Consider the following 144179-nt stretch of genomic DNA (forward strand, 5'->3'; position numbering starts at 1 on the left):
GAAACACAGACCATCGATGATGGATTGTTCGGTTCAGCCCGACATTACAGAACATAGCAACTTTAGCTTAAGACAGGAAGTGGTTTCATAATCGCCGTTAAGATACTAAGCCAGGAAAATGAGCAAAGCCGAATACGATGAATGTTCGAAAACCGTTCAAAGGAGAACAGTAACAACAATACCGTATGAGGAATTATACCTGCTGTACGCGAATACTGAACTGTGGTTTTCAGACTTTCGACCCCGTAAAATACCTTCATCGTCAGAGTATAGAGATAATACGTCATTGATTGAAGATTCCGGCGATCAATCTAATATCGACCTGGAAAGCAACTGAAAAACGTTATTTATCCACAAATGTTTCAATTCAGTTTACAAGGCGAAAGAAGATACCTTCATTGAATAGCCTTATCGTTCCCGTTATATTCAAGATATTTTAACTTCGGTATCTAACAAGATTTAATGCAATAGCAGCAGCGAGTTGATTAACGTCATTATCGCAATATTCATATTAACGCGATCTAAGTCAATGCATGAAAGTTTTCCTTAATGGTCTCAAAGAAGTCTTCACAGTTACTACCATCAGCCTGTACGAGATCCTCAAGCAAAATCAAAACCGACCACAACAAAGACAATAGAAATTCCAAGTATAAAACATCAACAAACAGCATGCCATCCAACAACAAAACCGCTTCAACAAGCATTCCCGCGACGGAAAAGATCACACAAGCCCACCCGACCTTTGCATGTTATCTCTACCGCGCTAGCTCAACCGATGAAGTTCCAAACAATCATCCATGCCTGATATATATATATATATATATATATATATATATATATATATATATATATATATATATATATATATATATATATATATATATATATATATATATATATATATATATATATATATATATAAGAGAGAGAGAGAATAGTAGAGAGAGAGAGAGAGATTCTTTCATTGGATTGCGTTATAGATAGGTTGTATCATTCAGACAACGTTTCAAAATCCATACTTTTCATAAGAGCCAGAGGGTTCACCGACTATTCATTATGAAAATTCATCCAAGGACACCATTAGGCATCTGACGTAAACTTTTCATGTCGTTATAAAGCTAAAATGGATACCAATTAATAAGCTCTTGCCACTCAACATCAGAACGGAGAACCATAGCTACGTACCTTTCATTTACCAATAAATTCATGACAAATAAATCAAAACAAAGATATGGCTTTAAAAATAATTGAGTCAGGACGTCAAGTCTGGTTGTTTACAGTTCTTCAACGATACGATGACGTCGAACTGGACATTCTTGGAACCCGTTATTTCCTCAAATGGCGAATTCATCACTATCGTGATGGAGACCGCCTTAACAATAGCACTTCACGGTCAAGAAGTCATAAACCGTCGGCAGTTCGCGAACCGAGTCGTGAGTACCGCAAAGGGCAGATCAGATCCCGTGTCATCAATTAACAGCTTGATCGACCCGAAGCTTCCCATTCTATCATTGTCGAGAAAACAACAGAACGTATTATCGTTGATGAATTGTCTTCCAAAATCGCCTGATGCCGATGAAGACGAGACACGTAGATCCATGTTATAGGTAGATATGCTGGCATATTAACACAATTTACGGATAACCATTTGTTGTTGATGACAGCCATTGATGAAGCCATCGTTGTCGTTAGGAAATCTTATCTAAATGCCTGATCATCTAAACAAAACGAAGCCGTTATCCTACGGAGTTTGTTCATTACCTTCCAACTTACCGCGAATACTATTGGAAAGCATACAACATGAACAGAACCACAAATTCATATATGCAGTTCGTCTCGATTTCAATATCAGCCTGGCAACAAAATAGATAAGATAAACAAAGTCTCGATTTTATGGCTCGAAGACAGCCGTAATATTCGAACAGCGTTTCGACCCAAACCGATTTCACGAAGACAAAACACAATATCGACAGATCACTTCCTCATCATACCGCACAAATCCGATCTCCGCGTTTGTAGTCAAGCTCTTCAAAGTCAATTACATTTCACTTCATGTCAGATGCCCGAAACCCGTTAAATTTAAGATTCGCACGCCATTCGCCAACACGATGTCGACCATTTCAAAATTCTTCCACACTTCTGAGACCAGTCACTATTCACACAAGAGGTATTACGTCGCCATGGAACGGTTAATACAATTATTTCAACCCTTCCCTGTGACGTCACATTTGCGAAATTCCGATTCCTTAACAATCAACCGGTCCTCAAACAGCCTGAATCTTCAGCAGCTCAAATATCGTTCTGTCTGTTCGGTTAATACGTTATCAGCTCTTGACAGCTCTTCATAGCACACATAACGTCAATATAAGCAATAGATATTTGCAACAAAATAACCGATGAAGAACACAAAACATCCTTTAATAAAAGCGTCATTCGGCATCATTGATACACGCTTTGGATTCCGTTCCCGATCCCCTGATGGTACGATTGAAAATGAAGTTTCAAAAAATACTATAGCATCATGCACCTGATTATTTCACCGCTGTCGGGTCAGATAACATCGGCATGATTCACCGATGAATACGACATGTTTTGTTGCCACGTTTTCATGCGTGGCTTCGTCGCAGCGCGATACAAAGACAGGCATTCAACACATTAACGCTGCTCAGCAGTCAATGCAGAATAACATCAGTAGAATTTCGATTTTCGTCAATATTTCGCAAAGTCTCATCTTTGGATTCAATAATTCAAACACGCCATTAATAATACTCCCCAAACACACCGGTATTTAGCGGTCGACAGATATCAGTCGCGGTTGCGTCAGTCGCCGTGCCAATCCTGAGCCCGATGTCATCGTGATCTCCGGCTGAGAGGCCATTTCTGTGACAGGGTCAACTTCCGAAGCTTCGTCGCAGCAGTGGGTTCGTCCTCGCGAATCGAAGCTTCACGCTTCGTTATTTCAGTACTTTGCATTTTTGAAAACGCAAAATATTGCCAGCCATTCGAGGGAGAAATGAAGATCGATTAGAATTGACCAGTACCACGTCATCTAAGAGGCAAAAGAACAAAGTTATCTAAATAGACGGATTGTCAATCAAGATCCATAACACGATGTCAATTCGATTAAACTGGTTGATGTTCAATATATTAGAACGCCGTCATATAGCCGAGTGACCGCGAAGAACCGGGTAATACCAGCAACCACGCTTCAACAAAAGGTTTACCGATCTTCATCGCATTATTCAACGGGTGAATTTACTTCCGTCGATCGTCACGTCGTTCACCGTTAGATCGCCCATGCCGATCCGGACAGCCCGATCTGCGACCGACATAGACGCCATAGCTTCGAATAATACGAGCGCAAAACTACCGTTCCGACCACCACATAAAGCCGAGTAACGCAGCATTAACGCGTTAACTTCAGAGAATAAATAACCGTTATTAGACCGACAGTTAAACAAAGCCAGTTAACCGGTGGTGTATGGCGATATCATGACATGGCGTTTTACAACATCAAAGCACAGATATACCAGTATGAAGAATGCTTTAATCATCAGGGTTAACGCTTCCCGTTAACAAGATCGAGTTTGAGCAGTCGCTTAAGCAATATGTTCAGCAATATTCACCGCCAGTATCGTCAGTAGGTCAATAAAATTAATGGGTATTCAACCGCCCCATGACCAACGCCACATCATTCCAACAAAAGACGAAGCCAGCGAACAACCATATATAAACATCGACGTCTCAGTCGTCAGCCATGGGTTTCTTCGACGAAGCCGTCAGTTACGCAGTCTCAGAATATAGTTTCGATAAAACATCAGTCAATTCCAAATCGAAAAAGGAAGCCCCCAATGACGGAGACCAGCCCGAACGCAGTTGTCGGCCCAGACTGGTACCATTTGCCTGCATTGTAAGTAGCACCAGCGAAAATAATGTGTTCAGTGACCGATCTAATAATAAAATAGAAAGAAGATAAACCGGTTCGTTAATAGTGACGATGGAATACGTGAAGTCATACGAGCAGTGTTTTCGGCAATAAATGTCAACATCCATACGTTCATCATTATCAGGGTTCAATTCCGACTACAACAAGCATCACCAAGTATCATAACAAATTCATCAAATCAAACCATAAAGTAACGGTTAACGTCAACAAAACGATGACCAGTCAACCCTCCGATATTCAGTTTGCGTACCAAATCGTTACGATCGACTTTGACTCCGACGCAAAGCGTATGAAATACGTAGTACCAAAGAACAGTTTATTGAAAAACATTTAACAGAAGTTCGAAGTCCGAAGAACGAATCGCCTGAAATGTTCGTCGAATTGCGGTTCATTACGCCGAAATTCAGTACGCCATTTAATCTCGAAATTACGCGAGCTGTCAAATCAAAACGGAAACCGGCGCCTTCCCGATAAAGTTTTCAGTATTGAATATGAAAACTGAAGAATGGTTCCGAGTTTATCGACGGTAAAATGAAACTTCAGACCCGCAACGAAGGTCATGTCACCAAACCCGACTTCGGGACCTTCTGCGACGAACCTAGCGGCCGCATGAAAATATATGATCAATCCAAGTAATATTGTCACCACGACCTGCTTCCGGTCATTACATCTCCGCCGGCGTAAACATAATCAATAATTGGTCATCAACTTTCCAGCAGTATCGAATATCATGTTACATTCACCATTGAAACCGGTGTCGATCAACAGTGTCCATCAATATATGGCATGACGTATTAAAATGGTAAGAATCTAGTAACAACATAGTTCGTATCCAGATCATGGAAACTCGATGGATATATCATCGACAGTTGTTCATCATGGTGCCCACCTTCAATGAAAGTCTGGTCATAGTCACACGATGGGTTCGGTGATATATACCACAATGCGCAATATTGTTTAATTAACATCACGTCACGAAATAAATGTCCTTTGTACCAAAGCAGCTCTGTAACAGTAACAACATTTCCTGGCCTTCGTTGGGTATAAAGTTTGAATGACCATCGTGCGAACGATGGTTAGCAGTTACGGTCGTTTATTTAACCATTTTCGCCGAACCGGCTCTGCTCACCATATCTTCGTTCCGGCGGTTCGCATGGTACCAGACCATTTAAGCTTCGTTTCAGCTTTCGTCCACGCTGATGTGGGCGTTAATTCATCGCCGCATTGCAACATGGTTGTAAACGATCGACAAACGAGGGAGAAACACATCATGAAGGGCAGCAAAACGATGGACGTTGCGCCTGGGTTGGCGCCGCACGCATGCAAATATGGGGTGATCAATACGTGTATGTTGCGCCAGTATAACCGGCGACCGCTCATAATATGGTGTTAGGGTGACGATTTTAAGTCACCACTTCGAGTAGTGAATCATCACTTTGTCACGCTCAACAGCCTTTGCACATTGCAATATCGATTTGCACATTACGTATGGGGGTCACTTCAAAATACGCCCATCATCATCATCCGGCCATAATTATGACGTCTCGACGTTACAGAAACAGTCGGTGACGTCAGTAACACGTCAACCGTCCTTCGTTTTGTTAACACAAAAACTGGCAATCAACAATACCCATCGGCCTTTAAGTACGACGATGTCGACGTTTGGGACAGTACCACGATTTGCATTTTTCCGAAGTCGCTGAAGATTTTACGGATGATGCACCAACAACAGCCATAATCCATCGACGACCACCTTGGGAGCAGTTTTACCAACAGTAGCAGCAAAGCTCGTATTTATGCGTTAATTTTTCCACGTGATTTTGATGATAATGCACCATATATTGCGTCAGTGTGGTTTCCACTCGAAAAACATTTACAAAATTCCGATACCGAGAACAGTATTTCCAGTTGATAGGAAGTTCGAATAAAGTTGGAACTGTCATTACGAACAGCTCCTCCATCAGCACGACACGTTTGGAAAAGTTAAAGTCTCGGCGAATAACAACATGTGCCGTATCGAAACCTGCCCCGAAAGCATACCTCTGCTTTTCGATTTTCCACGCATCAATAAATTGAACCGGCAAATAGTCGTTCGAGATCACGCAGAATTCACCAAAATATTTCACGATCGCCCCTGCATTGGCGACCAGTCGTGAAAGCCAGGCGGACAGATTCTTCGACAGAAGGCCTCAACTTCAGATCCGGAAAATGTCAGTTAATGATAGTGCGTTTCCGATAACAGCTTACGTAGAAGAGCGTATACCAGTATATTCGAAAAGCCGTAATACGCAGAGTGTACGTCGCCATATTCCTCAGAGAGCGAGCGAATTGCATGAAGCCGCTCGAAATGTTTTGAATCATTGAACGAAATCGGCGGTCACAAAGCTATAGTCTTCGTCAAGTTTTTCAACAGTCGACCAGACTGATTCACCCCGAATTTAATAAACGGAAGACTGCTCACTAGACCACACCAAATAAAAGGTGTAGCGGTACTTTTCTCGTAATTGCAATCGCGAAAGTCACCATGTTGGCGACCAGTGTCAATTTTGGGAATCGATCTAAAGGTATCCTTCCAGACTCGCTTATGAAAGCAAAGTTCGAATCGTAGAAGGCTTACTGGAGCACCGGGCTTCGTGATGCAGAGCGTTCTTCAGGCTGTCTCATAACTCAATATCAAAGCCTCTCTGGTGCCACCATCGGCACAAAGATACCCGTTTTCCTGAATTCGGCATTCGACATGCCGTTGTATCGCCTGAAACTTCCAACCTGTCGGTCTGCCACCGTGCCGCATCGTCCCATAGGTCTCGTGACGATGATCTGCGATCCACGCCTACAACATTGACAACAACGTCTTTATAACATTTATCGTGCATTTAGCAACAAGAATCAGAGCTCACCGAAGACGGTCATCAAGAGCCGTTCTGCGCAGAAACTCGTTCGAATTTCATTTCATTAAGATCATGCTCGCTCGTCAACATATGACCATTCATACTTCAGCTTAAAACATATTCAACATGGTTTATTTAACATGAACATTAAGGTGAAATCAGATTACCACTGGACCATGAGGTGTCTTTGGTTCAAGCAGCAGAGAGGTATTATACCGGACTTCCGGGATCGATATCGGTAGCGATAATATCACCATCGGTATGTTTCTTTGTTCCCTGCTCATATCATCACACTTAGCACAACATTATTGCCAGCCAGCACCGCTATTTCAACCAACATACAGCCACATTGATAAACATACGGTGTTAACCTTCGTGATGGTGCCTTCGTGAAGCGGGCGACCGGAGAACATGCGCCGAAGGAATGCCGGTGAATAGTACCGATTCGTCAGCACGGTCACTTCCTCGGAAAGCGAAGCACTTTCGAAAAGCCAAAGCCCAGCTCGTGGTTGTCGCGTCCTCCACCACGCTCGCACGACAGTCGTCGCCGGGTAGGTAAAGAAAAGAATATCAATGTCGACATAACAGTACCGTTACCGACATGGCACAACGCCGCCAAAAGAATGGAACATTCATATTTACCACTTTACTAAGTTCACAAGATGCTCGAAACGACCGCGCTCCGCATAATCACCATCGTGGCCGTCAACATACTGGCGACATGAGATATCGCCTTTGCCGTCAGTATCGGGAAGATAAGCGTCAAGGTCACCAAATAAACTAGCGTCTTCGGTATCGACTTCAATAAAATCAACATTGGCGTCATCGAAACCACGATCAAGTTAACAAGAAAGTTGAAAGGAAGTCAGCCGCTGGCACTCGGTAACGCATCGCGTTCACCACTGAAGACATTGGGTACAACAGTTCATGACATCGCCGCCAACAGTTAACGACGGACGTACGACGCCGAATAGCTACGTAATAATAATAACCATTAGTCTTTAAACATACCCGTTATCGTATGCCCGACAGAAAACAATCGCTGGATCACGAAAATAGAATTACGTGGAATGTCACCGTCGTTTCCAAACAAGCATAATTGGAGCCAGCCGCAGGCGAACAAACTCACTTCGGGCAGGACACATGGGTCACGCCGTTAGCATGACCGAAGTTCCAGCCTTCGAAGTCAAGCCGCCAACACGTCGCCATGGACTTCTCTGTTCAATGTTGTTGGTCCTCACTATTGCAGAGATCATTGTTTATCGAGCCATTAACGTTATTACAGCAGCCGTAAAGAATACTTTTCAGAAGATACATCAGTGAGAATAGAAAGCGAGACTTCAGTAAAGCTTCATATTTAAAATGAATAAAGTTATCATCGTCGGCCACGCGAACAGATGTTTCGACTCATGCCATACGCCCTGGTATAACCACTATTGGCGATGCTGGTGATCAATAGTTTAATGTCTTCATCATTTTCGAATACGGGGAATTACATCATTAAAATAAGAAATGAAGAGTATCCATCAACTATTCCCGGAATTGATGCACGTGAGGAGGAAATTGAAGTTTACGCTGCCTTCGAAAGAAGAGCTCGCCAAATGACGATGCATGCGTATGTGGTAGCCAGCTCAGACTGAAGCTGAGCCGTAAAGGCCTGTCGAGAGGTTACGTCACCTACCAGAATATTATCATACTGACCGAAGTCACCAGTTCCGCTGTACCATTGTCGGTACAGGATCAAGGCTCATATTTTGCCTTTTGTATGACGCCCACTACGACGCTTCACCATCAAGAATATACGGGCTACCGAACATGCACGTATCGAGCCAGAAGTTACAAATGTGGAAAGCTGTTGAATGATACAATTCTCACTTTGGCAAAGAAGAAGTTGACTTCAAACATAACCTTCAACAGTCATCATATCTCCAAATATTATCTAATCATATTTAGCAGTAATAAAGACATCAATTCTGGCTCTGACTTGCAAAGTTTGTTAAAATCATATTATCATGAGCAACAAAATTTTCGATCAGACATTTCATTGAAAATACGTATATATTTCGTCAACCGTAAATCCTCTTCCTGAAATGTCATTATTGGCATCAGTCTCATTTGAAATAAAGTTAAATGGTTGCCAGCCGTTTATTCAAGATTGTCTATTAAAACACTCACCTAACTCAAGATCATTACGTTAGACAGCCATTCCTCTCTCACGACGATTTGTGAGTTGTTCAGTAACACTACGAGTCTTCACTAGCAATGCTTCATTGGTCTGGTATTCGTAACACACGATTGAATACAATCGAATTAAGTAACTTCGATCGATAAGGGATATTAAGGGAAGACAGCCTGGTCAGAAGAAGTCTCGGACGACATTTCATCAGATACAGACAGCTTTTGAAAGCTCTTGAAAATAAAGAAAGAAAGCCGATAGAGCATCTTACTTGAAGTCAGTGTTTATCAGAAGATATTGGCTTTCGATGCTAATGTTCACCATTTTTCTGTGTAGCTTCGAGTATTAATCGAAAGATTTCAGCAGTCAGCCTGCAATAAGTTGCTTCAGTCATTCTTTCGTAGTGGAAAGTGCCATAGCTTGTTCTTCTCCGAAAATATAAGGACACATTATCCATTCATGCAGGGAGTCGCGCAGTTAGCACATTGCTTTCATCAAGAGCCTTTATCACAGTGTTGAGTCCATCGCCATGGCAGGTTCCAGCACCACTGTGCGATGATGATGATGATGACGATGATGATGCCCCACGGCACTCCTACACCTACGGAGACCTGGTAATGGATCCAGCATCCGCCGTTCCACAGATTCTGTGACAGAAATGATCCACAATACCTGCTTGTCTCCACATAGAGATTCTGCAGACAGAAATGGACCACAATACCTGCTTGTTTCACATGGAGATTCTGACAGAAATGGATCCACAATACCCATGTTGTCTCCACATGGAGATTCTGCATGAATGGATCCACACTACCCCATGCTTGTCTCCACATAGAGATTCTGTGACAGAATGGATCCACACACCCCATGCTTGTTTCACATGGAGATTCTGTGACAGAATGGATCCACACCACCATGCTTGTTCCATTATTAGAGATTCTGTGACAGAATGGATCCAATAATACCAATGCTTGTCTCCAGACAGAATGGACCACAAAGTACCCCATGCTTGCTCACACGGAGATTCTGTGACAGAATGATCCACAATATCCCATGCCTGTTCCACACGGAGACTTGCACAGAATGGATCCACAGGCACCATGCTTGTCTCCACAAGGAGACTTCCAGACAGAATGGACTACCACCCCATGCTTGTCTCCACAGAGATTCTGAGACAGAAATGGGATCCAATAATACCCGCATGCCTGTCTCCACATAGAGATTTTTCCAGGACAGAATGGGATTACCATGCTTGTCTTCACATGGAGATTCTTAAATATGAATGGATCCATTAGTCCATGTTGAATTAATATGAGATTTCTGTGCACAGAATGGACACACCCCATGCTTGTCTTCCGAGCCCTAGACAGAATGGATCCGACACCCCTACGTTGTTTCACATAGAGATTCTTTCAGACAGAATGGACTATTAATACCATAAAGGTTGTCTTCATTACGACGCAGACAGAATGATTCATTATTCACCCCTTACGCTTGTCTTCAATATTAGAGATTCCCAGACAGAATGGACCATTGTCACCAAGCCAGTCTTGACAGAAATGGACCATAAATTTCGCTCGTCTCCAATATTTGAGATTCTTGCGACAGAATGGACTCGATAATACCCCATGGTTGTCAACAAGATGGAGATTCTGGTGACAGAATGGGATCCATAGTAGCCCATGCTCGTCTTCATTGTGAGATTTCAGACAGAATGGACCATAATAACATGTTAGTCTTCACTACGGAGATTCTGACAGAATGGATCCATCAATAATTACGCTTCAGTTCATCTTCTGGTGACAGAACGATCCGACACTCATTGTTCACCAGCCAGAATGAGACTGTTCATCCACGTAGACGGTGACAGAATGGACTAACACATGCTTGCGCTCAATATTGACATTCTGTGACAGAACGGACCATACATGCCTGTTCAATACGGGAGATTCTTGGTGACAGAATGGATCCACACCCCATGCTTTCACCCTTCCATTTCGATTCAGAATGGATCCACAGTATCTCATGCTGTTCTCACATAGATTCGTGACAGAATGGACCATAATACCTTCAGTTGTTTCATGGATTCTGTGACAGAACGGACCATTAAAATTCATGCTGTTTCAATATAGAGCCCAGACAGAATGGACCATTGTTACCACAGCTATTCAATATTGAGCATCTCAGACAGAATGACCAATGACCATGTTATTCTCTGTGACAGGACCATCAGTACCATAACCATAATACCACGTTGTCTTCATTTGAGACTCCCCAGACAGAATGGACCATCGACTGTTCATCGCTATTTCCACATAGAGACTTTCAGACAGAATGGATCCACTCGAATATTACGTTAATGACTTGAGATTCAGACATCGGATCCATTCACTATTGCTTGTGTCTCACATAGACTTGTGACAGAATGGGATTCAACACTAATTAATGCTTCACATGGAGATTCTGTTGGATCCAATAATACCATTGTTCACATATCCATCTTCCCCAGAATAGATCCTCAGTAACAAGCTTCCTTTTGATAACGTGTTCTTGAACAGAAGATTCTTTCTCCCAGTTAAAATCTTCCACGATTTGATAGTAGAAAATAGATCCGTATCATCGGTTATCATCATCATCAAGAATAGACAGCAGCAAGAATAGCTTTTCCATAAACACAGTGAACTATCCATTACTAGATTAGTGAATCGCTGTTGAGAACAGCAATTATTGAGGGAAATCAATAATACATAAAATGGGTTTCGAGTGTTCATCCTTAAAATCTGATAACAAAATATTTCCAAGACAATTAGTTCTATTCGTAGGTTGTCAAGCAGGAAATAGGCCCCTTGTCCATTTCCTATACAACACTCAGAAGGTATTTTTTTATGTAATTGTTGATTTCCTCAATGAAATTTGCTGCTGTTTCTCCAGCAACGTTCACTAGTACTAGTTTGTTTTAATGGATCGCTCACTAATCGCCTTGTGTTTTATGGAGAAAGTATTCTTGCTGCTGAGTGCAAGCGTGTGCTGTGCAAGTAGATGCAATATTCTTGATGTGTGGTGAAACGGTGAGTGATTTTTTTGTGGATCTGTGCTGATGTCAGCATTTTCATTGCTACCTAGAGTGCCTATCAAATCATTTCTCTTTGTTGGAAGGGACACAACTCACTGTATAATGGAGGGAGGAAGGAATCACTATGTTCAAATTTTGTTGTTTATAAGGAAGCTTGGTGTACTGGGGATCTATTCTGGGGTAGTGTGGATCCATATGTGGAGACAAGCATGGGTATTGTGGATCCATTCTGTCACAGAATCTCCATGTGGAGACAAGCATTGGGTAGTGTGGATCCATTCTGTCACAGAATCTCTATGTGGAGACAAGCATGGGATAGTGTGGATCCATTCTGTCACAGAATCTCCAAGTGGAGACAAGCATGTGGTAGTGTGGATCCATTCTGTCACAGAATCTCTATGTGGAGACAAGCATTGGGTAGTGTGGATCCATTCTGTCACAGAATCTCCATGTGGAGACAAGCATGGGGCATTGTGGATCCATTCTGTCACAGAATCTCCATGTAGAGACAAGCATGATGGGTATTGTGGATCCATTCTGTCACAGAATCTCTATGTGGAGACAAGCATGGGTACTGTGGATCCATTCTGTCACAGAATCTCCATATGGGAGACAAGCAAGGGGTATTGTGGATCCATTCTGTCACAGAATCTCTATGTGGAAACAAGCATGGGGTACTGTGGATCCATTCTGTCACAGAATCTCCATATGGAAACAAGCAAGGGGTATTGTGGATCCATTCTGTCACAGAATCTCTATGTGGAGACAAGCATGGGATACTGTGGATCCATTCTGGGTCTCCAAGTGGAGACAAGCATGGGGTAGTGTGGATCCATTCTGTCACAGAATCTCCATGTGGAGACAAGCATGGGATATTGTGGATCCATTCTGTCACAGAATCTCCATGTGGAGACAAGCATGGGGTAGTGTGGATCCATTCTGTCACAGAATCTCCATGTGGAGACAAGCATGGGGTAGTGTGGATCCATTCTGTCACAGAATCTCCATGTGGAGACAAGCAAGGGTAGTGTGGATCCATTCTGTCACAGAATCTCCATGTGGAGACAAGCATTGGGGTAGTGTGGATCCATTCTGTCACAGAATCTCCATGTGGAGACAAGCATGGGGTATTGTGGATCCATTCTGTCACAGAATCTCCATGTGGAGACAAGCATGGAGGTACTGTGGATCCATTCTGTCACAGAATCTCCATGTGGAGACAAGCATGGGGTATTGTGGATCCATTCTGTCACAGAATCTCCATGTGGAGACAAGCATGGGGTACTGTGGATCCATTCTGTCACAGAATCTCCATGTGGAGACAAGCATGGGGTATTGTGGATCCATTCTGTCACAGAATCTCTATGTGAGACAAGCATGGGGTATTGTGGATCCATTCTGTCACAGAATCTCTATGTGGGAGACAAGCATGGGTACTGTGGATCCATTCTGGAATCTCCATGTGGAGACAAGCATGGGTAGTGTGGATCCATTCTGTCACAGAATCTCCATGTGGAGACAAGCATGGGGTATTGTGGATCCATTCTGTCACAGAATCTCTATGTGGAGACAAGCATGGGATACTGTGGATCCATTCTGTCACAGAATCTCCATGTGGAGACAAGCATGTGGTATTGGATGGATCTGTCACATTCCATGTGGGGGAGACAGAATCTCTACAGTGGGAGACAAGCATTGGGTATTGTGGATCCATTCTGTCACAGAATCTCTATGTGGAGACAAGCATGGGTATTGTGGATCCATTCTGTCACAGAATCTCCATGTGGAGACAAGCATGAGGTACTGGGATCCATTCTGTCACAGAATCTCCATGTGGAGACAAGCATGGGGTATTGTGGATCCATTCTGTCACAGAATCTCCATGTGGAGACAAGCATGGAGTACTGTGGATCCATTCTGTCACAGAATCTCCATGTGGAGACAAGCATGGGGTATTGTGGATCCATTCTGTCACAGAATCTCCATGTGGAGACAAGCATGGGTAGTGTGGATCCATTCTGTCACAGAATCTCCATGTGGAGACAAGCATGGGGTATTGTGGATCCATTCTGTCACAGAATCTCCATGTGGAGACAAGCATGGGTAATTGTGGATCCATTCTGTCACAGAATCTCCATGTGGAGACAAGCATGGGTATTGTGGATCCATTCTGTCACAGAATCTCCATGTGGAGACAAGCATGGGGTATTGTGGATCCATTCTGTCACAGAATCTCCATGTGGAGACAAGCATGGGGTATTGTGGATCCATTCTGTCACAGAATCTCTATGTGGAGACAAGCATGGGATACTGTGGATCCATTCTGGGTCTCCATGTGGAGAGTGTAGGAATTGCCATGGGGCATCATCATCATCATCATCATCATCATCATCATCACCTGATGGTGCTGGGTCAGCCTGCACCATAACCTGCCCCGATGGACTCAACCACTGTGGTAAAGGGCTCTTTAACATTAAGCAGTAATACTTCTTTCACACCGGCTCACTTCGCCTGAATAAGTTCAGCTATTACCAATATTTATTCCTTGTATTTTCAGGAGAAGAATAAGAAGCTATGGCACACTCCGTACTACGAGAATGAACTAAAACTGAAGCAGCTGTACATAAAGATTTGTAAGAAGCTGCCAAGTTATGGATGCAAAATCTTTCAGGTGAAGGAAATACTCAGAGGAAACACACAGAAAAAGGTAAATTTAGACATTAAACGCATCAGGGTAGATAACTCTTCTGATAAACACTGACTCCCAGAATAAGATCTCTATCAGCTTTCTTTATGCATTTTATTTTTCAAAGAAACTTTTCAAAAATATAATCTGTATCCCTGAATGGGTAAATACCGTAATCGTTGCAAAGAAGGACTTACAAATTAATCCACTTTCATTTTTATTGAAATGTGTATAATTATCCCTTATGTCAAGGAACCTTGGTGTTGGTAACATTCAATCATTGTGTTGCAGATACCCAGGTTATTAGGCATTGCCAGTGAGAAGATAGTGTTACTGGACAATAAAACCAAACTCCTCGCCAAATCACAAAACATTCGTAACTTGGAGGATTGGCTGTCTGGCACAGGGAAAGCCCATGATGGCCTGGTCTTGGAGTTTCGTGGGTCAAAACCATGGGCGTTTGTGATGCCCACACTAGACAATCTTAAGTCAGTAACAGCAGCCATTTGGCAGGCGCTAGATATGGATGGACGATTCCTTAATAATGGCACGCTCAGGAGGGATAGTTTCGAGTTCGGTAAGAATATATACATGTATTTTCAAATGAGAATGTCTGTCCAAGAAATTTTGTTTAAGCATGATGTATGATTTTAACAAACACCAAGTCAAATTCAAATTGATCTCTTTTATTCTGCTAAAATATATGATTAGATAAATATTTACTGGAATTATGATGATAATTTGAAGGTTATGTTTGAAATTCAACTTGAAGCAGTGACTGTCTTTGCTTTAAGTAGGAATTGGCATATCAGTGTAAGCTTCAGATCCACATTTTGTAACTACAGTATTACATTGCATAATTCGAATCACCTCCCGTGGTGTAGTGGTTAGAGCGTCCGCCCGGAGAGAGGAAGGTCGTGGGTTCGATCCCCGACCGCGTCATACCAAAAGACGTTAAAATATGGTACTTGTTGGTCCCTGCCTGGCACTCGGCATTAATGGGTACAACAAGGACTGGTCGGCTCGGAGTCAGTATGATGTGTCTGAGTAGGGTATTCATGCTTCACTGCGCATGCATGGTATCTCAGTGGGCTAGCACTATAAAACCAGCTTCAGTCTGGGCTAGTACAAGCAGCCCGCACATACACATACACACACATGCACATCGTCATTTGAGCGAAATATTCTCAAGTACAACGTAAAACTCCAATTTCACCTCACCTCACCTCACATTGCATAATTCAGAATGGATTGGTGGATATATTTCATTTCTTACATTTTTGTGTAGTATCAAGTTCCCATGGTTCAAGGGGAAAATGATGAAGGTTGTAGAAGCTATTGATTACCCAGCATCATAATGAATGGTGTTATAGGAAGGGGCAAAGTATATTAATTTTGGTGTAACATGAGGTGTCAAACTATTTTACATCTGTTATATTTCACAACCGACATTGATTAACTGTCATTTTGTGTTCATTATGAAACTACTGAAGTACTCACTCTCAAATATTCTCACTGATGTATCTCTGAAAATATTCTTTGCAACATATGTGGCATTGTGTGGTCATGTGGGTAGATCTCAGGTCACAATAAGGTGAAGTTAACTAACATTGGGCACAGAGAGTCCATGGCGACCGTGTTTGGCAGCTTGACTCCTGAGAGTTTCTAGGACTTCAGTCATGCCCCACAACGAAGCACATGTGATACATGTGGTCTCACCTTACAGAAGTGAGTTTGTTCAAAATTGCCTCTGTCCTCCCTGCAGTAGTCTGAATTTGAACCTTAAGAGCCTGACAGGTGACCGGTTGTATTCTCCACATGGAGTGTTCTGTACTCATTGACCAGGGGTAATATGTCAGTGCTTTGAACATGCAATGTGCGTGGATAAATGTGCAAGATAAATGGACTATTATTGTCCCCCGCCACAACGGGGGGGGACTATGTATTCAGCGGCGTCCGTACGTACGTATTCCCGATTCTTGTTAACGCGATATCTCATGAACTGTTGTACCCAATGTCTTCAAATTTGGTGACAGCCTACATTGGGAGATTATGCAGACACCAGTTGATTTGGGTGACCTTGATCTTATTTTCAAGGTCACCACGGCACTTTGACCACTTTTCAAACTCTTGTTAACGCGATATCTCATGGACTGTTGTACCCAATGTCTTCAAATTTGGTGACAGTTTACATTGGGGTATTACACAGACACTAGTTTATTTGGGTGACCTTGACCTTATCTTCAAGGTCACCACGATACTTTGACCGCTTTTTAAAGGCGATATCTCATAAAACATTGCACCCAATGTTTTCAAGTATGTTGACAGCCTACATTGGGTGATTATGCAGACACCAGTCATTTCAGGCATCTTGTATGTGACCCAAAAATAAAAAGTAGTAAATATAGATATTCCATTCTTTAGCGGCGGGGGACATTGCCATATCAGTGGCAAACACTTGTTATTATATTATATTATATGTCAGTATTGATATTCTTTTCTTTACAGACTTCCACCGACGACAGCTGTCGATGCAGACGGAGATGAGGAGTGGGACACAGTACGCCACAGAGCTGGAGCAGCTTCAGAAGATGCTTCACTTCCCCGAGGAAGTGGCCATGATGCTGACAGACTCCGAACACAGCCTCTTCACCAGCATTCCTTCCGCGCAGTATGTGCGACAGGTCACAATTGACCTCTCAAGGTCACCCACTCACAGGAAGCACCCATGCGTGGAAGATCTTATACAGAGGTTTAATGAGGTACACAGAATATGTTTATCAATGTAATGCTTATGTTGAAAGTTAAATGCCAGTGCACAAACAGCTAATGTGTTGTACTAAATTAATGATCTCAGAGCAGAACAAAAACACTCTGATAGTGACATATTATCACTCTCATTAAGATCCGATCAAGTCCAGTATAATACCTCTCTGCTTGCTTGAAGACCAAAAGACACCTCCTTCAATTCAAAGTGGTCAAAATATGATTCCTGCCCAATATCGTTATTTAAATAAATCATATTGGAAATATGTTTTTTAAGCTGAAGTATAGATAGTCATATATGATGTGACAATGACAAGGCAGGCATGAGTCTTAAGAAATAAAGTAAGAATTCAGACAAGAGTTCTATGAGGAAAATGTTTCTGCACCAAGGGGAACAACTCTTGATGACCAGTCTCTACAGACAGTCAAATTCAGGCTCTGGTTCTTGTTTATAAATGTGTTTGTCATGTTATAAAGACGTTGTTGTCAATGTTGTAGGTGACGACGTGGATCACCCAGATCATCATCACACAGGCCACCCATGAGGACAGGAAGGCTGTGTTGTCTTGTATCCTGAGACTGGCTGTCTACTGCTTCGTCCTCGGCAACTTCAACTCCGCAGTTGAGATACTGGCAGGACTCAGGTGACTATCTCTAGCAGCATGGCAATCAAAGATGCAGATTCTAGGAAGAGCAGGGTATCTTTTGTGCCAGTAGATTAACACAGAAGGGCTACATGAATGTGGGGTTATGGGATAGCCTAGAAAATTTTGCTCATCACACAGAAGACCCAGTGCACCAGGCTAAACCTTCCCTGGGGCAGTTCTACTCTCGGAATTCCAGACTTGCTTCATAAGCAGGTCACAAATTATGAGGATACCTTGCGTCAATTTATAACCCCCCCAAAAATTATTTTAGTATAACATGAGTGGCTTTCTGTTCTGAAGAATTACAACAGAAAAGTACCACTGCACCTTTTTATTCCTTTCTTACATTTTGACAGTGTGGGGAAGGAGTAGTCTAAATGGAAGCAGAAGATCTTCCGTTTACTGAACCTTTTGAGCCTAAATTCAGAGTGAATAGTCTGGTCGGGCTGTTACCTCCTTGGGAAAAACTGGCCAGGGGAATATAAGGCTTGGTACACCAGATTTCAGTTCCAATGATGATGAAATTCCTAAAACATTTCTAAAGGCAGCTCATACAATATTCACTCACTCTCTGAAGGGAATAGTTCCTGTAGCATTTTGCATTTTGTACCTGTCCCACTTCTGCATGTACAACTTTCAAATATACTAGTATACACTCTTCCTACTGACTACTGTCGCTGGTAAAATGGAAGCACACCACTCATTGACTTATTTATTTTCCAGATCTGAGAAGTTGAAACCTTTCTGGTTGTCAATATCAGAAGAGAATCTGTCCACCTTAAGCTCCTTGACTGAGGTCCTGCTCACAAGAGATCCTTCTCCAGAATACAGGGAGGCCGTCAGTAGAGCCTTAGATATCCAAGAATGCAAAGTGGTTCCGTTTTTCGGTGGATTCTTACGTGATCTCAAGGCAATATTTGCCGGCGTTCCAAGTCTAATTGTGCTTCCATCGGAAGAAAATCAAAACTTAGAGGTATGCTTTCAAAGACAAGGTTTCATTACACTGAAGCACATGTTACATTGTGTCTCCTTATGCCAGAGACTTTGCTTACTTTTAAACATGTCAGTATTAATAGGTACCTGATAGGAGGAGCTGTTCATGTGACAGTTCCAACAATTCAAGACTTCCCTATAATAAATCCTGTCCTCAATTTATGTTAAAATTTATAAATATGATTTTTGTAAAATTAAAACCCTGTCATTGGACCTTGTTGCAATATATCGTTACATTGTCATCAAAATCACATGGAAAAATTAACACATAAATACAGGCTATGGTTTCTCTGGTAACAAAACTGCAAAAATACAAAGGTGAAAACAAAATCAGTCGTTATGAAAGCTGGTTGTTGGGTGGACGCCATCATGTGAAGCATCCATAAAATCTGTAACTACCACGAGGAAAACTCTGATTATGTCTGCATCATTAAGTCCATCCCACTGTCCAAACGTCAAACATGTCATGCTTAAGAAGTTGATAGGTGGTATTGTTGGTACCAAGTTTTTTGTGTGCTCTGCGTAAAAGAGATAAGCAGAGGACTGGTTGGCATGGAGACAGAATACTGGCATCACTTTCGGCTGACAATATATAACCTGCATCAGGGACCGATCATAATTTATGGCCAGGGATGGTGATGATGATTTTATGGAGAAGCATGTACAAAGTAAGTGACCCCCACATGCATGTCATGTACAAAATCAATGACCCCCTCCCTTCCAATATTTTTAAGAATAATTTTAAAATATTTTCATGTACAAAATGGCTGGACCTGAAACATGTGTACAAAATTGATGATCCCTCCTACCTCTCCAGAACAAAATGGGTGACCCCTTAAAATCATCATCACCCCCCTAGCCATATATTATGAACGGTCCCTTAGTTTATACTAGCACAAGCAGCTACACACACATGTGTCCTTGTATTTGCATGCATTTCATTTTATATGCAATAACTTTAGACGCAACATTACATCCCGTTTTAAGTCACTTCACCTCATGACCATGTTTCTCCCTCAGTTTGTGTCCGACTACAATGGGGAGGACCGCTTCATGACACGAATCGGCGTGGGTGGCCTTATCAACATGGACAAGCTGAAACAAGCTCACATCGTCCTGAACGACATCCTCCTGTTCCACCACCATGCAGACCACCAGAGGGCGCTCATACAGAAACTGGAAGATATGGAACAAGATGAGAACAGGTAGGGCACAAACTGACCAATTTCAGTTTTGTTTCAGCTGAGAAATAGTTCATCTCATTGACTACGCACAACACTAACCACACCCTCACTCATTCACTGACCAGCGATTTATCGTCCATTTCAAACATAAAACCCTTAACAGGGAAATTAGGGAAAATGTTATTTTGTTACAAAATTAGGATTAGGAAATTTCTTATTTCTTTAGTACAAAAGGATTTAACTTTTATTTATTTCAGTGAGATGATGTTGAATTAAACAATATTGCTACATTGTGTATACTTATCCTCGTGTTAGTGAAACAACCCATCATTACACATGACTATATTAAGACTCATTGGGAAAGTTGTTTTCCTTGGTAGATTTTAACTGTGTGTATATCCATCAGGTTTCCACATGAATGTACTCTGGATACAAGGCAATATGTTGTTACTAGATTTTTTTCGCAGCACCTTGTACCATTTTAGTATTGTCTCATGCCATAAATATTAGAATGGACCTGTTGATCAAGGCACATAGTGCTAGATTGAGTTTCTATTAGTGAGATGTAGCACTGTTATTCAACTGTCTACTAGGAAAGTTAAAAACAGGAAAGGAGTGAGTGAGTGAGTATGTTTTACACCACCGCGAAGCGGGGGATATAGTATTAGGCGCCGTCCGTACGTACGTACGAATTGGAATATCTTAAGAACCGTTGTCTAGATTCTTTTCATACTTGGTACCTAGGTTCATCACAGTATAAGAAAGGTCCAAGTCAGGTTTGGTGACCTTGACCTTCATTTCAAGGTCACAAGGGGACTTTCACATTTTACCTGCATGTTAAGCTATCTCAAGAACCATTCACTGGATTTTTTCATATTCAATACAAAGCTTTATCTAGGGAAGGCGCAGGGCCCAGTCGATTTTGGTGACCTTCACATAATTTTCAAGGTCATGGCGACACTTTGAAGATTTCAGCATGTGAACCTGAATTGTCAGCAAGATATTTCAAGAACGGTTCACTGGATTTTCTTCAGACTTTCAAGACTTCTCTTAAATGTTTTTCAATAAGCAATTTCTTTAGTACTACTTTTGCATATTTCATACACTATGACATTCATGTCAAGGTCAAAGTCAGTGTTGAAAATATGTGTGTGTTTGAACACCTAAAGAGCAAGATATCAAGAGAGGTTGACTGGTCATGTTTTTGTTGACATTTAACTTAAACTTTCATTACTTTATAAGTTTGATTTGATAATTTGATTATGTCACCTTAGTGATAATGCTTGTTGTAAGTCAAGGTGAAACCCTGATAAATGATGAACATATGGATGACATTATTTTGTACCAGAGAAGCAACTGCCATACTTATTCCATATTCCATCATCCTTCATGTAAGGTGACATACCGAACTATGCTCTTAACTCTATTTGTAGTCGTCCAGTCACTGAACCACATTATTTTCACTGAGACCTTTCTGCAATGCAAAGGCAAATGAAGCAAGTCTAGATATTGCTTACGTTCAGGCTGAATCTCCCATCTGACAGGGGCTCCTTTTCAATTTAAATTGACTGATGTTTTTTTATCAAAACTACATATTCAGAGACTACATTATTTGGCCTTCATCAGAAAGCCCATAAGCAATGTAACAGGGGCATTCAGTCTTTATATATATAGTTGTTCCTTGGCTTCATCTTTGTTCGGGGTGGTGGGGTAGCCTAATGGTTAAAGCGTTGGCTCGTCACGCCGAAGACCCGGGTTCGAATCCCCACATGGGTACAATGTGTGAAGCCCATTTCTGGTGTCCCCCGCCGTGATGTTGCTGGAATATTGCTAAAAGCGGCGTAAAACCAAACTCAGTCAGTCAGTCATCTTTGTTCTTCTAACAGTAGGGGCAGTGGGGTAGCCTAGTGGTTAAAGCATTCACTCACCACACTGAAGACTAGGGTTCGATTCCCCACATGGGTACAATATCTGAAGCAAATTTCGGTATTGCTAAATGTTCCACTGTGGTATTGCTTAAAAAACCATAAAACCATAATCACTCACTCACTCTTCCTACAGTTAACTAGCAGAAGAACCTCTGCAGCTGATTTAACTGTGGTCTAATGCTGGTTAAAGTTAAAGTTTAAAGCCTCTTTATTCTCACAAGTTATAATTGCCTGTTGTGTAATACTGCATTACTCAGCTATATGAGTAAGTGAGTGGGTGAGTTTAGTTTTACGCCGCACTCAGCAATATTCAAGCTATATGGCGGCGGTCTGTAAATAATCGAGTCTGGACCAGACAATCCAGGGATCAACAGCATGAGCATCGATCTGCGCAATTGGGAACCGATGACATGTGTCAACCAAGTCTGCGAAACTGACCACCCGATCCCGTTAGTCGCCTCTTACGACAAGATAGTCGCCTTTTATGGCAAGCACATGGGTTGCTGAAGACCTATTCTACCCCGGATCTTCACGGGTCACTCAGCTATATGACAGCGGTCTGTATACAATTAGACATCAACCAGACAATCAAGCGATTGACATCGTGAGCATAGGTCTACAGATTGACAATCCAGTCTGAACACTAGATGCTGTTCTTTGCCTCTTAAGACAAGCATGGGTTACTGAAGTCCAATTCTAATCCAAATCTTCATTTCTACTCAGATAATGTATGTTACACATTTTCTAAAAAATACAAAATATAAAAATGCAAACGTATGACCTGTAACTTCAATTCTGTGATGAGTTGACCCACAACTGGTCAGCTCCAGTGCCCTCTCTTCCTGACAGAAGCTGTATCAAGGAGGTTAACCCTAAGCCTGCCAATATTTTAAAATAGCCTCTCCCATGCATTGTCATGGAGGAGTCCACATTGGTATCCAGGGCTCAAGAGTTAACAGCACAGCAACTGACAACCACAGGCTGTTAATCTGTGCGGAAGCCCTTCATGCTCGGATTTATTGTTTAGAATATTATTAATAGCTGACATTGACAGATTGGTGAATCAAAGATATGGGGTTTTTTTGCAAATATTGGCAAAATCAAAATTCTACTGTGTTGTTCTGCATTGACTGCTGGTGAGATTAATGTGTTGGATGCTACTCAATGCTGTATCACGCCTTACTTATACTGACAAACCACACATAAAACATGGCACCAACCCATAAAAACATGTCATGTGCATCAATTTGAAAACAGATCATGCCAGTGTTTATCCTGTTGACAACGGGCCCGAAATAATCAGTGCATGATGCTATAAATATTTTTAAAGCCTCATTTTCAATCAATACCATCAAAAGTCAGGAATCAGGAAAACTGGAATCAAACGATATTATGTGTCACAAAGTACAGATGTTGCTTTATTAAAAAAGGAGATGTACTTTTTGTGATTCTTGAACTTTTTCATCAGTTGTGTAATTTTTGTTGCAAAAATATCAGCAAATGGTACTTATAGTATTGTTATATGTGTACTATAGAGAATATCAAAACAAATGTATGTGCCAGGCAAGATAAGGGCAGTATTTGGGCTGCTGGAGATTTCAAATGTTTAAGGGACCAGTTATTTGTTAAGGGAATCAAGAGAGGTTCACCAAAAATATATGACAGTCTCCTGGGAAGGGTTAAAATAATTATATGTATATTTGATACATATATAAAAAAAACTGACATAATACCTCTGTGATAAGTGACTGGTCCTCAAAGTGTGGAAATTTTGAAATAGTCGAATTAAACTTATCAGACATGTTGAAATGGTTGATAGTAAGCATTTTTGAAATCTTAAATTTGTAGGTTTCAGACATCTGACATAAGTAAATACTTAATTACAACTGAAAATAATTTACATACTTATTTCTAAACCTTGGAGATCAAGTTTGAGCAGGTGCATGATGGGAAATGAATCTGGTGTCTTAGTATGTTTGTCAAGGTTTTATCTTCATGAGAAAATCAGTTTGGGTCAAACACTGTTCAGATATTACAACAATGCTGAACCCTCTAAAATCAGACTTTTTTGATACATTTTATCCTTATCTAAACACTTTGTATTTTGTGCCAAATGTACAATAGGTGACCTTCCCAAATCAAGGGCCAAGTAGGACTCATATATAATTTGTCGTTTCTGAATTCATAAATGTTTAGTATGCTTCCAATAGGGGAAACAGTTCCTTGAGTAGAAGTTGGGAAGTACAATATTGAACAAACTCCATGGATAACAACTTCATTTATTTCGTGAGTGCGACATTTCGATAAAGATTCTAGCCTCTCGATGTGATTCCTGCTTGACAACGGTACAAGCATCTGTATCGAAACATCGCACTAACGAAACCAAGAAGTAGTTATCCATAAATTGTGTTTAATATGCCACCAAAAAGGGACACTGTCCACACACATACACCAACACTGGATCTGCATTGGTCTCATTATTCTTCATCCCTATTGAGCATCAAGTACGATTTTGGAACAGATGCATCAACATTAATGCATTCTGATTTGTTTTCTCAGATATTAGAATGGGGAGACAAACAGGTCAATCAAGCAATTGGCTAGAATTATCTCATTGGCTGGGATCAGATTGATCTGCCCTTTGCAATTTACTCCTACTTTCGGCTCGCGGACTTCACTTGACCTTGACAATTTTGTATGACCTCTTGACCAGTGAGAGGAGGATCATTGCTGTGTATTTAAAGACGGGTCATGGAGGTCCATCTGTGATGGAGTGATGGAGTCGCCATTTTGGACAAGGGAGATAACTGGGTTCCAGGAGGAGATGTCCAGTTCATCTGTTTGACATCATCATCTGACATTACCTGTTTGTGGTTGGAAGACTGTATAAACAACCAAACTTGAGGCGTTACTTTGAGCTCCAAGTTGTGTTACAAAGCCATATCTTTTTGTTTTGGTTGTATATTTTTTATTTATTTGTGTTATAGTTTGTGAGTAAATAAGAAAATTGCATCTTTATGGTTCTCCATTCTGGTCATTGAATTTAGCAAAAACAATTAGTGAGATTGTAAGATCATTATCCATTTTAGCTTTACTGCGGTATAAAAGTTTACATCATAAGGTCACAAAATGCCCTAATTAAGTTGTTGTCCTTAAAGTTGTATGTTTTCTGTAAATATTTGGAGATCCCAGTACATCTGAACAAGGCATCTAAATAATGCTATGAAAGTTATAGTTGTATCCTTTAACACAGGGGATTTTTTTCTCCCATGTCAGTAGAAGCATTCTATATTTGTCCTGAATGACACAACCTATATCTATATAGCAATCCAAATTGAAGAACTCTCAAACATGAATAATTATCTCTGAGGCTTCTTCTCAAGTTAAACTAGCTCACATGACACATGATAAGAAACTCTTGCTTCTAAAAAGTCAGGTAAGGCTTGTAAGCCAATCTTTTTTCCATCCCACATGAGAATACTTATTAAAAAGCAATTTGTGTGGATAACATCTTCTTTATTGATATTTTCTCTGCAAATTGCTCTATTATCTTATTATGATCCAGTTTCTGGCATATATGTGTGATTTGCTGAGATCTCTCAGCCTACAAACTGATATTAGTAATGTCTTTGTAGAGAAGACTTCTGTTGATAACAGGACCATTAAGAGGAAGAAACTTTCATACTTAGTTTCACATTATTGCTTCGTCACGATATGCCTGAGATATTGCCGATGTGACGTTAAATATTAACTCACTCACTCACTCACATTATTGCAGTAAATGTAATGTTAGAATACAAAGTTAAAATATCTTTGAATTAAAATAACAGAATTTGATAAAATCCCTATTTTCAATGAAACATCTGCTTTCATATTTGCCAAACCCCTGAATTTGAAATATGAGAACATTTGAAAAACATGAATTGTGAACAAAATAACGTTTTTTACCAGTTTGCTTTCCAAGGTCAGTTATATTGGAATCATTGATTGATCACCAGGTCATACCGCCAATCAATGACATGTGTCAAAGTGACCCGCTGTCTCTCTATACTCTGGCAATGGGGAGTAGTTTTGGGGTCAAAACACCCCCGGTCACACAGAAAACCCTGAGTTCAATTAATTCCGCACATGGGTACAGGGTGTAAAGGGTATAATTCCCTCACATACAGAGATATTGTTTGTTGCTGTTCTCCTTTAGTTGGTTTGTTAGTTTACACCGCATTCATCAATATTCAGCTTTATGCCATTTTGTTTTCCTGGCAAGTGTTATGTAGCAGCGATGGAAGCAGACGGTTGTAAACCACTTCCTGTCTTAAATAAAGAGTTCTCTTATGGTCTGTAAATAATCGAGACTGGACCAGACAATCCAGTGATCAACATCATGAGCATCAATCTATGCAATTGGGATACAATGACAAGTGTCAACCAAGACCACGAGCCTGACCACCACGTCCCGTTAGTCACCTCTTACGACAAGCATGGGTTACTGAAGATCAATTCTAACCCAGATGTTCATGGGTATGTTCTCCTTTAAAAACGTGCACATGTATTTTTGAGTTAGAGACATGCAATCTACCCAGTGGCAAGTACCAGACATGTTACCTGTAGCTCCTCTTTGAAAATAACAGACATTTTATGGAAGAAGGTTCCCCTTTAAATGTAGTAGATATGCTATCAAACACCATTCCCCCTTAAAAGTAACATTTGTGTTATGTAAAACGATTCCCCTTTAAAGGTGACAGACATGTTAAATGTTAGTTCCCCTTTAATAGTGAGAGACATGTTGTATGTTACAGTTCATGTTTAGAAGTAACAGTTCTGTTATCCAATACAATTCCCCTTTAAAAGTAACAAACATGTTGTATGTTACAGGTCAAGTTTAGAAATTATATACAATTCCCCTTTTAAATATAACAAACATATTTATCCCTCATGGGAACTGTTAGAGGACAACTGAACTGCAGCGTATACTGATTTTAGTCGTGTAATACAATTATCCCAGATCCCTACCCAGCATTTGATATATCCCTAGATGGCTGACATTTAAGCTCAATCAGACCAGTAAGTAGAATAACCAGACCAGGCTTTGGTGCAATTGAGCAGATTTTCCGTCTCCAACTGACCAATGAGCTGTGATTATCAGCCTCTAACTGACCAATGAGCTGTAGGTCAGCTGACATGCAACTCATCCAGGTAATGGGCACACCCTCGTTATAGAAACTGTTAAATCTCTGTTTGTCTGATGCTATGGTCAATATTTTGTTGCTAGGCATTGCTAGAAACTGAGGCTGATCACCTGTCCAGCTGTCTGGTGATGAGACAAGCGTCACACCATCTCCGTAATTGTGACATATGGCTGCTAGATTTTTAATACATGATGCATCTTGCAGCTGAAAAGAAGTTAAGGATAACCCAGATCTACTATCAGTCATCTCATCCAAAATGCATGTGGATTATCAGCTGGACAATAAAAGCACCAATCAAAGATGGTGTAATGCATTATTACTGATCTACAAAATACTTGTAACACATGTTATATTTGGGATTACACTTTTTTCAGTAAAGTACAGATTCTAGTACTTTTGTTGTGTTGAGTCCCGTCCTTGATTTGAACCCACACCCTCAGAGTCAGGCACCTAATAGTCAGTACACAAAGTCACCAACTCAGAAAAACACGACTTCCACAAAAGTGGAAGTCGGACAACTGGTAGTCTTGACCACAGACCTTGTGTACCCCTCTGATTAGCACGGCTCCGACGGTCTGTGGTGTAGACTACCAGTTGTCTGAATTCCACTTTTGTGGAAGCCGCGGTGGCTAAGTTGGTTAGGCGGCTGATTTTGTATGCTGGCTGATTAGGTGCTTGACTCTGAGGGAGGGGCGCTGGGGTAGCCTAATGGTTAAAGTGTCGGCTCGTCACGCTGACGACCCGGGTTCGAATCCCCACTTGGGCACATTGTGTGAAGCCCATTTATGGTGTCCCCCGCCGTGATATTGCTGGAATATTGCTAAAAGCAGCATAAAACCCAACTCACTCACTCACTCTGAGGGTTCGGATCTCAGATGGGGCTAACTACTAGAAGCATTTGTTACATTTGACCACTTTCTACCTGGCATTGTGTATTCATACAAACTACTTATTATGGCATAAATTGGTTTCCATGTTTTGTATCCTGCTACAGCAGTGTATAACTTGGAACACACACATGCACATGAACATGTGCATGCATGCACACACAATCACACACACATGGGCTACATGGCCACTGGATCTCATTTGGAAAGAGGACAATATCCAAATGCTTTCCATCTCCATCTCAGGTTTGAAATTGTTTTGTTTGTTGTTTAATGCCATACTCAGCAATATTCCAGCTATATGGCGGCGGTCTGTAAATAATCAAGTCTGCATCAGACAATCCAGTGATCAACATCATGAGCATCAATCTACACAATCGGGATACGATGACATGTGTCAACTAAGTCAGTACGCCTGACCACCCGATCCCGTTAGTCGCCTCTTATGACAAGCATGGGTTCCTGAAGACCAATTCTAACCTGGATCATCATGGATATTAGAATTGTGATGTAATTTTGTAAATGATATTCTTGAGTGTAAGATGAGTCTTATTGCTGGCTTATCCCTCAGAGAATATCCCTCTGATATTGGCAGTATTTAAAATCAGCTGCGAAAAAAACCAGTCACAAGTTATAAAGTCCTATCACAGAGTTGTCTCAGAGTCACATTTTGTAACTCTTCATGTTGCATACTTCGTGTATTGTGTTTGTCTTTTGTTGGTGCTTCTGTTCAGATTTCTTAATCTTGTTCCTGTAATCTTGATGAATCAGTAATTCCCTGTTCCCATTTCTATTTGTTGGTTGGACATGTAAGAGCCTTGGCTGTATAACTTGAAAATTATCTTGAATGTGTCTCATGAGATCCTCCATTTTTTCTTTTACAGGAACCATGTGCGATCTGAAGATGATGACAGTGATAGTGACTATGACCTTGACCTTGACAGCTACCAACCTATTCGACCTCTGTACAGTGACCATGAGGTCATGATCATCACCCCCAAGGTGGCATGTCTGAACCATCATTGGCTACAGTGCATGAACCATGGGACAACAATGGTGAGATGGGAGGAGGACGGTGGTCGCGTGCATGTGCTACCCCGACTCGAGATTGACAATGCCACATTAACCTGGCGGAAACCATCATGGAGGCGCTTACGCCACGCTGGCAACACCACGCCAGATTATGTGTTGAAGGGTGAAGTGGAGAGCAATGGGTCGCAAATCCTATGTGCTCGCCACACAACGGGCGAGGAAGTCTGTGATAACCTAGAGGAAGGCTATATTGATGTGACTGTCATCAAGGAAGTGTATTTCGACAATGAAACTGTTGATCTTGCTGCTGTGTCCAAGCGCCATGGGTTGGAGGATATTAGTCATGAGCACAACTGTATTACCATTCTGTATGGAACCTACCTGTCAGAGAACCGCAAGTTGTGGTTCATTGCGTCTGCACATACTGCCAAGATCTGGTACCATGGTCTCAAGTGTCTGGTACGGGCATCCCACAAACTACAGTACCAGACAGACAAGAAGCTGCAGTGGTTGAAACAGCAGTACCTGCAGTTGTACTATGACTCTGAGAAGTGTCAGGGACCAACACCTGCTGAAGCCATCAAGGTAGGTACCCACTGCTGATCTTTACATTGTAACATTCACACATCTAACATGGGGAAGTGTATTGTAGTGATTGCAAATTGGAGTGTCAAGAGCTGTAAAGGGCTGTGTCTTGTTGACAGTAAGAGATGACTTAATGGCCAAATTGTTCAGTGTTGGTATCATGTCTGGGTTGAAACCAACTAAAGTGGCCAGTATATGTACCTTGAGTCAATGGCCAGAACCTGCTGAAGAAGTCAGTGTTTGGGGCCTGAGTCAAGCGCTGAAACCTTCTGAAGAAGTCAGTGTTTGGGTCCTGAGTCAAGCACTGAAACCTTCTGAAGTAGTCAGTGTTTGGGTCCTGAGTCAAGCACTGAAACCTTCTGATGTAGTCAGTGTTTGGGTCCTGAGTCACGTGCTGAAACTTTCTGTAGTAGTCAGTGTATGTGCTTTGAGTCAAGGGCCAAACCTTCTGAAATAGTCAGTGTTTGGGTCCTGAGTCACGTGCTGAAACTTTCTGTAGTAGTCAGTGTATGTGCTTTGAGTCAAGGGCCAAAATCTGCTGAAGTAGTCAGTGTTTGGGTCCTGAGTCTGCTGAAACCTGCTGAAGTAGTCGATGTATCCTTTGAACATCATGCCCCCTACATGTGGAACTCTCTTCCCCAAGATCTGATAGGGGTGAAATGGTATACCGTGGTATCAGTAGAACCATGGTATTTTGCAATCCAAAAATTCGGTTTTTTCGGTTTTCGTAACGTCAATTTCTTAACCTTTTTATACCTTTCCTAAAATGTCTAGAACTCAAATCGTTTTGTCAAAATCTATGCATTTCTTTGCCATATGTCAATTTTCTGCATTGTGCTCTTATCTCATATACCAAACAGAAACGAAGGTCTTGTATCGCAATACATACGGTATTATGGTAAGAGCGTACCGTTTCACCCCGAAGATCTGAAACTTTATCCAACGCTTGTGTCATTCAAATCAAGTCTCCTCTTTTCCGCATGAAGTTCTATGAACCATAATAACTTTTGTCATTATCCCTTCCTATGTACTATTAACTTTTGTGCCTTGAGCATGATGCAAGCGTGGAAATGAGCGTATTATAAATGTGCACTATTATTATTGCTATTATTATTAATGTACAGGTCTCTTATGACATCTGAAGACACACAATGTGTGTCAAAGGCCTAAACCAATCAAAGCCCACTTTGGAACATGTGTCTCTGAAAAATGCTGTGTCTGCCAGCCTAATGTGGCATCAGATTCAGACTATGGATGACTATAAGAAATATTGATTGCTGCAGGAAGTCAAGGTTGTACATCAATTCCAATAAGTTATTCATTCAGTTAAGAGACTGTGCTTTCTGACAACTGCATACAGTTAACATACAGCCTAATGGTACATTATCAGATTGCACCAACGCCACGTGTGTGACCATGAGAAATGTAATTTACGATTATTAGAAAACATAAGCTGATGGATGGGATAAGGAGAAAACAAATTTAAACAGATGATCTTGAAGTTATGGATGGACATATGCTGATTCTTGAACAAATAGATAGAAAGGATAAGAAACAATTTTCATTTTCCAATACAGTATTCCACCCACAGAGTTGGCCAAAGTCCAGTGTATAAGAGTCACAACATCATATCCCCCTTGACAGAGATATATAATTATAGATGGCCATAGAACACATGGAACATGGAACTACCCAAGGGCTTCAGGAACAGTCATCAGCAATCAGATGAGTGCAGTTTGGCTGTGAAGAGGGTTCTTGTCTAATGTTATGATAAGTCTGCATTATAACTGATTCACACTCCCTGGGGTCAGGTTGGCCGATGGTAGTGGAGTTTTACATTGGAATTGTTGTTGTTCACAATGGAGCTAAATGTACGAATCTCCTAGTGTCACGGGAATGAGGAAATTGTTGTTTTTGTGGTGAAAGTTGCATCTGTAATTGTCTGTCGAGTGATATGTTATTGATCCAGACTGGGTTGATCTGGGTGCAGTGTAAGTTGTTATTGTGAATGTATGGTATGAAATTGGTTGACTTGAGTACTGCAGAAATCAGGGAAACGGCTAAATATTATTACTTTTCAGTAGGTATTGGATTAATGAGGCTCCATCTTGGTGGTGTAGTGCTTGATTACTAAATCCAAGACAACACAGAGTCTCTCTGTGCACAGGTCTCTAAGTACAAAGGGTTGGCATACAGGGCAGTGAAAACATGGACTCAAGAAGGAATGTGATATACAATCAGCAATAGTTACAGCTTTGCTACTCTTTGATCACAATTTATTCATGAGCAGGGTTCACAAAGTATGTGATCTATACTATTGTGGAAGCCAAGGTGGCTGTGTGGATTAGGAGTTTTGGTGCCTCATTCTGAGAGTGTGAGTTCGAATCCCAGAACCCCAAATATAAGAGTTGTTCAATTTATTATGATTTTCTAAATGGCGTATGTATTCATCGGTTATTTCCATTCCGTGGTTCGTTTGGATATTACAGTCTGAGCTAACCGTGACAAGGATAATGGTCATATTACCATCCTACCTGGTATCCATTCACTGCTGTATGAAAATCTATCAAAGAAAACTATGTGCTTAAGGAAGCATCACTGAATGTCATTGTATACCAGTTGCCTAGATGAATGCTCATGTTGTTGCTCCGTGGTGTAATGGTTAGAGCGTCCGCCCGGAGAGCGGAAGGTTGCGGGTTCGATCCCCGGCCGCGTCATACCAAAAGACGTTAAAAAATGGTACTTGTTGGTCCCAGCCTGGCGCGCGGCATTAATGGGTACAACAAGAGTGGTCAGCTCGGAGTCAGTATAATGTGTCTGAGTGGGGTATTCATGCTTCACTGCGCATGGTATCTCAGTGGGCTAGCACTATAAAACCAGCTTCAGTCTGGGCTAGTACAAGCAGCTGCACATACACATACACACGCATGCACGTGGTCATATGAGCGAAATATTCTCAAGCACAACGTTAAACCCAATTTCACCTCACCTCACCTCATGTTGTTGGTCTTGGTTGACACATGTCATTGTATCTCAGTTGCATAGATTGATGCTCATGTTGTTGATCACTGGATTGTCTGGTCCAGACTTGATTATTTACAGACCACCGCCATATAGCTGGAATATAGCTGAGAAGAACGGTATAAAACAAGAACCAAACCAAACCACTGCATGTGCTACATGTGCATCAGGGGGCTGTTGGGTAGCCTAGTGGTTAAAGCAGTTGCTTGTCACGCCAAAGACCCGGGTTCGATTCCATACATGGGCACAAAGTGTGAAGCCCATTTCTGATGTTCCCTTCTGCAATGTTGCTGGAATATTGCTAAAAGTGGTGTGAAACTTAACTCACTCACTCACTCATGTGCTTCAGTTTCGTGCAAGACCAATCCCTAGAAACTCAATAACCCATTAAGTCTCTGTGACCAATGTTGCTTAACTTTGGTTTATGACCTGTATCTTTCTACACTGAGGGCCAAATGCCAGCACAATCATATTGCCTCAACACTTTCACAACTAGATTACAAGTTACGGCTGTTTAAAGCTACATCAGCGAAGGTAATCCCGGTGAAGTTGGTCAAATATGAGAGTAAATAGCACAGCAGGCCATGTTATTTCAACCGATCCCAGAAAAAAAATAATCTGACAGTTGTGTATTTAGTTTGCCCAATTTATCAGAAGTATTACAAGGCAACTGTGTACCCAGCTGAACGCTGTACAAGAACGGCAGTATCCCCTTATCATTAAGGCTAAGAACACCAGTTGCCACGTGTCACTGATAGTGTAGTATTTCAACACCACCATTTGGAAATCTGAAGCATGAAAGAATTAGTGTCTTGAAATTCACTGAATGAGGTTTTTTGTTGCATTATGCAGTATTATGTCGGATTGAGCAATACATAAGCAGTATCATAAAATGGATTCACAGTCTTGTGTGGTAGGAGTGAGGGAGTTTGGTTTAATGCCGCTCTCAGCAGTATTCCAGTTATATCACAGTAAGTCTCCTTGATGTGACAGAAAAGTCCAATATGCTTACCACATTTATTAAACCAACAAACACAGGCATGGTGCTGACTAACCTAAAAACATATCTGGGTCCAATTTGATTTTCAATACTCAATCATAGGTTTCTGGTGTGGGGACCGCCTCCGTGGTGTAGTGGTTAGAGCGTCCGCCCGGAGAGCGGAAGATCGCGGGTTCGATCCCTGACCGCGTCATACCAAAAGACATTAAAATATGGTACTTGTTGGTCCCTGCCTGGCACTCTGCATTAATGGGTACAACAAGGACTGGTCGGCTCGGAGTCAGTATAACGTGTCTGAGTGGGGTATTCAAGCTTCACTGCGGCATGGTATCTCAGTGGGCTAGCACTATAAAACCAGCTTCAGTCTGGGCTAGTACAAGCAGCTGCACATACACATGCACACGCGTGCACGTCGTCATATGAGCGATATATTCTCAAGCGCGACGTTAAACCAAATTTCACCTCACCTCACCTTCTGATATGGGAAATGGAAACAACTCTGCACAGCAAATGATTGCACCATTAATGACTTGACCATCCCTGCCTCATCTTAGCTGAGCCAAAGAAAGCAAGAATACAGTATGATGAGCAAATTCAAATGGTATACAGAATCTCACCCCAGTATTTTGATATCAACTACATTAAGTTAATTGAAGTTTAATTTCAAATCCTTAGCCTTGCTGAGGAGTTTAAATTTATATAAATGAGTGTCTGAAACTATAATTATTTTTATGTATTAGTTTATATAAAGTAGAAATCAGTGTTTTCAGTATAAGAAGGCCAGCTAACCCTAATGACCTTTTGTGACAGAGATTAATGATGTCATTTGATTGTGATGGCATAGTAAGTAACAATGATGTCACAATGTCCTACAGAACACTGTGATGCAGTTTCATATTACCCAAGTATCTTTGGAAGAAAGTTCAGGGATAAATTTGGAATTAATCTACAGATTCCATACAGCTTAAGGACCAATCAAAAGCAGGATTCTAAAATGGCCTGGTAGAATATAAATTATTGATGCTTGTATATTTTATTGCAAAATCCTAGAAGGTTGTGAAAAAGCTGTTTAGAAAACTGTCATTGCCTCAGGGCCCAATTAAAGTAGAATGTGAAAAATATGGCACTTCGTGAACAGATCCATTTCACCGATTTACTTCTCTAAAGCATTCCATTGACTTAGAAATAACGTAGTGTTAAATCTGTGAAAACAAAAAAATGCAGCAATTACAAACTTAATGACTTCTTCCTATTGAAATGCTCGCGATCGAAGACAACCTCCGGAGTTTTAAGTTACAGCATATTGAAATAGACCCATATCAGAGTGCACACGGGTGTAAAAGAAGCAAAACACCTACAACATTATTTCTGTTTGTCAGGCTTGTACATGCTGCTGAAGTCTATCTATTTCCGGAGGCCCCAGCTTGCTTCAGTTAGTGGTGAAGACTCAAGAGATTTAGGACTTTGTATTAGGGGAAATTACTGTGACTCTCCCATTCATCTCTCAAGGACATGAGAAGCAAAACTAATTAAGTGTATACTTGCAGCTGGTTATATGTTGTATGACAGCACCTAGAAATGCAGACAAATATGAATGTACATGTATCATCCCATGAGGCGGGTTGAAGGTTCAGCCAGCAAGCTGTTGGTGAACATACTAAACACTAATTTCCTAACAACTGTTTCTCACATTTGAAGGGAAATAGAATAAAAATGTTTTATCATTGTAAATTAGGCTTTGTTTTATTTCAAATAATTCAAATCATGTAAACCTGCATATCATAGGTCAAAACCATTTTGGAATGAGAGCTTTAACTTAATTAGAATTTTGAGATCTGTTTCAGGAATAGAAAAGTTCAATTAGTTCTGTTTTAGTTATGACAGTTCGCCTCTATTTAATGCAGAAAACTATCTCTCCATATTTGAAATTGATCCATGGAATAAACTGAGATGATGATGTTAAACAGTTTTGCCTGAATGTGTTTCATTTTGCCTGTTTTTTTTATTGATAATTTTTCATGAATATGACTTTATGCAATGATTTGCATTACCAAACAATGACTCATTGTACTGCAAGTAGTTCATTTTAAGTCAAGTTATTGTCAACATGAAGGGAACATGGGTGGCACAGTTGCCGAGTTGTTGTTTCATCCCTAATCATTACAAAAACATGTCACAGGTTCCAATCCAAATTTTGTCTGATTATGGTTTTAGGTTTTCCGGGTTCCACAAATTGTTAAATATACATTCAGGATTCCTTCCATATTGTCATGTTGAAACAGTAATAAACTCACTCACTCACTCACTCACTCACTCACTCACTCACTCACTCACTCACTCACTCACTCACTCACTCACTCACTCACTCTCACTCACTCACTCACTCACACACACACACACACACACACACACACACACACACACACACACAAATCAAATGTTGACCAATGCAATCAAATCTAATAGATCACCAAAATGTCAACAATGATTATGAAGTAATTATGAAAATAGTTCCAGAAAAGCAAAACAGCTAAGTTGGATGCATATAAGTCGATTAATATTTTACTTCATGAGGAATTCAAGCAGCCATTTTGAGTGCCAACTCAAAGTGTTGTCTGGTGTCATAGAACCTGCTCAGTCCACAATAATGGCAGATAAAAAACACTCACAAGAATCTTTCCATCTTATTTGTCACAAAACCCACTCCGAGACCTTTCCTCGAGCTCTTGGTTTGAGTCTGTGCTAAATATCTTGATCCCCAATACAGAACAGATCGATACTGAGAGTCTTTTCAGAACTTCTTTTTGGGGAGATTTAATTGACTTAGTTTCTGAAGGACAGATATCTGTCCCTGGGGGCTGATGCTAAGCTGTAAACAGTGTCGTCTTATTATTCATTTCATTACATTCATGAAATTAGCGGAAAACATCATCACACCATTTGCATCTTGTATTAACAATATCTCAGCATGATGTCACTGGGCACACCAGGGAGCAGGAAGTGCATTGCTCCAGGAATTTTACAAAACCTATTAGTGTGCAAAACAGTTCCAATTTCAAAATAATATTCTCTTGTAAAGAAAAAATTGGGTCTAGAGTTTTGAAAGTACTTTGTTTTGTTTTAGACTATTTTTGACGACTTTCTTAACATTGTGCTTCAAAATCTTTTTCAGCACAAACTATTTGCTTATGTTTTGTTTAAGGAATTATGTGTGTGATTTAGTTTGTGTAAATTGTATCATTCTCCGCCACTGATAGCTTCAGGCTTATCTTTGAATATGGGGCCCGATGTCTCAGGTGCTTCAGTTTGCCAGAGTTGCTTCCCTTGTGTATGCAAGGATCCAGTGACTGTGTTTGAGTTACATTTCATCTTGATTATATATAGGTTTGTGAACACCATACACATGTTCATTGGTTTCATCAAACTGCTGAACTTTTAAACATTTAATACTTGCATGTTTCAGAGCTTCCTCCCACGTTAAGATGATATACCACAATATAACTACAATACTGCAATATACCCAACTCAATCACCGGAGACATAAAGTGTAACCTCATTAATCCTCAATATTAAAGAATTTTGGATTAACAAATTATTGGTACTTTATACTTTCTAACATGGATACATGTAACTGGATACCCCAGCATGGAGTTGTGTGAGTGAGTGAGCTTAGTTTTACTCCGCTTTTAGCAATATTCCAGCATTATCACAGCGGGGGGCACCAGAAATGAGCTTCACCCATTATACCTGTGTTGGGAATCGTACATGGGTCTTTGGCGTGACGAGTGAATGCTTTAACCACTAGACTACCCCACTGCCCCTTGTGTGAGTGAGTATGGTTTTATGCTGCTTTTAGCAATATTCCAGCATTATCACAGCTGTGGGCACCAGAAATGAGCTTCACCCATTATACCCGTGTTGGGAATTGTACATGGGTCTTTGGCGTGATAAGCGAATGCTTTAACCACTAGACTACCCCACTGCCCCTTGTGTGAGTGAAGTGAGTGAGTATTGTTTTACGCCACTTTTAGCAATATTGCAGCAATATCATGGCAGGGAACACCAGAAATGGGCTTCACACATTGTACCCATTCGGGGGGGTGAGTGAAGGCTTGAGTAAGTATTAGTGTGTGCTGTGTTTAGTAATATTCCAGTAATATCATTTAAAGTGATGTGTTTCAAATGTGAGAAGTTAAACTTAAGCTTTTTTGTGCGAAAAGAGAACAGTTTAACTACTAGAATAATGCCACCCAAAAGAAAGCATTAAATGAATGAAGTAGGTTGTAGAAGTTCTGGGTTCAATTCCCAAATAGATACAGCAGGTTAAGTTTGTGAGACCAATGTGATGTTGATGGAATATTCATAAAAGCAGTTCAGAATAATAACCGTTCAAAATTGGATACAAAAGGTCTTCCTATAAGTTACATGGGAAAAGAATGTGAAACCTATTTATGATGACCATTGCCAGAATATTGCTGAGATGTTGTTAAAAGTGTTACTCTGAAGGGAGGTCTGCTCTAATTACAAGTCATCATTAGTCATTAGCCAAGTAGCACCTGGGTAACTGTCTACAGGACAATCCTGAAAACCTCCAGAAAACCTGACCACCACCAAGACGTGCCAGAGGCCAACAGTATCAGGTTAATTGGGCTTAATTACTGTCATCCTCATACCTATACTGTCCTAGCTAAGTAGACCTTGGTTGGCACCAACTTTTGGAATTAGGCGAATAATGTGAACCTGGTTTTGTAACAAGGTTTTGATTGGCACCAACATTTGCAAGGTCAATGTGTTGACCTGCACTGGAACCATTGTTAAGAAGGCAGCTGTTTGAACCTAGATTGGCATCAAGTTGTTTAAGGTGTCCATGTTGATCTGGTTTGGTACCAGTGTTTAGAAGGCAACTGACATCAAGGTGTTTAAGGTGTCTATTTTCATCTGGTACTGTACCAGCATTTGGAAGGCAACTGTTTGGACCTGGATTGACATCAAGGTGTTAAAGGTGTCTATTTTCAACTGGTTTGGTACCAGTGTTTGAAAGGCAACTGTTTGGACCTAGATTGGCATCAAGGTGTTAAAGGTGTCCATTTTCAACTGGTTTGGCACAGTGTTTAGAAAGCAGCTGTTGGGGCCTAGAGAAGGCAGGTGTTTGTACCTAGATTGGCATCAAGGTGTTTAAGGTGTCCATTTGGAAGAAGGCTGGGTGCACCAGAACTGGTGCCATCATTTGTAAGGTTGCCATGTTGAACTTGGTTGGCTCCAACATTTGGAAGTCGGCTACGTTGTACACAGCGGCCTGGTGACAGACAGATACATGAGCTAGCTTATCACAGGGAAGCTTGCCATGTGAAGACCTTCATATTGCACAATCAGTCTTTAGTATCTCATTTAATCAATGGCATCTTTGTTCCCTGGAAACCAAGACAGGTCAGTTGGAAACTATGACAAGCTCCTATGGTCAGGATTTCCCCGGCAGTTGATAGGTAGAAAATACAAAGCTCATCAGTCTGTTGTCACATGACCAGGGACTGGCCCACAGATAGCTCCTGTCAGCCAGTTCATATCCAGCCATTTGGCCGTGACTCTCTCTCTCTGCTGTGTCTGTGGCAACAGTCAGGACTTGAATTATCAGATTAAGTAACTTTGATCATGAGTATGTCACAAGATGCGATGCTTCCTGTTGATGGACGGTCATGTGTATAATGAGTGGTTCTGTGAAACTGATTGATTCTGTGCATTCAAAGGTAGGTCTCCACTTGATGGTGCTGATGTCAATTTGTTTAGGATGTAGGTGAGTAATAATCAGATTCTTTCACTGATTCTAATGGTGTAAACGTGGTATCATGCTAATATTTGATATCACATTGGTATAGGTAAGGATATAAATGGGTATAATGGTGATGATTATCAAGGAATATACATACTAATGATATATATAACTAATATTAGGGAATATAGATGGTGTTGATATCAGGGAGTATAGATGTACTGATATGAGGGAGCATGGAAATGCTGATATCAGAGAGCATAGATGTACTGATATCAAGGAGCATAGATGCTGTCGATATCATGGAGCATAGATGTGCTGATATCATGGAGCATAGATGTGCTGATATCATCCAGGAGCATAGATGTATTGATATCAAGGAGCATAGATGTGCTGATATCAAGGAGCATAGATGTGCTGATATCATGGAGCATAGATGTGCTGATACCATGGAGCATAGATGTATTGATATCAGGGAGCATAGATGTACTGATATCATAGAGCATAGATGCTGATGTCAGTGAGCATAGATGTACTGATATCAGGAAGTATAGATGTACTGATATCGTGGAGCATAGATGTACTATATCAAGGAGCATAGATGTACTGATATCAAGGAGTGTAGATGTACTGATATCAGGGAGTGTAGATGCTGATGTCAGTGAGCATAGATGTACTGATATCAAGGAGTGTAGTTGTACTGATATCATAGAGCATAGATGGTGCTGATGTCAGTGAGCATAGATGGTGCTGATACTTTACTGTGAGGAAGCACTATACCCTGTTATGTGGAAGCACCATGCTATCCCCAATACTTTACTTTGAGGAAGCAGATGTCCTCCCCTATAGTTTACTGTGTGGAAGCATGATGTCCTCCCCTATAGTTTACTGTGAGGAAGCAGATGTCCTCCCTATAGTTTACTGTGTGGAAGCATGATGTCCTCCCCTATAGTTTACTGTGAGGAAGCATGATGTCCTCCCTATAGTTTAGTTTACATGATGTCCCTCCCCTTATAGTTTATGTGAGGAAGCATGATGTCCTCCCTATAGTTTACTGTGTGGAAGCATGATGTCCTCCCCTATAGTTTACTGTGAGGAAGCATGATGTCCCTATAGTTTACTGTGAGGAAGCCCTCCCTATAGTTTACTGTGAGGAAGCATGATGTCCTCCCTATAGTTTACTGTGTGGAAGCATGATGTCCTCCCCTATAGTTTACTGTGTGGAAGCATGATGTCCTCCCTATAGTTTACTGTGAGGAAGCATGATGTCCTCCCCTATAGTTTACTGTGTGGAAGCATGATGTCCTCCCCTATAGTTTACTGTGTGGAAGCATGATGTCCTCCCCTATAGTTTACTGTGAGGAAGCATGATGTCCTCCCTATAGTTTACTGTGTGGAAGCATGATGTCCTCCCCTATAGTTTACTGTGAGGAAGCATGATGTCCTCCCTATAGTTTACTGTGAGCATGGAAGTTTACTGTGGAATGATGTCCTCCCTATAGTTTACTGTGAGGAAGCATGATGTCCTCCCCTATAGTTTACTGTGAGGAAGCATGATGTCCTCCCTATAGTTTACTGTGAGGAAGCATGATGTCCTCCCCTATAGTTTACTGTGAGGAAGCAGATAGTTTACTGTGTGTGGAAGCAGATGTCTCCCTATAGTTTACTGTGTGGTTAGCATGATGTCCCTCCCATAGTTTACTGTGTGGAAGCATGATGTCCTCCTATAGTTTACTGTGTGTGGAAGCATGATGTCCTCCCCTATAGTTTACTGTGTGGAAGCATGATGTCCTCCCTATAGTTTACTGTGTGGAAGCATGATGTCCTCCCCTATAGTTTACTGTGTGGAAGCATGATGTCCTCCCTATAGTTTACTGTGTGGAAGCATGATGTCCTCCCTATAGTTTACTGTGTGGAAGCATGATGTCTTCCCTATAGTTTACTGTGTGGAAGCATGATGTCCTCCCTATAGTTTACTGTGAGGAAGCATGATGTCCCTCCCTATAGTTTACTGTGTGGAAGCATGATGTCCTCCCCTATAGTTTACTGTGTGGAAGCACCAAGTGAGTGAGGATCACCCCAACAGCATACTGTAGTTGAGAACCACGTCCTTCCCGATACTTTATTGTGATGAAGGACCATGTCCTCCTCAATACTTTACTGTGAGTGAGAACCATGCGTATCCCTACAGCATACTGTAGTTGAGAACCACGTCCTCTACAGTAGTGGACCGTTAATCTGTGAGGAAGCACCACGTCCATCCCACATTGTGCCTACGATCAGTATCCTATTGATTATACTTCTGACCAACCCCTGCCTGCTTGTGTCACCGGCCTGCCGGCTTCAACTGGTCCCAAGTAGTTTATATCTTCATTCACTCACAGATAGTCACAAGGAAAACAGCTTCATAACAAATAGTTTTTAAGAAGTATAATTGTGAATACTTTGGAATACTCACCTCAGTGTTTGAATATTGTGCTTCCGGGAATTGTGCCATTCTGAGACTGAAGGCATGGAAACTTTTTTGTACAAGAATACTTATATTCAAGGTGTGAGACACATAGTTATGGTGCTAATATATATTTGATCTCCGGAGCAACTGTGGTACCAAATGTGGCGGCATGTGTGGGCACAACAGAGGGACCAGCTGTGACCAAGTGTGGGAGACAACGGATAGTCTGTTATTCCCATCAAGATAATGCACTTTTAAACATTACATATACAACAGGTGACAGATTTTGCGATCATATTCCAACTCATAAAATATGCAATCATTGCATAAAAATTCCTTGGTTTTACAACTGAGAGTAATATATTTCTGTTCATGGGACACAAACAAGTTGTTTGGCTTGGCAGTTGTGACACATGCTGCCACGGTACTGTGAGCACCATATTTACGTACCTGGATGTCTGTTTGCCTGTGATTGTCCTGCTGACTTGTACCTCCACATCTGTAAGTGTTCACTAACTTTCACAGTTCTTATTTACAGGATCCATTTCTGTTCTTTGCCCGAGCACTGTCTGTCCACTCTGTTTCTCAGTCTGTTGCTTAAATTAATCTGTGCTTAAAAACACACTATATGGAAAGTGAGCTATAATGTTCAGTTGTGTTGTTGCTGTTGTTGTTGCTGCTGTTGTGGTGGTGGTGGTGGTTGTTGTTGTTGTTGTTGTTACTATCTGTCTATTGGCTTTTGTCTGCTGTCTGTCACTGATCTTTTTGTCCGTCTTCTGTTTGTCTTTTGCTCTGTTATCTTGTCAAATATTCCTTGACTGCTTCTCTTATGAACAGTGTTTAGCCAAACTACTGTCGAATTGTCTGTCTGTCTGTCTGTCTGTCTGTCTGTCTGTCTGCCCGTCCGTCCGTCTGTCTGGTCGACTATATAGCTGCCTTTCCAGCTTATTATAGAAAACATCACCTCATTCACAAGCCATCATCTGGGTATTTTCAATGTCTGTGTAACTCAACCCTCCTCATAGTGAGAGAGTAAACACGATCGGCCAAAAGTTTGACATCTAAAATTATATAATCTGATGATATTTTGAAGTTTATGTCCAACCTGAAAAAACAGTTGACTGAACGATAAATTATAAATTTGAAACATTTTTAATTGAAGGAATATCTTATGCGATTTAGTCCAGTTTAATTTCTCTTACAAAACCCTGAGCATATATTAAACAAAACATTCACCCCCCATCTACACTCATCCCATTTCAGCTCAAGGCTTATAGTTCAAAGACTAAAGCGTTTTTTAATAATAAAGTGTTCCTTTATAAAATTATAATTAAAGTATATATATATATATAGTTCTATTTCTCGGAATATTTGGTAGTTAGGGTTCAGTGCACAATGAACTGGTTGGTTTCCCTTCAAGGAAAGCAATACACAGATTTTAGTATTGAGATGTGTGCTGTTGTACAAAGCGATCTTAGCGCTGAGGTGATCGTAACTCCAATACCATAACATAGATTTACGACTGGCGTAGCGCTAAGGTTGCCTTGTACAACGGCACCCAGATATTCCAAAGCAGGCCATAGACAGTCCGGTGACTGTTTGGTAGTCATCACAGCATATGTGCAGCACACTGCTGTTTACCTGACATGAATATGAATGAGATTGGTAAGTCTATATTGTTTTGTACGTCTGGTAGAGCTAAACAGACAGTCTGCCAGCTTAGGAGTAAAATTAGCTGGAGATTATGGTCAGTGATTCTTGCCAAGAAAGGTAAACTGTCCTGAATCTTGATTGGTTAATGCACCCTCTTTGTGTTGATGTTAAACAGCACTTAAAAGCTTATGTGAGAACAGCGTATCAAATGCTGGGGATCATCATTATTGTAAATACTGTAGTCCATCAAACAATTAGCAAGTAACCACTATATTTAGACACGCAGAATACAAATATTTATCAAAGCACTACTCCTAAATGCAATCTTAATGCTAAGACGATTGTACACTTTAACACTTATTATGGGATATATCGGACTACAGAATATAAAGTGAATGACATTTTAGAGTTAACAAAGTTCACTGTAATATATATGTTATTGTTAGGTGAGGTGAGGTGAAATGGGGTTTAACGTCGTGCTTAACATTATTTCGCTCATATGACGACGTGCATGCGTGTGTATGTGTGGCTGCGTGTACTAGCCAAGACTTCAGCTGGTTTTATAGTGCTAGCTCACTGAGATACCATACAGTTACCGGTAAGCATAAATACCCCACTCAGACACATCATACTGACTCCAAGCTGACCTGTCCATTAATGCTGAGCGCCAGGCATGGACAACAAGTACCATATTTTAATGTCTTTTGGCATGACGCGGCCGGGGAAAACATCGCCGGTCCAACTTATCCTTGTCTGCCAGAAGTCTCTGAATGTATATAATGTTGATGGAAACAAACAATTCCTTTTCATTTGAATTTGGAGATTCAGAACCTGAGGAAATCTGGACTTGCTTCATTTAGATCTTTATTATTTAAAGGGCTGAGCAGAATGGAAAAGAGTGGTTCAGGGACTGTGCCTAATGTTAAAGCTGAACTATATGTAAAGGGTAATATATATACCAGTGCAGCTCATGCTAGCCAGCCTGTTCCTGTTTTATCCCCAAATGTAAGAAAATAGTATCACCTTTTAAAATCTCTTGGTAAGACGAAGCCAGAGATCGAAACATTGATCTTCTGCTGTCGGGTCAGACACTCGGTTTGGCAGGGTCAGTACACGTGTCCTAAGTTCTAACCACCTGAATGTTTGTCTCGTTTATGTATCTACTCCTGGTTGATGGCTGGCTAGATATTGAATAATTAATGTGCATTTGATGGCGATGTAGTTGATACAGGTGTCGCAGGCGATGTTACACGTTTCACGTCGATGAGTACCTTGCATCAGGTCTGCCTAGTGGTAATTTCATAACATTTGTAGCATTTGTTTCCAATCAAATTTTCAAATAATGTTATATTTTGAATATCAAGTAAGAAAACAAGCAACTAAATGTAATTTACTAGACTTCTAGGTTTGATCAAACAGATTTAGTCTTCTTTGATGGATGGGGTAGGATAGTGATTGAAGTGTTTGCTAATTATGTTCAAAACTCTTGAAAAGGCCTCATTGCTAAAAAGGGGGAGATAACTCACAAGCTCCAACAGCTGCAATACATCCCACGCTGTCGGGTTATAAAGACTGTCCCAGTTAATCTTACATCAAGCAGTGTGTGGGTGATTCTGACTCAATCTGACCCAGTGGGACGATCACATTCTGACATCCGCCACTAAATCGTGCAGCCTCTCTTTGACGTAATGAATCACAAATATGACAATAAATGTTCATGTAGACACAGGCTTCTCTTGGCATAATGTCCAATATATATGCAATATGATTTTATAGATGTGGAATGTGTAATGTAGACCAGGTGACGTAATATCATGAATGAAATATGATGATCTGAGGCTTGTCACCGTGTGTGAAAACAGAGTGGACAATGTGTTATTGATTGTGTTGATCTCCTCACGGAAACAGTGGGTAATAGTGTGGGCAGGGCTGGATGACTGAATGGGTTTGATTTTTATGTTGTTTTTAAGACCAATATTTCAGCTGTGTAATGGGAAGAGACATTTTAAAATTGGTTTCAACCATTCTGCATATCAAAACATAAACAGATAAAAACATACACTATTGCTGAATCAGAGCCACTCACTCATTGGTTAATAAAACAAGCTATCTCTCAGGATGTATATCGTTATATAATGCTGACTTGTCTTCAGCTAAAAAGGCGATTTTCAGCTTGGTTATTATCCCCCGCAACGCGTTTTTCGGGGGGGTATTAAAATGGACTCCTCCGTCCGTCCGTCCGTGCACATTTGTCTTTTCCGGAGCAGAACTCTAAAACCATTCAATATTTTCTTCACCAAACTTGGCACATACATGGATCTGGTGGTCTACTGGTGCCTTTTGGTAGTTTTGGAATTCTGAATAAAATATTTTTGGCGTTTCCATGGCAACAAGTTCGACTTAGACTGAAATTGGTGGTAGTGCTCTTTTCCGGAGCTGAACTCTAAAACCGTTCAATATGTCTTCACCAAACTTGGCACATAGATAGATCTGGTGGTGTACTGGTGCCTTTTGGTAGTTTTGGAATTCTGAATAAAATATTTTTGGCGTTTCCATGGCAACAAGTTCGACTTAGACTGAAATTGGTGGTAGTGCTCTTTTCCGGAGCTGAACTCTAAAACCGTTCAATATGTCTTCACCAAACTTGGCACATAGATAGATCTGGTGGTGTACTGGTGCCTTTTGGTAGTTTTGGAATTCTGAATTAAATTTGTTTGGCATTTCCATGGCAACAAGTTCGACTTAGACTGAAATTGGTGGTAGTGCTCTTTTCCGGAGCAGAACTCTAAAACCGTTCAATATGTCTTCACCAAACTTGGCACATAGATAGATCTGGTGGTGTACTGGTGCCTTTTGGTAGTTTTGGAATTCTGAATAAAATATTTTTGGCGTTTCCATGGCAACAAGTTCGACTTAGACTGAAATTGGTGGTAGTGCTCTTTTCTGGAGCTGAACTCTAAAACCGTTCAATATGTCTTCACCAAACTTGGCACATAGATAGATCTGGTGGTGTACTGGTGCCTTTTGGTAGTTTTGGAATTCTGAATTAAATTTGTTTGGCATTTCCATGGCAACAAGTTTGACTTAGACTGAAATTGGTGGTAGTGCTCTTTTCCGGAGCTGAACTCTAAAACCGTTCAATATGTCTTCACCAAACTTGGCACATAGATAGATTTGGTGGTGTACTGGTGCCTTTTGGTAGTTTTGGAATTCTGAATAAAATATTTTTGGCGTTTCCATGGCAACAAGTTTGACTTAGACTGAAATTGGTGGTTGTGCTCTTTTCCGGAGCAGAACTCAAACACCATTCAATATTTCTTCTCCAAACTTGGCACATAGATAGATCTGGTGGTGTACTGGTGCCTTTTGGTAGTTTTGGAATTCTGAATAAAATATTTTTGGCATTTCCATGGCAACAAGTTTGACTTAGACTGAAATTGATGATAGTGCTCCTTTCTGGAGCAGAACTTTTAAACCCTTTCAATACTCTCCTTCCACTTTTCTATGTACACACCTAAATATTTGACATAATCATAACTCGTAGACATAATCATGAAGAGTATTTTGCCATTGCGGGGGATATTGATGACTTTGTCTTCTTGTTTCCATTAGTATGTCATCATGTTAAACATCATCACCGATATTTAATTTGTTAGTCGTATTGTCAAACTGAGCAACTATTTGTCAGTGTACCAAAAGTAAGCCAAGTTTAAGACTGATATACAAGAAATATTACGCAGTGTAATATTCATTGTTCAATCACTCACATCTTGTAATCATCTGTTTGTACTGAGATGCTGGAAGAGAAAATGATTCTAGTCACAGACAGAAATCAATGTGAGTTGTATCTAAAGAGGCTGGTGCTTGGCCACATCAACTGGTTGGACATTGTCATATAATTGTGTTGGACTGTTTCATCATATATTTAAGGCGTTACAGTATTTTCGTAACTCTAAACCTGATTGCTTTTTACACAAGAAATGACTTCATGTCTCACTTCTTCCTGTATTAATTTAGTCACTGAGTCATTCATCAGCGTGGCCTTGAAAGGGTCAACATGACCATCATGAAGACAAGTGTCTCCATACTAGAAGTTCTGAGTTCAGGCCAACATCCATCACGGTTTCTTCATACCAGTGCAGTCCCTATTGTACAAGTGTACAAATATTTTGCTAAATTAGTTTTTCAGCTTGGTGATGACATCAAAATGTTAAGTTTATGGATGTTGTTGGTTGGTTTGTTGTCAGCATGGATATATATAACAGGTACTAATCAGATTGGACTAGTTGGTTGGTTGGTTGGTTGTTGTTTAACGCCGCACTCAGCAATATTCCAGATATATGGCAGCGGTCTATAAACAATCAAGTCTGGACCAGACAATCCAGTGATCAACAGCATGCGCATTGATCTGCGCAGTTGATAAACGATGACGTGTGTCAACCAAGTCAGAGAGTCTGACCACCCGATCTCGTTAGTCACCTCTTACAACAAGCATGGGTTACTGAAGATCAATTGTAACCTAGATCTTCATGGATCTCTATTGATGTAAGGATGGAGTTTAATGATCAATTTAAATTACAAAGTTTACATGTTCTTAAATTTCTTAGCATAGTGCTGTGACACAGGTCTACACTCAATTTCCAGATCATGACAACTGAAATATCATTCAGAAAGAACAGTTTTGAATTTTGTTTGTGTTGCAAGTTCATGAAGTGCACAATTTATGGAAATTTGAAACTGGACTTCTGGCTAGTAATTCATATATTTGATTCACACAAACACCTAGACGGGAAGACATATTTCGCATTTCTGATATTTGAACCCAGTGGATTTGTAAACCACATGATCAAACATGCATGCGTTATTCACATTCACTGCAGGGTGGTGGGGTAGGGTAGTGGTTAAGGCATTCAATTGTCACACCGAAGACCCGGGTTCGATTCCCCACATGGGCACAATGTGTGAAGCCCATTTCTGGTGTCCCCCCGCTGTGATATTGCTGGAATATTGCTAAAAGCGGCGTAAAACTAAACTCACTCACACTCACATGCTCCACATGTAGCTCGAATAATTCATGTAAAAAACAAAATCAAAATGCATACATGACTGGCATTGCCTTCAGGATATTAGACTGAAACAACAGGTACACAATTAAGCATTGTTCGAATTCATTCCATCCTCATAAACCGTTTGTCAGACATGGATCCAGCATTGATTAACGACACAAGTGCCAAGCCATGCTTGGAATCAAAGAAACCAGATAACCCCATGTGGCTGTGACCAAAATATGTTTTGTGTATATCTGTATATTTAGTGCAGTAAATGTTTTGTTTACATATTGCATTGACAAGGGATGAACTGATGATTTTGATATATAAGTGCGGTGGGGTAGCCTAGTGGTTAAAGCGTTCGCTCGTCACGCTGAAGACCCGGCAGGGGTGGAAATAACCCATTGCCCGACGTCCGAGTCCAGTGTTTTTTAGTCGGGCAAGCAAATTTGTATATCACGCTGTACCAGTGTCCAGTTGACTTTCCAATGTTAATAATGTTGTTTACTTTAAAAATCAACAAGAAAACGGCCGTTATAGTGGAAAAATTATCAGGGCAAGTGATTTTACATGTGCCACTGTACCAGAGTACACTAGCAATTTTAAAGTTATTTCCACCCCTGCCCGGGTTCGATTCCCCACATGGGTATAATGTGTGAAGCCCATTTCTGGTGCCCTCTGCCGTGATATTGCTGGAATATTCCTAAAAGCGGCGTAAAACCCAACTCACTCACTCACTCTTGATACATAAAATATGTTTTTAGGGAAGTAGAGATGGGCATGTGGTGGAGTGGTTATCTCCCCTTTATATCACCCACCTGTGTGGTTCACTTACATCTTCCAATGAGACCTGAATATTTGATCCTGTAACCAATGTGTAAATTGCCTATATAAATGTCAGTGCTTAACAAATGAGTTTTATGTCATGATAACTGATATTAATTCATTAAGGATTGTTTATGCAGTACATGTCTGTTCTTCTTCAGGTGTTTGGTGGTCGTTCTTGGAGTGGGCCCCAGCACCAAGTTGCAGCACAGGAACCTCCATCAGCCTTTAAACGCACTCCGAGTTTCAGTATTGGATCCACATACTTCAAGAAGAGGATGAGTGGAAACTATTCCATGAAGGTCAGTCAAGGATAATGTTAGATTCATCCATTTCGCTAAATCCTCTGTGTTTGTGTGAGTCTTGCTCTCTGGCCCTCTCTCTATCAATATCTCTCTTTCTATCCTTCTCTCCATCTTTCTATCTCTTTTTCTCTTTCCCTACTCTGTCACTCATACTCTGTCTGACTCCTGTTTAAAATGAGTTCTGCCATGAACAGTTTTAGATCCAACACTCTGTGTGTGTGTGTGTCTGTCTGTCTGCCTGTGTCTGTGTCAAATAAAGTCACTAAAGACAGTATTACATCCACCCATTAAGTCCATTGTTTAACCCCAAGGGAGGAATAATCACCATTCCTCGAATGTGAATTACAGTCACTCAAGAACTGTACTACATTAACCCATTTAGTCTCAACCCCACGGGAAGAATAATCACCATATCTACACATACACCTGTCCAATATCCATGGCTACTTCTGTTTTTGTTCTGTACAATAAACAATATATAAATACAATAGACGTACCAAGCCGTCTTGTGAGTTGTGGTATAAAAACCTTCCTCCTCAAAACAAAAAATCCTGACTTAAGAAAGGAGACCATTTTCTTAAAACAAAACAAAAATAATCCCTTCCGAGAGACCTTGCCTTGTACTGGTTCCATGCCAATCAGTCAGACTGCATGTTATTACCGGCATACCGGTAATAGGGTTCTCAAGTGATATGTGTTGAAATGAGGGCCAGTATATTAGGTCAAAGAATATGTGAAGTTTTGTGATTATCTCTATAGTTTAATATAAAATCTACACAGACTTTCTTTGACCTCTGATGTTTCCCTTCATATGTAACTGAGAAAACAACATATGTTATATGCTATCAAATTTATAAAAAAAAAGAAAAAAACAATATTGTAATCCAGGAAACATTTTAAAGAGTGGAGATCTTCACTGTAGCATACATGAATAACCAGACGGATAGCTGTTGAATAAAAGCACATTTATTTGTGATGACTGGTTTAAATGATGATGTTTGTGTTTTGCTTATTGGAAAAGTGTCAGAATAATTTGAGTTAAACCTGATTTGGAAAAAGATGAACAAAGAGACTTCTGGCTGCAAAAAACATTAACTGTTGAATAATTCACTGCTTACAGTCAGTAAACTGATTAGCAGCTTGAGATTCAAACAGGAAGCAGTGGGATGTGTCGGGTTTAACAATGTTATACATCAACCTCATAACCGAGATTTGATCATACTCAGAGGATGTAACACACTCACCATGAAAATCCACTTAAACTGTGCAAGAAACAAGGAAGCTTGTTTATGTCTCAACATCACTTCAAAATTGGTTGGATATTTTTTGGTACCTGATTTTTTCGGTATATCATATTTCAATGGTTTGATGATTTATTGATGACAGGCACCACTGGCCCTATACATGTGTACAAGGTGGTATTAAGTGTTTTAGGACAGGCTGCAGAGTATCATCTAATGTAGAATACTCACACATTATACTGTTAAAGTTGAAAATCATGATACTTGTATGATCAATTTAATTGCATTACTAGCACTTCTTTCTACAAAGTGCCACTTTCTTTAGTTCTAGCAAAAATATTTAGCTTGTCTTTTAAATTCATCAAAATTTTACAAAATAATATTTGAAGCTTTTCATGGCTTGGTGATGAACTTTATAATTTGGGAAGAATAGAATTCTTCATTCCAGAATGATTTTATATACAATGATTAAGACATACAGTATTTCAGAACCTTACAAGAAGTCCATAGCAGTTTATTTTCTTGTTTAAAGAACAATCACATTCGTAGTATTACAAGAACAAAAACAGAATTTACAAAGAAAAAGATTCATTGAAAATATATTTTTTAACATCTTTAAAATTGGATTTTTGTTGGGAATGTTCAAAGGGTTTTACAGTTAACATAAACCAAACTGTCACAGTATGCTGGCTAAGACAGTGAATCAAATCAGAGTGCTCTGGTCTGGTGGGAGAAATAATTTCAGAGTATTAAAGATATCGGGATGTTAATTGTTGTTTAACACCTCACGTAGCAATATTCCAGCTATATGGTGGCAGTCTGTAAATAATCGAGTCTGGTCCAGACAATCCAGTGATCGTCTGGCATCAATCTATGCAATTTGGATGCGATAACATGTGTCAACCAAGTCAGCGACCACCAGATCGCGATAGTCACCTCTTACGACACAACATGGGTTGCTGAAGACCAATTCTTACTCAATTCTATTGTGATATACGGCATGTGTGTTTCTGCTTGATAGGGAATATCTCTGGGTAAGTCAGTGTCAAGTTCCACTCTGATCCTGTACTTGTGACCTAACATCTATTATATAAATCAACTCAAATGAGTGTCAATTGAGTGTCAGTCTTTCATTGCTATATCAAAATACACAATATTTCCTGAAACAATGCATAGTGATCCATCAATATGATGTATTGTTCCTGAAGTGTGTAAGTTGATTTGTCTTTTCCTCATGCTATGCCAACAGGAATTACCTTTGAAAATAGGATTACCATCATACCGAGTTCCACCAAAGTCGTCAGCACCTATAACCTTCATCACATTGCCGCCATGTTGAACACTCAAAGGAACCTCATCCTAGTTAAAAGTACTAAAGAAAATCCTTCATTATCTCCTATTTGAAGACCCAAAGGACCTTCGAGTTGTCAGTCTATCCCCTAGATGAAGGCGAATAAATACTGTTATCTCCTAGTTGAAGACCCAAAGACAATAAGCAATCAATTCACTGCCAGTTGAAGACCCAAAGGAACATCCTCTGTTATTTCCGAACTGGACAATCAGAGGAATTCATCCATTATGTTCCAATTGAAGACTCACAGGGGAGAACCAATAAATAAATTGCAGGTGACTGCATGGCATTTGATGGCTAACCAAGCAGTTACTTTCTAAATTTATGTTTCTATAAACTTAAAAAGAATTTGGCCATGCCCACTAATGGACTCCATTGTCCATATTGGCTGATTATACAGTGAACAATGCTTGTGTTTTCTGAGTGTGTGAGTGAGTGAGTTTAGTTCCGCACTCAGCAATATTCCAGCTATATGGCGGCGGTCTGTAAATAATCGAGTCTGGACCAGACATCCAGTGATCAACAGCATGAGCATTGATCTGCGCAATTGGGAACCGATGACATGTGTCAACCAAGCCAGCGAGCCTGACCACCCGATCCTGTTAGTCGCCTCTTACGACAAGCATGGGTTACTGAAGGTTCGAAGATCCGGGTAGGAATATTGATCAATATATACCTGGAATATTGCTGAATGCGGCGTAAAACAAAACTCACTCACTCACTCATTCTAACCCAGACCTTCACGGGTCCAACACTTTAAGTAAATGATATATGATAGTAATATACTTTTGAGTGTATTCAGGTACAAAAATCATGACTGGTGTAATTGCTCTATGTGAATCGGTTAACATATCCTCTCTCCATAAATGCGAAAATTAAATATTTCAAAACATAAACTTGAACAACCAAATAGACAACAGGCATTATTGATAGAAGAAGGCCCAAAGGAACAACTCAATCACTGCAAAGCTGAGTGTTAAAAGAATCTTACGACAAAACCTTTGACTTGAATAAGGGGTAAAATAGAGCTACTTCCCTTTAATATCATTACACTATCATCCAGTGCAGATTTGTCGAGAAATGGGAAATTTGTTGATTGTTTTTCATATTTGGAAACATGTAGGGTGAATATGAGGAACCAAATCCTGTTTTAAAGAAGACATTGTGTTAGGATCATCAAGGATGACATGCCCACATATTGCCTGACAAAGTGACCTTGAAGGTCAAGGCCAGGAAGCACTCTACAGTGTGTGTTGTAAAATCTTCCACTGATGGAAATGTAGTTGAAAGTTGATTCTGCATCAACAAGCCGAGTTAATTGCTGTGCCCCAAGTTGAGACATGTTTCTTGTCTGATTCAGTCATCATGTCCTGCTCGGGGAGGTCAATCCAATCATTCAGGATTACAAACATGAAACACGGCAACAGAAAAACCTTAATGCTGGATTGTGAGTGAAGTATTGACAAAACATTCAAATTCAGTCTTTTGTGTAAAAGGAGAATATTTGTGAGATGCTGAGCTTGTATCAATCATTGTTGGGTTTAAATCAGTTTCTCGAACATTCTGGCTTGTATTGTCTTGTAACATGATGCCAGGCTGAGATGAGGCAATTATTCAGATTGGCTTTCCATCATCTCGCAAATGTCGTAATCAAAAGTATTAATGTCTGTGTTGTATGTGTATCAGACACGATTACAGTAGGACATGGATGGCCCATTCATCTTGTGCACTAGAACTCGTTTGCAGAGTTATGTCCCTTAAGTGTGCCTGAATCCTATGATCCTGAGTTCAAAGTAAAATTCTCCCTATAGAAGATTCTTTGTTAGTCATAAGTGGTAAATCGCGAAGATCTGTACCTATTTTGGTTGACACATGTGAACGGTTCCCAATTGCGGAGATCGATGCTCATGATGTTGATCACTGGATTGTCTGGTCCAGACTCGATTATTTACAGACCGCCACCATATAGCTGGAATATTGCTGAGTGTGGCGTAAAACTAAACTCACTCTCTCACTCACTCCATGAAATAGAAGCAAAACCCTTAGTAATAGACAGATATTCAGAAAGAGTCAGGTTGCAGGCAGCAAGTTTTGAAAAATGAAAACAAAACCATCGATTTAGGGTCTTTTTCCAAAAATAATTCCTTGAAGATCAGCATCTGAAGCAGAAGGATGAAGAAGACTGCCCTCAATCAGGGTTAATAATATTCATCCAAATCTCAAAGTTCTTCCCTGTGGATGTAGAATATTATTGCCTTCAGCTAAAGCTGCAAGTGCCATGAAATCATCTATATAATTGCTCTGCATCCAAGTACTATTCTCTCAAATTGCTTTAGGGAGAATCAGTATGGTTAGACTGTATCCCAATGCCCTGTGGGGGAGAGTTATGGACAGGCCTGCTGTTGATGTTTATAAGAAATGGTATTGATTTGACCGATGTGCACCTACAATTCACAGAGTGATTAGTGAGTGGTCACATTACAAGATTACAAAGTGACCTTAGCACTATGTGGCTTTCACTCCTATAATTTATAATACACTTTGAAAGTTATGTCACCACGTTCACATACAATTTAGTTTAAACAATGAGGACCAACGAACAGCACTGAGCCAAAAGACAGCTGCTGTTGTATCCAATAACATGCTTAATAAACCACAACTGTCACATGCGATATTTTTTCAGTTACAAGAATATTTAATAATCAATTCATACATACTTAGAGGCTGTGCATGCTGTTACCTCCATTGCACTGTAATATAAACAAGCTCAATCTTATTGATGTTGCAAATAATATTATTTATAAAAAACAACAACTCTACACTTTGTAAATCAATAGATTTAATTCAGGTCATTATGGATTCTGTCAGTAGTTATTATCATATTACACATGTAAAGATACCATGTTGAGCATGATCTGAACCATATGCTTCTTGTCTGTGGTCGATAGATAGAGGAGGAATGGAAGTATAAGAATAGAGAACTAAATAGCATGCTGCCTCAGATGGTTAAGAATTAATGGAAATAATGATTGCTTTGGTCGGGTAGTGCCAGAGACTCTAGCTCTGGCATTTTCATCCTCCTTTCCCGAAGAGTTTCAGTCCTTTCTGTCACAAAAGGGATTGTGGGAAGGTAGCAGGGGGTCTGCCAATACCGTCTGCCTTCAGGTCCAGCCCAGGCAACCAGTCCAGTCTCCATGACAAGCTAGCTTTCTCTCATCCATTTATGGTGTTATATTTTGATTCCGATTGTTGGAGATGGGTGGGCGGTAGGGTAGCCTAGTGGTTAAAGCATTCGCTCGTTACACTGAAGCCCCGGGTTCGAGTCCCTGCATAGGTGCAATGTGTGAAGCCCATTTCTGGTGACCCCCACTGTAATATTGCTGGAATATTGCTAAAAGGGGCGTAAAACCCAATTCTCTTTAAAAAATATATTGAGATCTCTTTTCCTGTGTATTGACAATGACTAGGTCAAGAATGAACATTTTGAAGAATCATGTCTCCCATAGAGCCGTGCGGAGAAGATGTTTGACCAGGGATCAGGAGGTGCATGGTGCCAATCCAAGCTTGGACCCTGAAATGTCATGGCTGCTTGTACGCAACACTTGCCCAGAAATATAAACCATATCACATTTTGAAAACAGAATTTTTTTTAGGAAGTACATGCTAAAAAAAGGTGCAACTGAAATAATACTCATAGTTCATTCATCGGTTTCATCAGTGAAATTTTCTAAAGTTGGTGATATTAATTGTTGAGATAAATGGTACTGGAACATTGACAGCCCTCAAAGAATACCTCTACATGGTTATCTTGTAAAGTATAATTTGATTTAAAACATTTAATGATTAAAACAGAACTCACATTTACATACACAACTGCTGTTAGGTTTTCTTAGACATCTATGGAAATAAACAAATTTCCTTTTTCAGAACAGCTTAAGAACATTTCAAACATGGTGGGGATCATACAAATTAATTCTTTGCCCTCGTCATCAATGAACCAAAATAATTTTCCGAAAAGAATCCTGTCACAGTTTACGTTGTACAAAGTATTGCAAGAATGTGAAGGTTAAAAAATCAACAAAACAATTTAACAACAGTTCTTTAAATAAAGACCAACAAACTTTGAATATTTTCTTTTGCTCTTCAGTTTATTATGAATCTTACTGATCAGTAATTTCATCCGTGAGGATCATGTGAACCCAACTCACAAAACCATTCTGGCCTGTGTGGGTTGGTGCACCATTGGTTCACCATTGGTCTTACTATTGGAAAATATGGCACTAAATATCGGAAAACATGGTCAGCTTTAACTCCCAGATTGAATTACATTTATATGTACAAATGTTGCACAGAATCATGCTTTCATATTTCCCAGATAGATATCTCAGTCTACATTCAATCTTCTCTTCAAATACTGCTGGACAAACAACTCACTCTGACTCGGGGTAGTAGAACGTGGATAACATCAAGTCTCTGGAGGTCACAGTCTGTCTGACCTCCATCTCACAAGATGCATGATGGGAAATGCTGAAAGGGAACTTGTCACATCCCCGTGGCCACCAAGCCTGGTGTAAAACACGGATTAATTTGTTCCCCATAAATTTCTTCAGGAATTGAGTGACTCATATTCAATAAGTGAAGAATAGTGTTAAGCTGAACAAGTGTCTGTAAGTTAAGTGCTTCTGTGAGTTTAGTACTTTGCCGCTTTTCAATCCTAGATTTGTGTTATTGGTTCTGTATGTTGTGCCCAGGTTAAAGAGCACAGTTCAGAATGTTACACAGTTTAGGAGAATGTGGTACTGTTAATCAGCTTAGTACATAATTTTAAACGAACATAGTACAGAGAGTTCAACAGCATAGTACAGAATGTTACACAGCACAGCACAGAAACCATAGTTTTAAACAACATAGAGTTAAACAGCTTAGTACACAGTTTTCAACAGTGGAGTACAAAATATTAAACAGCATAATACATAGTGTTGACCAGCATCAAACAACAGAGTACATAGTATTAAATAACATAGTACAGATTTTTTTTTTGTTCGAGTGGCATTCTAGAAGTTGGTGATATAGAGATGACAAAATTTCTTTGATGCTTTGTTATCCCACCTTTGTTATTGTTATCTCATTATCAAATGTACATGTCTCTTGTATATAAACTGGTGTATCCCATCGTTCCCCCATATGCTTGAAAACGGTATAAGAATCTGTACCGAAACATCGCTATTGTAAAATGGAGAAGTTGATCATCCATAAAGTTGTGTCATCTCTATAGCACAGAGAATTTAATGACATATTACAGAGAATTAAAAAACAGTACAGAGAATTAAATAACATAGTACAGAGAATTAAATAACATAATACAAATCAATAAATGATATTCAGGATATGTAGTACGCAGGACCTGCTTTCACACTTGTTGATGTCATGTCACAAACAACTAAAATAATCAATAAAATCTGGATAAACTTCCATCGCCATTTCAACGACTGTAAACACGCTGTTCAAATATCAGGAAAACAAGTGTTTACATCTTACCATGTAATCAATACTCCCAACATGGCTTTGATTTATACGTTTATTTATCTCACACTTTTACTGTCAACAGGATAAACACAATAAGCCATGTTCACAACAACAGCACATCTCATTATCAGAACCGAGGCCCTCCAATCATGATCATCCAGCTACATATTATGGTGCTATCTCCATAGGTTTATTACCCAGTCTGTCCAGCATGGCGCTGAAGGTTCGAGAAATGGTTACTGAGCTGTTGGGAGCATCCCTTCCATGCGATAACGCCTGTATCACATACCTGAGGCTGAATTAATGGATGGTTATTTACAACTCTTTCTTTACCAGTAGTGCATTAGGCTACAACATTGCAACAATGTTTGTTATTTTGATATTTACAGCTTAGTATTATAAGATATTAGATGGTTTTAGTTTCGATCACTCTTTCCTTGTTTCACGCCATAGACCCGGGTTCGAATCCCCACATGGGTACAATGTGTGAAGCCCATTTCTGGTGTCCCCCGCCGTGATGTTGCTGGAATATTGCTAAAAGCGGCGTAAAACCAAACTCAGTCAGTCAGTCAGTCTTTCCTTGTTTTGAGTGTAGGAAATTAAACTGAAATCATTCAAAAGTGTCTATGATTGATCATGAAGGAAGATGTCATTCATTAATTTATTCAGTCATTATTTTCTTCAAAATCTAAAGTAAAACTAAATACATGTCTAAAACAATGAATGCAGTTCTGTTATTTTCAGCTTTATTAAAATATGTCATTTTTTAAATCTTGCAATGTGTAGATCAGGTTCATGCAAAACATTGGGAGAACAACTGTCCTCGGTTGACCTTTTTTATTAGTTTACAGATTTTTTAATTGAAACAAAATTATTTTGTAAAAAATTCTTACATGACATATACACTATAATACCTCTATTGGGACATAACCATTTAAAAATGTGATATGGAATTTGTTCCTTTAAGATGTGCCCATTTCTGGTGTCCCCCTGCCGTGATGTTGCTGGAATATTGCTAAAAGCTGTGTAAAGCCAAACTCGGTCAGTCAGTCCTTTAAGATGTGACAAAATAAAAGGATACATTATTTTATTCTCCCTGCTCTGCATAATATATTTAATTCCAGTTTAATATACAAAGAAAATACGAACAAATATGGGGCATGGATTACTTTGAAGCGAGAATCAGGTTTGGCTGACAAAAGAATTAACCAGAAATAGATATATGGCAAATTTTGTGCCAGGGTTTTATATACTCATGTCTGTCTACAGATATGTGTCCCCCAGTGTTCATTCATACAGCTTATTATTACTCTACCGGTGTAGCAGCCCAGAATAACCCCCCACCAGATTATACCCCGGGGTAAACTAAAGGCTAGCCCAGTTTATACCCCGGGGGTATATTCTGGACCAGGTCAAAGTATACCCCTCCAACCCAGACCATACCCCTAAAAATTATGTTGACAATTCACTCAATATGAGTGTGTGACTCAGGGCAATGGTCTTGGTGTCATTTAAAGGAATTTGTAGGTGCATTTCATTTTACATTACTGCATAATACAAAAAAATTATGAAGTATTTGTTGAGTGCCTCTCTGCGATGTGATATTTTCGACTTCGCGTAGTTCGCGTAACCCAGCCATGCTGATATATCATCAAGGTTAGTAGTTAGTTATTTGCTTTTTTAGCGTCGCATGAACAACTAAGGTATTTTGGAGACGGGGTAGTACACTTATTAAGAAATGAAGAGGAACAAAAAATAGAAATTTTGAAAGAGTGGTGTTACTACCCAAAAAAACAACAACTGAGTATTAAGGGAAATTTAAATGGGAGGGCGAATTAAAAAAGTAAAAAATATAAAATAAGTAAAGAGTAATAGAGATTTGGAATTGAATATAGATGTAGCAAAGCTTGCCATCCATACCTGAAGCATGATACGTCGTCGCGCAGACATTTACTACACTTGAACAATCAACACATTCAGTTTCCAATGTTCATTCCATGTGTATCAGCAAGTACACCGAAATTTTAAATATGGCCGTCATATTGATTTGTGTGAAATGTATACAAATTTTCCAGCATATTTTTCTGTTCTCATACTTTGAAACAGATTAAGACAATTTCCATAATATTCATTTATCTCCTCTATATAGCATTTCAGTAACAAATTGAAAATATTGATCTATGTTTCAATATAATATATATTTTCATCATTATTCCTTTGTCTATCAAGCTGTTAATGTAAAAATATTTCACCAAATAAATTTATAAATATAAAAATTCTGAATCATAAAGGAAATGACTTGGAAAAATCAAAAAGCATTGCCAGTGGATCGAATATCAGACCAGCACTGAGGATTACACTGACACGCTGTGTTCCAAACATCAGACAAAAATATGATATCTCCCTCACAACTAATTATTGTCACCTGATGTTTAGCAAACAACCTTCTCTGACATATAGACACCTTTCATGTTATCCATAAGCAAAATGTTGACATTTTCGCACAAAAACAAGCGTTTGCCCGAGTTTGCTAAAGTTTACAAAATTAAAGTTTACATGCAGTCACTGATTGAAAATATGCTTAAACTTCCATTTGAAATTATTTTAAAAGTTTCTATTTAGGAAATAAACCTTTAATATATTTGTTATTAGTGCTTTGCAAAACAAAACAATATATTCCAACATGTTATCATTTATTGTCATGTGGATAACAGTCTGTAACCATGCATGTTTCATGGAGGAGGGAAGGGGATGAGTTACCATTCAGCTTAAGACATGTAAATTAGTATGGATTGGGATCTTTGTGTAGCTTCTACAGTGGCTTGATGTGATGTGTTTCTGCTATCAGACAGGATCATTTTGTTTTATTCATTTTAATCTTTTTCTTTCTTTCTTTTTTTGTGGAATTGGCTGTGAGGCACCACCATTCCATGTATGTGATGTTAGGAGATTATGTAGAGACAGCATTGTTGTTGGGGGAATTCATTACTATTTCATTGATTGAAAACATGGACGGCAATTTCACCTGAGATCTTAAAATAGCAGAACATAGTTGAGTCAGGTACGCCATGAGGACCAACACATGCTGTGTAGGGCTAAACATGACAACAGGTATTTTTTAAAATAAATTATACATATGAAACAGCTGTTTGATTTGTTTTGAGAACAAGTTTCAGTGTTTACTGAATATAAAGTTTGTTTTGTTTTGCTTCATGTAGATATATAACATATGTTGTCAGGGGCATGTCATAAATGAATACTCAATGGGTTTTTACAAAATCCTCAAAAATAACAAACCTCCTGCGTCACTAAAATATACTAGAATATGCACTTTGTGAAAATGTTTTTTTACATTTTTTACTGAAATTATGTCGATACAACATGTGATGTTAGGAGATTATGTAGAGACAGCATTGTTGTTGGGGGAATATTATGTAGATACAACATGTGTTTTGAGGGGAATATTATACAGATTCAAAATGTGATGTTGGGAGAATATGTAGATACAACATGGTTTTTGGAGAATATTATGTAGATATATACAGATGTTCTGGGGGATTATCATGGCCACTTTACATTTGTTGTTTGGAGGTATATGTCGTGTATATACAGCGCATGTTGTTTGGGTAATACAATGTAAACATAATACAGAATGTTGGAGGGAATATCGTGTAAATATCATAAAGGTTGTTAGGAGAAAATGTGTAGAATTTTGTGTCGATACAACATGTATTGTTTGGTGAATATCATGTAGATGTAACGTGTTGTTTGGGGAATATCATGTAAATATAATACATCTTTGGGGGAATATCACTATAGATACAACATGAGCTGTTGGTAAAAATAATGATGTCAAAATGCATGTCATACAGATATAAGAGCACATTTCAATGGGGGAGAATGTTGTGTCGATATACAGCACATGTTGTTGGAGATAATATTGTGTCGATATGCAACACATGTTTTGGAGGGATTGTTGTGTCAATATAACAACACATTGTGTAGATATGGCTTGTGTCGTTTGGAGAACATGATATTGAGCCATTTGGTATGATGGCAATGTGCATCTAGTGATGCTGAAGTAGAATACATAAAGCATTATCAGTTGAAACTGTATTCCAGTATACTGCATATCAACACAATAACTACTGGAATTGTAACACATTTACCCTTTTTATTTTTCAAATTAACAAAAGATGTCTATCACTTGTTTTATAACCCATTGGTACTCTAGGAGTTTTCATTCTGTAAGAAAACTGAGGCAACTTTATGGATAATGGCGTCTGGTTTATTGCATTTAATGATGTATGATGTAGATTTTGTGATCTCATTCTAGTCAGTGGCCATATATATGTACATATATAGAGATATATTCGGACAGAGCATTTTCCGGGAGTCCCAAGATGGCCAGATCTCATCTCTTAGAAGACAAACCTGACTCTGTAATGGGTTTCTTACTTAACTGAATAACATCAAGACGAAAATATCTCTCATATTGGAAGAGGCATCAAGGTTGACTTAACATTAAGGGAAGGTTGCAAAAGAAATATTTTAGTGTCGTTACCAGACAGAAAGAGGACGAAATCACATGACCATCTTAGAGCCATTTTGTATTAATAAAGTCGGGAAAACAGATTTATTATTGAATTTCATCCCTTCAGTTCATTCTCCAAACTCAATTATAAGACATTTGGAAATTCCAATATTCTCTGGATAAGATGAAAGATGATTGAAGCTGTGAAAGTATGAGGGGGGTCGCAGATGAACATGAAAAATCACTCCTGTCTGATTGTGCCCCATGCCCTCCTTGACAAAAACCTTAAAAAGGGAGCATCTCCTGTAATTGTGCCCCAGGTCCTAGCTAAACACCACCTCGGGAAGGGAGCATCTCCTTGCTGATTGTGCCCCAGGTCCTAGCTAAACACCACCTTGGGAAGGGAGCATCTCCTTGCTGATTGTGCCCCAGGTCGTAGCTAAACACCACCTCGGGAAGGGAGCATCTCCTTGCTGATTGTGCCCAAGGTCGAAGCTAAACACCACCGGAAGGGAGCATCTCCTTGCTGATTGTGCCCCAGGTCGTAGCTAAACACCACCTCGCAAAGGAGCATCTCCTTGCTGATTGTGCCCCAGGTCGTAGCTAAACACCACCTCGGGAAGGGAGCATCTCCTTGCTGATTGTGCCCCAGGTCGTAGCTAAACACCACCTCGGGAAGGGAGCCTCTCCTTGCTGATTGTGCCCAAGGTCTAAGTTAACACAACTTTGGGAAGGGAACCTCTTCTTGATGATAGTTCCCCAAGTCCTTGCTAACACAACCTAACGAAGGAGACATCTCCTTGATGATTGTATACCCAGGTCCCATTTAACACAACCTTGAGAAGGGAGCAATCTTCTGATGTAAAACATCTCATGGTTGATTGTGTCCCAGGTCCCATTTAACACAACCTTGAGAAGGGAGCAATCTTCTGATATAAAACATCTCATGGTTGATTGTGTCCCAGGTCCTACTTAACACAAGCTTGGGAAAGAAATTCTCCTTACTGATTGTATAACCTAAGTCCTTACATGTATACTGTTATCTGAATACTGTTCCATGTGATATGTGTAATGTCTCCTTGACCAGCCTGTCAGACGTCTGACGTGTGCATGTACAATTACATATTAGATAGATATTGTTCTTCTGCATTATTAACCTATAATCCACATACATCATCACCATAATTCACTTACTCATTCATGTGTATTTGTGTTTCAGCCTCATGACGGATCATCCCGAGGTTCCAGCCCGGTCACCATGATCTCCGTCAACGAAGGGGGCAAACAGTCATCAAAGCAGCGGCGGACACCAAGTCCGATACGGAAGGTCAGATCTGAGATGCAGAAAACAGCTTCAAGTGATCCGACTCTCAACCAGATTCCAAGAGGAAGTCCAACTCCAGGATTTCGACCACGCAGCCTCACTTTCAGTTTCACAAACAGATACCGGTCACGTCGCAGACGAATGTCGCTTGGGTGTAAAACTGGCGACAATAAAACTAATTCCATCACCCATTCTACTCAGCTGTCCTTTCTGGACTTTGTGGACTTGTTTAAAGCATTCGGACTTCGGTGCCGCAAGGACTTGAAAGAACTATTTGAGCAGTTTGCCGTTACCAAGTCAACAGGAATGGAACTGCCATCTGTGAAGCACCCTCCATACATTCCTAGTCCAAGAGATATGTGTAAGCTCAGATTTAACCTTCTTTTTTCAAGTTTGCTTGATACAATTTTTTTCCACAAATTGCCCAGTTATCTCAGGTACTGAAATTTATTGTGCACAGCTGCATCTCTTGGCATGCTAATATTCTATGAATATATGTTTGAATTATGAATTAAGCCTGATTATTATTCTGGATTTGTTAGCACCAGACTTATGCTTGTTGATTACATCAAGGTGTTACTTATTTAGAACCCAGCTCCGTTCCACAAAGTGATCATAACTGTAGTACTGGCATATGTTATGTATGTTAAAGTATGAGAGTTCCATCATCATAGCACCAAGATTGTGTTTTGAAGCATTTTCACCATTTATGACTCACTGTTTATGACCTGATCTAACTAGCCTAACATAACATATCAGTGGCTTGTCCACAATGGTGAACTTGAAGTACATCTACATATCAGTGGCTTGTCCACAGTGGTGAACTTGAAGTACATCTACATATCAGTGGCTTGTCCATAATGGTGAACTTGAAGTACATCTACATATCAGTGGCTTGTCCATAATGGTGAACTTGAAGTACATCAACATATCAGTGGCTTGTCCACAGTGGTGAACTTGAAGTACATCTACATATCAGTGGCTTGTCCACAGTGGTGAACTTGAAGTACATCTACATATCAGTGGCTTGTCCACAATGGTGAACTTGAAGTACATCTACATATCAGTGGCTTGTCCATAATGGTGAACTTGAAGTACATCAACATATCAGTGGCTTGTCCACAGTGGTGAACTTGAAGTACATCTACATATCAGTGGCTTGTCCATAATGGTGAACTTGAAGTACATCTACATATCAGTGGCTTGTCCACAGTGGTGAACTTGGAAGTACATCTACATATCAGTGGCTTGTCCACAGTGGTGAACTTAAAGTGCATCTACATAGCAGTAGCTTGTCCATAATGGTGAACTTGAAGTACCAGCTTAACACTTCACCTATACAAACACAGTTTAGTTTCTTGGAATTACTCTGCTTCCTGGCATTTTCTTAAGTTAATACGTCTCCCATTTCTTCATTAGGAACACAATTATTCTATTTCCTATACATGCCTCCACAAACACCAGCTAATAGCTGCACAAACAAATGCAATTGACTGGGCTGCCACAATTTGGACTACGTGGTAGAAATTAACAAGCATTTGAGCAGATATTGTATGATAAACTGACTGATTGACCCACCTCACAATCAAACAACAGGTTTGTCTTCCTCTGTTGTTCCAGTGTATGGTAAGTGGATTGATATTCCCTGTCAATGGATTGATATTCCCGGTCAGTGGATTGATATTCCCCATCAGTGGATTGATATTCCCCATCAGTGGTTGATATTCCCGGTCAGATTGATATTCCCCATCAGTGGATTGATATTCCCTGTCAGATTGATATTCCCCATCAGTGGATTGATATTCCCCATCAGTGGATTGATATTCCCCATCAGTGGATTGATATTCCCTGTCAGTGGATTGATATTCCCATCAGTGGATTGATATTCCCCATCAGTGGATTGATATTCCCCATCAGTGGATTGATATTCCCCATCAGTGGATTGATATTCCATCAGTGGATTGATATTCCCTGTGATTGATATTCCCCATCAGTGGATTGATATTCCCTGTCAGTGGATTGATATTCCCCATCAGTGGATTGATATTCCCCATCAGTGGATTGATATTCCCTGTCAGTGGATTGATATCCCCATCAGTGGATTGATATTCCCTGTCATGATTGGATTGATTGATAGTCCCCATCAGTGGATTGATATTCCCCATCAGTGGATTGATATTCCCCATCAGTGGATTGATATCCCCATCAGTGGATTGATATTCCCCATCAGTGGATTGATATCCCCATCAGTGGATTGATATTCCCTGTCAGTGGATTGATATTCCCTGTCAGTGGATTGATATCCCCATCAGTGGATTGATATTCCCTGTCAGTGGATTGATATTCCTTGTCAGTGGATTGATATTCCCATCAGTGGATTGATATTCCCCATCAGTGGATTGATATTCCCTGTCAGTGGATTGATATTCCCCATCTGTGGATTGACATTCCCCATTGCTTTGAAGGATATACTTGTTATCCTGCCTTACACTCACAGTGTGTCTGTCATTACAAGAATGTATATCAGTTGGCTGGTGTAAGATGGTATTCCACTGATGTGATAACATTCACAAATCTACAAGATCTCACACTGAAACCAGCTCTTAGCTGCAGTTCTTGATGACCTTCATGTGCTGAAAAAATAATGTTCCACAAATGTGACAAAATGCTGCCATTACAATAATGCATTAATCATCAGTTCTGCTGAAACATGATTATTGCATGGAGTATGGTACATTCTCAATTGCTGCTGAATTTCCTACAGATTTTCTTCATTGAGTTAAGGTCTGGACACTTTAGTCAGCACCATCCATAAATTGAAGCTGGTCCAGCGGCAAAAACTGATGTCATTACATTGTTACTTCTCTTTTACTTTTGGAAGGTTATTTTTTATAGTTTAATTCATGATATTGTACTTTATAGTCACACACACACACATGCATGTTCAAATCCTTTTAATATTTAGAAAACCTGCCACAAAATTGAATTAAGTTGTTGAGTGTATTAAGGCATGAGATAATCAATTAAACAATGTCTTACGGGTTTGAATATCAGCATGTTTCGAGAATGACTTGAGCACAAAAACACGTCTTTCTGTTAAAATCTATCATGCGGTTTCATTGTGTGTTAGTATACTTAACACAATCATGTATTTTCTAATTCAATTTCCCCTGGCTGAGCACAATGTCAAGAATGCCAAGCCATGACGCCACAGCTCTTGCTTGAGAATAATAGATCACTCGGGATGTGGGCGGAAATGTCCAATAACAAGATGGAGAATGATGCTTATCACTCTCCATCACTGAACTAATCCATGCTCGCTTGTATCACATGACCACATGAGACGGAGCAACGTGACTCCGCGATGGCCATGACCAAGTCTGTGTCAGGACTTAATAAGATATCTTCCAGGCAACTAGTGATGTATCACTGGAGAGAAGGGAGTTCGCAGTCAGTTGTTTAGTAGGGGGTGAATAAATCTAATTTCAAGTACACACATAACTATCTTACTAGAACTATCTTGCTTGTCAGTAAGTTCATGTATTTATGTAAGAATGCTGAACCACTTGTTTGTTGGAAGGTTTATCTGATGATTTGTGAAAAAATCAATACTTTTTGGAATGGTGTTCAGGAATTTATTGCCATGTTGGAGAGTCAATGGCCGAAAGTTGTGGGTCATGATGCTGAAAATGGGATGAGATCTAGCATGGATTATTCAACAGTGAAGACCATCAATACTGATAACTGGAGTTTGTGAATATTTGATAGATGATATTTGAAGCAATAAGCCTACCGAACTGGTTAGGAAGTTATTTAGGGAAATTAGGATGTTTAAGTACACTTGTCCGATGGAAGCCCAAATATTACATAAAAGTCTGTTTGGGGTCCATCCACTAAGGGTCCGCAAATTGCAGTCCATGGGGTTTCTGGCGCCCACATTTTACATCGGGAATCAAGGAGGCTGCACTGGGATCAGCGTTTACTTCTGAGAGGTAAATATAACAATGTCACTATGTTATAAATTATCTATAGAATATAAACTCGTGATGTGCTTTATAGCAAATATATGGTTGACAGATCAATGTCTATTTCTTTCTTTCATAGTCTCAATTGCCCTGTTGGACTGGAACACATCGTGTTCCACACAGGGAAAAAGCGGAAGGATGTGTATCGAGCATTGTATGGTGCGCTCGTGGTAAGTATGTTAAACCATAAATAATTTCAGTTTCATCATTGTCGTTTTCTATGTAGTACTTTCCATACACTGATTTGCAAGACAAGAAACTGCAAAAGATATTCAGACACTGTAAACAGTTGGTTTTTATGTGTGCAGTATGGAGAAGCTGGCCCCCGGGAATCACCTTGGTCTATCCGACTGCTGTAAGGGAGGTAGTGAGGGGTCGTTTCCCAGAGGAAACTCCAGGAAAATACGATGACCAATACCTTACCAAGGTAAGTATGTATACATTTGCGTCTGCGCATGTAATGCATTCCATAATGCTTTTCTAATATAAAGTTACGTCATGTATGATATTGACATTGTTCAATAACTTATTGATGTTTGATCTCTTTATTCGTACACGATATGTATAACATTGATTAACACAAAAATAACTTTATTTCTCACCTTATAAATAAAGGTCACACATCGGTACAATGTACTGTGTGAAGGAATAGGTACCAACAAATCCACTAACAAATGAATGCTTATATGGGAATAATTCTATTTCAGCAGGGTCGCCATGTCACATTGGCAGAGATAGCATCATTGAAATTGAGGGTCCCCAAACCTGTGCCAAAAGTGTCGGGCAACAAGACCAGCCATCCCAGAAAGAACCAGATCTTCCACTGCCCCATACTGAGGGATACTTGTGCTGAAGAACGCTTTTTTCTTACTACATACATTGTATTAAACTCAATTTCACAAAGAATGTGTTTCTCAGTTATTAACTTTGCATTATGCAAAGTAAATTAGAACAGAAAAACATGAATGATTACCATGTATGACGTGTATCAGGACAGTTACAATTGAAGCGAAATACAACATTGTTCAGTAGTGTCAACATTCACTATTGACTCGAGCCCATGTCTGAAACGAAAAATTGTTACTTCCAGCACTGATTTATTCTTGAGGTAGTCATGACACGTACAACCCGTCCATGTTGTGGACATGTTTCTTTCATGCACTTGGTGCAGCATGTTTTCACCTTTCTATCACTACTTATGGGACAAGAATGACAGCCGTCTTTTCTTTGCCTGTGGATTTGCTTCACTGCTTGTTGTACGTACTTCAGCTGTGTACCCAGCATTTGCAAAGTCAGAAGTAAGTTGCTCCCGGGTGTTTGATGCCATCCGTCTTTGAATGTTTGGTCCTGTTGAGTGCCTCGCACAGTTCCAAAAGGAAATGTCGCGTCTTGTTCTCTGTTTGTTCTGCCACAGTGGATTCTTTCCCAGCCAGATGATATAGGCAGCAATGGCAGCTATGTCGACCATATTCATAGAAATACACAACAAAGGCCATCTGTTGGTTTTCTTTGACACTATATCGGTGTGCAAGCTGGTCTAGGGAATCCACACCACCTTTTGTTTCATTGTAGAACAAGAATCATTTCAGGCTTGTGATTCTTGTCAACAATGACATCAGGAGAGCTATGCATGGTTGAGAGCAAAGTGACAGCTTTGGACTTCTTTGGTACATACGACACCATAGTTGCAGTTTCGAAAGCCCAAAATGGATGATTCCACTTCTAGTGCACGCGTTTTGGTAGAAATTCAGCTGGAACAAATGTTAAGTTTGAGCGCACCGTTCCAACAAGAGTAAGTTGATCCTTCTGAAGGTTCAGAGCCAGATTCAGAGAAGTGAAATAGTTGTCCATTGTAATATTTCTTCCAGAAAGGGCATAAAGGTCGTGCCAGATCCATGACGACCTTTTCTCCACGACCAACTTGCACTCTACCAGCCTCCTTTCCAATATAGGAGGGCACGCCTTCAGTGGGTAGAACGTTTTGGCATCAACGATCCAAAATATTTTGGAGTCCATATTTGTCTGGCTTTGAGGGAATATATTGCTTGAAGCCGCATCTTCCCTGAAGGGCACCAATTATTCATCTACTGTGAGATACGCACCTGGAGAATAAAAGCGTTGGAAATTAAGCTCCCTCGACATGGTTGAGCATACTTGTGATAATTAAGTACAGATGTATCATGCAGCTCAGCTGAATGCAGTGAGAATCATATCTAGATATATTGATCTTGAGACAAGATTACAAAATAACATTTCCAATTTTCATAGGATTTTATGTTTTAAACTGGGGTTATAGTGCCCATCTACTCCTTTCTTACACCATTCACAAACCACTGTTTCCTTACTGTCACTTCACTGATATACAAACTGCCTCTGTGGTGTAGTGGTTAGAGCGCCCGCCCAGAGAGCGGAAGGTTCGATCCCCGACCGCATCATACCAAAAGACGTTAAAATATGGTACTTGTTGGTCCCTGCCTGGCGTTCGGCATTAATGGGTACAACAAGGACTGGTCAGCTCAGAGTCAGTACAATGTGTCTGAGTGGGGTATAATTCATGCTTCACTGCGGCATGGTATCTCAGTGGGCTAGCACTATAAAACCAGCTTCAGTCTGGGCTAGTACAAGCAGCCGCACATACACATACACACGCATGCACATCATCATATCAGCGAAATATTCTCAAGCACGACGTTAAACCCAATTTCACCTCACCTCACTGATACACAATTGACTCTTCATTGAAACAAAATTGACACAACATAGAACATAATTGACAAAATGATGCATCATTGACACCAACTGAAACATCATTGACCCTTTAGTAAAACATTATTGGCCTTTCATTGACACTTCATTGACACGTCACTGAAACATTGTTGGCCTTACATTGACACTTTATTGATACTTTGCTGAAACATTTTTGGCCTTACATTGACACTTTATTGATACTTTTCTGAAAGATTGTTAGCCTTTCATTGACACTTCACTGAAACATTGTTGGCCTTACATTGACACTTTATTGATACTTCACTGCAACAATGTTGGCCTTACATTGACACTTTATTGATACTTCACTGCAACAATGTTGGCCTTACATTGACACTTTATTGATACTTTGCTGAAACATTGCTGGCTTTACATTGACACTTTATTGATACTTTGCTGAAACATTGCTGGCTTTACATTGACACTTTATTGATACTTTGCTGAAACATTGCTTGCTTTACATTGACACTTTATTGATACTTTGCTGAAACATTGCTGGCTTTACATTGACACTTTATTGATACTTTGCTGAAACATTGTTGGGCTTACATTGACACTTCACTTAAGCATTGTTGGCCTTACATTGAAACTCCATTGATATTTCATTGACATTTCATTTAGAGTTCATTGGCACTTCATTGCACAAACCACGCTTCAGCTGCATCACCAGTACAATGAGTGATGTCCTTCATGTTTATATAAATGTAAAGTTTGTCAGATTGTATTCAACAGATGTGATAACATTAACAAATATACAAGATCTTACACTGAATAGCCAACACTGCCCCACAGTTCTTGATGTCCTTAGTGTGTTGAAAAAATAATATTCCACAAATGTGAAAATAGGTTGTCATTTCAATAATGCATTCATCAGTTATGTTGAAAACATGGTCATTAAAGAAGTATTCATTTGTAATAATAGGCAGATGTCCAGGGAAAAAACACAGAACCACTAAAAAATTATTTCTTTGCCATCTTCCACAAAATTAAAAGCATTATTATTATTTATTCCACAGGTGTGATAACACGTAACAATGCACTAGATCTCACCCAGGACAACCAACAGCGCCGCACAATCTGCGACGTCCTCGCTGTATCTAGCATCATCTCCAATTTCGCTGGGGTGGAGACAACGCCAACCAAGTGCATGGGTTTGCGAGAGTTCCGCCAGTTCCTCGAGGACTACCAGGAGGAGGCATATGATGACGATGAGATCATCGAGCTGATCCAACGCCATGAACCGGACTCAATGTTGTGAGATCGCTGTTGTCTATCATTTGAGGGATTCGCCAAGTTCCTCATGGACAAGGATAACTTTGCGTATCTGCCTGAGAAGACCAAGCACAATGATGAGGTAAGGAAGATGGGTTATAGGTAATGGAAAAAGATTACTTTATGTGATTGTTTATATTCCAAACACAATATACAGTCACCATTTTGGTGGTTTGATTGACTTTAATGCTACTGTCAAATGCACATTTCAGAGAGCTTTATAAAACATGGAATGGTTTCCAAAACAGATCATGTCACCAATGCCAGATGCATTATGGTCTGGAATCACATTTCATCCATTTGGTTGATTTTAAAGTAGAGCTTATTTCTTTATGAAACATTGACCTGAGTTGGCAAGCTTATTCCAAGTCATTCACATGTGACCATCAATGATTTTCGATTTAGGGATGTAGTTGGCTTAGAGGACACAGTCACAAGTCATTGTTAAGAGATGCATTTTGTGTCTATATCCACTGATCATGGGTTCAAATCCCAGATTCCATGTAATTATGAAGCTTGGTGTGATGGCACCATACTCATGCTTTGGTTTGACCAATATGGTAATTGTCTCTGTTCAGTGTCAGTTTGTACTTTCCTCCACAATTAAGTTATCTGACTGTTTTGTAACATATATATTGTTGAAATAACTCCTTCACTCACTCTGTGTTTCAGGATATGAACCATCCCCTCCCTCACTACTACATCGCCTCATCTCACAACACATATCTCACTGGACATCAGCTCAAGGGGGAGTCATCCGTGGACCTCTACAGTCAGGTCAGTATACATCATCCCAGGGTCATGGGTGAGTGAGTGAGTGAGTTTAGTTGTATGCCGCACTCAGCAATATTCCAGCTATATGGCGGCGGTCTGTAAATAATCGAGCCTGGAACAGACATTCCAGTGATCAACAGCATGAGCATCGATCTGCGTAATTGGGAACCGATGACATGTGTCAACCAATTCAGCGAGTCTGACCACCCGATCCCGTTAGTCGCCTCTTACAACAAGCATGGGTTACTAAAGGCACATTCTAACCCGGACATTCATGGGTCAGGGTCAGGGGAGGTCTAGCTGACAAGGGAGTCATGTCAACTGTGTGGTTTGCTAGTTAAAAAAAGTTGGAAAGGCGCCATTTAGTTGGTCAAGGTCTGTCACCTGGTTGTCATATATATATATCAACACAGTAATAAACCATTTTAAAAATCCTCTGAGGTTTAGACTATCATCTTGATTTATTTGATTTTTAAAGTCTCTTGGGTGAGTGGCTCGTTTTATCATTTAAGTGTAAGAGAAGTTTCTCAGAATCCTTTATCACATCACTAGCCCTGTCATTACATACTGTACATGCTGCGTGCAGGTGCTGCTGATGGGGTGTCGGTGTGTGGAGCTGGACTGCTGGGACGGAGATGATGGGGCACCGATCATATACCATGGACATACACTCACTACAAAGATCTCATTCAAGGTAAACATAAGTGCAACATTAACAGTGGATGTGAGAGTGAGTAAATATGATAATGATTGAATATGAGTGAGTGAGTGAGTTTAGTTTTACGCTGCACTCAGCAATGTTCCATCTATATGGTGGCGGTCGGACCAGACAATCCAGTGATCAACAGCATGAGCATCGATCTGCGCAATTGGGAACTGATGACATGTGTCAACCAAGTCAGCAAGCCTGACCACCCGATCCCGTTAGTTGCCTCTTATGACAAACATGGGTTAATGAAGATCAATAGTCTAACCCGGACCTTCACGGGTTGATTGAATATGACACTGTGACAGTGAGTTAGTGAGTGAGTTAGTGTCCACACCTGAACACAATAGTGAGTGAAAGTCTGTAATTAAGTAAGAGAGAGAATGAGAGGTAACAGCAGATAAGTCAGTTCACATGCATGTGAGAGATTGTATTTGTTAGTGCTACATTTTCAATCAATTAATCACTTAGGGTGTTGCCGAAGCCATCAACCGAAGTGCTTTTGTGACGTCCCCGTACCCAGTCATCCTGTCCATAGAGAACCACTGCTCCATACCACAGCAACAGAAGATGGCGCAGATATTCACAGTAAGATATTCCCTCTTGATGCTGTATGTAGCTATGGACATACTTACCATTCTTCCAACTCTGTGTGATCACAACTCAGCCGATCAGAGAGTCAAGAGAGTTAGTCAGAGAGTTGGGTTTCAGGAACATAGCTAGGCAGAGAGATGGGTTTTAGGAACATAGCTAGTCCAAGAGTTGGGTTTTAAGAACATACCTAGTCCAAGAGTTGGGTTTCAACAACACAGAAAGTCATAGAGTGTGATTTCAAGAACATACCTAGTCCAAGAGTTTGATTTCAAGAACATACCTAGTCCGAGAGTTGGGTTTCAAGAACATCGAAAGTCATAGAGATGGGTTTCAAGAATATAGAAAGTCAGAGAATTGGGTTTCAAGAACATACCTAGTCAGAGAGTTGGATTTTAGGAACATACCTAGTCCCAGAGTTGGGTTTCAAGAACATACCTAGTCCAAAAGTTGGGTTTCAAGAACATAGAAAGTCATAGAGTTGGGTTTCAAGAACATAGAAAGTCCGAGAGTTGGGTTTCAAGAATATAGAAAGTCAGAGAACTGGGTTTCAAGAACATACCTAGTCAGAGAGTTGGATTTTAGGAACATACCTAGTCCCAGAGTTGGGTTTCAAGAACATACCTAGTCCAAAAGTTGGGTTTCAAGAACATAGAAAGTCATAGAGTTGGGTTTCAAGAACATATCTAGTCCGAGAGTTGGGTTTCAAGAATATAGAAAGTCAGAGAGTTGGGTTTCAAGAACATACCTAGTCAGAGAGTTGGATTTTAGGAACATACCTAGTCCCAGAGTTGGGTTTCAAGAACATACCTAGTCCGAGAGTTGGTTTCAAGAAAAGTTGGGTTTCAAGAACATAGAAAGTCATAGAGTTGGGTTTCAAGAACATAGAAAAGTCAGAGAGTTGGATTTCAAGAACATACCTTGTCAGAGAGTTGGATTTCAAGAACATACCTAGTCCGAGAGTTGGGTTTCAAGAACATATCTAGTCAGAGAGTTGGATTTTAAGAACATAGCTAGTCAGAGAGTTGGGTTTCAAGAACATAGCTAGTCCCAAGAGTTGGGTTTCAAGAACATAGAAAGTCAGAGCCTTGGGTTTCAAGAACATAGTTAGTCAGAGAGTTTGGTTTCAAGAACATAGCTAGTCAGGGAGTTTGGTTTCAAGAACATAGCTAGTCCAAGAGTTGGGTTTCAAGAACATCGAAAGTCATAGAGATGGGTTTCAAGAATATAGAAAGTCAGAGAGTTGGATTTCAAGAACATACCTAGTCCAAGAGTTGGGTTTCAAGAAAATAGCTAGTCAGAGAGTTGGGTTTCAAGAACATAGCTAGTCAGAGAGTTGGGTTTTAAGAACATAGCTAGTCAGAGAGTTGGGTTTCAAGAACATAGCTAGTCTCAGAATTTTGGTTTCAAGAACATAGCTAGTCAGAGAGTTGGGTTTCAAGAACATAGCTAGTCCAAGAGTTGGGTTTCATAGAACATAGCTAGTCCAAGAGTTGGGTTTCAAGAACATAGCTAGTCAGAGAGTTGGGTTTCAAGAACATAGCTAGTCAGAGAGTTGGGTTTCAAGAACATAGCTAGTCAGACAGTTGGGTTTCAAGAACATAGCTAGTCAGAGAGTTGGGTTTCAAGAACATAGCTAGTCAGAGAGTTGGGTTTCAAGAACATAGCTAGTCTCAGAATTTTGGTTTCAAGAACATAGCTAGTCAGAGAGTTGGGTTTCAAGAACATAGCTAGTCCAAGAGTTGGGTTTCATAAACATACCTAGTCCAAGAGTTGGGTTTCAAGAACATAGCTAGTCAGAGAGTTGGGTTTCAAGAACATAGCTAGTCCAAGAGTTGGGTTTCATAAACATAGCAAGTCAGAGAGTTGGGTTTCAAGAACATAGCTAGTCAGACAGTTGGGTTTCAGAGTTGGTTTCAAGAACATAGCTAGTCAGAGAGTTGGGTTTCAAGAACATAGCTAGTCAGAGAGTTGGGTTTCAAGAACATAGCTAGTCAGAGAGTTGGGTTTCAAGAACATAGATAGTCCAAGAGTTGGGTTTCATAAACATAGCAAGTCAGAGAGTTGGGTTTCAAGAACATAGCTAGTCAGACAGTTGGGTTTCAAGAACATAGCTAGTCAGAGAGTTGGGTTTCAAGAACATAGCTAGTCAGAGAGTTGGGTTTCAAGAACATAGCTAGTCAGAGAGTTGGGTTTCAAGAACATAGCTAGTCAGAGAGTTGGGTTTCAAGAACATAGCTAGTCCAAGAGTTGGGTTTCAAGAACATAGCTAGTCAAGAGTTGGGTTTCAAGAACATAGCAAGTCAGAGAGTTGGGTTTCAAGAACATAGCTAGTTGGAGAGTTGTAATTTTTATCTAATAGTTGAACATTTTAGCTTAGTTGAGAATTGACAAAGTGTGAGATGCCAGTATGTTACAACAGTTTGGTACTGTGTGGTCTGACAATCTACTGCTGTTTCAGAGTGTGTTTGGTGACAAGCTGGTGACCAAGTTTCTGTTCGACTCGGACTTTTGCGAGGACCCACAGCTACCATCACCGAACCAGCTCAAGTACAAGATCCTCATCAAGAACAAGAAGATCAGGGACCCTGAGAGTACTGCAGCCATCAAGAAGGTAACAACATCTACACAATTATCATGGAGCCTTTCATTCACCACGATCAACAAATAGCATGTTTCTTGTTTTTTTTTAGAATAATATACATGTTACTAAGCAGGTTTTCTCACAGCACTGTATATTGTTAATTATAATCGTCAATGTTTGGGTCCAGAGAAGTGAATTGTATCAATTATAACTGAGGCTTCTACCTCATTACCTTGTTGCCTGAATTTCAGGTTAATGAATGTCGGAAAGCTACAAACTCTGTGTGGACCCAGAATATCAAGTGAATTAAGCTTAAACTAAGAACTTGAGACTTACTATCAGCGTATCATTTGCCTCCCTTCATTTCCCAATAGATAAAGTTACAAGATATTGGTCATGACCGAAACCATTGTGATACGTAAAAGAGAGTTATTTTCCTTTTGCCCCCCAATCATTTGAAATGGTTTAGATGAGATATCGTCTTGCTGATTCATGACTGTAATGAATGTCTGTTTTAGCTTCCTGTGCAGTCTCGGACATCCAGCATGGCATCATCGGAAAGTACCTCCATCAATGACTTCGATGACGATGATGATGAAGATGAGGATGAAGACGATGTTACTGATGGTGGGTGGAGATCAATGAATTCAACTTAAATTTACACTCACTGAAACACACAGGGAATTGGGTTTATGTCACTTTAACAGTATTCCAGTTACATCATGGTGTGTCAGCTTAATGTTAAAGGGGCCGCCTCCGTGGTGTAGTGGTTAGAGCGTCCGCCCGGAGAGCGCTGACCGCGTCATACCAAAAGACGTTAAAATATGGTACTTGTTGGTCCCTGCCTGGCACTCGGCATTAATGGGTACAACAAGGACTGGTTGGCTTGGAGTCAGTATACTGTGTCTGAGTGGGGTATTCATGCTTCACTGCAGCATGGTATCTCAGTGAGCTAGCACTATAAAACCAGCTTCAGTCTGGGCTAGTACAAGCAGCCGCACATATACATACACACGCATGCACGTCGTCATATAAGCAAAATATTCTCAAGCACGACGTTAAACCCAATTTCACCTCACCTTAATGTTAGAGAAGAGCCCAAAGTGATGCAGATCTCCGACATTTACCACTTTGCTGAAACCATTTGAATAAATAATTGCATTTGAATAAGTTTACCATTAGGGCTGCAATGAATCCACTTGGAGGTGTATGTAATACATGTCAAGAATATTGGGTAATGAAACAAATATTTGACAACCAATACAATAACAAGTCAACATTTGATATGTTATTCAATAACTTCAATGAAAGAATAACAATATCATTTGACAGAGTTTGATTTATTAAGACGACAACCAGTGACCACATTAATGTCAAAACAAATATATAAGAATGTTGGCTAATATCCTGTCAAGCTAGGATATATTCATTTTTCTATATCTTGTTTAGATAAGCAACACCTGCATTCAATTAAAAGTAAATATGTTACAAAATTTATGAATTTTCAATTCTAGTGATCGTGAATAATTATTTGAATTCATGAAAGGATATGGTTCGATTCACCGAATATGTGAGCGAATCATAACAGTTATCATCACTCAGAAACAGTAGGTAAGAGATCAGGCTGAGGCTGGATATGTAATGAAGTAATTCAGGGTTTGCTATGGGTATGTAACACCCAGAGGCAATGTGTCGGCTGTTGGTAAAATTGTCTCCCTTGTTTCCCCAGCTGTGAAGGAACTGAGGCGATCTGTGGACAGCCAAGACAGCCCGACGCCAGACCAGGAGGACAAAAGCAAGATGCAGTCAAGACAGAGGATGGACTCTTTTGGTGAACTTGGTCCGAGGTAAGACAGTGCTGAACTGGTGTAGTCCCTGGTTACAACAGGTCACTCCATAGAAAGAGTGCTGAACTGGTGTAGTCCCTGGTTACAACAGGTTACTCCATAGCAACAGTGCTGAACTGGTGTAGTCCCTGGTTACAACAGGTCACTCCATAGCAACAGTACTGAACTGGTGTAGTCCCTGGTTACAACAGGTCACTCCATAGCAACAGTGCTGAACTAGTGAGGTCACTCCCAGATATATCATAAGAGATGACTAACGGGATTGGATGGTCAGACTTGCTGATTTGGTTCACACATGTCATCGTATCCCAGTTCATGTTCATGTTCATGATGTCAATCACTGGATTGTATGGTCCAGACTCGATGAGTTACAGACTATCATCATATAGCTGGAATATTGCTGAGTGCTGTGTTAAACATCAAACAAGCAAACAAACACTACCAAATAACTGTGTTGAACCAAGCTCATGCTGGGTTGAACAGGACTGTCATTATCTAAGTTTGTGTCCCATTGAACTGTCTATAAAGGGAGGAAGACAGAAAATGTTTCTCGGTCATCAGTACCAACTTTTATATTCTGCATATTTTATTGCCAATTAAAAGTTATTAGAATTCTTAAAATAGGGAAGCCTGTTGGATTGGTCTCAGGGCTGTATATCATTATGGCAATCCTCTCACACCACCCATAGTTATGGAACATGTTTCCATGCTATTTGAAACAAATAGAACTGTGTAATACAGTCGTTATATGTTCTAGCATCCCCCCTCCCACTAAATATCCCCCACTCACAACTGTAATAAGTGACAAGTCCCTTACATGAAGCAGACTCCATTAACCATCAAAAATATCCGAAAGGTTTTGAGCATTATGTATTAGATAGGCTCAGTATTTTTATTAAATTTGATTGAATTCCTGCCTCCTTCTCATTTTTGGAGGAAAATATTTCCAAGAAATAATAGTTATGTTGGATGCAGCCAAAGTATCTAGATCTTGCTCACAATCTCTGGTTTCCCAGGCAACACTCTGAATCTTTTGGGGAGAAGCAACGTCCCAAAAGCCACCCTGAACTAGACTGGCATTTTGATGAGGACATCCATGATTTGAAAACACCACCTAAAGTCAAGGCCAAGAAAGCTAGTCAGATAGCCAAAGAACTGTCTGATCTTGTTGTATACACTCAGGCAGTCAAGTTTAGAGGTATGGCAATGATGACAATATATTTACATTAATTAATAAATAATCTTTACAAATAATTATGTCATGTATAATCTTAATGATTTTTAACTTTATAAGTATCATTTGGTATATGTGATGAGAGTGATTAAGGAGTATTGATATATATATACATTAATAAACTAACAACTGTGAAGACGAATTTCCTTTTAAATACAATTTATAAAAAGTTATCGTCATATATTGATCTATATGAATGTTTGTGATATATAAGGCCTATCCTTGAGTCCAAACACATCACTGAAGCAGAAGAAGGGGGCTACACGGAAGAGCATACTGACAAGTGGCCTTGGTAACAGCCCAAGTACCCCAACCCTCATTAACTCAGGTACCATTTTCCTCACAACTTGTTGGACTGACAATGAATAACAAAAATATAGTAATGAATAATTAGATAATAGTCTACTTTGCAACTTGGAATTATGGATTGTCCCCACTAAATGAATGATTTTGAACAGTTACTATTGTTTCCAACATTAATTCTTGGGGTAAGATAAACGGAATTCTGTGTTGCAAGCAGGTAATTCTTTATAAACTGGGGCAAACAAAACAGAATAAGTCAAATTGGGCTTCTTGACCTGATTGACAAAACAACATCAATGATATAGCCAATAAGCACCAAGCATGAATACCATCTATCCTGAGAACTATCCATAACATACTGTTATATCTGTTTCAGGTGAGAAGGTGGACCTCATCATCCCAGCATCAATACCGCGCATCAAGAAATGTGATGGCACCCCAGCCTGTTACCTGGTATCTTCCCTCAACGAGAACAAGGCAAAACAACTGTGTCGGAGAAACCCCCTCGGTGTCATCAAATATCCTTACTCAGCATTTTATTTAAATAGTGGGGATGTTTGCTGATCAAGTTTATAACTACTCCTAATTTGTTTGCAAAATATTTAGGAGTATTCCCACTGATTTGTATTTTAGGTAATTTATACAACTGAAATATCAAAATATCACAGCAATAAAAGATTGTCTATAATTCAAATACTGTTCAAAGTGCCATTATACTGAATTCACTCTTGGAAATATCCGTGTAGTATATACATGCAGGGGTGGATACAGCCTTTTGAGAAGGGGGTTGGGGTGTGCACACTTGTGCACTCTTGAGAAAGTTGGGTGCACACTTCATTTTCATGAGTTTCAATGGTCATTTAATAAACTTCCAGGACAAAAGGGGTGGTGGTGTGTGTCTGTGTGTGTGGGGGGTGGGATGGGGATATGCGCACCCCCCTCTGGATCTGCCTATGTACATGTCAATACCAAGTAAACTGTAGTGTCAGTGTTCTTCCTTAACCCCATCACCCATACTGAGAGGCAGCTGATGCGGACGTACCCGGCGGGGATGAGAATCGATTCCTCCAACTTCAACCCTGTTATATTCTGGGCTTTCGGCATCCAGATGGTGGCTCTAAACTACCAAACTGAAGGTAAGCAGGGGAGACAACCAGTAACACTCAAAACTGAAAGCTTTTATCTGCTCTTTCACATGCAGACCAGAGGCTATTGCATCATGTTCACTGATCTGACTGAAGAACACAAACACGGGACTGCTAACATCATCAAACCTGAAACATCTGAACCCTGCATCACTTTGATCTTTCCTCTCACATTAAGCTGACACACCACGATATAAGTAGAATATGTAGTGGTTGAAGTGGCATTAAACCCAACTCACTCACTAACTCCAGTGCATGCTACTGGAATCAACCACAGTGTGATGGGAAAGACTGGGATGTTATTTGGGAAAGTTTGTTTCTCTAAGCAGGGGGTTGTCTACAGGTATATTTTATGAGTGCTTCTGTCACTTCAGATACGGCCATGGCTCTGAATACTGCCATGTTTGAGGCGAATGGACACAGTGGTTACATTCTCAAGCCGCCAGTCATGTGGGCCAAGAATCATATGATGTACAACCGCTTCAATCCATGGGACAAGGAATTTGACGGGCTGCACGCCACCATCCTTACTCTCCATGTAAGTCAGACTGACAACTCTTAACTGGGAGGCTTACACTGCGTTAAACAATCAAGTTAATGGGTAGTTCCAAATGTGAATAATTATATCATTGTGGATATTTCACATAACCTGGTATTATTGATTTTGAATTTAACTTTTATTTTCAATTGAATCAGTAAAAATATAAGCTGCATTTTTTTAGAAAGCTGTTACCTAATCCAGGGGCGGTTGGGTAGCCTAATGGTTAAAACACCCACTCGAAAGACCTGGGGTCAATTCCCCACATGGGTACAATGTGTGAAGCCCATTTCTGGTGTCCCCCGCCGTGATATTGCTGGCATACTTTTAAAAGCTATGTAAACCCATACTCGATCACTCACTAATACCCAATCCGTGTAAATTACCTTTAGATTTGGTGGTGACAGTTCAAAGAGATTTTTAAAATTGATACAAGTTGCTGGTTGATATTAACATGACTGAATCTACAAACTTGTTTGTATGAGTTATCAACTATAATATCTTCAAATTAAAGCGGTTAAAAAATGAAACCACATTGTTTCAAAAAGCTGATGTAAGACTGGCTTGAAAGTCCATGTAGTCTACATCAATATTGGATGATGAAAGTTTGATTGTAAGAACTGAAACAAGATGGTGGTTGACCTATGTGTATGTTTTCAGATTATCTCGGGGCAGTATGTGTGTCCGAACCACACAGCCAGCACGCAGGTGGAGGTGGAGATCATCGGCATCCCGGTCGACTGTGCCAAACAGAAGACAAAAGTCATTGCAAAAAATGCCCTAAATCCAATCTGGAATGATGTCTTCACCTTCCAGGTAGGATCTCCTCACATCTTGCTTCAGATATAAATTAGTGGGATGTCTATTTGGCATCAGAAAATGTCTTCCTAGGAACATACCCGTGAAGGTCCAGGTTAGAATATTGATCTTCAGTAACCCATGCTTGTCATAAGAGGCGACTAACGGGATCGGGTGGTCAGGCTTGCTGACTTGGTTGACACATGTCATCGGTTCCCAATTGCGCAGATTGATGCTCATGCTGTTGATCACTGGATTGTCTGGTCCAGAGTCATTTATTTACAGACTGCCGGCATATAGCTGAAATATTGCTGAGTATGGCGTAAAACTTAACTCACTCACTCCCTCACTTCCTAGGAACTTTTTAGAACTGAAACTTGGTGTGCTCCTTCCCACATATGATTAATTGTCCCGACCCACGAAGGTCCGGGTTAGAATTGACCTTCAGTAACCCATGCTTGTAAGAGGTGACTAACGGGATCGGTGGTCAGGCTCGCTGACTTGTTTGATACATGTCATTGTATCCCAATTGCATAGATTGGTGCTCATGATGTTGATCAGTGGATAGTCTGGTCCAGACTTGATTATTTAAAGACCGCTGCCATTTGGCTGGAATATTGCTGAGTGCGGTGTTAAACAACAACCAACCAACCAACTAGTCCAGTCTGATTAGTACCTGTTATATATATCCATGCTGACAACAAAATATCACAAGGGTCAGGCTGTATTTACATGAATGCTGTTGTTGTTGCAGGTGCTATTTGCTGACCTCGCCTTCATCCGATTTGTTGTGACCGACACAAACACCAGCCATCTTGTCTCCCAGAAGATTGTGCCTCTGAGGTATCTCAGACCAGGTGAGTTAAATCAACAGATAATTAACTGTTTTTTTATACCTAAGTTTTAAACCATATTATGGAAGGGGATACCAGAAATGGGTTCCATACATTGTACCCATGTTGGGAATTGAACTCAAGTAGTTAGCATGATGAGCTAACACTTCAGCCATGAGACCACCCCACACTGGCAGGAGCTAGATATGATAGATAATGAAGTTATCGCATCACCAAAATGTATCATGAAATATGTTTGAGCATCCCCACCACAAGATTTGTAGACTTGGTTTTCAAGATATGGCATCAGGTGATAGCTGTTCAAGTGAATAATAACATAATCTTTATACACAATTATTATTTCACTTACTTGACATGATATCTATTTTCCATGAAATCAAAGCACTGAATCACAAAGACATCTAAAGACTTTGACTGTCTTGATCAAGTTGTATAAACAAATTTCAACACATATTCTAGTGCTCAGTTACATTGTTTATTTGGAGTCATTATTTCAACATGTGCAGTGGAGGTTTCAATAAAGTTCCAATATATCCACATAAAAATGTGTCACCTTATCCATGCAGACAAGGGACACATATATATTTCGCACTGACCCGTGAAGGTCCGGGTTAGAATTGATCTTCAGTAACCCATGCTTGTCTTATGAGGCGACTAACGGGATCGTGTGGTCAGGCTCACTGACTGGGTTGACACATGTCATCGTATCCCAATTGCGTAGATCAATGTTCATGCTGTTGATCCCTGGATTGTCTGGTCCAGACTCGATTATTTACAGACCACTGCCATATAGCTGGAATATTGCTGAGTGCAGCGTAAAACTTAACTCACTCACTCACCCACTGATGTGGCTGAAATATTGTGAGCGAGGTTTTAAAGAACAAACTAAAAAAGCAAGCCTGGAGGGTTATGCAGTTGTATTCAAAATGAGAGGGGGTGGTGGGGTAGCCTAGTGGTTAAAGCGTTTGCTCATTGGGCAAAAGACTCGGTTCGATTCCCAACATGGGTACACTGTGTGAAGCCAATTTCTGGGTCCCCCACCATGATATTGCTGGAATATTGCTAAAATTGGCCTGAAACTAATCACTTATCCATGTATGCTTGGTATTGCAGGTTACCGCCACGTCCGACTCCGCAATCCGTCCAATCAGCCACTAGAGCTGGCCACACTGTTCATCTACTCAAAACATGAGGAGGAGCTCCTTGAGCCTTGCAACAGCCTTGACATCAGTCATGCGTCAGGCCCCGGGAAACGCATGTCACTCTTTGCCAAGGTCAAGGAACTTTCAGAAGTTGCACGAGCGGACCAGGTATGACATTATTGCCTGATTAAAATATTATAAATTTAGCTGAACTGCAGGATATTAAACATGGCAAGATTACAGAATACCGGATACCTATCCGCCATTTTTATTTTGATTGAGCATTTATTTTTGCGCACTTCCATTTTGTTTCCTTAGCAACGGCACGCCATGAACGCCTTCAAGGATGTGTTGAAGCAGCGTTCAATATTAAATATTAAATATTAAACAATATTAAAGCTAAAAAAAGGTAAGATAATGGGGGTAAAGGGGGTACCCCCCTTTATTTAAAAGCCTTACCTACCTTACCTTACCAATCAAAAAACACTTACCATCCGAGTGTTCCCATACTGTAGAGTTCCATTTCCCAGCATGCATTTGAATAAAATTTCAACACACGATTACTTTTTACTCTGTTTACGTCAGTGAACGCTGTTAAAATCCTCAGTTTAGGTTTCCTACACCGGAAGTAAGGTGAGGAATTCGATTTTAACCTTATTTTTTACCTTAAATTCGTATTTTTATTGGATCGCTCGCAGGCTCGCGCTCTCTGTTTCTTCTATATATAGGAGCCTCACGCGAACAATAGAATGTATATAATAAGGTATCCGGTATTCTCTAAGTGTACCTTAAACATGCATATGTATTCAAAATTTGTTGATGGACAAAAAAGAATCTCTTTATACTTCAAACTAAAGTCATTTATGTATTTTTACATTCTCTTGAAGGCTGCAAATCCTGTTGTTACCAAACTGAAGCGTCGAATGTTTTTCATCAGTGTGTTTGGAGTTACTGCCCCTGATGAATATGTCATTCTCAAGGTCACTCAGGACACTACAGTATATGATGCCATAACACAGGTGAGTTTCTCAGGGTGTTAGTTTTCAAACAATGCCTTGATGTTAACAGACATTGGTGTTAGTCACCTACAATTGCAATGGATTTCGGTCAATACTTCACATTCCACACTTTAGACAGATAGGATTGCGGTGTTGAGGAAATTTACATCTATATATGCAGTCAAACATTATGTGTCTTGAAGTTTAAGGGACCTAAACGAATACTTTGAGTTCTGAGTACAACTAACAAGACAATAGGCCTTTGCCATGGTGAATTCAGTGTATTGGAGATTCAGATGTTTGGAACTGGAAAGTAGCTTCACATCATTGACACATCAGAGCTTAAATAATGACAAATAAAGAATGAATAGGCAGCCACTTAAGGGTAAAGTTTAAAAATTGGAACCAAAGTGTCTGACATAAAATTCCTTTGCCCCCTAGCATATAGAAACTGATGGGCAATAAGTGTGCCATATGTGTTTGATATTGGCCGAGATATACAAACATTAGCCCTGCTTTGAAGACCTGACTCCTCACTTACACATCTGTGGAGTTTTTCTTGCCTTGTTGTTCAAGTCTCTTCCTCTCTGTTGTAGTCCCTCATTAAAGTGGGTCGCCTGGAGGAGCGGGTGGGAGACTTTGTGTTGGTGGAGGATGTGCAGAGCGGCTGGGAGAAGCGGGACCAGGAGAAGGCCAGCAGTCAGAGGATCCTGGACATGACTGAGAAGGTTCTGCAGGCACAGAACAAGTGGAAGGGAGCAGGACGCTTCATCCTCCGTAGACTCAGTGATGTAAGTTCTTTGTGTAATAAACGTCATGATGTGTCATCCTCCGTAGACTCAGTGATGTAAGTTGCATCAAGTAAGATACACTGGGACATGTCAACCTCATCAGAATCAGAGTCGGTGGACTCTCTGGGTCTTGTAAACACTCACAGTTACATCTGTCGGTAGAGACACTACATCTGACATTGGCTCATTGTTTCATCTTTCTGTTCTCCTTATCTGTTCCAGGATCCCAGCAGCAGAGCGTGGGTGACCACATTGCTGAAAGACCAGAAGGTGGGCTAATTTTTGTCAAACAATTCAATTTGATTCAAGTATGAAAATGTGAAGTTGGACTCTACTAAGGGACTGGTCATTTATTATAGGGAGAGCCGCAGGAAAAGCTGTTGCATATATTAGGGGATGCTGTGATAAAATGTTATATAATATTCTTTCTGTGTTTTTTTCCAAATATGACACAGTCCTCAGACTAATTACCCCGCCCCCATATTAAATAAGCAATCTGTCAGCCTGTCACGAGATATATGTACACCAACTGGAAACACACTGATGTATTCTGTCTACAGCGTAAACATGACCTGGAGTCGGACACGACTGACTGGGACTCTCTGGAGCACATGTTTGTGGTGTGTGTGTACAATGTGTCACCAGAACAACCATACACAGTCTTCAAGGCCCCAGTCACCAGCACAGCCCAGGACATCATTACACAGGTAGGTGGAGCTGTCTGTCATATCACTGAAGTGACTGAAGCTACCCCAGATATACCTGGTACTGGGTAGATTCTGGGTCACATAATGACTGACTGACTGAGTTTGGTTTTATGCTGCTTTTAGCAATATTCCAGCAACATTCACAGCGGGGGACACCAGAAATGGGCTTCACACATTGTACCAATGTGGGGATTCGAACCCGGGCCTTCGGCATGACGAGCCAATGCTGTAACCATTAGGCTACCCCACCGCCCCCACATAATGAAAGTAGTGATGGAGCGATTATTGAAGTAGTGATGAAAACTTCTCTGAAAATACACCCTTCAGTATATGTGGGTAAATTCTGGGTCTCATCGTTAAAGTAGTTGTCCAGAAGAATATGTCTCACTTTATTAAGGCAAACAAGGAAAATCATGTTTTTTCATTTTGAGTTCAAGATTTACTTTATTAGATTTTTTCAACAAGAGAAAAGACATCCTGTACATATTTGCCAAAATGTCACTGTGACAGAATGTTTTGTTCAATCAGGCCATGATGAAGTCCCGACGAGCAAACACAGATGATCCCCGCAACTTTGTTCTGGTTGAAGAACTTGAGCTTCCATGTGTCAATGACAGCCAATCAGGGACAAGCAGACGGAAAGGCAGTGAGCGTTGTGAAAGTCGTGTGTTAGCCGATGACGAGAATGTACATCAGGCCCAGACAGAGTGGAAGACAAACGGAAGGTTCATGTTGGTTTCGCGGGAAACGGCAGGGGGAGAGGAACTTGGGGTGAGATATAGCTGATATATCAGTATGGAATATAGGCTGCCTATCTCATACATTTAAGTGAGCATTTCGTGGAAATGATGAAACTTTGTCCACTTGTGTTAGAGGTAGAGATGGAATATTGTATGTGGAAAGATGAAGGATTTTACACCTTTTAGTGAGTTTATTTTTATGCAACTTTTAGCAATATACCAACAATATCACAGCAGGGCACACCAGAAATGGGCTTCGTACATTGTACCCATGTGGGGAATCGAACCTGGGTGTTTGGCGTGACGAGTGAACGCTTTAACCACTAGGCTCCACCATGACCTCGGATTCAGTGTGGTGAAGTGACACATTCATGTCTGTGTGATGTCAATATTTCACAGCAACTGACATTATTGAATTGGAATTACTTGCAATTGGTCTATTAAGTGGTCACCATGAATTCCAGCAAGATGGCTGATGCACCATTTGGCTGTATTAACTTTCTAACTTGTTTACTGATTGATGCAAAATAAAGCAATATTCACTCATTTGCATATTTATCAACTGATGTAACTTTGATAACAGGAGAAGAGGCGCAGTCTCCCACTGCCTGTCAAGGTTCTGCCAAAGTCCTCTTGTGGGTCCCTGGCCAAAAGGATCGGATCCAAGAAGATTGTAAAGCAACACTTGATAGGAGAGAGGATGGCTCAGCTCCCACAAACACCAGGTGAGTGTTCAGTAATACAAGCATCTTTGTACAGTTAATATCTTAACAGACTGCCTCCATGGTGTAGTGGTTAGAGCGTCCGCCCGGAGAGCGGAAGGTCGCGGGTTCGATCCCCGGTCGCGTCATACCAAAAGACGTTAAAATAAGGTACTTGTTGGTCTCAGTCTGGCGCTCGGCATTAATGTGTACAACAAGGACTGGTCGGCTCGGAGTCAGTATAATGTGTCTGAGCGGGGTATTCATGCTTCACTGCGGCATGGTATCTCAGTGAGCTAGCACTATAAAACCAGCTTAAGTCTGGGCTAGTACAAGCAGCCGCACATACACATACACACGCATGCACGTCGTCATATGAGCGAAATAGTCTCAAGTACGACGTAAAACCCAATTTCACCTCACCTAATATCTTAACATCGTGCCCGTCATCTCACATGCCACAGTTTGTTATGCAGAGTAGCCTCCCATAAGCATGCAAGGATCCAGTGATTATGGGTTTTAATCCCAGATTTATCCTGATCTTGAACCTTGGTTCATCAGAACCATACCTTGATTTTTTTAAAGAATAAGTCTGCAGGAGCCTCTGCTTATCACATGAGCCAAGTAAACAGGTGGGAAGGCGAGAATGTATGGATATCTTCAACTTCTTTATTTTGGGACTGCCTCCGTGGTGTAGTGGTTGGAGCGTCCGCCCGGAGAGAGGAAGGTCGCGGGTTCGATCCCCGACCGCATCATACCAAAAGACGTTAAAATATGGTACTTGTTGGTCCCTGCCTGGCGTTCGGCATTAATGGGTACAACAAGGACTGGTCGGCTCGGAGTCAGTATAATGTGTCTGAGTGGGGTATTCATGCTTCACTGCGGCATGGTATCTCAGTGGGCTAGCACTATAAAACCAGCTTCAGTCTGGGCTAGTACAAGCAGCCGCACCTACACATACACACGCATGCACGTCGTCATATGAGCGAAATATTCTCAAGCACGACGTTAAACCCAATTTCACCTCACCTCACCTCACCTCACCTCACCTCACCTCACCTGTTTATTTTGAGGAACACGACATTTCATATCACCTGGTTAAGGAGTAAACATTATGTTCCTCAAATTAGAAAAGTTGACATCCATAAATTCTTGCTTTCATGTGTTTCACTTCACATGTAAACAGGTGTGAAGGCAAGAATTTATAAATGAATGTCATCAACTTTTGTATTTTGAGGAATATTAAGTTTCATTTCACCTCATGAAAGGGTAAGAACATACTCCGAAACATCGTTTTCCTCAAAATATAAAAGTTGACATCCAGGTTTTGATTGTGAGGTTTGGTGGGTGATTGTGTGTCATCATGCAGAGATTGTTGCTCATAGTGTTGGCCATCGGATTGCCTGGCCAAGATAAGTGCTGATGTGATAAAGCTAGAAAATTGCTGATCAGGGTGTAATGCAGCATTCACAATCCCATCCTGTTCTTATCTTCTCATCCTTATATACTTTGACTTCTATCTTGCAGACCAGATACGGAAATCCATCAGTTTCCCATCTCAGGTGAACAACACTAACCTGGTTGCCACGGCAACAGCCTCATCACGGACACACACACATAATGACAAACCAGGCATGTTCAAGATAAAGAAGTTGTCTCGCCTCAACTTCAAACTGGGGAAATGAAGGCTTGAAATACCAGACACTATGTTTCAACATTCCATTTACCAAGGTAGACAACTCTGTCACCTTCTGATTCTGCGTTCAGATTCAGAAAAAAAATCATTTTGATCAAAAGATCAAGGTTGAGTGGTGAGGATGAAAAAAATGCTGACAATGTATTTTGAAGTCAAGGCCTTGGTACCTAACGACGGCATTCTGCTTGTTTACCTGAACTGAATGGCTTTGTCAGCCATGACTGAGCCAAGTGGGCTGTATTTCACAAGGATCGGACATTTCAGTGCTATTCTGTTGGGTTGTGCAATGTAAACATGGTATTGGATTTGTGATATTCCTGGCAATCGTCAACATTGGAGACCTGAATCGATTGCCCCATGTGTGAATAACAAGAACAACAACATGGCTTGGAGGCCATCATGGGTTGAATTGTAGCCTTTATTCCTACTTCCAGTCTTTCTGTAATAACAGATGATAAAATGGGCAATATCCCTTGAAATGACACATGACACTGCCATCTGATTGGATAATGGTGATGTATAAAAGGCATTGATTGGATGCAAGATTTGATTGGACCAGTACAGGATTTCTTATTGGTTAAAACCAACAGGGCAATACCCTCCGATTGGATGAGAGAATTATGCTGTGATGACCATTTTCTCAATCAAAACACCATATGGTCTATATTTATTATTGCACATTTGTGAGAGAAATTAGAAATATTATAGTGAATTTGCAATTTTCCATGCTGTGGCAATATCTCCATCTTTGTACTTTTCTTATTCATGAAGACATGACACTACAGTTGTTTCAGTTGATGGGAAGTATTTCCAGCACCATCAGTCTTCAGGAAAATGTTATTGTATTGAGTAAACATTCTTGAACATGATTCATTATTTATTTCATAACTTATTGTGATTAATATGTTTACTTTTGTATGTGGAGAAAATACAACATACTGATAGCCTGAAGTCACACAATTACACACTAAAGAGGTGAACAAAATAATGTGGATGGTTCATTTCTGTCAACTCAGCAAATATGTGTTCTTTAGTCAGCATCAAACTGCATTTTGACTTGTGAGACTTGACTGATAGTCTGTACGATACAGAGAGACAGGCTGTATGCTGAAAATAACTGAGGTTGTTGGGTGCATTAAACATCAATACAGCAGGTGCAAATATATAACATCCAGACAACAGGTGATGGGTGCATCTCACATCCAGACACCAGGTGTTGAGTGCATGTTGCACCCAGAAAGAATGTTGAGGGCAGATCACATTCAGACACCAGGTGCTGAGTACATGTCACACCCCAAAAAGAATGTTGAGGGCAGATCACATCCAGACACCAGGTGTTGAGTACATGTCACACCCCAGAAAGAATGTTGAGGGCAGGTCACATCCAGACACCAGGGTGTTGAGTACATGTCACCACCCCGGAAAGAATGTTGAGGGCAGATCACATCCAGACACCAGGGTGTTGAGTACATGTCACACCCCAGAAAGAATTCTAAGGCAGGTCACATCCAGACACCAGGTGCTGGGTGCATGTTGCACCCCAGAAAGACTGTCGAGGGCAGGCCACACTCAGACACCAGGTGTTGAGTACATGTCACAGCCCAGAAAGAATGTCCAGGACAGGTCACACTCAGACACCAGGTGTTGAGTACATGTTACACCCCAGAAAGAATTCTAGGGCAGGTCACAGTCAGACACCAGGTCTTCAGTGTCTTATGTCTCATCCAGACACCTGCATGTCACATTCAGTCCCCAGTAGTGTAACACCAGGTGTTCTATGTATATCACACCCAAGTACCATTTCCTCAGTAAATGTCACACCCGCACAATACATGCCTTACAGTGTGGAATATATTCCAATAACCATCCAAGTTTTCTTTAGAAGGGGAAAACAAATGTATTACATTGTTTGAGAGAATAGAATGTTAGCTGTCAACTGCCAAATGTCCAGTATCCTTCATCACAGAATTTACCACAGAATTTCTCTCCAGTGAAAAGATATAATTTTGTTTTCAAAATTTCAAAAAGATATACATGTATGTGTCCCAAGTATTTGGAACATAAAGATTAGTACAACTAATTAATTTGACATCCCAAACGTAAATTGTTGTTTTGGTCTAGAATGTTAGTAAATGAGTTTTTCGTGTCTTGTTAATGGGATGTACATTGTTTGAATACATGAATATTATATACTTGAAGTATTTGACTTGTCTTTCCACTCTGGACAACTGATGACGACTATGATGAGCAGTGTGATGGAAACAAGTGCTTTTGCTGTGACATTTTGTTTAACTACTGGAAACAAACATACCTAGGCACCTCCTGTCAAAGTCAGTTGGTTTTTGTTCCCTCATTTCAAATCATTTATCAGGTCACCTGGACCAATGTGTCCGTTTACCAGTATTGAAACATCAAAGTCTAGTCATGTATACAATGTTAATTGTACAAATGAATTGAGTGAGAGAATATTTAGCAGGAATGGACAGTATTCTAGATGTGTCATATTGCTGAGCTTTTATGTAGGACACCTGGTTTTGAGTGCATGTACCATCAAGACACCAGGTGTTGAGATGACACATACCAAGACACCATGTGTTTAGTGTGAGTCAACACTAGGACCAGGTGTTGAATATATGTACTAAGATACCAGGTTTTGAGTGCATGTACCATCAAGACACCAGGTGTTCAGTGAATATAACACCCAGACACTAGCCATTGGCACCATTCAGCTGGAATATTGCCTAAAAGTGACATATCACCCTGATATTCACTCATTTACTCATGCAAGCCCTGGGTTTGAGTTTCAAAGACTTTAATATGAGGTTCGCTGTTCAGGACCATGTAGATTTTGCAATCAATAACAACCTGTTCATGTTTTCAAGGACAATGTCATTTTGTTTGTAAAACTGTTTGTCACTTTAATGTTTTGTTTTAAACATTTTTTTGTACAAATGTACAACTCCACCAAGAAAAGAAAGCCTTATGGATCACAATGGAAAACCTTTGTATCCCCCTGGCTTTTGGAATTATCTGCCACATATGACCTTTCTCAAATGTTAATGTCTACCTAGACTGCAGACAAAATGTCAGTTTTATTACCCATCTTTTACAGCATTCTAATACCGATTTCTCTTTTGTTATCTCTAAAAAACTGCTAGTGCCCATTAGTGTCCCCCCTATACTTATGAAGAAAGAGATGCCTAACACCATCCCAATATGCTTTTTGCTGCTTGATAAGATGCCATAAATAATGAAATAATTAAAAGGGAATGTCTCCATCACATGACCCTTTTCAACATTTTTTATGCCAAATCATTTTTGTATAGCCATAAAGGGAGGCAATTCTTTTCATCCAATCTAAATGAAGTAGGTGTGGGCTCTTGAAGACAATGTTTTTGAAACAGTTCGCTTTCATTTTTTTAATCTAAAATTTGTTTTTGACCAAAAGAGAGTGCCACAGTACATGGAACACGTTTTAGTGTTGATGTCTTGGTGCCTAGAAACAACAGGCTGCATGTAATATGCTCAGTAATTAAATAGCCTGATTTGATTCATTTGCATTCTGAACTCAGCAGTTACATTTGTTTTTGAGATACAGAAATTAGATATTCTTGCCTGATGAAGACATCATGCATTCAACACTGAGAGTAGTTCCCCTTGGATTGTCCAGGAGTCTGAGTTTGAACATGGCAGTTGATTTCTTTGGTCAGGGTGTGTGTACAAAACAAGAAGTCCTCTCTGTGATAATTGTTAACTTTACTTTGTTTTCATATTTTCCATTCACATATTCCTGTTGGATCTAGAAATCTTTCATGCCAAAATACTTAATGCCTTTGTAAACATATGTTGAAGATCCTTCAATGGTTTTTAGACTGAGTAGACTCACATGTATATAGTGTAGAGTTCACTGAAGCCAGTGAATTATGCTATACAATTTATACTGAGACCCAATAAGATATTACGTAGTCTATCATTTAGTATTATTCTCATATATATTTAGATATATCAGGGAATTCATGATTTGATACATTTCGCAAATTAAAGTCACTCCATGAAATTATAATTTATTCTTTAAAACTCTCATAAAGACAGACCATTATTTGTTCTAGTTTATACAGTTAAAGGTGCTTATATTCCAAAATGTGAGAGTTGAAATATGGCCTAAAAAAAAATGTTGTGGTTCCGATTACCCGACCGACCCTTGAATTCTGGTGCCTACCCTATCTTTTTTAGGTGGTATGAATAAAATAAGCTTTTAGATACCATTGTTTTTTCCCGTCACCGACGGACATCGGTCACTCTGATAGAGAAATTGACATGATGACCGCAAGCTTGATGAATAAACAATTACACATTGATAAATGTGTTATTAGTTTGTACTTTACTTCTAAAAAAATGTTTACAAAAAAAAATCCTATCTACCTACCCTAAATTTCAAAGAGGTGTAATCGAAACCACAACATTTGTTTTATTTGGCCTATTCTTACAAATTTGATTTAATTTTCTTTTTTTGAAGTACAGAGATAACAAAATGCAAATAAACAATGTTCAAACTGTCAGCATAAATGATTTTCTTTCATAGCTATATTTTGGGTTTAAATTGAAGTTTTTCATTTTAGGTACAGCTCATTAATAACAAGACAGAATAATGGTCTTGCCTTGCCTTCTCCATTTGTCCCAGGCTGAGTGATAGCTGCAAGAGTTATCGGTCATTCTGTGCTGGTCACATATGTACTATTTCACTGTTATTGTTTTTCAAATTGTTGTGTTTGCAAGAAAATGTTTATGCAAATATTTGGTCACACGCAGACATTTGTGCATTCCAGTTAAAAAGCAGATAATACTGACATTATTTGTGGTTTGTCATATATTTATGGTATCATGTAATTGGAAACATTTAAAATTAGGATGTTATGCAATACTTGGCTGATTCATTTGCTTCATGTGACAGTCTCTGCTTCCCTGTAGTCTTTATATGTTGCCCATTTTTATAAAAAATTATTTTATACAAAAATATACAAACTTTATTAAGGATCCGATAAAAATGTTTTCATGTCGCCAAAAATGACTTCAGTCCAAGAAGCACAATGTGAGGGGTTTATGAATGCCTTTTCGGAATGTAAGAAAGTACCACCTACATTTGTTTGCTAACTCTTGCCATGGTTCCAATTTCAATCAGAAATGGATAAAATTCATCTGTAACTTTTGAGCAGATTTTGGGTACGAGGATACAGTGATTGGGACACAGCTGGGGTAGAACTTTATATGTGATGAGAGGTTGAATATTTAGTGGTCTTTCAGCAGTCTTGGATGTTATACTTATTGGTACAAATAAGGCAACATAACGAAAGAATTTACATGACAGAAAGTTTTGCTGCATTCTAACTGCCTTGATCTAGGATTTTGGAGCAGGGGGTGCACATAAATCATGAAATCCAAAGGTTAGGGGGACATGTTTCTCATGGAAATGTTTTTGGGGAGAAGGGTGCACACCCCACCTCTAGATCTACCCTGGCTATATAATACTCAAAAGAAGTTAGGAACAGACAGATTAACAAAAATATGAAAACTTCATGTGTTCTTTCACTCTTTTTTACTTTTCCACTACATTGCTATGAATTTTTGGGCCATAACTGGTGTATATTATGTATGCTGTGTCAAGGGAACGCATCATTTAAATGTGATCCCCTATTTCTTTTCATCAGTATGTTTTGAATAGTGTTTACAGATTTTGTGTTTTATCATATGGTGGTGTATATAACCATTTAGCAAAAAGACCTGAGTTTTCGAGTAAACTTTGACTGTAACAGTTCTTGCAGGAATTATCTAAATGTATAAAATGGTCCTTTTTCCTTACCTTTGGGGTTTGCTGCCAAAAGGAGTGGTACCAGTCGTATCCTGAATGTCAACACTGAAAATGCCAAGAATATCTTCTTATAATTTCATTCTTTGGTCTTCCTAAGAAGCTATAGTTTTGATTTGATCATAAAATCATAAGATTGTGAAAGGTGTTTGCAAAAGCTCTTACTTGGGAGTTTTAAGATTTGAGCAAAATAATTTTGGAGGGAGGCCTTTTTTGTGTCTATGACACAGAAAGATGTTTTGAAGGGTCACCTTATAAGTGAACACCATGTGTTCCTAGTTCCCATGGTAACTAGCTGTCGATGTTTTGGACACTGTGATCTATAGCTTATGGCAGTATCACTTCGATGTTCTGATGCACTGCGTTACTGGAACATAACGTGTCACTTTTAATCTTGTGTTCCTGAAATCAGATCTGTACATAGCACTGTGTTACTTGCAGGATGTACACCTCTTAACACTTCAAATATGTAAATGTCATGCAAAGTCCAAACCTGTTATACACAGTTGAAAAATGATAAAATTATTTCTATTAAGTAGTTTTAGAGCATTAAATTGTTTGTTATAAAGGTAAATATTGGTTTTGTTAAAGGGATACACAAAAGAACTGTCTCAGCAGCAACTGCTGAACATACACTTGTTTATTGGTACCAAATGTCTCCAAATTTCTGTTGAAATCTTTTTATCTGTTATTGTTATTTCCATTTGGAAGTCAGCGCACTCACATCACAACTGCAGTGAGATAAACTTTCAAAGTTTGTTAACCATGTTTTTTATTGTTTTGCCACTTTTAAAACAATCACTTTAATTTTCTTCATAGATACATCCTTTGCATCCTTAACCTGGTATCAGTTGTTGTTTCATGTACATCTTCATAATGCATTTCAATGTAAAAGCATTAAGTATTCACACTGCTGGTTGGTCATCAATTGTGGCAATGGCTCCAGCCTGTTTTTTAGATGTCATTTTGTAATAATTTTTTAAGTATATCGGGTATTTTCATATCTTCACTAGATTAGTATTCATATTCATAAAAATGCCCAATTCTAAGTTAATTCTCTACTGTACATGAGCAAATGTAAAAAGTAATTATCTTGTTGCATGGGGGACGTCCCATTGTTGATATAAAGGACATATAAATGTTCTCGACACATAGAATTGGAACAATATTATTATGGAAACTCATGTCAGCCAAAGTTTGTCCCATATACCTCAATGCCCTTTACATATCAATATATCTTTCAGTATATTGATATATTGAGAGCTTGACGGTTAAAGGACCATGAGAAGCTGGGTTTTTTAATAAGATATACATTTGAGGTATATTTGTACTTTGAATAGATCTTGTAACATAGAAACGCATAATTTGGACGTGAGTTTCCAAGGTACTTTATCTCACTGAGGGGTGTGATACTGTGACTGTCAACAAGGCTACACGCATGTAGTCTTCAGTTGTATGTGCATCTGTATAAATGTATATATTTAGTCACAGTTGCATTGACCAGAGTTTCATTGAAAACGTTGAAAATATTTGAAATAACATATCAAAATAATAAATGTCTCTGAACAATTGTTGAGTGTTCTTGTGTATGTTATTCAAATATTCATAATATATTCAAATATATGCAAAACAGCATTACTAGGGAGTAATCAGTCTCGATTAGCCAACCAGAGAGATTTGTGAGGTATAAATGGTAAAACAGCAATGAAAAATTATAATGGATAACTGAAAATCTGTGATGACGCCAGGTGTTTGCAAAATGAGACAAGTAGCTCCTGCCGTGCGATGGTGGCATCTATAGAAACTAGATTGTAAACTGATGGACCAAGAATCCAGTCAAAACTCAATACCAGAGAATAAGCAGTGTCAAATATTTTCCACAACTGATGCCAAAAAGGTAAAAGCAGCAGGGTGGGTCGCAGAAACCACAGGAATGGGTCCAGGGTGCTATTGTACAAAACAACCTTAGCTCTAAGACTACCTTGAGTCTATGTAAGGTATGGGAGTTATGGTCACCTTAGCTATAAGTCTATGTTAAGGTATGGGAGTTAAGGTCACCTTAAGCTAAGACTACCTTTAGTCTATGTTAAGGTATGGGAGTTACGGTCACCTTAGCTCTAAGACTACCTTGAGTCTATGTTAAGGTATGGGAGTTACGGTCACCTTAGCTCTAAGACTACCTTGAGTCTATGTAAAGGTATGGGAGTTACGGTCACCTTAGCTCTAAGACTACCTTGAGTCTATGTTAAGGTATGGGAGTTACGGTCACCTTAGCTCTAAGACTACCTTGAGTCTATGTAAAGGTATGGGAAGGTCACCTTGAGCTAAGACTACCTTGAGTCTATGTTAAGGTATGGGAGTTCACGGTCACCTTAGCTCTAAGACTACCTTGAGTCTATGTTAAGGTATGGGAGTTATGGTCACCTTAGCTCTAAGACTACCTTGAGTCTATGTAAAAGGTATAGGAGTTACGGTCACCTTAAAGCTTAGACTACCTTGAGTCTATGTTAAGGTATGGGAGTTATGGTCACCTTAGCTCTAAGACTACCTTGAGTCTATGTAAAGGTATGGGAGTTACGGTCACCTTAGCTCTAAGACTACCTTGAGTCTATGTTAAGGTATGGGAGTTATGGTCACCTTAGCTCTAAGACTACCTTGAGTCTATGTTAAGGTATGGGAGTTATGGTCACCTTAGCTCTAAGACTACCTTGAGTCTATGTTAAGGTATGGGAGTTATGGTCACCTTATCGCTAAGATCAGCCTTGAACAGCATGCTGAGATGACATCTTTACCTGGGCATGATCTTTATGATGGGGTTAATAACTTGGTCAGACTGACAAGACGTCTGACTTCGGATCAGGTCTGTTATTCGAAACCCAGAAGAAGACTCTGAAATTTTATGGACACTACACAAACATTGACTTAAAAGAATTATAGGCAAATTGTTTACATCAAGGAATATTTTTAAAAATGTAGCATATAAACTAACTCGCTCATGTACTCGCTCATTCCTCTGGATGTACAGTACAAATATTCACTAGGATATGACAATAGTGTCCTAATGATGATGTGGGTAAGAATTAATCTTCACCAGCCCATGTTTGATCGGGCAGTTAGACACACTAGTTTGGTATACACCTCAACTAAGTAAATCACTGCTCAATGTCAATCACTGGTTTATCTGGTCCAGGTCTCATCATTCACAGTCTGAATGGCATATCACTGGATTATTGCAGAATGTGTTCAACAACAAACAGTCGTGGAAGATGCCTCAAGAGCCATATGTTTATGATTTCCACAAAATACAGTTCTTTGATACAATGTATTCCAGTCTGAGACAGATGAACAGTATCTAATATCATGACTTGCATTACAAGGCTCTTACCAAAAGCAAGATGTATTAAGGGCATATTCTACCTTGGAAATGGCTAAACTCTAAATGATTAAAACTTTTAACTATTGATGAACTATTTCTTGGGACATTTAGAATTTATATTGCATTACTTTTAGTATTTCAGTATCCATAAAAGCAAAATTTGTGATATAATGACTGCTTTCTCAAAAACAGCAATATGCAACAAAAAAAGTGAAAGTATTATATATTCCACACATACCAACAAAGTGGCATCATGGTGAAAGTATTCCATACACATCAACAAATCAAAGTGGCATTATGGTGAAAGTATTCCACACACATCAACAAAGTGGCATCATGTTGAAGTATTCCACACACATCAACAAAGTGGCATCATGGTGAAAGTATTCCACACACATCAACAAAGTGGCATCATGGTGAAAGTATTCCACACACATCAACAAAGTGGCATCATGGTGAAAGTATTCCACACACATCAACAAAGTGGCATCATGGTGAAAGTATTCCACACATATCAACAAAGTGGCATCATGGTGAAAGTATTCCAACACACATCAACAAAGTGGCATCATGGTGAAAGTATTCCACACACATCAACAAAGTGGCATCATGGTGAAAGTATTCCACACACATCAACAAAGTGGCATCATGGTGAAAGTATTCCACACACATCAACAAAGTGGCATCATGGTGAAAGTATTCCACACACATCAACAAAGTGGCATCATGGTGAAAGTATTCCACACACATCAACAAAGTGGCATCATGGTGAAAGTATTCCACACACATCAACAAAGTGGCATCATGGTGAAAGTATTCCACACACATCAACAAAGTGGCATCATGGTGAAAGTATTCCACACACATCAACAAAGTGGCATCATGGTGAAAGTATTCCACACACATCAACAAAGTGGCATCATGGTGAAAGTATTCCACACACATCAACAAAGTGGCATCATGGTGAAAGTATTCCACACACATCAACAAAGTGGCATCATGGTGAAAGTATTCCACACACATCAACAAAGTGGCATCATGGTGAAAGTATTCCACACACATCAACAAAGTGGCATCATGGTGAAAGTATTCCACAACACATCAACAAAGTGGCATCATGGTGAAAGTATTCCACACACATCAACAAAGTGGCATCATGGTGAAAGTATTCCACACACATCAACAAAGTGGCATCATGGTGAAAGTATTCCACACACATCAACAAAGTGGCATCATGGTGAAAGTATTCCACACACATCAACAAAGTGGCATCATGGTGAAAGTATTCCACACACATCAACAAAGTGGCATCATGGTGAAAGTATTCCACACACATCAACAAAGTGGCATCATGGTGAAAGTATTCCACACACATCAACAAAGTGGCATCATGGTGAAAGTATTCCACACACATCAACAAAGTGGCATCATGGTGAAAGTATTCCACACACATCAACAAAGTGGCATCATGGTGAAAGTATTCCAACACACATCAACAAAGTGGCATCATGGTGAAAGTATTCCACACACATCAACAAAGTGGCATCATGGTGAAAGTATTCCACACACATCAACAAAGTGGCATCATGGTGAAAGTATTCATCAACAAAGTGGCATCATGGTGAAAGTATTCCACACAATCAACAAAGTGGCATCATGGTGAAAGTATTCCACACACATCAACAAAGTGGCATCATGGTGAAAGTATTCCACACACATCAACAAAGTGGCATCATGGTGAAAGTATTCCACACACATCAACAAAGTGGCATCATGGTGAAAGTATTCCACACATAATATCAACAAAGTGGCATCATGGTGAAAGTATTCCACACACATCAACAAAGTGGCATCATGGTGAAAGTATTCCACACACAACAATCAACACATCAACAAAGTGGCATCATGGTGAAAGTATTCCACACACATCAACAAAGTGGCATCATGGTGAAAGTATTCCACACACATCAACAAAGTGGCATCATGGTGAAAGTATTCCACACACATCAACAAAGTGGCATCATGGTGAAAGTATTCCACACACATCAACAAAGTGGCATCATGGTGAAAGTATTCCACACACATCAACAAAGTGGCATCATGGTGAAAGTATTCCAAAGCACATCAACAAAGTGGCATCCACACACATCAACAAAGTGGCATCATGGTGAAAGTATTCACACACATCAACAAAGTGGCATCATGGTGAAAGTATTCCACACACATCAACAAAGTGGCATCATGGTGAAAGTATTCCACACACATCAATCAACAAAGTGGCATCATGGTGAAAGTATTCCACACATATCAACAAAGTGGCATCATGGTGAAAGTATTCCACACACATCAACAAAGTGGCATCATGGTGAAAGTATTCCACACACATCAACAAAGTGGCATCATGGTGAAAGTATTCCACACACATCAACAAAGTGGCATCATGGTGAAAGTATTCCACACACATCAACAAAGTGGCATCATGGTGAAAGTATTCCACAACACATCAACAAAGTGGCATCATGGTGAAAGTATTCCACACACATCAACAAAGTGGCATCATGGTGAAAGTATTCCACACACATCAACAAAGTGGCATCATGGTGAAAGTATTCCACACACATCAACAAAGTGGCATCATGGTGAAAGTATTCCACACACATCAACAAAGTGGCATCATGGTGAAAGTATTCCACACACATCAACAAAGTGGCATCATGGTGAAAGTATTCATCAACACACATCAACAAAGTGGCATCATGGTGAAAGTATTCCACAAACATCAACAAAGTGGCATCATGGTGAAAGTATTCCACAACACATCAACAAAGTGGCATCATGGTGAAAGTATTCCACACACATCAACAAAGTGGCATCATGGTGAAAGTATTCCACACACATCAACAAAGTGGCATCATGGTGAAAGTATTCCACACACATCAACAAAGTGGCATCATGGTGAAAGTATTCCACACACATCAACAAAGTGGCATCATGGTGAAAGTATTCCACACACATCAACAAAGTGGCATCATGGTGAAAGTATTCCACACACATCAACAAAGTGGCATCATGCATGAAAAAGTATCCACAAACATCAACAAAGTGGCATCATGGTGAAAGTATTCCACACACATCAACAAAGTGGCATCATGGTGAAAGTATTCCACACACATCAACAAAGTGGCATCATGGTGAAAGTATTCCACACACATCAACAAAGTGGCATCATGGTGAAAGTATTCCACACACATCAACAAAGTGGCATCATGGTGAAAGTATTCCACACACATCAACAAAGTGGCATCATGGTGAAAGTATTCCACACACATCAACAAAGTGGCATCATGGTGAAAGTATTCCACACACATCAACAAAGTGGCATCATGGTGAAAGTATTCCACACACATCAACAAAGTGGCATCATGGTGAAAGTATTCACACACACATCAACAAAGTGGCATCATGGTGAAAGTATTCCACACACATCAACAAAGTGGCATCATGGTGAAAGTATTCCACACACATCAACAAAGTGGCATCATGGTGAAAGTATTCCACACACATCAACAAAGTGGCATCATGGTGAAAGTATTCCACACACATCAACAAAGTGGCATCATGGTGAAAGTATTCCACACACATCAACAAAGTGGCATCATGGTGAAAGTATTCCACAAACATCAACAAAGTGGCATCATGGTGAAAGTATTCCACACACATCAACAAAGTGGCATCATGGTGAAAGTATTCCACACACATCAACAAAGTGGCATCATGGTGAAAGTATTCCACACACATCAACAAAGTGGCATCATGGTGAAAGTATTCCACACACATCAACAAAGTGGCATCATGGTGAAAGTATTCCACACACATCAACAAAGTGGCATCATGGTGAAAGTATTCCACACACATCAACAAAGTGGCATCATGGTGAAAGTATTCCACACACATCAACAAATTAAAGTGGCATCATGGTGAAAGTATTCCACACACATCAACAAAGTGGCATCATGGTGAAAGTATTCCACACACATCAACAAAGTGGCATCATGCTGAAAGTATTCAACACACATCAACAAAGTGGCATCATGGTGAAAGTATTCAACACTAAACAACAAATCAAAGTGGCATCATGGTGAAAGTATTCCACAAACATCAACAAAGTGGCATCATGGTGAAAGTATTCCACAAACATCAACAAAGTGGCATCATGGTGAAAGTATTCCACAAACATCAACAAAGTGGCATCATGGTGAAAGTATTCCACAAACATCAACAAAGTGGCATCATGGTGAAAGTATTCAACACACATCAACAAAGTGGCATCATGGTGAAAGTATTCCACACACATCAACAAAGTGGCATCATGGTGAAAGTATTCCACAAACATCAACAAAGTGGCATCATGGTGAAAGTATTCCACAAGCATCAACAAAGTGGCATCATGGTGAAAGTATTCCACACACATCAACAAAGTGGCATCATGCTGAAAGTATTCCACAAACATCAACAAAGTGGCATCATGGTGAAAGTATTCCACACACATCAACAAAGTGGCATCATGGTGAAAGTATTCAACACACATCAACAAAGTGGCATCATGGTGAAAGTATTCCACACACATCAACAAAGTGGCATCATGGTGAAAGTATTCCACAAACATCAACAAAGTGGCATCATGGTGAAAGTATTCCACAAACATCAACAAAGTGGCATCATGGTGAAAGTATTCCACAAACATCAACAAAGTGGCATCATGCTGAAAGTATTCCACAAACATCAACAAAGTGGCATCATGCTGAAAGTATTCCACAAACATCAACAAAGTGGCATCATGCTGAAAGTATTCCACACACATCAACAAAGTGGCATCATGGTGAAAGTATTCCACACACATCAACAAAGTGGCATCATGGTGAAAGTATTCCACAAGCATCAACAAAGTGGCATCATGCTGAAAGTATTCCACAAACATCAACAAAGTGGCATCATGGTGAAAGTATTCCACAAACATCAACAAAGTGGCATCATGCTGAAAGTATTCCACACACATCAACAAAGTGGCATCATGGTGAACGTATTCAACACACATCAACAAATTAAAGTGGCATCATGGTGAAAGTATTCCACAAACATCAACAAAGTGGCATCATGGTGAAAGTATTCCACACACATCAACAAAGTGGCATCATGCTGAAAGTATTCAACACACATCAACAAAGTGGCATCATGGTGAAAGTATTCAACACTAAACAACAAATCAAAGTGGCATCATGGTGAAAGTATTCCACAAACATCAACAAAGTGGCATCATGGTGAAAGTATTCCACAAACATCAACAAAGTGGCATCATGGTGAAAGTATTCCACAAACATCAACAAAGTGGCATCATGGTGAAAGTATTCCACAAACATCAACAAAGTGGCATCATGGTGAAAGTATTCCACAAACATCAACAAAGTGGCATCATGTTGAAAGTATTCCACAAACATCAACAAAGTGGCATCATGCTGAAAGTATTCCACACACATCAACAAAGTGGCATCATGCTGAAAGTATTCCACAAGCATCAACAAAGTGGCATCATGGTGAAAGTATTCCACAAACATCAACAAAGTGGCATCATGGTGAAAGTATTCCACAAACATCAACAAAGTGGCATCATGGTGAAAGTATTCCACACACATCAACAAAGTGGCATCATGGTGAAAGTATTCCACACACATCAACAAAGTGGCATCATGGTGAAAGTATTCACACACATCAACAACAAAGTGGCATCATGCTGAAAGTATTCCACACACATCAACAAAGTGGCATCATGGTGAAAGTATTCCACAAACATCAACAAAGTGGCATCATGGTGAAAGTATTCCACACACATCAACAAAGTGGCATCATGGTGAAAGTATTCCACAAACATCAACAAAGTGGCATCATGGTGAAAGTATTCAACACACATCAACAAAGTGGCATCATGGTGAAAGTATTCACACACATCAACAAAGTGGCATCATGGTGAAAGTATTCCACAAACATCAACAAAGTGGCATCATGCTGAAAGTATTCAACACACATCAACAAAGTGGCATCATGGTGAAAGTATTCCACAAACATCAACAAAGTGGCATCATGGTGAAAGTATTCCACAAACATCAACAAAGTGGCATCATGGTGAAAGTATTCCACAAACATCAACAAAGTGGCATCATGCTGAAAGTATTCCACAAACATCAACAAAATGGCATCATGCTGAAAGTATTCCACAAACATCAACAAAGTGGCATCATGGTGAAAGTATTCCACAAACATCAACAAAGTGGCATCATGGTGAAAGTATTCCACACACATCAACAAAGTGGCATCATGGTGAAAGTATTCCACAAACATCAACAAAGTGGCATCATGGTGAAAGTATTCCACAAACATCAACAAAGTGGCATCATGGTGAAAGTATTCCACACACATCAACAAAGTGGCATCATGGTGAAAGTATTCCACACACATCAACAAAGTGGCATCATGGTGAAAGTATTCCACACACATCAACAAAGTGGCATCATGGTGAAAGTATTCCACACACATCAACAAAGTGGCATCATGGTGAAAGTATTCCACAAACATCAACAAGTGGCATCATGCTGAAAGTATTCCACACACATCAACAAATTAAAGTGGCATCATGGTGAAAGTATTCCACAAACATCAACAAAGTGGCATCATGGTGAAAGTATTCCACAAACATCAACAAAGTGGCATCATGGTGAAAGTATTCCACACACATCAACAAAGTGGCATCATGGTGAAAGTATTCCACACACATCAACAAAGTGGCATCATGGTGAAAGTATTCCACACACATCAACAAATTAAAGTGGCATCATGGTGAAAGTATTCAACACACATCAACAAAGTGGCATCATGGTGAAAGTATTCCACACACATCAACAAAGTGGCATCATGGTGAAAGTATTCCACACACATCAACAAAGTGGCATCATGGTGAAAGTATTCCACAAACATCAACAAAGTGGCATCATGGTGAAAGTATTCCACACACATCAACAAAGTGGCATCATGGTGAAAGTATTCAACACTACATCAACAAATTAAAGTGGCATCATGGTGAAAGTATTCCACAAACATCAACAAAGTGGCATCATGGTGAAAGTATTCCACAAACATCAACAAAGTGGCATCATGGTGAAAGTATTCCACACACATCAACAAAGTGGCATCATGGTGAAAGTATTCCACACACATCAACAAAGTGGCATCATGGTGAAAGTATTCCACACACATCAACAAAGTGGCATCATGGTGAAAGTATTCCACACACATCAACAAAGTGGCATCATGGTGAAAGTATTCCACACACATCAACAAAGTGGCATCATGGTGAAAGTATTCCACACACATCAACAAAGTGGCATCATGGTGAAAGTATTCCACACATCAACAAAGTGGCATCATGGTGAAAGTATTCCACACACATCAACAAAGTGGCATCATGGTGAAAGTATTCCACACACATCAACAAGTGGCATCATGGTGAAAGTATTCCACACACATCAACATTCAACATACCAAAAGTGGCATCATGGTGAAAGTATTCCACACACATCAACAAAGTGGCATCATGGTGAAAGTATTCCACACATCAACAAAGTGGCATCATGGTGAAAGTATTCCACACACATCAACAAAGTGGCATCATGGTGAAAGTATTCCACACACACATCAACAAAGTGGCATCATGGTGAAAGTATTCCACACACATCAACAAAGTGGCATCATGGTGAAAGTATTCCACACACATCAACAAAGTGGCATCATGGTGAAAGTATTCCACAACACATCAACAAAGTGGCATCATGGTGAAAGTATTCCACACACATCAACAAAGTGGCATCATGGTGAAAGTATTCCACACACATCAACATAAAAAGTGGCATCATGGTGAAAGTATTCCACACACATCAACAAAGTGGCATCATGGTGAAAGTATTCCACACACATCAACAAAGTGGCATCATGGTGAAAGTATTCCCACACACATCAACAAAGTGGCATCATGGTGAAAGTATTCCACACATCAACAAAGTGGCATCATGGTGAAAGTATTCCACAACACATCAACAAAGTGGCATCATGGTGAAAGTATTCCACACACATCAACAAAGTGGCATCATGGTGAAAGTATTCCACACACATCAACAAAGTGGCATCATGGTGAAAGTATTCCACACACATCAACAAAGTGGCATCATGGTGAAAGTATTCCAACACACATCAACAAAGTGGCATCATGGTGAAAGTATTCCACACACATCAACAAAGTGGCATCATGGTGAAAGTATTCCACACACATCAACAAAGTGGCATCATGGTGAAAGTATTCCACACACATCAACAAAGTGGCATCATGGTGAAAGTATTCCACACACATCAACAAAGTGGCATCATGGTGAAAGTATTCCACACACATCAACAAAGTGGCATCATGGTGAAAGTATTCCACACACATCAACAAAGTGGCATCATGGTGAAAGTATTCCACACACATCAACAAAGTGGCATCATGGTGAAAGTATTCCACACACATCAACAAAGTGGCATCATGGTGAAAGTATTCCACACACATCAACACACACATCAACAAAGTGGCATCATGGTGAAAGTATTCCACACACATCAACAAAGTGGCATCATGGTGAAAGTATTCCACACACATCAACAAAGTGGCATCATGGTGAAAGTATTCCACACATATCAACAAAGTGGCATCATGGTGAAAGTATTCCACACATATCAACAAAGTGGCATCATGGTGAAAGTATTCCACACACATCAACAAAGTGGCATCATGGTGAAAGTATTCCACACACATCAACAAAGTGGCATCATGGTGAAAGTATTCCACACACATCAACAAAGTGGCATCATGGTGAAAGTATTCCACACACATCAACAAAGTGGCATCATGGTGAAAGTATTCCACACACATCAACAAAGTGGCATCATGGTGAAAGTATTCCACACACATCAACAAAGTGGCATCATGGTGAAAGTATTCCACACACATCAACAAAGTGGCATCATGGTGAAAGTATTCCACACACATCAACAAAGTGGCATCATGGTGAAAGTATTCCCACACACATCAACAAAGTGGCATCATGGTGAAAGTATTCCACACACATCAACAAAGTGGCATCATGGTGAAAGTATTCCACACATATCAACAAAGTGGCATCATGCTGAAAGTATTCCACACACATCAACAAAGTGGCATCATGGTGAAAGTATTCCACACATCAACAAAGTGGCATCATGGTGAAAGTATTCCACACATATCAACAAAGTGGCATCATGGTGAAAGTATTCCACACACATCAACAAAGTGGCATCATGGTGAAAGTATTCCACACACATCAACAAAGTGGCATCATGGTGAAAGTATTCCACACACATCAACAAAGTGGCATCATGGTGAAAGTATTCCACACACATCAACAAAGTGGCATCATGGTGAAAGTATTCCACACACATCAACAAAGTGGCATCATGGTGAAAGTATTCCACACACATCAACAAAGTGGCATCATGGTGAAAGTATTCCACACACATCAACAAAGTGGCATCATGGTGAAAGTATTCCACACACATCAACAAAGTGGCATCATGGTGAAAGTATTCCACACACATCAACAAAGTGGCATCATGGTGAAAGTATTCCACACACATCAACAAAGTGGCATCATGGTGAAAGTATTCCACACACATCAACAAAGTGGCATCATGGTGAAAGTATTCCACACACATCAACAAAGTGGCATCATGGTGAAAGTATTCCACACACATCAACAAAGTGGCATCATGGTGAAAGTATTCCACACACATCAACAAAGTGGCATCATGGTGAAAGTATTCCACACACATCAACAAAGTGGCATCATGGTGAAAGTATTCCACACACATCAACAAAGTGGCATCATGGTGAAATTATTCCAAGTGGCATCATGGTGAAAGTATTCCACACATCAACAAAGTGGCATCATGGTGAAAGTATTCCACACACATCAACAAAGTGGCATCATGGTGAAAGTATTCCACACAGTGGCATCATCAACAAAGTGGCATCATGGTGAAAGTATTCCACACACATCAACAAAGTGGCATCATGGTGAAAGTATTCCACACACATCAACAAAGTGGCATCATGGTGAAAGTATTCCACACACATCAACAAAGTGGCATCATGGTGAAAGTATTCCACACACATCAACAAAGTGGCATCATGGTGAAAGTATTCCACACACATCAACAAAGTGGCATCATGGTGAAAGTATTCCACACACATCAACAAAGTGGCATCATGGTGAAAGTATTCCACACACATCAACAAAGTGGCATCATGGTGAAAGTATTCCACACACATCAACAAAGTGGCATCATGGTGAAAGTATTCCACACACATCAACAAAGTGGCATCATGGTGAAAGTATTCCACACACATCAACAAAGTGGCATCATGGTGAAAGTATTCCACACACATCAACAAAGTGGCATCATGGTGAAAGTATTCCACACACATCAACAAAGTGGCATCATGGTGAAAGTATTCCACACACATCAACAAAGTGGCATCATGGTGAAAGTATTCCACACACATCAACAAAGTGGCATCATGGTGAAAGTATTCCACACATATCAACAAAGTGGCATCATGGTGAAAGTATTCCACACACATCAACAAAGTGGCATCATGGTGAAAGTATTCCACACACATCAACAAAGTGGCATCATGGTGAAAGTATTCCACACACATCAACAAAGTGGCATCATGGTGAAAGTATTCCACACACATCAACAAAGTGGCATCATGGTGAAAGTATTCCACAAATATATCAACAAAGTGGCATCATGGTGAAAGTATTCCACACACATCAACAAAGTGGCATCATGGTGAAAGTATTCCACACACATCAACAAAGTGGCATCATGGTGAAAGTATTCCACACACATCAACAAAGTGGCATCATGGTGAAAGTATTCCACACACATCAACAAAGTGGCATCATGGTGAAAGTATTCCACACACATCAACAAAGTGGCATCATGGTGAAAGTATTCCACACACATCAACAAAGTGGCATCATGGTGAAAGTATTCCACACACATCAACAAAGTGGCATCATGGTGAAAGTATTCCACACATATCAACAAAGTGGCATCATGGTGAAAGTATTCCACACACATCAACAAAGTGGCATCATGGTGAAAGTATTCCACACATATATCAACAAAGTGGCATCATGCTGAAAGTATTCCACACACATCAACAAAGTGGCATCATGGTGAAAGTATTCCACACACATCAACAAAGTGGCATCATGGTGAAAGTATTCCACACACATCAACAAAGTGGCATCATGGTGAAAGTATTCCACACACATCAACAAAGTGGCATCATGGTGAAAGTATTCCACACACATCAACAAAGTGGCATCATGGTGAAAGTATTCCACACACATCAACAAAGTGGCATCATGGTGAAAGTATTCCACACACATCAACAAAGTGGCATCATGGTGAAAGTATTCCACACACATCAACAAAGTGGCATCATGGTGAAAGTATTCCACACACATCAACAAAGTGGCATCATGGTGAAAGTATTCCACACACATCAACAAAGTGGCATCATGGTGAAAGTATTCCACACACATCAACAAAGTGGCATCATGGTGAAAGTATTCCACAACATCAACAAAGTGGCATCATGGTGAAAGTATTCCACACACATCAACAAAGTGGCATCATGGTGAAAGTATTCCACAACACATCAACAAAGTGGCATCATGGTGAAAGTATTCCACACACATCAACAAAGTGGCATCATGGTGAAAGTATTCCACACATATCAATCAACAAAGTGGCATCATGGTGAAAGTATTCCACACACATCAACAAAGTGGCATCATGGTGAAAGTATTCCACACACATCAACAAAGTGGCATCATGGTGAAAGTATTCCACACACATCAACAAAGTGGCATCATGGTGAAAGTATTCCACACACATCAACAAAGTGGCATCATGGTGAAAGTATTCCACACACATCAACAAAGTGGCATCATGGTGAAAGTATTCCACACACATCAACAAAGTGGCATCATGGTGAAAGTATTCCACACACATCAACAAAGTGGCATCATGGTGAAAGTATTCCACACACATCAACAAAGTGGCATCATGGTGAAAGTATTCCACACACATCAACAAAGTGGCATCATGGTGAAAGTATTCACACACATCAACAAAGAGTGGCATCATGGTGAAAGTATTCCACACACATCAACAAAAAGTGGCATCATGGTGAAACTGAGGTATTACCCACGTGGACCAATGATTACATCAATAATTCTTTAATGAGAAAACTCCATGGTTACAATGCTAAAAGAATTCTTTTCTAACTTTACATGCATTCCTTCAGACACATGCATGAGAAATGTCAACTTCAACGCTTCAGCCAACTTGCAAGATCAGATCATTTTAACTGTGGGTCTAAATAGTATTAATTGCCAGCGGTCCAGTAAAACAATTCCCAATCGGACATGTTCTATCCAATCATATTAGTACATGTATCACAATAGAGACGGTGGGGTAGCCTAGTGGTTAAAGCGTTCCCTCATCACGCAGCTGATGACCAGGGTTCCATTCCCTCATGGGCAAAATGTGTGAGGCACATTTCTGGCATCCCCCGCCCAGATATTGCTGGAATATTGCTGAAGGCGGCATAAAACTCACTCACTCACTCACTCACTACTATCACAATAAAGAACCTGTGACATTTTCCATGATGAACAAAACATAAGAAATCCTACATCACATACTGTTGGAGGAATGGCTGCATGTACAGGTCATACACAGTCACTGGGGTGGTGGGGTAGCCTAGTGGTTAAAGTGTTCGCTCGTCACGCCGAAGACTTGGGTTCAAGTCCCCACGTGGGTACAATGTGTGAAGCCCATTTTCTGATGTTGCCCGGCATGATATTGCTGGATTATTGCTAAAAGTGGCATAAAAATACCTCACTCACTCATACACAGTCAATCTGGAGGTCAAGTATTTATTTAGAACTCTTCCTGAAAAGAAAATTTAATGCCATTGACTTATCAACCTGACGAAAGGTTATTCTGTTTTGATTTAGGTCAAGGTGTTGTAGTTCGATGCCTTGTGTTGGACCAAGACTGGTCTGTGTCACTGAGGAAATCATAGACTGCTGGAGTGAAACATCACGTGATGTCATTGAGTAGATAACCAAATGGGGGTGTGAACAATATACTCATGGAAACAAATAAGGGAACACATGAGAGTACAAGTGTTCCTTTATTCTTTTCCAGGTTTCTTCATGATGTATTGCACTGTGAGAGAAATTCTGGAAATAAATAAACGAACATTTGTACTTGCATGTGTTCCCTTATTCATTTCTATGAGTATATATTGATTACAAACTTGTTAGGAACGGCAATTTGCAACCAACAACCACTTGTCTTAGAATACCCCTTGGTGCAATCTCTCCTCTGAGCTTTGAGATGAGATGAGTACATAACATAAATCTCTGCAATACAGTTGATCTAATCTTTAATCTTAAACCACTCATTCTTGGTCTTCATTAACCCATGCTTGCCGTAAGAGGCGACTAACAGGATCGGGTGGTCAGGCTCTCTGACTTGGTTGACAAATGTCATTGTATCCCAATTGCAAAGATATATCAATTGCATAGATCGATACTCATGCTGTTGATCACTGGATTGTCTGAGTGCGGCGTAAAACTAAAATCACTCACTCACTCTACCATTCATTCTACTTTTCTACAAATCATTCTACTATTCATGTTACTGTTAATTTAACCATTTATTCCATCTTTTATTAATTCATACATTCTATCAATTGTTCTATTATTCTTTCAACAATGCATTCAACCATTCATCCTACTGTCCATTCTTTCCATCAGGCATTCAAACATGTATTCAACTATTCATATGATACTATTCATTCTACTAGTCATTCTACTGACAATAATTCTATCATTAATTTAACTATGCAATCTATCACCCTTTCTACCATCCATTTAGGTATTCATTCAAAATAATGTTCATTCTACAATTTATTCAACTCTTCGATCACTCTCTCATTCATTCAACCACTAATTCTATCTTTCATTCTACCATTAATTCAAACATCCTGTCTCCTATTCAACTGTTGACTTTATCAATTGTAATACTATCAACAATCTATTTTTCTGTTCATCCATTTTTTCACCAATTCATTCACCCATTCATTCTGTCATTCATGAAAAAATTATTTGTACTATCCATTCAACTAATAATTCTACCATTCAGTTTCAACCATTCAACCATTCATAATACTATTCATTCTATCTTTCATTCAACCATTAATAATATCATCCTTTCAACCAAACAACCATCCAAACATCCAGTCAACCATTCTTCTCATTCACACAACCACTGATAATACCATTGACAAATACGCAGACTTGCATAAGCCTCTAAGGTAATCATTAATAGTTTAAATGATAATTAATTTATTTATTATTTAAAAAACAAAACAGACCAGCGTCCTGTAGAGTCCCGTTATCTAGACTTGCCTCTTTAAAGGATAAAAAATTCATACATCCATGGGCTTAGCATTCAGTACAGCCTTGGAGCAATACAAACCGATGAATTGCACTGTTCATACAAACATCAAATTGATTGAAGTGTCGTATAATATACAACGTTATGTAGTTATGAGCGCTGTGCATGTTCAGACTCGAATACAAGAGTAGTTTGGATTCTAAACATAACTTTACTATCAGCATACTATAAATAAGAAGCACTAAGATGTTATTACCTGTGCTTACTGTTGTGCTTTGCCGCTTTCTCAATATTTACTTTATAAAGAATATTAAATTTCCACCTTTAATTCTTCCGTCAAAACTCGTATGTTTCCGTACAGGAACCGGAAGTAACCGAATGGTAACCCACGGCGAAAAGAAAAATATTTTCTCTTCAATTAGGCCTAGCTAGATAGGCCATGTCAAAGCGGATAATGTAACATCTTTAGAGAGTTGTCTGTTGGCGGCACATACCTGTCATTCTGGGACGATATTTAAGTTGAACTCTGCTTGTTGATTGCCGAATATTCGGCCACAGGTGCTTGAAATGTCCGACTCCGAAGATGAGTCGTCTGACAAGCAACTGAAAATCGTCATCATGGGAGACGGAGCGTCTGGCAAGGTTATTATTGACTTTATATATCTATTTAATCGTCTTCACGGTCAACGCCAGCTTGACGTGTGGTAGGTTTCATTGATATGTACAAAGGGAAGGATAAGCTTGGACACTGACAACATGTGAAGAGCTGTAATTCTTACTCTGTCCGTTTGTTTGTTGCACTCAGAGGCTAATTCCCTGATCACGAAGTTACTAGTACACTTACTACTGATATATTAGAAATGTTATAATTGTCGTAGGATATGCATATCAGTTATATGAAAGCCATGTTTATTGTTTCATTGTTTTATGATCCAAATGCCGTGTTTTTGGTCAGTGTTATGAAATGACATCAGTAATGTGATTAAAATTGCTGGGCAAAAACTTCTGACACTCTTTATGCCTGGTACTTAAATGATGACATAATAATGATAGAATTGTGTGCACACAAAATATACCTTATCGAGGAAATAAGCACTAAAGAAATGAACCCTTATTTTCTATATCGTCTAGGGCCCAATGTTCAAATGACAGTTATCCCGGTGTCAGGGGTTTTCGACGATGTAAACAAAAACATATTTTTTATCTTAATATCATTTAAAGTTTTTATTTTACTAACCTTGAGTAATAAAGGATATATTCATCTATTTCATGCAAAAATATCAAGTGTTCCCAACAAATATAGCTTGATGACATAATATCGGTGAAACTGTTGCCGCTCTCCACATCCGGGTATTTTGTATGGGTTTTCGTTGATGAGCCATACTTTTCGCTCCGCAGTGCAAGGGAATGTTGTGATCACGTGGGTTCCTATTTAGAATTTGCCTGTCACTAGCAGATGACTGATCTTACTGAAATTTGGCTTGCTATTTTTTGTTTATATAGGCAATTGATTTTGCATCTGAAGTGGTATTAACAATCTCGGGTAAATAATATTGATGTTTGCTTGCTTTTCATACAACTTAACTTCCAGATTTCCATTGTCAATAAAACTTCTCACAACAGTGACTGGGCATCCACCCTACCGATGAAACTGCCTGTGCAATCCGATCGCACACGTGCATAGGCGCCCGACTCTGATATGTTTATAAGTATGACCTATATGTATATACTATAAGATATAAGAAATGTGTCAGTAAATCGAAACAAAATGGCGGTCCGGCTCACTCAGACACTCACTGTACTATTCGGTGCAGTTCTGTAGCCTGAGATTTGTTTACTTCCGGGCATATGTCCAGACTTCGTGTGAGAATGGACGGCAAAATTATTGAAAGCTTTAAATGGGAATAAAATCGCCAGGTTTGTGATACGCAAGGTACTTTACAGAGGTCAACTGAGTACAAATTGTGCAGTTTATTCAAGGGTCAAAGCGATGGAAGCGTTTGTCAGACCGAAGCCGAGCCGGGCCGCCATTTTGTTTCGATTTACTGACACACCTTTCTTATATCTTATACATATAGGTCATGCTTATAGGTATATCAGAGTCGGGCGCCTATGAAGTACCCATCTGTATTCACAAATGTACCCTAGCTTGGCAAACTATATATGACATTGTATTTCTCATTTTCCAAATAAGGTTTCTCATATCAATTACAGCTGCTGGATTACATTGGTTTACGCAGTCCAGTATTTCCAGGTCACTATAAGACAGCTGTATTGCTAGAATATTGCTGACTGCTGTGCAAATTAATTTTCATTCTCATACTAAATTATGTAATAAACCTGTGAAGGTCCGGGTTAAGATTGGTCTTCAGTAACCCATGCTTGTCTTAAGAGGCGATAAACAGGATCGTGTGGTCAGGCTCGCTGACTTGGTTGACACATGTCATCATATCCCAATTGCTCATGCTGTTGATCACTGGATTGTCTGGTCCAGGCTCGATTATTTATAGCTGGAGGGTGGCGTTAAACAAGAAACATACCAAACCATTTAGTAATAGGGTTACTAGTATGATGTATCAAATATCATTCTATGTTATTTACATGTTTTGGTGTTCTAGATTTCGATTATTTGCATGTTTTGTAAATGCATTCTTGTTGCAGACGTCTCTGGCCACCCGATATTCTCAAGAACAGTTCAAGAAGCAGTATGGGCAGACAGTTGGGCTGGATTTCTACCTGAAGAGAATAGTTCTGCCAGGTAAACAATTACTGCCCTACATGAACACAATATATCTCACAATATATACCACAATAAGTGTTAATACTATCTATTAGCATGATTAAGTATCATAGGAGTGTTATGTTTTATGGATTATTTACTAATTTACACCTGACAGTTCAACAACTGTGTGCAAATTTAACATCTTTAAAGGATGACTAGTATGTTAGGAACATAAATTTCCAGGAGTCTTTAAGATAAATTCAATCCTCACTTGGAACGAGCTTGTAATGTTTATGAAATGTAACAGACAAAACCAACCTTGTGAAAAATATTGTTAATGCAAACAAGTGTTCCAGAATTGTTTGTGTTCGATTATGAGAAAACATGATCGATTGCTTGATCGTTTAGTCATTGCGACCAATTTTCGATTATTTCAATTAATCGGACCACCACTAGTACCCATTAACTAATGTTGTGGCTTTATAATTTTTATAGAAGTGAATTATATTTCAAATGACCAATTTGAACACAGTAATGCATTTTCTTACAAATTGCCTGTCAAAAGTACTCAGTTTGGATCCCAATGATTTATGTAGCATCCTAAACTAACTGCCCAGGCATATTCACTAATTCAGTATAATTGTAACTTTGTTCCAAAGTAGGGTGTTTTTAGAAGTGTTTATTTTCCAAACTTTTCTTTATCAATTAAATTTAACACTGCATTTAGTGCTTTGATATTGCTATCAGTAAAGTACAGTAGTAGCTCAAATTAGGAATTGTTTAATTCCAATTTTGAAATTTCTATCTGATATTTGCATCAGACTTGGTGTCAAATTATATCCTCTAAGCATTCCTAAATAAATCTTATGACTCCTGAATAAATCCTTGATCATGGGACATTACAATGCATTACATTATGCATTGCAATTCATATCAGAGTTCCAGGGAAGCTTTTAACTTTTACAGAGCTCCAGATAAGCTACCTATCTGCGCAACTATAACGATCAAATTAAATTACTTTAAATTTTCAAAAGCTAATAGGCTTAAAACAGTTACCGGGTATATCCTCAACTTCAAGTGTTGTCTGCTCAGAGAGACTAACAGTGACTAACCTATCATGGTATCCCAGCACTTCGTCATAAAATGGTCGGGAGTATTTGTTTAGCTCCAAGCAGTTATATATTATAATTGCAGCAGTTTGTCAAACTAAGATAAGACTTGTTCAGGGTTCGAAATGCCCCATATATTAGTGTGCCATGGCACGGTAATTATTGAAATGGCACAGCCAAAAAATGTTTTCGGTGCCCTTTTGACACGCCTGATTTTTTAGAGACATAACTCACACTTAGTCATTTAATCCCCAAAACAATTATTTTTTTCCAAATTAAATAATACCATACATATTTGAATGCTCATAAACCCATTTCTTTATTTAACAATAAATTTCAAATGATCATCATCATTGTCATTTATTCTAAAAACATGTGGCCATACTCAATTTCTGAAAGGCACACCTAAAATATTTGTCTGGTGCCCTAAGGCACACTTAGAAAAAAAAGTATTTCTATCCCTGTTTGTTACTGAAGAATATGCACTGCATAACATTTTGTCTTTAGTTGTTGTTTTTTTGTTTACTGCAATGTAAAAGCAGAAGTACCTGGTAATAAACTGATGCAGTTACATTGCTGTGTATTGCAGTATCAGTCTGTGCTCTCAATAACAAGCCGACACTCATAGGTTTCATTTCTACACTTTCCACAGCATTAGTGCAGCCTTTCTATTAATCCTGGGACTGTTGAAACAACTGACATAATGTTGTTAGAGGCACTGAAACTTACTCATTAATCAAACATCTTTTTCCTTTTGATAAATTGCATAGATCGATGCTCATCACTGGATTATCGGGTCAGGACTTGATTATTTACATACAGCTGCCATATAGCAGTAATATTGCTGAGTGTGGCATTAAACAACAAACCAACCAAACATTTTGATGAAGTGACTTCTCTGAAGCTCATTTCAAAATAATAGTAAATCCCTACAGAGATGGGTTAAGGCAAATAAAACATACCTGATTACTCAATTACAAATTAGGATACCCAGTTAAAATGAAAACATGTGAGTACATCCTCAATGAGTCAATGACCCTGGTAATTGTCAAGGGCGGTGGGGTAGCCCAGTGGTTTAAGCGTTCGCTCGTCACGCCGAAGACCCGGGTTCGATTCCCCACATGCGCGCATTATGTGAAGCCCATTTCTGGTGTCCCCTGCTGTGATGTTGCTGGAATATTTACTAAAAGCGGCGTAAAACCATACTCACTCACTGGTAATTGTCTGGAGCTCTTTTTGTAACCAATGTTAACTTTAGGATTAAGAGATGACACCTTGGCTAGCTGGGTGATTTCTGACATTGGTTAGTGACATGGTTGTGTACACATTAACCGATTTTATCAATGGTCACAGAGACACTTTGAAGATTTCAGCATGTAAACCTGCATGTTAAGCTACCTCAAGAACCGTTCACTGGATTTTCTTCATATTCAATACAAAGCTTTATCTAGGGGCCGAGTCGATTTTGGTGACCTTCACTTAATTTTCAAGGTCATAGAGACACTTTGACATTTGAGCATGTTAACCTGAATTGTCAGCAAGATATTTCAAAAACATTTCACTGGATCTTCTTCAAAGACTTTCAAGACTTCCCTTAAATGTTTTTCAAAAAGCAATTTCTTTAGTACTATCTTTGCATATTTCATACACTATGACATTCATGTCAAAGTCAGTCTTGAAAATATGTGTGTGTTTGAACACCTAAAGAGCAAGACATCAAGAGAGGTTGACTGGTCATGTTTTTGTTGATATTTAACTTAAACTTTCATTACTTTATAAGTTTGAATTGATAATTTGCAGCGGGGGATTATGTCACCTTAGTGACAATGCTTGTTTATCTGAGCTTTTAGTCACTAAGAACTAGATAAATACCTAACATGAATTTGTCAGCCAGAACTAGGCAAGTCCCATTGCTGACCAACGTTGTTTAGCACACCTTACTTCTCTTTAGATCCTGGTCATTTTCAGCAGGTACCCAGTTAGTTTTGAACTACATTGAAGTGATTCCCACCTTGTTGCAGGCAATGTCCACGTAGCCCTGCAGGTGTGGGATATCGGCGGACAGACACTGGGAGGGAAGATGCTAGAGAACTACATCTATGGCAGCCATGTAAGTATTGAGCTATGAAGGAAACTCAGGGCCTGTCTTCCTAGTCAGACATGCCCTCATTACTGTATATTACCGTAGATAAGCCGAATTTTGAGGGGAAAAAAGCAGTCTGTAGAAGGGGGTCGGTTTATGTATGGTTACACTTTCGACAAACTTTTTTCCAGGGGGTAAGAAAACCCCATCGTATCACTTCGCGTGGACAAACAAAAAAGAGAAGACGACTTTATCAGTAAAGACGTCAAATTTGCAATTAAACATCACTAGACAAGATTATTTACCTTTTAACTTCTAATTTGTTTTTGCTTGGCATTTTATTATTTGCAGGGATTAAGATTACCGTGTGTATTTATCTCGTATATAGACCTGTCCTGGTCTATGTCCAGGCGACACATGTCCTGGCAATCTACCGGTGATTTAGTTAAAACATGCACAATAATATAACAGGATGAATTCTGACGCAGTGATCAGTAAAACATACTACATAAAACTATGTTTTCACCGATGTTACTGTAAACTAGCGGTCCGTGGATAATGAGGCGGTAATCAGTTTGTGATTTTTGATGATATGATGTGAAATTGCTATCGCGGTTGGAGCGAAAAACATACCATCACGAACATGGTAAGCGGATGTCGTACGCACATGGAATGGGGTAAAATAAGCAAGCCAGTTTGTTGACGTGATCATCCAGCTAAAATAAGTATGATATTTAGCGAAACAAAATATATTATCCATTTTCTGTCAACTACACTTTATTTCGAGGCATGAGTAGACACAATATGATTGTGAATTCTTTGAATAATGCGGACTGAAGTTATAATTATCGGTAACAGCCAGTTGTCTGTGGTCAGAGTTTGCCGCGATTAGGACCATATCGCTGGGCTGATTCGGGCTTATTTATGTGAAATATACCATTTTACACTTTATTTTAAGGGTCAAGTTATGGTAAGGGGATAGGCTTATGTATGGAAGCACTGTACCACCTGTAAGCAATGGTAAGCCTGGCTAGAAGAGAATGTTGCTATAGTGCCTGTAATAGATCTAGTGGTTTAAGAAGCAAATGGAGCCTGACTGTCACAGTGACAGGTTTATGCAATGGTAAGCCTTGTATTGTCTGTCTGCTGTGGTGCACTGTGCCACCTGTGATAAGACTGGCAAGAGAAGACTGTAAGACAAGAGAGATTTATCACAGGGTTTTACATGAACCAGCCACTGTACCCAGCAATGGTAAGCCTTGGCAAGAGAATGTTGTAAGCAACGCAGCGTGATTCCTACGTCCGTAGTGGTGCGTGTTGTACTATAACAATTTTGTAAGCAATGGACTCTCAAGAAAATACTATCATATGGTAAGTGGCAAGAAGCTATTGTCTGCAGAAGTTTTAGCCTGGCAAAGAGAATGCTGCCAAGTTTTATAGTGGTAGAAGGACACCCTCACAATTCAGTACAATAAAATCGATTTGATAAGCAAAAAATGATATTGTTCGATGATAGTTTGACATTTACAGAGCTGTCAGATTGTTCCAAAGAACTCAGAGGAGACAGTAATCCTGGCTGTTTGAATTGAACAATGCTGTAGTTTCATTTGGTTGTGTGACATACACAGTTAAATGATATTGTTCGATGATAGTTTGACATTTACAGGAGAATGATAAACACAAAGAAATATTGACAAAGAAATATTGAATTTTCATGACTCCCAAATATTGAAAATGACTCCCAAAAATAAATATTGTGAGTCACCATGACTCCCATTTTTAAAGGTCTGTGTAAAACCCTGTTATGAGTAAGTATTGTATTGTCTGTCTGCTGTTGTGTCTGTGATAGACCTGGGTAAGAAAGACTATGACACAGGTCTATTACAGAGGGGTATGAGTATGTGTTGTATTGCCTGTTGCAGGGTGCCCTGCTTGTGTACGACATCACCAGCTATGCCAGCTTTGAGAACCTTGAAGACTGGTACAACATGGTAAAAAAGGTCTATGGAAAGGAGTCACGACTACCTCACATGGCTCTAGTTGGAAATAAGAGTGAGTATTTTAATACCAAATTTTGAGTGGTTAAAATCTAGAATATATGTGAAAGATGTCGCTGTCATATTTAAATTCTTGATTTAGGGTTCAGGGGCGGATACAGCTTTTTGAGAAAGGGGGTGTGCACACTATTGAGAAAAGGAGGGGTGCACACTTCATTTTCACCTGAGTTTCAGTGGTCATTTAACAAACTTTCAGCACAAAAGGGGGTGTGCACCCCTGCACCCCCCATCTGGATCCGCCTATGGGGTTTTCCTGAGAATAATGTGTTATTGCAACATAGCAGTATGAATAAAGTCGGAAAATTATGTCAATCACAGGATTGTCTGATCCAGACACAATTATGAACAGGCTACTGTCATATAAGTAGAATATTGCTTTTCATTCATGAGTAGAATCTTTGGCATCTTTTATGGTTGAATAGATGAATGAAATGATCAGTAAGTGAATCAATAAAATCGTATATATAAACACGATAAAGCACAAATTTGGGTCCACTTGCCTCCTTTCCACATGGCATCTTTACTTGACATTATTTAAAAAAAAATCAGAGAAATCCTTACACCACCATCACTCCTTGTACAAATGTACAAATGTACTACCTTCTACCTGCAGGTGACCTGGAACACATGAGAACAGTGAAGCTAGACAAGCACCAGAAGTTTGCTCAGGAGCATGGCATGTCTAGCCATTTTGTGTCTGCTAAGACTGGAGATACGGTAGGTTGACATACAACCAATGTAGATTCATGTTTCATGAATGTTCTCCTAAATATCAGTGTAAAATTCAATTTGCTTAGGATGTACACATATACAGAGCAGTTAACTATATTTGTGGATAACATTGAATCAGGGATTGCACAAGGTGTCCCGGTTGTGATATTGCTAAAAGCAGGATTAAACCATACTCACTGAGAAATTCAAACACAACTCCTTTCCTTTCAATATTAAGTGCAGAAATATGGGACAATATTCAAAACATTATGTTGTTTTCCTTTCCAGAAGTACTCTTGTTAGTTCAGTTTTTCAAAAACAATAATCCTCATGACTACCCATTAGCACGTTTTAGAAAATATTGAGGGGCGGTGGGGTAGCCTAGTGGTTAAAGCGTTCTCTCGCCATGCCGAAGACCCGGGTTCGATTCCCCACATGGGCACAATGTGTGAAGCCCATTTCTGGTGTCCCCAACCGTGATATTGCTGGAATATTGCTAAAAGCGACGTTATAACTAAACTCATTCATTCATTCATTAAAAATATTCTATTTTTTCTTGATGTTGCTGGTCTTGCCAGGTGAACCTGTGTTTCCAACGCGTGGCAGCAGAGATTCTGGGAATCAAGTTGACCAAGCCAGAAGTTGAGCAGCAACAGCGGGTTGTGAAAGCCGAGATCATCCAATACAGCAATGATGCTGCAGCCAAACCCATCCCCACACAGACTAAAAGTTCCTTCTGTACACTCCAGTGACAGCTGAATCCTCTACGATGGTTACAGTATCGGCACTGTGATCACATGCTCAGCACTAAAGACCAGGACTTCAAGCTCCACACAGTGTTATTCCTGCATGCTCTACACTACTGCTATTACTTCTTGCAACCCTGCATGGAGTTACTTGTTACTTTAAAGCAGACCTGGCTGTGCATGTAAACATTATCCGCGGATGGAGACAGTGTCCTAAAATTGCTGACCTAGACACTTTTATCAATTTTGGGTATAGATGAAACAGCAGGTACATGTTGCCCAGTTGTTTAAAGCACTGCAGTTTGCATAGCAGAGATGCATCTCTTAAGTATGCCAGAACCTGCGATTTATGGGTTTGAATCCCTGTTCGACAAATTATGTTTCTCAGCATTCTATCTTGGAAGTGGTAAATGCCTGCATTGCTTCAGTATTTCTCCAAACTCTTAGCTACTCTGAGAGCAATGTGTGACTTAGTTGGCATCTTGAACCAGACCTGACAGAAACTGTTCCTTTTAGAACACCCTTTTAAATATAATTAGCCATATGCACTTCACAACTACAGAAGTGGGCCGGTGGGGTAGCCTAATGGTTAAAGAGTTCACTCATCATGCCAAAGACCTGGGTTCGATTCCCCAAATGGGTACAATATTGTGAAGCCCATTTCTGGTGTCTCCTGCCGTAATAAGTCTGTTATTGAAAAAGGTCTGTGCTGCAGATTTGAAGATGCAGGTATAGTGTCCTGTGTTAAACTGAGGCATTCTTGCAATGTAACTAGGGCTATTAGGGTAAACTTGTCTGCATCTATAAATTTGCTTTAGCACACACCAAATGTGTTTTTCACAACTTGAAACTAAGCTGCTATCACTGGCAAATATTCCCAACACCTTTAAAGTAAATGAGTTAAGATAGCTATGTCCTAATAGCTGTGATAGAGGCATTGCCATGGCAACAGAGGCATTGCCATGGCAACAGAGGACACAGGAGCTTGATGTAGATAGAAACAGTCAGCATGACACTGATCTGATGGTGTGAGATGGAAGTGTGTTTGATGCAATGAGTATGAACTTGTTACCTGGTGTAGTAACAGATATTTTAATGTGAGAGACTGGTTCTGTGGGTTGTGATACTACATGTTCTGGGGGAAAAGAAAACTTTCGTCTTGTTCATGAATTTACCTACTTTGTGTTTGTTACATTTGTTTTAAGTTTTGTGAAAATCCAAAGCATATTTATTTATTGTTTGTTCAGACAGATCCATTTGATGTTATTTTGGGGCAATATTACATTGTCATGCTTGTATGTAGTTAGTAGCAAATGTAATAATTGTATGAAATGCTACCAAAGCACCTAACAATATTCACTCACACTCTGAACCTGCTAAGATTGTCACGATATGGCTGCAATATTGCCGATGTGACGTTAAATATTAACTCACTCACTCACTGAACCTGCTAAGAAACGTTAGGGGAGCATACATAACCGTGGCAACTGCAAGGTGCTTGGTACTGATCAGAGTGGATTTGTTATTTAATATGAATGTTTAGTTATCAGTAACACATGTTGTGCTCTAAGTAAAACAATACTTCTGACTAGTGAACTCATTTGACAGCTTCATCGAAGGCCATGAAACTTTTTATATGATTAACTATTTAATTAGGTACAAAGGAAATTGTAAATTTGGTTTGTTTTCAAAAACCTGGTATCACCTGATATTATATATATTTTTAACCATGGATATAAACTGAGATTGCAAGGTGGTTGTTCTATATTTTATTACTGGAACTGTTATTCCTTTGTCACAGCTTGACGTGAACTTATTTAATTTGGAAACATGCCAGAGATAAATGTGTGAAATGCCAAAACATTTCAGTGAAGGATTAATGATGCAATTGCTTGGCAATGCTGATTTCATTATTAACAGTGATGAAGAGGCATTGGGCGTGTAGACTGCACTTTACGGGTCCCCGGAAGTTTACTTTTGCTTACTCTTTTGTTTACTCTAGCAAGGGTTAGGTTAGGGTTAGGTTGGGTTAGGGTTAGGGTTAGGTTAGGTTGGGTTAGGGTTAGGTTAGGGTTGGGTTAGGGTTAGGTTGGGTTAGGTTAGGGTTAGGCTGGGTTGGGTTGGGTTAGGGTTGGGTTAGGGTTAGGTTAGGTTGGGTTAGGGGCTGGGTTGGGTTAGGGTTTGGGTTGGGTTGGGTTGGGTTGGGTTGGGCTGGGCTGGGTTGGGTTGGGTGTTGGGGGTTTGGGTTGGGGTTAGGGTTGGGTTGGGTTAGGGTTAGGTTGGGTTAGGGTTAGGGTCCCAAAGGTAGGGACCCCTAAAGTGCAGGTGTCCCCTTTGGGCTGACCCAGTATCACTATGTGATGCCCATCGTGTTGTCCCCCTCATGTATATGTGTGAACTTGTCTAAAAGGGATGTATGACTCAATCACTCTCTCACACACAAGTGTAGGTTGTGATACATCTTCAACTCTGAAACAATACATATTTGTTGCATGTGAGAGTATCTGTTTCAACTAAATTATACTCAGATTTCTGTGGTATTAAGCATGTGTACTGATCCAAATGATCTGTATCATTCTGCTATTGGAAGACATGATCTGTGCCATGGTTTGGTGTTTGACGTAGGGATACAACTGGAAAAATGATCATTTAAAGCGTAGTCCGTATTAACACGTGTCTGGAGATAAACAAGATTGTTCCAAACAATTTAGTTTGGATGGATGGTGTACCTATCATGATATTTAATTTCTCCTATATTATTGACGTCATTTCATGGTAATAAACAATAACATGGATCCAGATTAATTGGAACATTATACAATTATAGACCGGTGATGAGGTCAATACCTGTTTTTATCGACCCACGAAAAGGAATATTGACCGAGGACGAAAAAAGCTTCTAAAAGCCAAAACATGTCCATTTAGTCAAGAAAAGTAATTTTATTTTCGCTACAAACCAATAACGTTATGTCAACAATACTGTGACATGTCAACAATACTGTGATAGCTTGACGTCAAAATCTATTTTTAGTAACTCAAGTCAATATGACTTTTGGTCGGATCTGGGTTGGAGTCAATATGATTTTCTGTTGACGGTCACGTGACCGCCTCTAGACCAATCAGGTAGCCAGAAAAATATGCTTACATAATACAGAAAATTACTCTAGGTAGGAATGCATATAACGTGAAATTTCCCACAACCATATTCCTTAATTGAGAAATGTGTATATTCAGGCTATTTCAACATGATTAAACACAGTTAGCTTTCAAATTAAAGGGATTTCATTTTGATTCATAATGTTTTTTTATCTTTCTTAATTTTGGTGAGGACATGGACTGACCAGTTTCATGTTCAATAAGACTGATTTTTAAAAGTGACGTCATACATCTGATATTGCAGTGGAAGGGTATCATAGTTGGTCTCATTTAAAGTTAAACATGCATAAGCCATGACAGTAATTCTGTACCCTTAATTTAATGTTGAGTGGTATGTATAGTCAAACACCTGAAGGAACTTGGTGCAGGAATTTCTGTATTTCTGAGATATGGTGATCATTGTGTTGTGACTCCGTGATTCTGTTGGGTATGCCATGGGATGGTGCAACTTGCAACATCTCAGTGTTTCATACCAGCAGTCCGTGGTACTGACATTGTTGATTGGGTGGGAGTGGGCAAAGCTGTGACCTGTCAGGCCAGCTGCCCAGGTTCTCTCCTACTTTGATGATGTGCAAATTACTTCATGATTAGGTATTTAAATCATTTGTCATAGAGGATCAGCAGTTGTTTAAAAGTTATGTTCAAGGTGATCTCTCTGTCATGTTTGAAGGGATGGTCTGGGATGGTCTCATGTTTGAAGGGGTGATGTTTGAGGTGATCTTCTCCGATGATCTCTGTCATGTTTGAAGGGATGGTCTGCGATGGCCTCTGATGTTTGAGGTGATCGTCTCCAATGATCTCTTTCATGTTTGAAGGGATGGTCTCAGTGATGTTAGAGGTGATCTTCTCCAATGATCTCTGTCATGTTTGAAGGGATGGTCTCAGTGATGTTAGAGGTGATCTTCTCCAATGATCTCTGTCATGTTTGAAGGGATGGTCTGCGATGGCCTCTGATGTTAGATCGTCTCCAATGATCTCTGTCATGTTTGAAGGGATGGTCTGCGATGGCCTCTGATGTTTGAGGTGATCGTCTCCAATGATCTCTGTCATGTTTGAAGGGATGGTCTCAGTGATGTTTGAGGTGATCTTCTCCGATGATCTCTGTCATGTTTGAAGGGATGGTTTGCGATGGCCTCTGATGTTTGAGGTGATCGTCTCCAGTGATCTCTGTCATGTTTGAAGGGATGGTCTGCGATGGCCTCTGATGTTTGAGGTGATCTTCTCCAATGATCTCTGTCATGTTTGAAGGGATGGTCTGCAATGAGCCTCAGTGATGTTTGAGGTGATTTTCTCCAATGATCTCTGTCATGTTTGAAGGGATGGTCTTAGTGATGTTTGAGGAGATCTTCTCCAATGCTCTGTCATGTTTGAAGGGATGGTCTCGGTGATGTTAGAGGTGATCTTCTCCAATTGTTGAAGAGGGATGGTCTCTCGTGATGTCTGTCATGTTTGAGGTGATCTTCTGTGAGTGGTCTCTGTCATGTTTGCGGTGATGTTCTGTGATCATCTATCTGTCATGTTTGATGCGATACTCTGCCATTGTCTCTGTCATGTGTGAGTTGATGTTTTGCCATAATGTTTGAGGTGATGTTCATCGGTGAGGCTCTTCACTCATTCAGTTCAGTATCTCTGCCAGCAGACAGGTTTTGACCTTTTTCCACGTATTACCGTCATCATCTATCCACTGTCATCTGCCTGTCTTGTCCAACATCTACAACGAATCCATGTAATATGACAACTGACTCTAAGTGTCAGCATTACCATAGTTTAGGTGCTTTAGGCCAGAGAAGATTCGCTTTCTTGTTCATTGGGCAATCTTGTTAAACAATCGCATCCATGTTGATTATGATACTTAACATGTTTATTTGTTCAATCATGAAAGTTGGTAGGTAGCCTATTGATTAAAGTGACTCATTGAAAGCTCTGGTTAACATAAAACTCACTGGTACAGTATGTGAAGCCAATATATATGGCGTTCCAAGTCATAGCTGGAATATTGCTAAAACAACATAAAATTCTAGATCATAGAAATGTTCATTATCAATGTTTCCTGAAATTTGTTGTGGATGACCTTTGAAATCAGTGCAGCTGAAGAAGCTATGAAAGGTACTATATCTACAGCTATATTGTAGGTGTGAATAACTACACAACTGAAATGAGGGCGGTTATCTTCAGGTTATGTTTAATATGGAAGAATATAAGAACCTTAAATACATATTGGAAGGAGAGACCATTTGCCATATTTGCATGACATTCCTACTTAAATCCTAGCTCACTCATCACTCTGAGATGTCAGTTGAGGAACAGGTGAATAACTATTGAAGGTGCCATCATTGTGATGTGGTTATGTGATCAGGATATTGACAGCGTTGTTTTCTACGGCTGGTACATTACTTGAAGAGTGACTGAAATATTTGTACAGAGAAAAAGAATGGCATTGCTTGATGACAATGTTTACAGAAGGAGACCTGATCTTATACTCTTATTCATCATGAAAGACCTTTCCACATGATATGTATCTCTTGAACAACATAGCTTTATCACCCAGCTAGTGTTTCATGCTGATGTAGATACAGTTGCATATTCATTCGGCGTGATAACTGTATTCTGTAGGGCTGACCAAAGTTAATCTCCATCACTTCGGGCTGTGGCTGGTGAGGTAGCCTAGGGGTTAAAGTGTTAGCTCGGCACACCAAAGACTTGGGTTCAATTCCCCACATGGGTACAAAGTATGAAGTCCATTGCTGGTGTCCCCTGCCTTGTTATTGCTGGAATATTACTAAAAGCAGCATAACCTTGAGACTCACATATTTTGACTTGCAGATTAAACAAATCCACTCAGTGTTCAGACTTCACATTTTAAGTGCCACATTAATTTGTGCATTCAAAATTCATCAAGACTTTTTAAGAAAAAAGTGCACATATGAACAATAATATTTAATGGCATTAATTTGGGAAAGTATTTGTGAATGAAGAATTAATTGTTATTTCAGTTACGTCATGGTGCCAAATGGTTTAGTTATATTCTGTGTCATGTCTACTGAGAAGAGTTATATGCTTCAAAAAGGGTGGGTGCAGACCCATGCATCAAAATTCTTGTAATGTAGGTTTTCCAGTTGAAGGATTAGACGTATTCAGTCACTGTTTTGTTTATTTAGTAATCGATGTAAACAAGACCAGTTGATGAATATCCTGACATACTTTCACTTTGTGAAACGCACTGCAATAATCTATGTTGCTTTAATGTTACCAGAATAATGGAAGATACAACTGATCTCTGTAGTAAATGTTTTGTCTTTCTAGCACTTGTACCTGTGAAGATCCGGTTAGAATTGATCTTCAGTAACCCATGCTTGTCGTAAGAGGTGACTAACGAGATCCGGTGGTCAGGCTTGCTGACTTGGTTGACACATGTCATCTTATCCCACTTGTGTAGATCGATGTTCATGCTGTTGATCCCTGGATTGTCTTGTCCAGATCTGATTATTTCCAGACCGCTGCCATATAGCTGGAATGTTGCTGAGTGTGGCGTAAAACTAAACTCACTAACTCACTCTAACACATGTGTCAGTGTCATTGTATTGCTCCAGGTATATGTCAGAGATTGAAAATAGGAACTTGTTTAACAAGTCATATTTCCAGTTAATAACAGTTTTCAATGACCAGTTTGTTTTGTGTGAGGGGTTCATGGGAATAGACAGGTTCTCTCACATTTCTGTTAGTGTAAAAAGTAATGGTTACGGAAAGACCATCATGGATGATGTCTGGTGTAAGGATAAGAAAATGTCCATTTAAAAAACATTAGGCTCTGTTTTCGGACCGACATAGTCTGTGACCAAGGAAATGTTCTGTATCTGACAAAACTATCTTTCATGGTTGTTTTTGATATGCACTAGATACTTCTGAAAACAACATACAGGAAAATACACAATTGGAAGTCTGTCAGCTCCAGTACCCACCAAACATGACTGTTGAACTGTAGTCATATAGAAAAATTGGATGTCCTGTAGCCTCTTTTGAGTCGTATACATGGAATTCTACCTTGGAACAGATGTAAAGTATTGTCTGTGTCTCATTAAGCTGTGTTCTCTCACTTTGTTGTGTGTTAAGACCTTTTCTGCTGTCTCCCACAATGATATTGCTGGAATATTGCTAAAAGTGGCATGAAACTAAACTTGCTCACTCACTCTGTCACTTTACCATCATGTTCCCTTATGTACCCTTATGTACAAGAATCTATATGTACTTGCATAACAAAGCATGTAACATAATGTAACCCATGTAGCATCTTACATAAAAACTATGTCTTTGTTCACATCTACCCTTTTTCTTTCTTGTGGCTTCAAGAGCACATTTTATCAGCATGAATGTTTGTGTTACATTATTTGTGGTTTATGATTTCAAAAACAATGTAATATTGTTGCTGAGGAGTTTACCTATAGCATATTTCTTAAACTCCACAGTGTTTATCAGACTAATATGTATAACACTATGTCTCTTACTCAGGTGTGATATTTGTAAGACCAGGTTTTTGTCAAGACTGTTCTTTGTAAGGTTGATCATAATAGGATCATCCTAGCAAGAAGATATTTTCCTTGAGACTGATCCTTCAAGGGCCATGTTTTCCTTGAGATGGATCCTCAAGGACCATGTTTTCCTTTAGACTTATCCATCAAGGGCCAAATTTTTTTCTCGAGACTGAATCTTAAAAGGATCATTGTTTTATTTCAAGACTTATAATTATAAGAACATGTTCTTTTCAAGACTGATCTTTATAAGACCCAGTTTTTGTTTCTGTGTACATCTGTACATGTAAGACCATGTGTTCCTTAACACTAACCCTGTATCAGGCCATGTTTTCCTCAAAACTAATTCTTGCCTCTTTTACATGATATTCCAATAGCTACAAGAGAAAGCTTTTTCGTTTGCACAGTGATGTTTTTGTTTTGGAGAAAGATGAAAAATACATAAACAGGAAACGGTTAAAATGTTGTTTGTGCATTGTTAAGTATTATACTTCCATATGTGTGTGATCAAATTGAAATGTGTTGTCACAGAGAATTAACCCCAGGAATGGTTCACCTCGATTATGTTTCTATGTTTGTCAGCATCTTGTGGGTTTCAGCAAAGTTGTTAACGTCCGAGACCTGCATCACTTTGGACTTTATCCCACGTTAAGCTGTGATATAACAGGGATACTGTTCACACCCAACTCACTCACTCATGTTCAAAGAGACTGCACAATTACACTGACTTAAACTGTATCCGTCCATGAGACATTGGCAACAAGTGTCCATGTGCCTGATCACAAACTCTGTATCCTTACTTGAATTATGCAACTGTTTGATTTTTAAATCTATTTAACATGTGATCATGGTTCATGTTAAAGCACATGCTTACTCCTGTGATTTGTCGTATTCTGAGCAATAGAACTGCGTTACCAGTGTTCAGAAACATTTCTGAAACTAAAAGGTCTTTATGACTATGGCATTGTCAGTTGTTTTGACAGAAGTAATGCAGATATCTTGTCATGTATATTGCATGTAAATTCATATGAAATATGAACATTTTTTCAATGTGAAAATGTGCCATTTATTTCATGTACTGTCCATTATAATGAATATCACTCTTGTGTTGGTGTTTGTAGATATTTGTGTTCTGTACTATACAGGATCTTACCACAACCTAAATTAGCATATGTTAGAATATCTCACGTATACATGCACAACAATCAAATACACTAGGTATTCTAGAGAGTGAAATGCACATTTGAGAAAAGTAATTCCTATATTTTGTTTCTGAAGCAGTTACTACATTTCTAAAAAGATAAGGAGTTCAGTGTCATTTAAGAAGGTTTTCAATCATTTTGCCAATTTCTGTCCTTCAAGGTATGCATAAGAATATTAGGTTTGGCCATTATAAATTATTTATTTGATTTTTAAAAGTTTCAAAAGATACAGGGTCCAAACCATTTTCCTTTCTTTTTTCCAAACAAATTGTGTATGGTACAGTAGATGAATGGGGTTCACATGAAGCATTAATGTTTGATTGGAGTGTGCATGTAGTGTATATATAATACAGTGAAATGGGAATACGCACAGCAATTGTCTTCTTTATGGAATATTGTGAAATGGCTTGTTTGGTATTGATACAACAGGGATGAAAGTCTTAATAAATTCATTTACTATGGCCTAAGCTACAGCATATCGACTCTCCACTCTGTGGAGGAACTTTGTGGCTGAAGGAAAACCCTTGACGCTGCCTAACTTGGTGGCAGAAATGTGTTGTATTTATTGTAAGTGTTTTAGAGAGACCTTTCAAGACAATGCAGACCCAATGGCTGCAACTACAGATAGGTATTATCCAACTGTTGTGCAATACCAACAATGATGTGATGGACATGTGTCACATTGTTGGAGGGAATGCTGAGTGTCAGGATACTGTAAATGGCTATTCTATATTATACACTTGTGAGTTGTTATATTGCAGGTTTGGAGCACTGGTTCAAGCATTGGACGATGTATCTATTGATGTCTTCTATCTGAATGTTGTTTATGTGGAGACAAGACAAGATGTAAAGACTGGAGACATCCAGGACTTTGGAAAAGAGATGGGGTATACAAAAGGGGCCGGTGATGTATCATTTATTTGGGAGGGGTTGGGGTAATGAGGAGGAAGAAGGGGTCGGGGTAGTGAGGAGGGAGTCAGGGGAGGGTCATCCAAACATACGACACTCTCAAGGGAGCCATGACATATTTGGGAACAGCCATGAATGAGATGTGTACAGACAGGGGGACAAGCATCAGAAGGTCATTAGTTTCTGTACATTAGTGCATAAAAAACCTCTCGACTCTCCTGCAATAAATGACCAATCCCTGTCCAAGTGACTTGGCCCTCGGTTTACATGTAAGGTATTTGAAAAAAAGGGATTGAGCATCACCCTCTGGATCCCACAGTGTACTATGATACTCCATGTTCCAAATTCTGAATGTTTCAGTCAGTGTGTCATTTATAGGTTATTTGCAAACACATATAGGAAGACTACCCCTTTTTCTTATTCATCGGACTTGTTGATGCCCAACCTATGGATATGACTGATTCTCTTTGTCAAGGAAGTTGGAAGTACAATACACTGAACACTTCTTCACTTGTATTGCAGGACATGAAAGAAGTTTCAACCTGAATCATTACTTGATCCAGCTGCATCCATTATCTCATGTTGTTGAAGAGAAATGTAATGTTTTCAAGCTGGGTTGGCATTTGTTTACTATTTCATACATGAGTTGATCTGAAACGTCTGTTTGAAAATGAATGAAAGAAAACTTGTATTGGTATCACATAAGGTCACAGTGTTTGCATGTCAAGTTGTTGTTATTCTACATTAAATTATTTTACTATGACCATGCGTGATGTTGTCTTCTTTTGTTTCAGTCTTAACCTTCCACTACCACAGTTTGTAGTTTATGGATACACTCGGCAATATTCCAGGTATATGGCGGCAGTTTGTAAATAATTCAGTCTGGACCAGACAATCCAGTGATCAGCATGAGCATCATTCTACGCAACTGGGATATGAAGACATGTGTTAACAAAGTCAGCAAGCCTTACCACTCAATCCTGTTAGTTGCCTCTTGCAACAAGCATAGGTTGCTGAAGACCATAGATTCCTGGTGGTGGTGCTCGCAGTATGAGAACTGGTGGCCATTGTTGGTAGCATGTCATCATGTCCCATTTGTGTGGTTCAATACTGATGTCATGACCTCAATCACTGGATTATCAGATTCAGATTTAAGTGCTGACTGTGGTCATATATTTGCAATATTCCTTAGAGCAAACAGAAAGGTTTATTCAGTATTATCATGAATATGGCATTATAGCCAAAATACAGTAAATACTACAGAAATTACATCTTGAGTCTGATATTATTAACATGTTGTATATAAGCAGCCGTTGAAAGAAGGTGATATTTATCATAAACATCACAGGTTCTTGGTAATTTTTTTGTATTATATATAAGACCTTAAATTGAACTATTTGTTACACATAAATAACACATGCAAGTCATCTTTAATTTCATCTGTCACACTTGGTACATACACGGTAAACATCAATATTTTCAGATATAGGACTCATATTTACATTGAAGTTGTGGAATGAAATGCAAAAGCCTCACTTGGACTCTTTGTCAGTTGGGAAATGATACCATCAACATCGGAATTAGCTAAACCAAATCAAATCTTAAAAGCCATTCCATTCAAAGACAGCTATAGCTATTGCTATAAATAGAGAGAGCATGGTATGACAGGACGGCCAGAACAGAGACAAATAGTCTTATTGTTCGACATTTTCCCCGCCATGATGCCATTACTTCTGAAGGTCGGTTGCTACGAAGTTGTATTGCAATTTATTTCAATATCCAGATTTCAAACATAGCAGTTGTAATACCTATTATTGTTCCTGTAAACAGCATATAATAACAACATTGCAATATCATCAGTAAACAATTGCATTATGATATCACCAATATAGTAATGCAAACGTATACCATAATTACATTAGGTTTTGACTGATATAACAAGATCATTGTTAACGAAATTGAACAAAACCAGACTCAAAATACATCCCTGTCTTACACTCTGGTAGTGAAAGCAAAGAAATTCTGGTCATATTCGTACATGGTTGGAAGCATTTGTACCGTTTGGGTCCGAAATTTTAGATGATTCGTACCCAAATATGGATGACTCCTACCCTAGTTAGGATGATTCGTGTAGCGACGGTGTAACATTTGTAGTATTTTGGATGTAGTTTGTGCAGGACCCAGGTAGTGAAAATTATTTACCCGATCCCGTTACCCTATTACGTTTTCATCGCAATAGAACGTCTACTGCACATCCTATCCTACTTACCACCATCTACACACGCCTTACATACAGGACTCCCCAACTTTTGGAAAGATGATCAAACGAATAGATGCTTCTTAGTTGGCTCGTGGTTCCCTCCAGCAATCGTAGCATCGTGTGTGAACTTCGTCAGTCCCCCCTCCGTGATATTGCTGGAATATTGCTAAAACCGGCGTAAAATCAAACTCACTCGTCGGTGGGTACAAGGTTGGAATGTTCTTCCATATTGCTTGGACAACGACAACATATAATAGCTTCTTCCTCATATATCCTTCTCCTTTCCGACGCTAGTAGTAAAATTCTTTACATCAAGATGCTCTCGGACAGAGAAGAGCCATCGATCGATGCTACTGGGATACATAGCCAAGCTGGCGGGGAAAGTGTCGAACAATAAGATTAATTGTCTCTGGCCGTCCTGTCATACCATGCTCTCTCTATCTATAAGCGATAGCTATGGCTGTCTTTGAATGGAATGCCTTTTAAGATTTGATTTGGTTTAGCTAATTCCGATGTTGACGGTATCATTTCCCAACTGACAAAGAGTTCAAGTGAGGCTTTTGGTTCTGTGCATCAGGGGACCGACAGTACTCACCCAATGACACTGTGGACACGTAGAGGTGGAAAACAGGACCATCAGGAAGCGCTCATAAAATCAAAACAAGTGCCTGGCATTGAAATTTGTGTTCTTTGTGAAGTGGAGATTTGTTTGTTTGTTGCATAACGCCACAGTCAGCAATATTCCAGCTATTGGTGACGGTCTGTAAATACTCGAGTCTGGGCCAGACAATCCGGTGATCAAAAGCATGAGTATCAATCTATGCAACTGGGAGACGATGACATGTTTCAACCAAGTTAGCGAGCCTGACCACCCGATCCCGTTAGTGGCCTCTTACGACAAGCATGGGTTACTGAACATCAATTCTAACCCGGATCTTGCGGACATGTTTGTAAGAGATTGTCAGAAAGGTATGGTAGTGCATGATCAAGTGAGTGAGTGAGTTTAGTTTTACGCCGCTTGTAGCAATATTCCAGCAATATCTCGGCCAGAACACCAGAAATGGGCTTCACACATTATATCCAGCAAGATCAAGGAGTCACTGGATATTTGGAGTCTTCTCTTGCATTACAAATAATTAATTTGGAAAACATAGGTAATTGTACTTCCTTATCATAACGAAAATATTTGCTCAGTTGATTACAATCTTTATCTATGTATTTTTCTTGGTGTGTGTGTGTTGTTTTTTGTGTCCCTTTGTCTTTTGGGATATAGCCTACATCCACGACACACGACTCCGCCCTAGTATCAGTATCTCTCGCTGCACCTGCATCATAATTATCAAGTATGGTAGTCCTCACTCCAGCTGTTTCATCGATACCGTGATTCATGCCTGTATGTACAGAAGCCATGTCAAAACGTGTGTGAAACAGGGCGATGACATTCTGGTACATTCGTCAACATGGTACGTTGGTGACTTCCAGGTAAAATACATTAATGTTATTTTCATTTCATTCCTTTCATCCATTAGACGTTTTATTACTTTTAGGACAACCCTGACCACCTTCCCGTGACTAATATATCCACTAGCGTATGTCAAAGTAGAAACTAGCTTTGTGTATACGCTAGTATGTCAGACCTTGAAACAAACATAGCCAATACAGTCCATGCATATGTATAACGTGTGACAAGTCTAGAATTATGTAGTTTCTGAAAATGAAGAAAGCCTCTGGCCTGCTTTTTATTATATTCTATTTAAGAACCGTTTATTCTTTAAAATATTTCCTTTTCAGAGACTATATGTTACTCTAGACACTGACTTGAGGAGTCTTGTCGAAATTTGCCCTCATGGAAATGGCATTGTCCATTTTGATCGTACTTTCACTTTTGATGATGATTTAACACATGTTCTTTTAATTCAATGAACAGATTATTTAGTCATGCCTTTGAGTGAATCAGTAAAGTTTGAACAGATTTCCGAGTGAATTCAGATCAGCACATATCCTTCCTTATTTTCTGAAGGGGCAATTACTGAAGTGCGTAATTACATCGATATTACATACATACATACATACATACATACATACATACATACATACATACATACATACATACATACATACATACATACATACATACATACATACATACATACATACATACATACATACATACATACACACACACACATACATACACATACACACACATATACATACATACACACACACACATACACATACATATACACATGCATACATACATACATACACACACACATACATACATACATACACATACACACACACATACATACATACACACATACATACATACACGCATATACATACATACACACACATGCACACATACATATACATACATACATACATACACATACATACATACATACATACATACATACATACACACATATACATACATACATACATACACATACATACATACATACACATATATACATACATACATACACACACACATACACACACACACATAGTTGTTCTGAACTTGTCCTGTTGGATATAAATCCTAAATTTATATACAATAAAGCTGTTGTTTATCGGGTTTGATATTTCTGGACGACTCCTAAGATAATAATTTTTAAATGGGTTTGTCCTCCAACACCAAACATATTCCGTCCTCTGCCCTGTCCTGAATAAACACACAACTCATTCACACTGTCCTGTCATCTCATCCATGGAACTGTCTCCCAACCTCTGTTCTAATAATGGCCCTTTCATGGTGTGAGTTGTTCAAGACTCCGTGATTGAGGTAATCAGATTTAGTTGTGCAATCAAGTGACAAGTTGTTTCTCAAGTGATCATTCGTAAGGTCTTCGGTAATTCTGTGGCTGCTTCTGAGAAATCCAACTTTCTTTTCCCTCAAAAAGGGATGCAAACGTTTCTTCTAGACAGAGTTTGGCCATACAGGAGTGATCAGTGAGGTTCCATCGCTCCCTGTTGACAAATGGACAAGCTAGCCATTAAACGTCTCAGGTGTGTAACATCAACACAAGTCCCCGGCAGATGGGGATATTTGTGGGTCTCATATTCTGCTTGTGTTAGTCAAGTTGAATCTAAGTCGATGTAACACGTGTTCTGATTGGATAGAAAGAAGGGAGATAATTCAGTTGGTGATCTTTTGGCTGCTAGGGGATTTTACGAGAACTGGGAAATATGGCTGCATATTAGAACAGGTTCCAGGAAGATATGACAAGTAACCTCTGTGGGAGGAGGGTTGATATGGGACCTATCCTTCTGTACAACATTTGACGTAAACAGCTGTGCATACACACATATCACAACCACGCATTAATTTTGTAGTGTTTTGTATTTGTTAAGTCAACCCACACTGGGCAATATTTCAGCTTCAGATGGTGTGCCTGATCAGACAATCCATTGACTGACATCATGAGCATCGATTTACGCAACTTGGATACGATGACATGTGTCAACCAAGTCAGCTATCCAGACAATCTGAATCCGTTAGTTGCCTCTTGCGAAAAGCACTGGTTGCTGAAAATCTATTCTAACCAAGATTTTCACACGAGTTCTCTCATCTAAGAACTCAATCTCTCAGTAATGTTTTTTGTTTATTGAGGAATATCTGTAGAAAGCCTGATTTATGCTAGGTTTGTACACAAGATACAAATTTAAGTTAATTATTACAATTAATCAATAAGCTCCATTTACCCTATCAACAGTTAGTGAGTAAACAGTAGTCCGCTAGGGTGCAGGTCATGTCCCATTAGTCATACGCCCATTAGTCATACTCCGGTCATGTCCCATTAGTCATACGTAATATTGTCCTACTCCTGGTCATGTCCTAGTCCTCCTCCCTACTTCCTCTAGTCATGTCCCATAAGTCATGTCCTATTAGTCCTACTCCCAGTCATGTCCTGGGTCCTACTGTCCCATAGTCAGTCCCTACTCCCAGTCATGTCCCATTAGTCCCACTACATTAGTCCTTCCCAGTCATGTCCTATTAGTCCTACTTCCCAGTCATGTCCCCCTAATCCATAGGTCATGTCCTACTCAATACCCTGGTCGTGTCCGAATAGTCCTACTCCCAGTCATGTCCCATTAGTCCTACTTCCCAGTCATGTTCCATTAGTCATACGCACATAAGTCCTACTCCTGGTCATGTCCCATTAGGTCATGTCCTATTAGTCCTACTCCTGTGTCATGTCCCATAAGTCCTACTCCCAGTCATGTCCATTGTCCCCTACTCCCAGTCATGTCCTATTAGTCCTACTCCCAGTCATGTCCCATATTAGTCCTACTCCCTGGTTGTGTCCGAATAGTCCTACTTCCCAGTCAGTGCCCATTAGGTCCTACCTCCAAAGTCATGTTCCATTAGTCCTAGTCCTACCAGTCATGTCCCATTAGTCCTACTTCCCTGTCATATGTCCTATTAATTAGTCCTACTCCTAGTCATGTCCTATTAGTCCTACTCCCAGTAATGTCCTTCCATTAGTCCTACTACCAGTCATAGTCCCATAAGTCCTACTCCCAGTCATGTCCCATTACTCATACGCCCATTAGTCATACTCCCAGTCATGTCCCATTACTCATACGTCCATTTGTCCTACTCCCAGTCATGTCCCATTAGTCCTACTCCCAGTCATGTCCCATTAGTCCTACTCCCAGTCATGTCCTATTAGTCCTACTCCCAGTCATGTCCCATTAGTCCTACTCCCGGTCGTGTCCGAATAGTCCTACTCCCAGTCATGTCCCATTAGTCCTACTCCCAGTCATGTTCCATTAGTCATACGCACATAAGTCCTACTCCCGGTCATGTCCCATTAGTCCTACTCCCCGTCATGTCCTATTAGTCCTACTCCCAGTCATGTCCCATTAGTCCTACTCCCAGTCATGTCCCATAAGTCCTACTCCCAGTCATGTCCCATTACTCATACGCCCATTAGTCATACTCCCAGTCATGTCCCATTACTCATACGTCCATTTGTCCTACTCCCAGTCATGTCCCATTAGTCCTACTCCCAGTCATGTCCCATTAGTCCTACTCCCAGTCATGTCCCATTAGTCATACTCCCGGTCGTGTCCGAATAGTCCTACTCCCAGTCATGTCCCATTAGTCCTACTCCCAGTCATGTTCCATTAGTCATACGCACATAAGTCCTACTCCCGGTCATGTCCCATTAGTCCTACTCCCCGTCATGTCCCATTAGTCCTACTCCCAGTCATGTCCCATAAGTCCTACTCCCAGTCATGTCCCATTACTCATACGCCCATTAGTCATACTCCCAGTCATGTCCCATTACTCATACGTCCATTTGTCCTACTCCCAGTCATGTCCCATTAGTCCTACTCCCAGTCATGTCCCATTAGTCCTACTCCCAGTCATGTCCCATTAGTCCTACTCCCAGTCATGTCCTATTAGTCCTACTCCCAGTCATGTCCCATTAGTCCTACTCCCGGTCGTGTCCGAATAGTCCTACTCCCAGTCATGTCCCATTAGTCCTACTCCCAGTCATGTTCCATTAGTCATACGCACATAAGTCCTACTCCCGGTCATGTCCCATTAGTCCTACTCCCCGTCATGTCCTATTAGTCCTACTCCCAGTCATGTCCCATAAGTCCTACTCCCAGTCATGTCCCATTAGTCCTACTCCCAGTCATGTCCCATTAGTCCTACTCCCAGTCATGTCCTATTAGTCCTACTCCCAGTCATGTCCCATTAGTCCTACTCCCGGTCGTGTCCGAATAGTCCTACTCCCAGTCATGTCCCATTAGTCCTACTCCCAGTCATGTTCCATTAGTCATACGCACATAAGTCCTACTCCCCGTCATGTCCCATTAGTCCTACTCCCCGTCATGTCCTATTAGTCCTACTCCCAGTCATGTCCCATTAGTCCTACTCCCAGTCATGTCCCATAAGTCCTACTCCCAGTCATGTCCCATTACTCATTCGCCCATTAGTCATACTCCCACTCATGTCCCATTACTCATACGTCCATTTGTCCTACTCCCAGTCATGTCCCATTAGTCCTACTCCCAGTCATGTCCCATTAGTCCTACTCCCAGTCATGTCCTATTAGTCCTACTCCCAGTCATGTCCCATTAGTCCTACTCCCGGTCGTGTCCGAATAAATAGTCCTACTCCCAGTCATGTCCCATTAGTCCTACTCCCAGTCATGTTCCATTAGTCATACGCACATAAGTCCTACTCCCGGTCATGTCCCATTAGTCCTACTCCCCGTCATGTCCCATTAGTCCTACTCCCAGTCATGTCCCATAAGTCCTACTCCCAGTCATGTCCCATTACTCATACGCCCATTAGTCATACTCCCAGTCATGTCCCATTACTCATACGTCCATTAGTCCCATTCCCAGTCATGGCCCATTAGTCCTACTCCCAGTCATGTCCCGTTACTCATACGCCCATTAGTCCTACTCCCAGTCATGTCCCGTTACTCATACGCCCATTAGTCCTACTCCCAGCCATGTCCCATTATTCCTACTCCCAGTCATGTCCCATTACTCATACGCCCATTAGTCCTACTCCCAGTCATGTCCCGTTACTCATACGCCCATTAGTCCTACTCCCAGTCATGTCCCATTAGTCCTACTCCCAGTCATGTCCCATTACTCATACGCGCCTATTAGTCCTACTCCTAGTCATGTCCCATTAGTCCTACTCCCAGTCATGTCCCATTACTCATACGCCCTCAAAAAGGCATATACCCTTTGAGTAAAATGGACTAGCAGGGTCTGATTTCTGACGTTTATGGTAAGCTAATCGATTCCCATTCAGTCACTTGTAATATAATATATCTATATTCGTTGAAACCAAAGTCCGTTCTATATTGTAACTTATATGATAAATCATCATATACATGTATTTAGGACACTGTTGCGAAGCCCCATTTAAAAATAAATAAAATGTAATTTATCAATAGGTTATCAGTATAAACATCTCCATATTCACAGCCATACATGGACATTCACCGGAAGCAGGAAATAGTCAATCACGATGACGGCTTAAATCCCCAGTTTCAGAAACATCCCTTTCAAACAAAATCTGAGTAATGTTTGATCGCAATCCTCTGTCCCAGTGGAATTGCAATTCCCTGGATGTTGTAAGCACCAACAACTTTAACTCCATTTTTACCTATACAAATTATGATGATGATAACACCTGGCTATGCATTCCTCAACATCCATAAATGGCTAGTAAATTATGGCGGAGTTCCGAGTGACGTTACTATTCAAAATATACACCTGTCAGTTCATCCTGACTGGTTGAACTCCACTGTTCAATTAACTAAGAGGCTACCGAACTGCCCCCATTTAATCAGAAAGAACCCTTTAACCCACCCAGTCACATTCAACACGTTGTAAAATTACCACGTGCTAGTATATCCAGTAGATATCTAAATTAATTATATTAATAGAGCGACAGGACCCTTCGGTATGATCAAGAAATTCAGTAGAGTTGCGTTACGATTCCATATGTTATGAGCATGTGTTTATGAATCTCTGTCTAGTACTGATGATCAGTATGATCGCCAAAAGATGAGCTTATGTGCCCAGTCGATGGTACCAGCTACAACACAGGCAATGGCAAGTAAACTGTTCATCTGAAAAATCTCTGAAATATGGCTTCAGTCAACTAGTAACCAAACTACTGGGGATTGCAGCGATCGCCATTTTGTCACTGATGTGTCTTTGGAAATGTACTCCACGTCTGTCATAAAACAGTTTGAAAGCTTTACCAAGGTCATGAGCGTTGAATCCTCCAAAACAGCTTAGATAAATCATACTCGGGCACTTTCAGTCGACAACAGCAGAAGAATCTATGCCGCAGATAGCAACGCTTCGGATTGACCAAGACCATAGCTAACCGTTGTCTCTTAAATCAGTACAAATTCGACATCGTTTAAAAAAATACTTCAAACACAGGTGAAGTGACAAGACCCATCCTGGGTTAAGGGAGGGGACCTTGAGTCGAAGTCTATCGCGAGGGTACAATCACGATACTGTCAGTGAATCAAGTGATGTTATAAATGTTAACAGCCCTACCGTAAAATGACTAAAACACGTGCACGTTAACAAATATAAATCTGTCTCTGTCTGTACAGCAGTGAGACGAAAATAAAATAACAAAGCGGACAGCTCTATTACAGGGCGGATCCAGAGTAGGGTGGACCTTTGGACTTCATGATGTATGTGTGCGCACGTACACACACACACAGACACACCGGTGATTACCTCAACACAAAATTAAAATTCAAGTTAATTATCACAATAAATCAATAAGTTCAGTTTACTCTACAACTAATCAGTGAGCAAACAGTATGGAATCAAAGTGAAAAAGACAATTGCTGTTAAGCCAATTGACTTGTAAGGAACTGTTCATAATTTATAGTGTGTGTGTGTGAGAGAGAGAGAGAGGGAGAGAGAGTGTGTGTGTGTGTGTGTGTGTGTGTGTGTGTGTGTGTGTGTGTGTGTGTGTGTGTGTGTGTGTGTGTGTGAGTGAGTGAGAGATGATAATTTTAAATGGGGGTCACC

The 144179-nt window shown here is 39.8% G+C and overlaps 3 protein-coding genes across 3 annotated transcripts in view; all 3 read left to right on the forward strand.

Annotated features, from left to right (window-relative positions):
• Window positions 1-7258: 7258 nt before the first annotated feature.
• On the forward strand, window positions 7259-94598 carry LOC124255389 (1-phosphatidylinositol 4,5-bisphosphate phosphodiesterase epsilon-1-like). The gene is given in 34 exon segments (XM_046689298.1): window positions 7259-7385; window positions 9524-9624; window positions 14641-14790; window positions 15061-15346; window positions 17278-17531; window positions 18034-18179; window positions 18906-19155; window positions 20196-20380; window positions 29245-29977; window positions 49905-50045; window positions 63920-64385; window positions 71832-72169; window positions 72760-72864; window positions 73448-73555; window positions 74039-74155; window positions 76620-76772; window positions 77261-77369; window positions 78472-78589; window positions 79606-79787; window positions 80038-80151; window positions 80503-80644; window positions 81138-81262; window positions 81646-81809; window positions 82470-82625; window positions 83362-83464; window positions 84575-84771; window positions 85491-85622; window positions 86198-86392; window positions 86615-86662; window positions 86953-87099; window positions 87628-87870; window positions 88423-88564; window positions 90068-91418; window positions 91450-94598. Coding segments are annotated over 33 exon segments (6135 nt in total). The 3' UTR covers window positions 90226-91418; window positions 91450-94598.
• A 19931-nt stretch (window positions 94599-114529) lies between these two features.
• LOC124255349 (ras-related protein Rab-28-like) lies at window positions 114530-125322 on the forward strand. Its single transcript, XM_046689249.1, has 6 exons — window positions 114530-114784; window positions 116804-116900; window positions 119995-120083; window positions 121979-122108; window positions 122727-122830; window positions 123403-125322. Exons 1-6 carry the CDS (start codon window positions 114710-114712, stop codon window positions 123574-123576), a joined length of 669 nt encoding a protein of 222 aa, XP_046545205.1. The 5' UTR covers window positions 114530-114709; the 3' UTR covers window positions 123577-125322.
• Window positions 125323-136995: 11673 nt separating this feature from the next.
• The window catches only part of LOC124255360 (ectonucleotide pyrophosphatase/phosphodiesterase family member 5-like), a 36448-nt gene continuing 29264 nt past the window's right edge, over window positions 136996-144179 (forward strand). The window contains exon 1 of the mRNA XM_046689265.1: window positions 136996-137105. The gene's annotated coding sequence lies outside the window, so the exon portion shown is untranslated. The remainder of the gene's footprint in view (window positions 137106-144179) is intronic.

This window comes from Haliotis rubra, unplaced genomic scaffold (assembly GCF_003918875.1).
Source record: "Haliotis rubra isolate DU_JTF1 unplaced genomic scaffold, ASM391887v1 Scf1153, whole genome shotgun sequence".
Taxonomy (NCBI): Eukaryota; Metazoa; Mollusca; class Gastropoda; order Lepetellida; family Haliotidae; genus Haliotis; species Haliotis rubra.

Bases quoted from the DNA above. Each gene is read 5' to 3' on its own strand.
- LOC124255349 (XM_046689249.1), top strand. From the start codon at position 114,710: ATGTCCGACTCCGAAGATGAGTCGTCTGACAAGCAACTGAAAATCGTC. The intron at 116,901-119,994 runs GTAAACAATTAC...ACCTTGTTGCAG, and splicing joins GAAGAGAATAGTTCTGCCAG to GCAATGTCCACGTAGCCCTG. The intron at 122,831-123,402 runs GTAGGTTGACAT...TGGTCTTGCCAG, and splicing joins CTGCTAAGACTGGAGATACG to GTGAACCTGTGTTTCCAACG.